At 46.9% G+C, this 143,593-nt stretch overlaps 2 protein-coding genes and 1 long non-coding RNA gene across 4 annotated transcripts; 1 reads left to right on the forward strand and 2 right to left on the reverse strand.

Annotated features, from left to right (window-relative positions):
* The first annotated feature begins 1,371 nt into the window (after positions 1 to 1,371).
* PITRM1 (pitrilysin metallopeptidase 1) lies at positions 1,372 to 35,323 on the forward strand. Its single transcript, XM_037156552.2, has 27 exons — positions 1,372 to 1,470; positions 4,624 to 4,726; positions 7,931 to 8,037; positions 8,541 to 8,692; positions 9,167 to 9,281; positions 9,361 to 9,457; positions 10,626 to 10,786; positions 13,117 to 13,243; positions 13,521 to 13,609; positions 14,156 to 14,284; positions 14,912 to 15,025; positions 17,705 to 17,801; positions 18,416 to 18,550; positions 19,708 to 19,846; positions 25,069 to 25,185; positions 26,622 to 26,754; positions 27,967 to 28,087; positions 28,202 to 28,278; positions 28,530 to 28,695; positions 29,026 to 29,126; positions 30,530 to 30,650; positions 31,356 to 31,427; positions 32,010 to 32,122; positions 33,086 to 33,211; positions 34,172 to 34,317; positions 34,671 to 34,773; positions 34,874 to 35,323. Exons 1-27 carry the CDS (start codon positions 1,418 to 1,420, stop codon positions 34,965 to 34,967), a joined length of 3,108 nt encoding a protein of 1,035 aa, XP_037012447.2. The 5' UTR covers positions 1,372 to 1,417; the 3' UTR covers positions 34,968 to 35,323.
* Positions 35,324 to 36,469: 1,146 nt separating this feature from the next.
* On the reverse strand, positions 36,470 to 90,623 carry PFKP (phosphofructokinase, platelet). Its single transcript, XM_037156563.2, has 22 exons — positions 90,414 to 90,623; positions 80,973 to 81,046; positions 70,080 to 70,157; positions 67,189 to 67,378; positions 66,069 to 66,234; positions 65,322 to 65,366; positions 65,003 to 65,111; positions 62,128 to 62,223; positions 60,031 to 60,123; positions 59,234 to 59,359; positions 57,655 to 57,719; positions 57,076 to 57,145; positions 56,730 to 56,876; positions 54,730 to 54,800; positions 53,126 to 53,213; positions 52,379 to 52,531; positions 44,353 to 44,517; positions 42,607 to 42,668; positions 42,118 to 42,229; positions 41,102 to 41,201; positions 36,987 to 37,089; positions 36,470 to 36,863 (listed from the first exon to the last, which is right to left on the reverse strand). Exons 1-22 carry the CDS (start codon positions 90,526 to 90,528, stop codon positions 36,719 to 36,721), a joined length of 2,373 nt encoding a protein of 790 aa, XP_037012458.2. The 5' UTR covers positions 90,529 to 90,623; the 3' UTR covers positions 36,470 to 36,718.
* A 29,075-nt stretch (positions 90,624 to 119,698) lies between these two features.
* On the reverse strand, positions 119,699 to 127,826 carry LOC128627523 (uncharacterized). Of its 2 annotated transcripts, none has more exons than XR_008391745.1 (3): positions 127,548 to 127,826; positions 123,215 to 123,286; positions 119,699 to 120,068 (listed from the first exon to the last, which is right to left on the reverse strand). It is a non-coding gene; the product is annotated as an uncharacterized LOC128627523 (long non-coding RNA). The 2 variants fall into 2 exon arrangements; XR_008391744.1 differs by having other exon boundaries at positions 119,699 to 120,086.
* Positions 127,827 to 143,593: the final 15,767 nt, after the last annotated feature.

Raw genomic sequence — 143,593 nt, forward strand, 5'->3', positions numbered from 1 at the left:
ATGTAAAATATCTGTACTTGGAAAAAATTATAAGATACCAAAGAAACAAACTTGAGGAAGATAAAAGTAGGCAGAAGCACATACTGTGTGTGGATAGGACAAATTAACAGTATTAAAATGCCCAGAGTACCCAAAGCAATCCATAGATTCAATGAAATTTCTAGTAAGATACTAATATGTACTTCACAGCACTAGAACAAATATTCCATAAATTTGTATGGAACCACAAAAGACCCTGAAGAGCAATAGCAATCTTGAGAAAGAAGAACAAAGTTGGAGGAATCACACTACCTAATATCAAACTATACTATAAAGCCATAATATTATGAAATCAAACCAGTATGGTACTGGCATATATTAGTGGAACAGAATAAAGAGCCCAGAAAAATAAAAACACAGACCTTTATGGTTGATTAATATCTGACAGAGGAGGCAAGCATATACAATGGACTGAAGATAGTTCATGCAATAAATGGAATTGGGAAAATTAGATATGTGCAAAAAAAATGAAACTAGACCACCTTCTTATGCCACACACCAGAATAAAGTCAAAATGGATTAAAGACTTAAATGTTAAACTCCAAACCACAAAACTCCTACAAGAAAGCATGGGCAGTAAAATCTTAAACATTGCTCTTAGCAATATTTTTTGTGATATTTCTCAGGCAAGGGAAACAAAAGAAAAAATATACGAAGCTACATCAAATTAAAAACATTTGTACACAGTGAAGGAAACCATCAACAAAATAAATAACTGCCTTTCTTTACAGCTTTGAAAAAGGTGCAGGAAGATTTGAGTCCATTTATAGTATTACGTTGGGAGAAGAAATGAGGGAGACAGGGAGAAGAGGCCAAAGCTCTAAGAGCTGAAGTCAGAAGTGGGTGCTACCTTCTGAGGAGTGCCCACGCCTCGTTCATCCCGGATGCCCCTCCCAATCCACAGCGCAGTGCCACCCCACCCAATCATTCTCTGCTTTCTTTAAACGTCCTCGCCTCCGTGGGGTTCAAGAAAGACTTATGGGTATTTTGGAAATCTTAGAAATCATGTGTGTTATCTTCTCAGAGCAATGCAGCTGTGGAGAGTAGTGGGTTAACAGCCCTCCCTAAGCAACCCCAGTTCCTTACCTACGCAACGCTAGCCCTTCCTCTGCACACGCCCCCCCCCCCCCGCCTCGCCCCCCCTCATCCGAAAAAAAAAAAACCCACCAAAAAAACAAAAAACCACCCTCATCCGCCCAGGCCCGTCCTGCAGCACGGGCACGTCCCACACTAGCAAAGGCCCGCCCCTCCACCGCCTTTTACTCGCCAGCTGGTTGGAGAGGGCGTCGCTCCCAGGCGCTAACCAATGGGATCGCGGCCGGCTCACTGCGTCCGGATAAGTATTGTCGTAGTGCCGGCCTTTCGCTGATCACACACCATGTGGCGTTGCAGCGGTCAAGTACCTGTCGCGTTACGGTGGCTGAGCTGCCGGTGAGAAGGGGAAGGGAGGAAGGCGAGGAGGTGGAGAAGAGGGGCAGCAAGGTGGTGGGAAGCAGGCGGGCGGCAGACACTAGCCTGGCGGCGGGGAAGGGGCGGGCGGCTTCAGGGTCTTGTCCGGGCAGGAGGTCTTGCACCACAGCTTTCTGCTAGGGACTCGCCGTTATACCCTCGTCTGGGACTTCTGTACCCGGAGACCCTTCATCTGGGGCTGCTATATTCTGAGATCTCTTGCTTGGGGCTCAAGGGTTCCTAGATCCTGCCTCTCGAGGCTTACGTACCCCGAGACCTTGCACCTGGGGCTTCTGTATCCCGGGACCCTTTGCGTGGGGCTCTCGTACCCTGAAGCTCCTCTTCTGGGGCTCCCGTATCTCAAGACTCCTCTGGCTCTCACGCCCCAAGACCCCTCTTTTGGAGTCCCTAATCCCGAGACCACTTTCCCGGGTCTAGTACCCCGGGACCCCTCACCGGGGAATCTGCACTGTTAGACATTTCTCCTGGGGCTCCCTCCTAGACTTCTAGACTCCTGGACTGGTTGGGACTCTTGTACCCCTAGGCATCTTGCTGTGCGGGCCATTACCCGTAGACTTCTCATCTGGGGGTCCTGGACTCTAAGACTCTGAACACCGTTTCAGGACCTGGGCGATAGATCCTCTTAGCCCCTCCTGATGGGAGTGCAGCCCCCTCCAATGTCCTCCCTTGCCCCGCCACCCCCCCCACCCCCCCCAGCCAAACAAAGGGAGTTCTTGTTCAGAAATCAGGGTTAGGGTCATGCAGCGAGATAAGTCGTGGAGTAAAGCAAGGCCAGGCCCATGGAGCTATCCTGTGACCTCCTTTCTCTCTGGGACCTCAGAATGGGATTGTCAAGGCTTTGGAAGTGGAGGTTGTCATTAATGTGGCTTTTAATACGTGTGATAAAAGTAACCGGCAGTTTAGGGGTCTCATTAATATGTTTGCCTCCTTTTTTCGTGGTGGAGAGTCCTTAAGAGACCTGCAGCTTCCACTGGAAGTACTTGAATTTAAGCTGCTATATGTTTATAAAATTGTAGCCTCCAGGATTTGAACTTTTTAAAATGACCATATTTATGGGAAAATCTTACATTTAGTTTTCATCTGTGAATGAGCGTCAGGCCCTATGAGTTTCTAAGTGTAACGTTGTACTTATTTTAAAAACCTAAGTTTAGTTGCGTGCTAATTCACAAAACCTTGTTTAATTTATGGTGCTGTTGGCCTAGAAAGGGAGTGTGTTGGGGTGCCCTCATGGTGTTGGGACATTGTTCATCTGTGTAGCCAGTTACCAGAAAGTGGTGTGGGGCGAGAGCCCATGGTGCCTCTCACCGTTCATACCCATAGCTGTTCATACACGTGGCTGTTTGGCTGCTTTTCATGGTTGGGACCTTTTTTGAAAAATATATTTTATTGATTATGCTTTCACAGTTGTCCCATTTCCCCCCCTTTATTCCCCTCTGCCCTGCACCCTCCCACCAGTATTCCCCCTCACCTTGGTTCATGTCCATGGGTCATACGTATGAGTTCTTTGGCTTCTCCACTTCCTATACTATTCTTAATCTCCCCTTATCTGTTTTCTACCTACCATTTATGCTTCTTATTTCCTGTACCTTTTCCCCTTTCTCCCCCCTCCACCTCCCTACTGATAACCCTCTCATGGTTGGGTTCTTGATGATAAGCAACTTCTTAAAATATCCTACAGTTCTAGAATTTGCTTAATCAGTAAGGAAAATGTTGGTTGATTATAGCAATCTTCATAGTATTGCCTGAGTGTTTCTTTTCTGTACATATCTTTAAAAGAAATATTTTTGTGAGGCATGTTAATGTAGAAAATTCTATAAAGTATGTAATACAGCTGGGAGAAATTTTATTTAAAAATAAGTCGTATCACCATTACCCAGTTTAAGATTACCCCAATCGGTCATAATGTTCCTTACCTCTTAGATGTAATCTCTCTCCTGGCTTACAGAACTTACCTCCTTGCTTTCCTTTATAGTTTTTCCATCTATATACATGCCTACAATACAGTGGTACCTGTTTGGAATAACACTGTTTATCATTTGTATCCTTCATTAATTTATTTGCTTATTTTTTGCTTCAGCATTACCTTACCCACATCTTTGCTACACATAGTTGTAGTCCCTTTAATCTTATGGCTGAGTTTATTGGCTGAATAGTGTCTATTAGTGGACTGAGGAATGGTACCCGCCTTGTGTATGCGTGCTGGTGTCCGGTACTGGTTTCCAGGACATCCATAGGTTTCCCCTATGGTCCTAAATTAGAACGTTCCCGTGAAACCTTTCCTAAGCCAAAATGGTACAAAGCAAAAAGCAATTTTTTAGCAGTTCCCAAACCCCCAAAATAACCTATCAAATCATACCAATTAATGCATAAAGCCCAAAGTAGCACTAACATATAGTAAAAGCCAGAAGGCACAGGATAAGTTGAGAGGTACAGTGTAGATGTTCACAGACCCAGTGCAGATGCAGGATGCTGTTTCTGATTTTAGCCTTTAAAGAAATGAAAAATCCCTTTGAGATTTCTTTTGGTTAGTGAAACAGATCCTAATGTAGGTCTCTCCTAAAGCGAAGTAGCAGAAGGCGGATTTTGAAAAGCATGGGATTACCTGTATGTCAGGGTGAGTGAACTGCCGTCCAAATAATGCCAAATGCTGTTCCACAGTCACTGTTCCAGTTTTCACTCCCGGTAGCAGTGTGAGAGTTTCTGGCAATCCTCGACTTCTTAATTTTCACCACTTATTAGGTGTATAATGGGACTTCACTGTAGTGTGAGTTTATTGAGACACTGTGATGGAAAAAACCATTTTGACATGAGTTTTTAAAATACAACTAAAGGAAATGGGTGTCATAATTGTACTATAGCTATTTATGAACCTGTACGGTTTTCAGTGTTTAATTATTAGTTGATGCTATGAATCTTAAGCTGAGCTGAGATAAAAAGCTGAGACTCAAATTGAAAAAAAACTGCTAGAAATTAGTTTTCTGGAATGTTGTTGAAAGATGAGAGGGTTTAACAGGAATTATCACTATTATGTGGCAGTATTTTTACTATGTTGCTGAACTGTGTGAGCTGAATATCCTGCAAATCCTGTAAGTTTCTGACTTTCTGTAACTGCAGCGGTGCCCACGGCAGAGCATGGAGGTGGGCAAGCACCAAAGCGTGTGAGAGGGCGCTGCAGCACAGGGTCGGAGAGAAGATCCACGGGTTCACCGTGAGCCAGGTAAGGTCTGTCCTGACTTCTTCAGTGAGAGGCTGTGCGGACCCTCTGGGTGGATCCCTGCTCTGTTTCTATCTCTGTACCCTGGGCCCTGGCTTCCTTCTGCTTCGAGGTAGCAGCTCAAGTGCATGGGGTTGGCAAATGAAAGGACTTCCTCGGTACAGGTTCCCAATCCCTCCTCTGAACTCCTTCAGATTTTAGAAAGCAAATCAAACTCAGTAGTGTTTCTGTACCCTGACACCTGACAGTCCACAATGGGTGTGATACATAAAGACTCTGGTTGCCCCACACCCATTTGAGTCAGGTTTTACCATCAAATGAGTCTGCTGCAAATTTAGCAAAAACTTTCTGCTTTTGAGCCATTTGGGCTTCTGAATTATGGAAAAGAGAGTATGGTCCTATATTTACTTAAGTTTTTGTTAAAATGGATTTTAATTTTGTTCTTGTCTTGCTTAAACTTTCACATTGTTTTTTCTTTAATGCAATAATTGAGAAATCTGTGCTTCCCATAATTGCCTGGCTGTCGGCTTCCTGCTCTGTTGACGTGCTGACACTATGGAGCCAAGCAGCTCACACTCCAGAGGACTCCTGCTGTCAGAATATGCAAATAGTGTGAGGAGCCTCATGGCGGGAGTGCAGGGGGAGTAAAAGGAAGACAGGAGGAGAGGCTAGCTGCTCCTTGGCAGGGTAGGGAAGGTTCCTGGAGAAGGAGGTGTTAGAGAGAAGGTGGCGGTTAAGTTCAGAAGGATAGTCACCATCTCTCTCCAACACAATGCAGGCAGAGCGGGGCGCTGCTTTAAGGCTGGGGTCCAGAACAGCGGGTCGTGATGGGGTGAGTACCAAAGGCCATGCAAAAGAATGAGGATCTCTGATACAGTATGGTAATGAGCGCCTTATCAGAAAGAGCAGATTCTTTTATTTTTCAAGGGTTTTTCCTCAGTTTTATTGAGAAATAATTGACATTTATTGAGAAATAGTCTAACACTGTATAAGTTTAAGGCATACAGCATGATGGTTTGATTTGCATGTGCTGTGAAATCATTGTAACAATAGGTTCAACTAATGCCTACCTTCTATTATTCAAGTTTTATAGAAACTATGATAAATCGTGATCATCCTTGTTTGAGGAATAGTTACCATGAAAGTTGTGACAAGGCAGACATCTCTATGTAGTAGTGATTTTAACACATTGATCATCTCTTATGAAGTGTAATAAGTTCAGCGATACAAGTAATCTAATAGCTGTAAATCACAGGTCAGCACTGAGGCAGATCCTGGCTTGCAGGACCCGTGTGTGTTGCGGCTGCTAGAGAACAAATACACACAGACTACAGAAGTCCTGTGGAGAAAAAGGGACAGCATGGCTGTTCTCAGAGGGTGAGAGGGCCAGAGCCCTCCGTCGCTGCCTGGACCGGCTTTTCTTGCTTCTCTGGGTACTTTACATGGAGGGTAGTCCTCATTTACTACACACAGGTTCACTGCAGGGGACTGCCTTTTACAGAAAACAAAGGAAAGAATGCTGCTAATTACTTCAAAGAGAAGGATGTTGCAGATCAAGGGGAAAAGTGGTTGAACCAATCACACTCCATACTTGGGAGGTTTAGCACATACTTTAGGAAGTTTCTGCCTCAATTCAGGGAGTTTTAGCAAAAGCAACTCTCATATCAGCCTAGATACAATGCCAGCCTGATTCCCCATGGGAAAACCTCTCTGAGGGTGTGGTCCTGTGGGCTGCTAGCTCCCCACTGGTTTTCCACATGAGTGCTGAGCTACATTTCCATGCCAGCGGTTCCCTACACAGCACTCCTCCCCTAAGTTCTAAGCTCTGCCCTCCCAGTAACTTGCTGTAGTCAGTGTGGACAAGGCACTTCCATGGCCTCTGAAAAGCGGGGATGATAGCAGTGTGGTGGTCACAGTGACACGGTGGGTGTTATGATTGAAGGGGAGAGGTCCTGGCCCAGTTGGGCAACTCCTTCAGTACTGCCCTGTGGAGATTTCACGAAGGCCGACACAGAAAGAGATGGCCGCCTTCAGGGAGGGTGTGTTCCTTTTCATTGTACCATCCTGGACCCTCTCCCCTGCCCCCTCGCCCACTAGGAACAAGTAACTGGTGATGTTCCCAGCTCAGCGCTGGGAACTTCTCATAAACTAGATCAGGCCAAGTATAGTCCCCAGGCATGCTAGCTGCCCCAAGCCAAGGCCTACGTCAACGTTTTCCTCTTAGGGATGTTCTTGTGATTGTGCTGGGGTCCTTGGCTTCCCCAAGATAGAAATTGAGAGGAAACTGACAGAGAAATTTCCAGACAGATTTTATTAAACTTATGCTTGAGCACAAGGGAGGTGGCACAGAAGAAAGGAAGGTCCTCTGAACTGGCTCCGGGGCTGGCTCTGCTTGCTGCTTTGTAAACTCGGGACAGAGTGGGCTTGGGTGAAAAGTCTGGCTTTTTGGAAAAAAGGCTGACTTCTAGAATTTTCCAATCAAAACTTCCTCCTTTTATCAGATTGCGTGGCAGCTATCTCCATGCCTGCACTGTAGGGGCAAACTGTGCATTAATGCCACCCTGGGAAGGTTGTGTAGAGGTCAAGCCTTGGTCAAATGGGCATGTGCCTCAGTAGTTTAAGCAGGCAGTTAGAAGGCAGATAAAATTGGCTACCTCTGAGATCTGAGTAGGAAGTGGAGGGATGGGGACATGTATGTGGCCAGCTTATCCCAATTTACTTCTGACCAACTGACTTTAACTCAGCTTCCTGGCCACCTGGTATATTCTCCTCCCAGACCCAAGCCCTGTGCCATCTCATTCTGACATCCTGAGGGAAAGCGCTCATTCTTCAGGGCGCTGGTGTGGCAGAAGGGGTCCGAAGGAGCTACAGAAGAGTAGCTCTTGCTCTGAGCCTTGGTGTTCCATCTTTAACAGGGGCGAGAACATCTCCCTCACAGGTGACCGTGAACTGTTTAGAAAATGTCTGGCAAATACTAGGCATTCTGAAAAGGGAAGGAGTGTATTATTGTCAGCATAGCGCTTTCCTCGTTTGTAAGACTCGGAGTTGGGCCAGGTGGTTCCTGATGTGCCTTCAGCACGCACGTGCCAGTGTTCCGAAATCGACCTACTTTAGGGCAGACCAGCCAGGTCTCTCGGTGGATTTAATGTAACCATTCTGAATGCCTTTCCAATTGAGTTTAGCTTCATGCTTCTGTTGTTTATTCAGGTAACATCTGTCCCTGAACTGTTCCTGACCGCCGTGAAGCTCAGCCATGACAGCACAGGAGCAAAATATTTGCACCTGGCCCGAGAAGACACGAATAACCTGTTCAGGTGAGCAGGCACGATGCGAGCGCTCATCCTTGCACATTTCTCCTTAGAGCAGGAGTGTCAAACTCGTTTTCACCAGGGGCCACATTAGCCTCTCAGTTGCCTTCAAAGGGATGAATATAATTTCAACTCCTTAACAGTTAAGGAGTAGTTACAATTACACAGTCCTAAAATTATTCCATCCCTTTGAAGGCAACTGGGAGGCTGATATGGCCCCTGGTGAAAGTGACTTTCACACCCTTGCCTTAGAACATCGCCATAGTTTAAAGTAATGGTACTGACACTGCCCTGAAAAGACAAGGAAAAGATTAAGCGAATATACATTCTCAGGTATGTAAAGTTTATAGTTGTGATCGGTGACTCTGTACACTGCAATTGACAAACACTTCCTTGGGAGATTACCATGTTCCAGTGACGAACTCCAGTGACCCGAGGCGGTGGCACGTTCGGAGGCTGTCGGGTGCTGTGAGCTTACACGCCCTGTCGTGGCTCTCTTCTGTCCGTAGCGTGCAGTTTCGCACCACCCCCATGGACAGCACTGGGGTCCCGCACGTTCTCGAGCACACGGTCCTGTGTGGCTCACAGAAATACCCATGCAGAGACCCCTTCTTCAAAATGTTGAACAGGTCACTGTCCACCTTTATGAACGCCTTCACAGGTAAGACCAAAACTGCAGTTGGGTCTGTTTCTAAGATGGGGGGGCGAGGGGCAGTCAGGCTCTGGAGATGAGAATAAATATCATTCTCAGTTCTAGTTGAAAGGTGTCAGAAATTTAATCCTTAGAAAAGCAGTATTGTGATTGGATTATAAACACGAGTTTTAGGGAAAGGGCATCTGAGGTTTTTCTGGAAAAGGTCAGAACAGTTTTTCTGTGCAACATAGCTGTAAACTTCAGCCTTTCTGGCATTATGTCATGTTGGTGGTTGTGGTGTTGAGTTTTAGTTTTGGGAAACAGAGTGAGTAGGCTGATGGTGTGTACAGACGTGCTGTTCCAAGTGCAGTTAAAGAGCAAATTAAACGGGCGTCCTCACAGACAAGCTGCCACTCTAGGCCTCTGAGGTAGTAATTGGTGCAGGACCATGGTTCCCATGAAAATCCTATTTTTACAATGCCCCCTTTCGTTTGCACTCAGCTAGTGACTATACTATGTACCCGTTTTCCACTCAAAACCCCAAGGACTTCCAGAATCTCCTCTCTGTGTATTTGGATGCGGCCTTTTTCCCGTGCTTGCGAGAACTTGATTTCTGGTATGTAACGACTGGTTGATGGTAGACTTGAGTATTAGAGGCACTGTCTTCATGTAATTAATTGTTCATCATTTTTTAGGCAGGAGGGCTGGCGACTGGAGCACGAGAATCCCCGTGACCCGCAGACAGCGTTGGTCTTCAAAGGGGTTGTCTTCAATGAGATGAAGGGAGCATTTGTGAGTTTTTTCCTCTTTATGTTGTGCTAAAATTATCTTACTCTGTAAAATAGTGAAATATAAGTAGGTTTAATTCATAACAGAATTAAATGACATTCTGTTATGTCATTTAATATTCTCATTGTAGGGGATTTATCAAGTCAGCTGGGAGCCAAGCCCCTGGTCATCCTAGAACCCAGTCTCGCAGAGCAGTTCTGTGTGCGGGGGGCCCCGAGTGTGGTCTGCTGGGGGTCCGTGAGAGAACGCTTTTCCAGGCAGTAATAAGACGTCTTTTCCACCCACACTCCTGCTGAGCTTGCAGCGGGCTTCCCCCAAGGCCATGTTACATAGTGTATGACGTCAGCACAGAAGCAGACAAAGAAGCCAGCTGTCTTCTGTGAAGCCAGAGATTCTTAAAATATGTAAAGAGTTTAAGAATGTATATAAAATATGTTAGAGATTCTTAAAGTATGTAAAACATTTTGAGTGTCGATTTTCTCAAATTTTTTGTTATCAAAAGTATTTTTTAAAACATACATGTAATGATGGCTTAAGTTAGTGAATGAATAAGTAGTTTTACAGGTTTTCACTTTTAATGTCTAATACAGAAAAGTTATGCGCATACTCCCCATGATCAGGAAACCCACATCACCAGAAGTTCTTTGGGGAGCTCGTGCATGTTTGGGAGCAGGAGGGGTTGGAGGCCAGACTGTTTGAGAACCCCTGTCCTGGGTCTTGTCCTCCCAGCCCCCCGACTTTGGAGCCCTTCCCCCCTGCCGGCTGCTCCTGCAGCTGGCAGCTGTTTCTCCTCTGCAGTCCTCCGTTTGGGCATCATTTCTCCCAAGCACCTTAAAACTCAAGGTAGTGGGACTGCACCTCCCATACAGCTTGTGGGCAGAGGGCGCTTAGGACATTTGTCCTGTGGCTCTCGTCTGTGCACTTGTTCGTCACCCAGTACATACGGCAACGCGGATAAGCCTCCGCTTCCGAGAGAGCCCGTCCCTGGGTCCTGTGCACAGATCATGAGTGGACTGAGTGCTTTGTTAAACAGTATCAGTGTGGGTGCCCTTGTCTACCATTGGGATAGTTTTACTCGCAAGGTGTTACAGGTATATGCTCCCAGAATGTGATTAACTTGCTGTGTTGTAATAATGTGTGTTACGTATATGTATATTTTTTTAACTTGAAGACAGACAATGAGAGGATATACGCACAGCACCTTCAGAACCGACTCCTTCCTGACCACACGTATGCAGTGATCTCTGGTGGTGATCCATTGTGCATCCCAGACCTCACGTGGGAGCAGCTGAAACAGTTCCATGCTACACATTATCACCCCAGCAATGCCAGGTGATGTTTTGTTTTTAAAGTTTGGTGGTGGTTTGGTTAGGAGTTGCCTTGTTTGTGTATTCTTATACTAATTGATAAGCTTTTCTCACATGTAGCAAAGGAGATGTTTGCTTAAAACCCACATGACTTTAGACAGGGTCCTTCACGTCATAGATTGCTTGTCTTTTATGGGGACGCTCAGTCTGAGAATAGCAATCACCCTTCCCGCCAGCACGGGGGTGACAGCACACCCTGGAGGAGGGCCTGGGCCCCACCCTCGCTGGGCAGAGTGACAGATGCCCCGGAAGCAGTCCCAGCAGTGCTCTGAGAATGGCGGCTACAGGTGTATTAAACCTTGGGTACTTGTTGGTTGATAAATTACTTGTTTCAGGAACACTGCAAATAAAGCACTAATATAAAGCCAGTTTGCAAGATTAAGTATAAAAACATTTAAATTTTAATTATGAAAATTTTCACACGTACAAAAAAATAGAGACTGGAATAATGATTTTTCATATACTATCACATGGATATCTCCTTTACCAACTTAATTTTAAGGAAATTACAGACATGAGGGTTTACCCCAATGCATGAATGCATGACCCTAAAATATAAGGATATTTTCTTACATAAGATAATACCATTTTCATATTTAAAAAATAAAAAGACTTGCTTAAACCCCCCTACCACTTACCCCAAATCAGACTTTCCAGTTGTTCCTGAAATTTGTGGCCTGTGTGAGGCCCACAAATTGCCTTTTGTTCGTGTGGCTTCTAAGTGCCCTTTCATGTAGGACCATGTCCCGCCTTGTTTTCATAGAAATGGAAGAAAGTAGGCAGCTGGCCTCTGGATTTTGTCACCTTCGGGGGTGCATGATTGCCACCCTGTGGCACTGGGGAACATATTCCTGGGTTTGCTGAGAGCTGGACTTGGCTCCAAGGGCTCGGTTCCCCTCCCAGGTGCTGCCTGTGCGCCTGCCTGCAGTGTCCGACATCCCGGGCCTGCTTACCCCAGTGGGGAGGCTACGGCTGGTTTGCAGGTTCCCACGGTGTTGGCCATCCCTCCACCGTCAAGCTGTTTACTAATAGACACGTTGCCAGGCAGTAACCTGACACCTCATGGACGTTGAGTTCCTATTCACCCGCTCATGGTTCTGACACTAGTGGATGATTGTTGCCTGGAGCACTTCCTTAAGCAGAGTTAGCAAAGTTTGCTTGAGAACTCTTCTACGTGAAGTAGCTGGGCTTCTTCTAAGGCGAGCTTTCCCCACCCGCAGGGTGTGGGCAGCCCTGAGGACAGGATTCCGTGGGAAAGGCAGGGTGCCTGCTCCCCTTGGCTGTCCAGTTTGGGGGGAACACGGTGGCTGTCTTTCCTCCAATGAAAATATGCTTTTCTTTTTAGCTTTGTTTGGTTTATTTTTTAATACCATTAAAACCTCATACACTTTTTTTTAACTTGTATATATTTATATATGTATCTGAGATGGGAGACAAAATGGATTAAAAAAAATTTTTTTTTTAAATGCTTATGTTGGGCCAACTGTGGCACAAGGGAGCTCCCTCAGGCTTATTCTGTCTTTTGGACGAATTTTAGTCTTCAGTAGCGTCTTCATTTTCTGCCCCCCCCCAATCCAGGCTCCTGCTGCTCCAGATGAGCAGGCGGTCATTTCCCGAGGTGCTCTGTGACTAATGGGGACATGCAATGACAGGCCGGTGTCTGCACCAGGCTGAGAGCTGGATGCCCACCACTCCTGGGCGTCGCATTCTAAACCTTCGAGTGGACATTTTTTAAGGATGCTGAAGAGACTCACTCTCAAACTTTTAGCCAAAGCTCAGACAGCATTATATTAGAGAAGATCAACTCTGTCATTGTCACTTTTTTCCCCTGGCTGAAAAATTGTGTTGGTTTCAAAACACGTGTAACCTAAAATTTATAACCAAAAATAGAACTTGATGAGATTCTTTGTCGTTCGGTCTTAGATGGATTATGGTGTCACTGCGGCCAGGATCACAGAGCAGCTTAACATGTAATTTATCTGTGTCTTACAGCACCTTCATAATAGATTTAAACTAAAGAGAAACTATTGCCAAGTTCACATTTAACTGATTCATTCTGTACAACTTGTGTTCGTTTGGACCACCTATCTTATAAAAAGAGCAAAAACTTCTGTTTGGTGTTTATAGTTAAACTAAGTGAAAAAAATGTGTTCCTATGAAGTTCATTTCCACTTGGAAGCTGGCTTGTTATCAGCTGATATATATGCATACCCTCTGCTTATACAAAAAAGCCATCTGTATTGATTTCTAATTTTTTAAGCTAAAATAGAATAATATATTCTGTCACATTTTTAGGTTCTTCACTTACGGCAATTTTCCACTAGAACAGCATCTGAAACAAATTCAAGAAGAAGCTCTAAGTAAATTTCAGAAAATTGAGCCAAGCACCGCAGTGCCGGCTCAGAAGCCTTGGGATAAGCCGGTGAGTGTGGGTGGGGGTTACTCAGTGTTTTACCAGCCGGTCAGTATATGGAGAGGAGGACTCCAACTGTGTGTTAATAAGAGGATTTTGAAAGTGGTCGTGAGCTCTGCTGTATGTGTAGGATTTTTCTCAAGCCTAAAGATGGTTATTTGTTTGAAAAGAAAGTTAATTTAGTGAAAAGCTTTTCTTGGACCGTTTTATTCGTGTAGATAATCTGTACTGGTTTAAACCCATTCTTTATACGCTGTGCTACTTCACACATCACATGGTTTTACAGAGGGAGTTTCAGATCACCTGCGCCCCCGACTCACTGGCCGCAAACGCCTCTAAACAAACGACCGTCAGTGTCAGCTTCCTCTTACCAGAGTAAGTGTCCGTGTGAAGGTGGGGAAGTGCAGGCGAGTGGGGCGGGAGTGGTTTCTCCAGTCAGGCGGTTAGGATTCAGGGTTACAGCAGGTGTTGGATGTCAGCAGCGTTTTTAACATCTGGGATGGCATGAGGGGAAATGACTCTGATAGCCATTCAGAAGAAAAAGTAACCTACTCCTCACTGCATTTTAAAATTCATGCCTAGAGAAGAAACTGTCTGAACAGCAGGTATTACCACTGGGGTCACAGGCACCTCTGAGTGGGAGCGCAGCACTGTGAACACTGCCTCAGAACAATGTGTGGCCCACACAGCTCCATGTAATTGTCGAGAGCTTTCCAAATTTAAAAAAAAAAAAAAACCCAAAAAACGTTTCCTGATATAACTATTAAAATAGAGGTTGAAATGCAAGTATTTCTACTGGAACTTCAGCTTCTTTGGAATAAAAGTGTCAATGGATCAGTGATTTTAATGATTTTGAGAACATTTGTAAGGGACTTTGGTTTCTTTTTCTTGCACCCCCCAACCGATCCGCTTTAAATTCAGCATCACTGACACGTTTGAAGCCTTCACATTAAACCTTCTGTCTTCACTCTTGATCGGCGGGCCCAACTCCCCCTTCTACAAAGCCCTGATTGAATCTGGACTCGGCACAGACTTTTCTCCGGACGTTGGGTAAGTGTTATTGTCGGATCAGATCAGTTGTTCTCCTTCAGGGGCAGTTCTGACGCTTCACAGTGTCTGGACACATTTTTCCTTGTCACAACTAGGAAGGGAGGGTTACTGCCTCCCTGGGTGGGCCAGGGCGGTAGCATGCCTCACATCACACAGTGACAGGGTGGCCCCTTCGTGCTCCTGCACAGAACTGTGCATTAGAGTATGGTTTCAGGACAAGTTCCTTATGTCCCCTGCAGGGGGGATTCAGAGAAAGACAGCTCTTCAGAGACCTCAGAATAGCATACTGCTATCTGTTTTAAAAGTCAGGTCATTAAATGTTTGAAATCTTAAGGTTTTGTACAACTGAGCAGTTCTCTAGTTTTTAGATTTAATTTGCTCTCACTCTGAAGTTTAAGTTATAGTGATGTTGAAAAATGTCAAAAAAATGTGATGTCTGTGTGACCAAGCGTGTCTGAGAAGCAGGCCTGTGAGGACACTGCTTTCATTGGCTTTGCCTTGGAGGACTTGGGAGTTCAGTGTTCTTAGTTCTGGTCTGCAGTGTATTTGATCTTCAAATGAAGCACATGGTAAGGGAGTGATGGAAGCCACATGGACTCCAGTGCATGATCAACTCTCCTGTTCTAGATACAATGGCTATACGAGGGAGGCCTACTTCAGTGTGGGCCTGCAGGGCATCGCAGAGAAGGACATTCAGACAGTCCGAGACATCGTCGACAGGACGATTGACGACGTCATCACGTACGTACGGCCCTCCGCACCAACTCGCGTGCCTTCTCAGTTCCTGAATACTTTATAGCGAGGGGCCAGGCCTCCTCCATTGTTCGGCCGTCTCTACATAATAAAATGTATATTTCTTCACATTTAGTTGTTTAAATATTGTCTCTGCTCCCTTGCTGCAAAAACATTTAGGACTTCAGTCCTTTTATTACTAAATAAAATTGCATGTGTGAATATACCACATTGTTTATGCACTCATCACTTGATAGATATTTGCATTGTTTCCACTATTTTTTGGAGGCAAGGGTGAATAATGCTGCTGTAAACATTTGTTTACAAGTGTTTTTTTGGAGACATGTTTTCTTTTCTCTTGGCTAGATAGCCCAGAGTAGAATTTCTGGGCCAGATGGTAATGCTTTGTGGGAGGGGACCCCTGCCTCAAAAAACCCCCAAAGCTTATTTATAAAAGATTGTGGATTTATTCTTACATATTTAAACTTCGGCCACCTTCAAAGTACTCTCCATTTGATGCAGTACACCTATCAAGATGTTTTTTCCACTGCTCAGAACACTTTTTGAGTGTGTCAATTTTGATGCCTTTTAGGGCTTCTGCCATTTTTTGTTTCACCTTTTCCACATCAGCAAAACATTTCCCTTTGAGGACTTTTTTATCTAGGGAAACAAAAAACATTGCTCAGGGTGAGATCAGGTGTATAGGGAGGGTGGGGCATGGGGTCATGTCGTTTTTGGTCAAAAACTGCTGAACACTCCATGGGCAAATGCATTGAAAGAGTCTTCAGAAAACTTCACTGAAGCCGACTGCAGCCTCTCACAACAACACCAGCTGGTGCACTGATACGGGTGGGTTTCTAGAACACTAACCTACCAAGGGAAGCCTGTACTACAAGGGGCCTGTTTTCCAGAAGATAATTCCATTTTCAGGAGGTCCCCCTTTGTATTTAATTTATTGAAGAACTTTCAAATTGTTTTGCAAAGCAACTATGCCACATTAAACCCCACCCAAAATGTATGAGAACTTCAAATTGTCTAATCTTTAGGACAGTCAAGTCCTCACAGAGTTAATTTTTTGTTTTTTATTATAGCCATCCTGGTGGATTTGAAGTAGTCTTGATTCACATTTTCCCAGTGATTAGTGCTGCTGAGCTTCATGTGCTTGTTGGCCACTGCATGTCTTCCTTGAATAATGTTTATGCAGATTCCTGATCAATTTTTTAATTGGGCTGTGTGGCTTTTTATTCTAAAATTGGGTTATAATATATCATCTGTATATCGTGTTCTCACCACTGAAAGTTTAGTCCCCTCTCATCACCATGTTTGACCCCATTTACCCTTTTCATCCTCCCTCCCACCCGCCTTCCCCTCTGGTAACCCTCACACTGTTATCTGTGCCTGTAGGTTTGTTCCTTCGTTGTTTTCTGTTTTATATCCCACATATGAGTGAGATCATGTGGTTCCTGTCCTTTTCCATCTGACTTACTCTGCTTAGCAGTATACGCTTCAAGATCCATCCATGTCACAAACAGCAATATTTCATCTTTTCTTGTGGATGAGTAGTATTTCACTGTGGTCCATCAGACACATGGACCACATCTTCATCCAGTCAACCGTAGAAAAGCACTGTGGTTGTTTCCATGCCTTGGCTATTGTGAGTAATGCTGCGGTGAACATAGAGGTGCATGTATCCTTATGAATGAATGTTTTCAGGTTTTCCAGTTAGGTACCCAGAAGAGGGATTGCACATATGGTAGCTCTATTCTTAAATTTTCGAGCAACCTCCAAGCTGTTTTCCTTGTGACTATACCAGTTCACATTTCTTTTAACAGTGCAGAAGGCTTCCCTTTCATCCACATTCTTTCTAACACTTGCTATTCCTTGTCTTGTTGCTGACGGCCATTCTGACAGGTGTAAGGTGGTATCTCATTGTGGCTTTGATTTGTCTTTCCTTTATGGCTAGTGAAGTTGGCCATCTTTTCATAGGTCTCTTGGCTTTTTGTTTTCTTGGGAAAAGTGTCTGATCAGGTCTTCTGCCCATTTCTTAGTTGGATTGTTTGGGTTTCTTGTGCATATATTTGTGGAGTTGCGTGAGTTGTATGGAGATCTTTATATATTTTGGGTATTAGCCCTATATTGAAGGTTTGCAAATATGTTCTCCTGTTTGGTTGGATACGTTTTTGATTCATTGACAGTTTCTTGATGTACGGAAGCTTTTTAGTTCAATATAGTCTCATTATTTTATTTTTGCTTTTCCTTTCCTTGCCTTGGGGTCGAGTTCATAAAATCCGCTCTGAGACCAAGGTGCATGAGTTTAGTACCTATGTTTTCTTCTATGTATTTTATTGTTTCAGGTCTTATCTTTGGGTCTTTAATCCATTTTGAGTTAATTTTTGTGTATGGTGTCATATAGCCATCACACATAGCCATTAAGAATGTCACATGGCCATTCTTCTGCATGCGGTGGTCCAGTTTCCCCACCACCCTTCATGGAAGAGGCCTTTCTTTCTCCGTTGTTAGGTGTTTGCTCCTTGCTCAAAAATCAGTTGCCCGTATACATGTACATTTATTTCGGGGCTCTCCTGTATGTCTGTTTTTCTGTTCATACCATATTGTTTTGATTATTGCAGCTTTATAGTAAAAAACATTGATTTCTTTTCCATGTCTTTCTTTTTAATATTTCTTTAGGAAAGGATTTGAAGATGATCGAATTGAAGCTTTACTTCATAAAATTGAAATACAAATGAAGCATCAGTCTGTCAGCTTTGGACTCGCCCTGACATCTGTGTGTAATTTCTCAGCCATCTTTTTTCAGTTACCTTTGGAATTAGTGGTTCTTAAAAATAGAGGGTGGGGCAAGAGTAGCTTTACAGTTATGAGTACACATACACAGAGTTTATTCTCGCATTATTATTTACTGTAGTATTTTCCATGCAAACAACTGTAAACCTACTTTTACCCCGCCCTATACCTTGAAAGTTATGTTGTTTCGCATCTGGTACAAATTTACTTTTAATTTAGTTGTATAATATTTTGTCTTTTTACTAGGTTGCTTAATTGGCTTTTTGGTAACTTACGTCTGCATGTAAATGAGATTTACACAGAACTCTTAAATGGGTAGGGACTTATAATAACTGTTGGTTTGTTGGTAATTATATGTTCTAAAAGTAATTTTCAAACCTATGCTTATTAATGTTTTTAGAAACAAAAAAGGTTTAGGATGAATTTAGCTTTTCTTTTTTTTAATCAAAGAATGACTTAGTTTTTATTACGGCTAGTCGTCTGTGGTGTTTTGAAACAGAAACAGATTTTAATAAATGCCGTGCCGTTGGTGTTGAGTGAGCTGGTGTGGGGTCCGTCATGGAATGTGCTTTGTGGGTTTTAAATTCCCCGCTGCAGTACATAGCTTCCTGCTGGAATCACGACGGGGACCCCGTGGAACTCCTGAAGCTAGGAAGTCAGGTGGCTCGGTTCAGGCAGTGCCTTAAGGAAAATCCACAGTTTTTGCAAGAAAAAGTACAACAGTATTTTAAGGTAAGAAAATTGGAGAAGTTTCATCTCTAATTTTGAAGTTGAATTTTATGAGAGGAACATTAGGGATATAATCTATGTTATGTGAATCCATTTCTGTTCATGAATAGGTGACATGATTTCTTAATTATTATTTAAAAATACAAATGCTCATGTTAACGTAGACATTTGGCTTTTCAGATTCAGATGTGAGTTGGCTTTAGTTCATGACTACGCGCGTGTTATTTTTCATGTTTGAGTATTTGTGTGTGATGCCTGCATGTGCTTTTGTTCTCTTTTGTTGGTAGAACATGTAGAATATGGGAATGAGTCACCTACATGTGTGGATATTCTGGTTATTTTTATAAGGATATTCTGATGCTCGTTCCTTGTTTCTGTAGATTTCTGGGCATTTGTACTTGGTGTCTGTTCCCTGGTAGATAGAGGTCAATATGGTAGAACTTCGATGAAGACCTTGACCATGGCGGGGGTGGGGGGTAGGACTGCTGTCTGTCGTGAAGGGTGACTGTTGTGCCCAAGGACTTCGGGCATGATTTGGTCACTTGAACTGCGATCTCTCCAAGTTATTGTAAGCTGTTTTGCATAAAGTTTTTGTTGTACTAACTGTCCTGCCTCTCTGTAGAATTGCACGTGAACATGGCAGGGAGTGTTTCTAGTTGTGAAATAAATCAGGGCAGCACATTAAGTCACCTACTAAGTTTATGTTAACCCACATCTATTTTGTCCTCATGATTTGTAATATACTGAGTGAAGATTCAGCCTTCACTCAGTATAATGAGGACTAGATAAAAATTGTTTTCTGTATTATCTTTAATTGAGACTCAAGTCAAAAAATCACATTAAAACATACAGTTGTACAACTAAGATGTAAAGAAAACGTTGAGTATTGATTCATTTATGGTTACATCATAACAACTGTGCCAATAATAGTAGTACCACCACGTGTGAATTATGCAGTTTCTGCACAGCAGTACGGCCGGGAGCACTTCCTCTGCCCCGGTGCTTTCCGCAGGACAGCCCAGGGTGCGCCCTGTTGTCGCCACTGTCCGAAGTAGACGGTGGGTCTCAGGACCGAGAGCGCATAGGCAGAGAGAGGCCGGCCAGTGTGCCGGGCTTTAGTAACATCTTACTGTAATTGGGCTTTGTTGTTGTTGTTGCAGAATAATCAGCATAAGTTGACTTTGTCAATGAAACCAGATGACAGGTACTCCGAGAAACAAGCACAAATGGAAAATGAGAAGCTGAGGCAGAAGGTCAGCGCTCTCTCCCCAGAGGACAAGCAGCAGATCTACGACAAAGGTCAGGGGCTCAGTTTTGCTCCCGGTCATTCCCTATGCTTTGCCCAACCCTGGTGAACTTCTTACTGACGAAGTAGTTGCAAGGGAGTCTTACTTCAACCAACAAGTATTTGTTGGGCCAAGTTCTGTGTTGGGTGTAATGGGTTCAGCCCCAGTACGATGGACCCTGTTCTCAGAAAATTCACCCTGTAGCTGGGCAGGAAAGGCAGGAGTAGCAGAAATAAGGCCACATTTTAAAAGTACTTCTGTTCATCAGGCACTCTACTGTGCCACTAACGTGTGTGTCGTGTTGCACTGTGTGGAAACTGCCCCCGAGCACTGGGGACAGTGTGAGCTGCGAGAAAGAGGAGGCGGGTCTCGCCTCAGTGCTGGGAGAGGCGTGAGCTGGGGGGGAGCCACACTCAGTCGGGTCTGTCTGGTGCCGGCTCAGTGGAGACAGAAAGCTGTAGAGTTTCTTACAGCACTGAACATAAACTTACTCTAAAGCCCAGTAGTCCTACTCTTGTTGACCCGGGAAAAAATGAAAGCGTATGTCCATACAGAACTGGAGACAACTCACATTCCACCAACGTGCTGTGTCCACAAAACAAAATACTCCTCAGCCATAAAGGGGAACAAAATACGGATGCATCCATTGTTGATGAATCTCAAAAGCCTTTGTTTGCTAAGGGAAATTGGCCAGTCACAAAGAATTCCTACTGAGTGAGTGACTCCATTTATGTGAAACCCTACAAATGGCAAAGGGACAGTGACAGAAAGCTGGGGGGGGAGCGGCCTTCGGAGAACCAAGAGGGGACTTCCTGGGGTGTTGGAAATACGCTGTATCATGACATGGTAGGTTCATTACTCTATACATTTGTGAAAACTCACTGAAGTGTATCTTCAAGTTGTGAATTTCAACATATGAAAATTATGCATTAATAGTCTTATTAAAATATACATGTGGTACACACACAAATATACCCCCTTCCATTTGATCACGCTCAGTTTGAGGTGATTTAATCTAGCACTGGCAAAATTAGTGCCCATATGCAACCTATTCTCTACCTCTGAATTCCTCAGACATACTGTTATTTTAGATCTGCCTGTAAACTCAACATGCTAATTGAATTATACACACGGGCTTGTGTTATGTGAGTCCTAGTGGACAAATTTCCTTTCATTTTTCTGTGTTTTTGTTTTTTAATCGAAGTATATTTGACATTCTGTTGGTGGCACACAGATTTACTATACGAGTGTGTTGTGATGATCCCCACGGTACATCCAATCAGCATCTGCAACCACACAGGCGGTTTTTTCCTTGTAATGAGAAATTTGAAGATTTACTCTCTTAGTAACTTTAAAATATGCAACATAGTAGTAGTATTTTTTTATCCTCACCCAAGGACATGTTTACTGATTTTAGAGAGAGGGGAAGGGAGGGGGAAGGAGAGGGGGAGAAACATCCCCCTCTGTGAGTGAGAAACATCTACCAGTTGCTTCTCATACATGCCCTAACCAGGGATCAAACCCGCAACCTAGGCGTTTGCGGTGACTGGCAATCGGACCCAAAACCTTTTGGTTTGCAGGTCAATGCTCCCACCAAGTGAGCCATGATGGCCAGGGCTGCCATGTAGTGTTATTACCTGGGGTCACCATGCTGTGCCTCACATCCCCACGACTGACTCACTTTGTGTGCCCGTGACCCCTTGCACTCACACTTTCCACCTCCCACGCCTACCTCTGGAACCACCAGTCTGTTCTCTGTGTCTGTGGCCTTGATTTGCTTTGTTTCTTTTGTTTCTGTATTTTGATTCCACATACAAGTGAGATCGTATGGTATTTGTTGTTCTCTAACTTACTTCACTTAGAATAATGCCCTTGGTTCACTCATGTTGTCGCTAATGACACGGGTTTTTTTTTTTATGGGTGAATGATGTTCCATTAGGCATATATACCACATTTTCATTTTAACATTTTAAAAACTTTTTTCAGTTACAGCTCACATACAATACTAGATTCGTTTCAGGTGTCCCTCACAGTGGGTAGACATTTATCTGCCTTTCAGAGTGCCCCCTGGTGAGTCAGGTACCCACTGGGCACCGTGCACAGTTCACACAGTCTGACGACTGCATTCCCTGTGCTGCACCTCACAGCTCAGTGACCATTTTTGTCACTGGCAATTGGTTCTTCCCAAGCCCTTTCGCCCTTTTCTTCCAGCCCCTCAACCCCCTTCTATCAGGTGACAGTCAAACTTTCTCTGGATCTGTAAGTTTGTTTATATTTTATTTATTTATTTGTTTTGCTTTTTTAGATGCATATATAGGGGAAATGTAGTTTAGTCTCTCTCTGACTTACTTCACTTAGCATAATATCCCCTAGATCCATTCATGTTGTCACAAATGATACATTCCATTCTTTTCACGGTCAAGTAATATTCCATTGTGTATACGCACACATCTTTATCCATCCATCCATTGGTGGACAGTTAGGTTGCTTCCGTGCCTTGGCTATTGTGAATAATGCTGCCTTGAACATAGGGGTGCATGTATACTTTCAAATTAGTGTTTTTAGTTTCTTCAAATCAATATCCAGAAGTGGAATTGCTGGATCATGTGATAGTTTTATCTTTAATTTCTGAGGAACCTCCATCCTGTTTTCCGCAGCAGCTGCACCAGTGTGCAGTCCCATCCACAGTGCACGAGGCATCCTCACCACTGGTTTCTGGGGTTTCTTTGGTAGTAGCCCCCTAATGGGTGTGAGGCGGCATCTCTGTGGTTTGATTTGCGGGTCCCCCATGATTAGTGGTCTTGTGCATCTTTGCATGTCTCCGATGGCCATCTGTACGTCCTCTGGCAAAAGGTCTATCCAGTGCTCTGGCCACTTTTTAATCGGATTTTCTGGTTTTTTTGCTCTTGAGTTACATGAATTCTTTCTGTATTTTGGATGTAAAACTCTTTAACAGAGATATGATTTGCAAATATTTTCTCCCATTCCATAGGCTGCTTTTTCATTTAGTTGATGGTTTTTCTTGCTGTGCAGGTTTTTAGTTTGATGGAGTCTCACCTATCTTGAATTGTTTTGTTTTGTTTTTGTTTTAATTTTGCTATTGCTGTAGAAGATTATTTAAAAATTAAGTTTATGGTGGTGACATTGGTTAATAACATAAATTCAGGTGTGTGCCATTATAATTCAGCATCTGTGTGCTGTCTTTGTGCTCACCACCAATGTCTGGTTTTCATTCATTACCATAAACGGGGCAGGACAAAAGTTCACGTGCAAAAAGACGTGCAGGTTGTGATTTAATAATAGTACAGGAGCAAACTGTCTCGTGCACTCACGGTTGTAAACCTGCTTTCGCCAACCCCCCTCTGCCCCCCACCTCGCCCTGCCCACGTCCCCTCTCCCTTTTCCCCGGTGCTCATTCTGTTGTCTGTCTGTGAGTGTCTTTCTGGCTTTTTTGTTAGTTGGTTGCTTTCTTGTTTTATATTCTAAATATGAGTGAGACCATTCCCTTTCTAACTTATTTTGCTTAGCATAATGCTCTCCAGATCCATCCATGTTGTCACAAATGGCAATTAAATCAGTGCAGCTGTTATAGAAAACAATATGAAGTTTCCTTAAAAGATTAAGAATAGATCTGTCACGTGATCCAGCAGTTCATCCTCTGAACATTTACCCAAAGAAAGTGAGAACACTGCTTTGTAAAGACATGTGCACCCCGTGTTGACTACAGCAGCGCTTACAACAGCCAAGATACAGAAAAACTGTCCTCCATTCTCACATGAAGCCATTTGTAGAGGAGACAGTCCCACACCGAGGCCCAGGGCAGATGGTCCCTTGGAGGCGTGTGCTGTTTTAAGGAAACAGTTACTCCAGGCCACACGCATGTGGGAATAAAGGGAGGCCCATGTCACAAAGGTGTGTTTTTATTTTGCAGGTCACTGCAGAGTCCGTTAAGTAGGACACAGTGCCAGTGCATTAGGGGCTATTTCATCTCACTGAGTCTTACATGTGTGCTCCAGTGTGAGGAGTCCAAGTCCAGTCTACAGATAAGCACCAAGGGAAAATGGGAACGGGAAATTATCTAATTAGTTAAAACCTCTAAATAACCTAACTTAGAGTTTTGGGGATGTCTATGTGTAACGTATTAAGTACAGTGAAGGGAGTTCACCTGATGAGAGGATGAGATGATGCCTGAGGTTACTCGGCATTCAGAAAGGAGTAGCAGGTGTTTTTGGAGGATGAGGGAGGTGATCCCCTGAACTGTTGCCAGGATTGGACTGGCAAAGAGGCAAGAGACCTCAGCTTTTTCAGGCCAAATGCACAGAATTAGAGAATGTCTGAGGGGCAAGGGGTTGGGAGACCTGGTTCATCGGGGTCGGTGACCCCCAGGTGAGGAGGGCCTCGAATGTCCAGGAGGATTGAGTATAAGGTGAATGGAGCTCTGTCCCCCGTGTGCCCTGGGATGAGCTGGGGATGGAGCCGCGGAGGGAGGTGTGGGCCAGCCTGTGCTCAGGTCCCAGACCCCACGTCAACAGGGCCTGAAATGAGGCCTGTGCCCCAAAACCCACCTCCGTCTGAGGGGCCAGTTCCTGGTCACTGGCTCTCAGGGAACTTCAGGGAGGCAGACACCAGGGGATAAGTTACCTTGTGGAATGATGCACACAGTTTCGTGTTTGAATTGTGTGGTCTGCTCACACACGTACTACTCAGCTCTGCCCTTGGCCACCCACGATGCCGCTTGGGTCCTTCCCCGGATGGTCGGGTGGTTCTGTGCAGAGTCCGGGAAAGAGAGCCTCTCCCCTCGGATCAGAGCAGTGCGAGAGCAGGCCCAGAACATGGGTTTTTAAGCACATTTCTAATTTGGGCAGTGTATGTGATGGTACAAACGTTTTGCTAAGGTTAGTGATATGAAATAAGAATGAAGTACAAACATTACTAGATTAGAGTCCAGCAGCAAATAGTTTGAAAGCTCTAAAAATGAGTTGTGTCAGTCTGTCTAGAATAAAACCTGGGAGGCTGGAACCCACCTTGGTAAAGTCCAGTTCTCACCAGCACAGCTGAGACTGAGGATTAGGAAAGTGTGCCGGCAGCGTACTTATTATGCTCCTGTGTCTGTTTGCTCGGGATGGTAGCGCCCTTGGCCCCAGCACTAGGTGCCACTGAGTGACGGAGGAGATGAATTATGTAACACCTTTCAGTTATCATCCAAATGTTCACCCTGCCCCTTTTTTTCCCTAGGTTTGGAATTACAGACTCAGCAAAGCAAAGCTCAGGATGCGTCTTGTCTGCCGGCGCTGAAGGTGTCAGACATTGAGCCCAGAATTCCATTCACTGAGCTGACGGTGGCTCTGGCAGGTCAGTGTGAGTTCTGGCAGGCCTACCGCCTGGGCCCCTGGGTGGAGTCACAGGAATAGAGTTGGGTGTGCTTGTTTGCCATAAACCATGGGAGCACCGCTGTAACTTTCTCGTCCTGCTCTTGATGTTTCCTTATTGGTGTCACCACTCAGTGACAACAGACTTCTCTACTCAGGAGGGGCTGTCCTTTCCTCCCAGTGGGTGTGGCAGACTCTCTCACCTCTGCTTCTGGTATCAGGAGTCAGAGTGATGCTGTGGCTGCATTAGAGGCAGCTCTTAAAGGTCACAGGTGCCCTTGGAGCCCCGGCCACACACACTGTTCAGCTCAGCCTGCAGTCTAGGAGAGGAGACAGCATGTGGGGGGACGGGAAATGCGCACAGTACCTTGTATTGAGGCGCGGGGAGCCCCAGGGAGTTGCAGGCCACTGGTGTCTCTGGTTCATCCTGGAGTCTCCCCGTAGTCTGTCCCTCTGGCTTCTGGCTACGAGCACAGGAGGCCTCTCTGCAACAGTGTCCCTTATCAGGGTGGCTGTTTAACTTCCCTGTGGCATGACTTGAATTCATTGCTCTGTCCTAGGCAGGAGTTCTGACAACTCTCGCACTTTGACTCGTCTCCTCCAGGAGTGTAGAGCAAATTCGATCATCACGTGCACTTCTGTAAAGCATCTATCACTTGCCTTCTGTTTGTAACAGGGCCTGTCCTGACGTGTCTGAGTTGTTGACGTGCCTGTGGTGCACGCACAGGGGAGGGCCTGTCCTCTGGAGAGCGGGGTTAACATTACACTGCTCTCCTAACCACCTACAGCTTGGGTTTATCCGTGAAGGTCATTGAGTGATTGTTGTAAAATTAGGGAGGGAGAGTCGGTCATCACAGAGTGCCTTAGTTCCTTTGCTGGGTTAGGGCACTGTGCTAGGGATGTAAAAATAGAACACAGTACGTCCCCTTGGGGCATTTGGGACTGTGGGAGCCGTGGGTGCCAAGAGCTCTCAGAGCCCTGTGGCAGGGGCTTCACCGTGGGCATCAGGGTCCGGGGGAGGGAGTGTTTGGGAGGCGAGTGGCGTCGGGCCGGGTGAAGAGTGCTGCAGGAAGGACAGAGTCCAGTCTGAAGAAAGCTTTGAGGTGCACAGAGGCCAGCGAGGACCGGCTTGACTGCCAGGCAGTGGTAAAACTCGAGGCACAATGTTTCTCTCTCCTAACTCTTCAGAAAGCCCAGGCACTTCAGTGTTGAGGACCGTTTAAATGTTCACCACAATGAAAGTGTAATAGGGAATGTGTCTAAATTACAGCAAGTGAATAGTATTTCTTTACCAACATAAATCTTAAACCTTCATCCTTGAAAAGCATTTACTATTTTTAAAATATTGAACAATGGTCACATGATTAAAATTGTACTGATAAGAAAATGAAAGTTGAACGCCTCTCTCTGTTGGTGCAGCTGGAGACGTCCCCGTCCAGTACAGCGCCCAGCCCACCAACGGCACCGTCTACTTCAGAGCCTTCTGCAGCCTGAACTCCCTGCCCGAGGAGCTGCGGCCCTACGTGCCGCTGTTCTGCAGCGTCCTCACCAAGTAAGACACGCGTGTGTGCCGTTGTGCACACACTTGGGTATTTTATTGGTGGATATTCTCTGTGTGTGCCTGTTTTGTTTTAACGCCTCTATAATCACTTTTCAGTGGATTGTTTATGCAAAATCCATGGCATTGTTACAGTACATAAAGGCTACTATATTTATATTTTACCAAAATATAGTACATTAAATATTTATAAACCTTGGGTATAAACAATAAGTTCCTTATGGTTGTGAAAAGAGTGATGGATTTGCATCAGAAAATTGAATTAAATCCGACACATGCGCCTGGGGCAGCCGTGAGAGGCCATGTCCCGTGCCCTTGTCTGCCGAGCTGGTTTTGGATCCTGTCGTCCCTGGTTTTGGATCCTGTCGTCCCGGGTGAGCAGATTCGAGAGTGCAGGGGGGCACGAGCACTGCGGCCTGCCTCTGTCCCGTGACCCTGTTCCTCTGCTGGGTTTCGGAGGCTGAGGGTGGCAGGCTGAGTGGGGGGTGATTGGAGCTGTCCTCTGGGTTCCCCTCCTGTCTGTGTTCCCGGAACACAGAGGGAAGGCAAACCACCGCAGTGAACCGGGCTGGGTCCCGTGTCCCCACATGCGGGAGCCAGTTGCGTGGGGAGCTGTCCCACCCTGCTGAGTGTCAGATCACACGAGAAATACCTTTGACCTTGCAGAGTTCTCTGCCTTTTAAAATATGGCTCCCACTGCTTGTCTTTTTGTGGTTGGGGTCGTTTTAGAAAACTCTCAATGTCATCTTGGATTAAATTACTTCTCCCATTAGGAACAGCAGTTAGAATGTTTCTACCAAAAGCAACATCAGTGCTGAGATGACTTCAGCTTTTCTTAAAAGTGCAAAAAGGGCTTAGTTTTTAGATTTTTACCCCCAACACTACCAAATATTTGAGCAAATAGATTGTGTCTGAGGTTTTGGAAGAACAAAGTAGGGAAGACACATGAAACGTTTGGAAACCTAGCACTGGGGCAGACGTTCAGTGTTTTACTGTCAGTGCTGGACAGCGGCTGCCTGCTTGTTTCGATGGACTAGCCCCTGGTTTCTCCTGGTGAGAGGGCCTGTGGCGACGTGGTCTGCAGTGTGCCTTTGAGGTAGAAGAGGTTTGTGCAGGCTGTGTGCTTCCTGACTGGGTTAAACTTGTGATTCGGGATGATGAGGCAGAGATTGTGTTGCTGACTGGGGAGCGCTGTGCTGTTCACAGGCTGGGCTGCGGCGCCCTCGACTACAGGGAGCAGGCTCAGCAGATAGAGCTGAAAACGGGCGGGATGAGCGTGTCTCCCCACGTGCTCCCGGACGACTCGCATCTGGACACCTACGAACAGGTAGCGCTTGTTTCTCCTTCACCTCAGGGTGCTCAAAGCTTGGTTTCTCTAGTGTCTCTTTCTTTCTTTTAAATTATGTCATAATCATTTTTTCTCTTTTCTTTCCTGATTTAGGGTGTGCTTTTTTCATCTTTCTGCCTGGACAGAAACCTACCAGACATGATGCACCTGTGGAGTGAGATATTTAACAGGTAACTTGATTGGCAGTGGTGTTAGTCCTGGGGGCGTATCACAGACCTGGTCTGAGGTGCACTCAAGGCAGGAGGCTTCACTCTGCTGGGTTGGGTTGATTTCAGAGCCTGATTTTACTTATAACTTCTATAGACTTGTAAAATTTCTACGTATGTCTGCGTGTCTGAAAACTTAATTGATACGTTCTCTGCACTATTGAAGAGGGCCTGATGAGGCTCCAGGAACTTGGTATACTTTCCTTTGTCTGTAGCCCCTGCTTTGAAGAAGAAGAACACTTCAGAGTGTTGGTTAAGATGACCGCTCAAGAGCTGTCCAACGGAGTCCCGGACTCGGGGCACCTCTACGCATCCATCAGAGCGAGCAGGACGCTGACGCCCGCGGGAGACCTGCAGGAGACCTTCAGTGGGATGGAGCAGGTGACAGGCTGAGGGGATCTTGGTTGTTCTGGGTTAGCCAGATCTTGCAGAGGTGCTGATTTCTCTGGCACTAAATTGTTTATGTCTCAGAAAAGCGAACTCTAACTGACCAGATTTCGTGGGGAACTACTCTCCTCTTTCTCCCCGCACCAGTGCCGCCCTCCCCGAGGCAGGCAGGTGCCTCTCACGCACAAGCACAGAGTCATGGGTCCCATTATCAGGGGTGTCTTGTTTCCAGACTGGGGAGCAGTCTCTGGTTCCTGCTCTGCCCCAGGGGCTCCCTGCTCTGCCTGGGGTGTCTGGCCCTATGTGCGGGTCCCTTTGCTTTAGGTGAGGCTGATGAAGAGAATCGCAGAAATGACAGACATCAGACCCATCCTGAGAAAGCTGCCACGCATCAAGAAGTATTTGTTAAACTGCGACAATATGAGGTAGGGGCTTGTGGTTTGTTTCTGAGCAAAGATCTTACAGTTTATCCCCTTTCATTAAGTGTAGTGTGGAGATGCTCTTCACATGCAGTTGTGTTCACTACACTACAGACTTAACTGCAACTCAGAAAGAATGCTTGATGTAGGTTACAGAATTGATTGTAGACTTCAGAACTTCTAATTAAGAAATCGTTTCATATAGGAAAAAAAGAATAATATTTTAAGTTTAATAAATGTTGAGGGAGGCAGAGAAAAAGGCAAGCTAATCTCATCCAACTGTGAGGTAGTGTGACTGCAAATATTGAGGTGTTGCTCCTGAAAGTAAACAGCAAATCTTCTGTAAATGAGCTATCGGTGAGACCCAGCACAGGTGAGCTTGTTCAAGACCAGAATTCTTACAAAAGTTCTTGTAAGAATAATTATATGATAGTTTGAGGAAAACACCTAGCAGCTCAGCCACTCACGTGGAGTTGGCCTGACCGCCTCAAGTCTGTGAGTGTGAACAGAGTATGGAAATGTTTGCGGGTTGTGTGTCATCAGTGACCTGGATTTAGGTAGCTTGTAGCTCTCCCTGGAGAGTTGTAGCTCTGTCTTGCCCGTCAGTTCCTAGGAGTCGCTGGCAGTTTCCCCCAGACCACCCGGGTGGCAGGAGGGGAGCCCTGTGGTTGGAGCCGGGCCTGGACCCGGGAAGGACTGACGGCCAGTTTCGGGGTGCACTGGTGCTTGGGCCCATAGTGCCTTAAGCATCTTAACCACTGGAACCGCCTTTTCCTCCTCCACAAAACACTGCTTTGCAGATGCAGGTTTATGGTGAAGAAGAAGAGAATAAATACAATGCAGTTGGTATAGAGCCTGGAATGCACTTAATATTAATTTCACTGAAGTTAGGATTTAGGGCCAAAAGAAGAAAAATGCACTGTCAATTTAAGTAACTGTTATAGTATTATCTCTGATTCTGTAGAATTTGGAAGACTTAATGTGAAAATATTTTTTTACTTTTGGGTGACAACTTATAATTTCCTACTTTAATGAGCAGTTTTCATCTTCAAGCTGTTGGTTTCTCTGCTAGACGGGAATTGCAGTTTTCAGTCTCTGAGTATAAGACTGCAGGTGTTGGCAGACGTGTTCTCTGTGCATCTAGAAGAACAAAACTTAGCAGAAATGCTGTATTTTTGTCTTGACAGCTGCTTATTAGCTGTGACCCACTGAAAGGTAGAAGAGGCTTTCTGATAACTGGAAACCACTGTGGTGAAGTGTCGGCTGTGTTATTTCCATAGTTGGCTACTGTTTCTTTCTAGTATTTTTGAGCATTATCTTATGCAAAAACAACGTATTATCCCTTTAATTTTTGTTATTCATACAAGATGCAGTCAGGGTTACCTGTGCGTATGTGGTTTTTGAATCAGGTGTGCAGTGAACGCGACCCCGCAGCAGCTGTTTCAGACAGAACGAGCCGTGGGGGACTTCCTGAGAAGCCTCGGGCGAAGTAAGAAGGAGCGGAAGCCGGTGCGCCCACACGTGGTGGAGGTGAGAACCTGTCCAGCGAGGGCGGGCCCCAGACCATCCTGTGTACAGGTACCACATCCCCGTCTCTGACAAGGAGAGACCACGTGGCAGAGGGGGTTCAGTCCAGCCCCTCACAGACCCAAGTAGAAGTGAGTCCAAACCTTGTAGTTGGGACTTTGATCTGCGCTCCTGATCAAAGTTACTGGAGCCTGCAGTGCAGGGTCTCCCTATGAGGAAGGACAACGGGGGCTGGGTTCGCTGTTGTCAGGCGGGCTCTCACCTGAGTCAGTAACACATTGTATGTTTCTAGAATAATCACATCTAGTGAGTTCTAGTCAATTTGATTAACTTACACAGTGGGTTTAATCTACCTCATCAAGATCAGCAGAGAAGCCTTACTTCCCCCACAGAAGGTCGACAGTTCGCACATTCTACAGAGGACTGACTCCTGCTCTCTCCTTCGTGATGTCCAGGTGTCCCTTATCCCTGCCTGGACCTGCCTCCCCGCCTGTGACCAGGACCACGTGGGAGGGGCGAGGTGCCTCGGCTCCCAGGCCACCTGAGAACCCATAAGGAAGTTCTGTGTAGTTAAAACACTGTTACTTAAAACACTTGAGCAACTGTGTTGTTAACACTTACTAGTTGTAAGAATTTTCTGGAATGTATCTTCTTAGCTGTTTCCACTGAATCTAGGATTTTTCTCATTTCTCTCGGAAACATTTTCAGAAACCTGTGCCTAACGGATCTGGGGGAAACCCACACGTTAGTGGCTCCCAAGTCATCAGGAAGCTGATCACGGTAGGTTGTCACAGCCCCTGTCCTTTCAGAACCAGCCGTTCCCAGCCAGACTGTGACCTACTGAGTGGCTGGTGGCCTGTCCTAGATTGCCAGTCAGCTGCCTCACTCTGTCGGGGTACAGGACCAAGGGGTCCTGTCTCTTGTCCTAGTGCCCAGAAGACCTTTGTCCTCACGTGGTCTCATCGGTGCGCCTCAGTTTTAACGTAACCGCCGAGTCAGTACTGATTCCCCTCCAGTTGGGCGGTGTTGTCGTTTCCGCCCCCTCAGCTTGGGTGCTCTGGGCATTCGCTGTGGTTCATCACAGAGAAGGCAACAGACCACGTTCCTGGAGAAAAATGGGGAAAAAAAAGAAACCTCGCACATTCAGTGAGCAAAATGGGAGTGACTCAGAAAGATTGCATTGTACTTGTGTGGAATGACATAATCATCCGTGCCTTGCTCTCAAATGGTGGTGAGACCGTGGCTGCCCACAGGAGATGCCCACAGGAAGCGGGGCATTCCGAAGCCCAGGTGGCCCCTCCACGGGCAGCCCCTGTGGACCACCTCACCATGGGGTAGCCTGACCTGACCTCCCCTCCGCAGGAGCCCACGTTCAAGCCCTGCCAGGTGAAGACGCACTTCCTGCTCCCGTTCCCCGTGAACTACGTCAGTGAGTGTGTCAGGACTGCCCCCTACACCGACCCCGACCACGCCAGGTACAAATGGGGCAAGCGTGAAAACCACGACCAAGGAGGGGCAGGCGGCCAGGGAGAGAGGGTCATGGGTCCATAGAGGCTCAGAAACCCGAGGCTGCCACTGGGTTCCAGAAAAAGTTCATGTAGAAAATGTAATCACAGTATGTTGCTCAGTGTTTTTGTCAGTTTATTTTCCTGTTTGTAGGAAAAAGACGTACTCTCTATGGTATGCTATCAGAATAGGGATTGTATTTCTATTGTTAATAGAAAAATGAGGAGTTAAACCACAAAAATATTGCAAAAGGTATCCCAGGGTAGTATGATTATTGATATCTTTGCCTCATTTTGTATTTTATAGTTTTCCAACAGTGAATGTTCATTAGGCAACATAGAAGTAATAGAAATCTCTAAAGAAAAACACATGGAGGATAGAGCCCAGTCCCCGTGGGGCAGGCAGAGCCCGCCTGCCTCGGGCCCTGGGCTGGGGCTCCCCCGGTGAGGAGCACACAGCCACCTCACTGCCGTCTCTCAGGCCACGCGCCCTGTTGCTCCTGTTAGCTTCTCATCCGTCTTGTGTCTCCCGCTCAGGAGCAAGCCCTGGGCCGAGTGCTCGCATGCAGCGGAGCAAGCCTGTGCCTCCTGCAGATGGGTGTGGCCCTGCTCACTCTGGCCTGGCAGGGCGCTTTCTAGAACCTTCCATTTCCCTTCCCGGGCATCACCTGTACCATTCATAATGGAAGTTGGTGGGAATGTAGGAAACATGTACAAATGTTAAGAGCTTTCCATGTGCAAATACACAGAAGTTAAGAGGGAGGTGGAAGCGTGTGAGGGAAGGTGTCCCCTTCCCCCCATCATCCAAGCCACTGTTCTTTACTTTTGTTTGCACTTAATTACACACTTGACATTCTTTTAATTACTACCTTTTATTATATACTTCCCCGCTGCCCATGATTTTAACTGACACTTTTCACTCATTTATTTCAGTCTTAAGATCCTGGCACGTTTGATGACTGCTAAGTTCTTGCACACAGAAATCCGAGAAAAAGGTGGTGCTTATGGTGGCGGCGCCAAGCTCAGCCGTAATGGAATATTCACTTTTTATTCATATAGGTGGGTTTCTCTGACCGTCTCACGCATGTGGACACAGCCTCACACGCTGGACAGTCGCTGGCTCTGTTAAGGCACCAGTGTCATCCTCTCATACACTGAAGTGAACTGGAGAAAAACTGTCACCACTTCTTCCCGCCTCTTTGGCACTTACCCATACCCAGCACTACTATTTTGGTTTTAGGGACAACAGCAGGAGAGATCAAGAAACATTCTGCCTTAAATGAGTCCTGACATTTGGTGACAACTGTATTTCAGTAGGAGGTGGCTGAGCCGCCCGGCTGGCATAGTTGTCGAGACTGGGCTCCTGGGCTGCGCAGGCTCTGTCACCCCTTCGATGGGCCGTGGCCCTCGGCCTGAGGACGCGCACTCTAGTGCTCTAGGGAAAGGACAACTCGTTTGTGCCTCCGAGGCTTTCTCTTCGCTCACTGGCTGCCAACTCTGCGCACTTCCCAGTGTGGGTGCTGGGAGCTGTGGGAGGGCAGAAAGCAGCCCCTGAGCCCCACCTTCCACGCCTGCCAAACCGTTCAGTGCTGGGTCTGTTGCATGAACAAAGGCCTCCCCAGCTCTTCCCACTTAGACAGCGAGGGTGCTCGGAAGTTGGCCCAGATGCGGGTGGTTATTCAGCTGTTCTGAGTGCATCCTTTGGAAGTGCAGGTTTTCATTGAACCCTTCATGGCGTTTCTCCACAAGTCTTCCATTCGGTCTGACTTCTCTCATCTGCCTACTTCCTCTCCCAGGGAGCCTGGTAGTGAGGATGGGTGAATGGCCACGTCTCCAAGGGGAAGGAGACAGTCGGGTGGCCTGTGCAGCCAGCTACACATTTCCAGAGCACTGATTTTTGGACTAAGCATTAAAGTGGAGCCGTTTACAACTATAAAGTGAAATTGCAATGTCAGCACACGACTGTTGCTTATTTCTCATTGGTAAACGTGTGAGTGGCTGACTCCTTGGCTCTCCTAGGGATCCACACTCAACAGAAACGCTCCAGTCGTTTGCGAAGGCCATCGAGTGGGCTAAGTCAGGGAGTTTCTCACAGCAGGACATTGATGAGGCCAAGCTGTCCGTGTTCTCTGCCGTGGACGCTCCCCTGGCTCCTTCGGACAAAGGTATTTGGAGTGAAAAACAAGCACCTTGATGTGTGGCGTGAGCAGGCACTTCTAGGCAGAGTTCCTGAGTTGTGTGCCCATCTCACCGCACTCCCACGGCCCCTCCTTGCTGATGTACAAGTACCTACCTTGAGAGTGAGCATCTCAGTGTTTGCCACATTCCATCATCTCACAGCTTCAGTGGGCTGTGAGTGCCCGGGCAGTGTGACCGGAGTGGGACAGGGACTGTCCTAATGTGGCCCTCACTCATCTCCATCTTCTCCGAGGGGGACTGTGGTTCAGCGTCAGCACCCAAGGAATGGGCCACCGCATGTTGCCCTTACCACCCCCCCAGTCACCTGTGTTCCCTTCAGGGCTGGACCACTTCCTGTACGGCCTCTCGGATGAGCTGAAGCAGGCGCACAGGGAGCAGCTCTTCGCTGTCCACCGTGAAGGTCTCATTGACGTGAGCAACAAGTGAGTCCAGCCATGTGGCCCAAAGTGTTCAGAGACTTCCAGTGACCCCAATGGCCCCTGCCATGGAAACAGCCCTGACTCCCCCTACCTGCATTTTCAGGTACCTCAGCGTCGGGAGGAGCACTCACGGGCTGGCTCTGCTGGGACCAGAGAACTCCAAAGTCGCCAAGGACCCGTCCTGGATCGTCAGATGACGAGCAGCTCCGCTGCACTCGGGCACTTGGCAAACGCAGGCTCGCGGGCCCCTAAGCAGTAAGCCGGAGCCAAATTTAATTTGAAAGGTTAGAGCAGTGATAGTTTTTTCCAAGTATCTTGATCATTTATCATCCTTAAAGTTTGCCAAAGGCACGTACTTGCCTGGCAAGTGAGACTCAAACTCTCCTGTCTTAAAGAAGGAAATGGGCAAATCATGAAGAAATTGCATAATTATGCATTAAGTGCCAGAGATGAACATATTATTAAGACTTTCTAATGATGGTAGAAATGCTTATTTTACCTTATTAACCCTAAAATATTTATTTAAATGTTTAAAAATAAAAGGCAACTCTGACGTACCTGTGCATTAGTCATTCTGAAATGACATTTTGTTAAGGAGTTCTTAGTACCTTTACTAAACTATGACTGAAATGAAGGAAGGTATTCCAGCACATGCTTTGTTTCATAAAGTGTGGTTACACCAAGGACCTGGGAGAGTTCTGAACAAGTGGACCCCAAGCAGGGCAGCTTGGCGGACCCCCTTCCGAGACCTGGTGCGTTTGGAGTTACTAAGCGCCAATTTGTCCCAGTATCATCTTCACTGAAGGGTTCTGGCTCGTCCGTTACTCACTTGATGTTTTTCAGACAGAAAGTACACTTCTCAGTGATAGCCCTGCCTTTATCGTTTGATCCTCAATTCCTAAACACACCCCACACGCAGGCCTGGTTCTGCTGTGCCCCGCGGGTGCTGTCCTACAGGGGGGTGGGGGGGTGGTGGTCACTCTGCATCAAGCAAGTCTGTGCCAGTTTTCAGTGGGCTCAGGTGATTTTTAGCCTTTTTAAGCAACTATTTTTTAATTGAGGAACATACTGCTATCACGCACTGAGTAGACTGCAGTATAGTGTAAACAATTTTTACATACACGGGGAAACTAAAACTTAGTCTGCCCTGCTGAGTGGTCTGGAACCAAGCCTTTCTAGCTGGAAGGTCTGCCTGTATTTCTCATCATCCACCCTCTGCACACAACTCCTTCTGCCGTGGCTGATGCACAGGCTGGTTCCTCTCATCTCGAGAACAGGGGCTGGAGAAAAGAGGCGGAAATGCTCTTCACTCCAGACCCTAAGTCACACGTCTTACCTCGAGTCTTACGTTCCTCGGGGCGCAAGTAGGACTGAGGTCAAGTGTGTACACTCACCTTGTTCTGACGTGCACGCTCATGGTGTTTTCAGTTCTACACTTTAGAAGGAGCCCGTGGCGTTGGCGGTGATGTGGTGTCCCGGTCTCGGGCCTTCTCCGCACACTTGCCGTGTCCCGGGTCTGTGTGTCACAGAGCTGCCTTTGTCCGTTATAACTGCTTCCACGTGGCCCAGCTCACTGATCTTTACAAAATATGTTGCTAGTACCCGCCCACAAAACTGCCACACAGACCTCTGGTAGCTGCCCACAGATCCTGAAGTTTAAATGCCTACTTTAAGAAATTAATGAGCCGCAGTACTGTGATGGGAGTTTTAGCCAAATGTTTAATTCCACTGGAAACGCACATTTTAAAGCAGAGGACAGAGTACTCAATACAGCAGACAAGTCACTGGAGTCTCGGGATCCATCAGGGTGTGAAGGGTACAGGACGGGCGTGCTGTGATTAGGAATTAATGTCGACAGTACTCACATAAAGTGCTGATAAATAACTTAAGTGTTACAAAATTGGACGGTAAACAGGAAGTCGGAAGTGTCACTGGCGGGCAGTGGCGTCTAGATGGCGGCAGGCTCCACGTGGCCGCGGTGCACGTGCTCCAGCTGGCCTGAGTCGGAGACATCGAGGCTGGCCTTGTACTTGGCCAGGATCTTCATGAGGGGCCGAAGCTTCAGCCACCATTGCTCCTTGGGAATTCTGTGCCTGCGGACAGGAGGCGGGAGGGGTGAGTATGGTGCCCATGACGGCAGCACCGCTCTGTCCTTGACTCCTGTCCTCCATTCCTTCTAACTGCAGTAAGGTTTAGACGTGCAACGTTTCACTTACTCAAAGTCTGTCTCCTTCTTCAGCTCTGCCACAGGTTGGAAAACAAGGTTTCTTTTGCATATTCCCAGCACACAGATAGAATCATCAGTTATAAATTTTTTTCCTATAAAAGACAGAACGATGACCTAAGAGTGGATAATGGATCATGCTGAATGATCAGGTAAAATGGCCAGGAAGGACAGGAAAGGGGAGAGAGGAGGTTTGCTGATGGAAGGGAACAGAGTCCTCACACCCTCCCTGAGCAGGGGCCAGATTCCCAGGATCCCCTGGGGCTGTGAGGAGGCAGGCAGAGAACACCCTGTGGGTCCCCTTCAGGGTGAGGAGAAGAGAGAGGCAGAGATGGCAGCGTGCAAACGGGAGTAAGGTGGTGAATGCATATCCCACCCACCAAATAGTGGAAGAGGAGAATTGGCCTAAACTGCAGAAAGATTTCAGTTACATGCTGATAAGGTGTGTGCATAACTGCACACACTGTGGGCAGCTGGGAATCATCCTTAGATGGCCTGCAGAAGGAAGGAAAAAACCCCAAAACACAGGGACCAACATAAAAGTAGAAGTTGATGTAAGGAAACAAACTCACTAGAAAAAACTCAAAGCCAATTGGTTGAAGACTAAAAGTAGGTTGAAATTTTACATCACTGTGTTCGTGTAAGTCAAACACTGAGAATAAAATTATGTACACCTATCTGGTAAGATCGATCAAGAAAGCCGAGGGCAATAAAATATAGGCATTGGCACAAATAACCTAAACTTGGAATGAATGAGGACTAGAAATGCTGCCAGCATTAAAAAGAAAAGGTACTATGAAAAATTTTTTTATGTCAAATTTTTTGAAAATTTAGATGCATTTGGAAATTTCCTAGAAAATATAACAAAAGGGATTCAAGAAATAAACTCAAGTAGTTCTATAAACAGTAAAGAAATTCAGCAATGAGTCAGCTCTCCCTACAGAGAAATTGGTGTGGGGACGGGGGACCTTTGATGGAGGTGTCAGGGAAGTTCTATCAAATATCCATAAATCAAAACATCTTACAGATTATTTCTGAGAGGGAAATCCAGACTTTCTTAGAAAGTTAGAACAAGCCCACAAGCCCTCCCCAGCCCCTGACAGGGACGTGATGAGCAGGAAATGGCCAAAGCAAAAAGCTGACCAGTGAGTATGGAGGACACGCCCAGCTGTGGGGGCGGGGAGGGGGGTGTCCACCCGGAAGGCAAAGTGGGCTCAGCACTAGAAAATGCATTACAGAAGACGTAAACAACCATCTCATTCGATGCAAAAAAGTATGTAAGACCCCTTCATTACTGAAAACCACTGAAATACAGGGTCCAGCAGAAGTAAAGCCTGCTGACTATGGTCGGCAGGGTAATAATATGGGTGTAATGATTTATAGTTTTAATTTGAACATTTCACCTAAAACGTCAAACGGTATGCTTGATTGTGATATTGTTATGTTCCAGAATTATGTGCTTACAATTTTGTAATAAAAGATTTTGTAATTAAAAAATGGGCATTATTTGTGCCAGACTCTGTATATGTAATGAACAGCAAATAACGAATAGAAGACAGACTTCAGTGTGATGTTACAAGAGTTCACAGTCACAGTGCTGAAGGCGCTCCCTATTTGTTCGAGTCTGGAGGGGACAGGAGTTCTGCCAACACTACTTCTATTCCGGGTGCCCCTGGAGAGAGAGACCCAAAAAGTCGTCACGGGAAAAAGTCAGAAGCTCACACAAACTACGATGTCTGTGTGGATGTAAAATCCAAAAGAAAAGATGGATCTACAAATAATTACTAGAATTAAGAATGTGCATAAGAAGTTGCTAATTGCAAATCAGCTTGGCAAAACTGTATTTTTTTTCTCTCAAAACTTTATTTTTAGGAGAGGGGAAGGGAGGGATAAAGAAAGGGAGAGAAACAGTGATATGAGAGAAGAACATTGATCAGTTGCCTCTTGCACTTGCCCCAAACAGGGATTGAACCCGTGACCCAGGCACATGCCCTGACAGAATCAAAGCAGCAAATTTTCACTTTGTAGGATGTCGCCCAACCAACTGAGCCATACCAGTCAGGGCAATTAATTGTATTTCCATATATGAGCAATAAGAAAAAATTTAATACCACTTACAGTAATATATTTTTTAAAGATCAAGGAGTCAGGAATAAACATACCAACAAATTTGCAAGATCTTTAAGGAAGATAGTGCTTTAATAAGACAACAAGTCTAAGTATGTGGAGAGAGAGTCAATGTTTATTACAAAGTTGGCTTTAAAAAAATGTCATTTCTCTATCCAAATGATTTCTTGATGAAATGTAATCACCTCCAAAAAATCCAGCAGAATTTGTGGTGGACTTCGACAGTCTGATTCCACTGTTTCTATTGGCAAAAAAAGGCCCCAAACTGCCAGGCTGGAATACTGGCAGCGATTGATAATTACATGCCCCCAAATGGACCAGAAAACCGAGAAGTGGTCCCGTATGTTTACAGATACCTGGTCTATGATGGAGATTACACTACAGAGTGAGGAGAAAAGAACGGCTTTCTCAATAAATTGTACCCAAACAACTGATTTACCCACATGGTCGGAAATGAAAGCAGACTTCAAACTTTGGATCAGCTCAAGTGAGTTAACGTGAAAGGAGAATAGCTTAGTAACCAAACGCTCAAACCATAAAGGAAAAAGTAAATTGGCTACACTAAAATTAAGAGCACTTCATGCCCTGGCTGGTGTAGCTCAGTGAATTGAGTGCCAGCTTGCAAACCACAGGTTACCAGTTAGATTCCCAGTCAGGGCACATGCCTGGGTTGTGGCCAGGTCCCCAGTTGGGGGCACGCAAGAGGCAACCAGTTGGTGTTTCTCTAGCATATAGATGTCTCTTTCCCTCCCTTTCTCCCTCCCTCCCCCTCTCTCTAAAAAGCAGATAAATAAAATCTTTAAAAACTAAATAAAATTAAGAGCACTTCATTAAACAACGCCTTGCAGAAAGTGACAAGCCATGCACAGATTAGGGGAACTGGTGTCTGCAATGCATCTGACAGAAAAAAACAGAAATTTCCTATTAATAAAATATATTTAAAAACCTATAAAATATTATAAACATAACCATCCCTTAGGAAAACAGTAAGAATAGCTTGAAGAGTCCACAGAAGCAACGATGTTATATAAGCTAAAGAACCAGCCCTCTCAAAACTCCAGTGAGATTGTGAGGCCCACAGTATAGCAATAGTTCCACAGTGATGGATCAGAGCAGTTCACCCAAAGGGGAAAGAGGGACTGGAGCACCCCACAGGTGTCGTGAGACTGGTCTGGGGAACTAGCCAGAGGCCAATGTCGTGCCCCAGGGTCCGCACTGCCCTGGGCACTGAAGCACTACCTGTCAGCCAGACGCCAGACAGCAGGACACTCGAGGCAAGGTCAGGACAGGCAGATGTCATAGAGGATGAGTATCAAGACAGCCACCCCTCAAAACCTGACGCCGCATCAACAGTGCCATCCCAGGAGAGGTATACTGTGTGTCCATTCACAGAAACCACAAAAACAAAACTGGACTCAGTAACATCCTGCAAGGTTCAGTCAGGCAGTAAGCTCGAAGCAATGGGATGATTTATCACAATTCCGAGGTTCTGCTGGCAGGGAGTGAAGTGTGGGAGAAGCACACACTTTATTAGTGAAGGAGGAAACAGTCTAGATATATCTGCAGTCCTTCCTTGCTTTCTCTAAAACAGAGTCACAAGTGAACTAGTGAGTAGCTCTTCAAGTATCTTAGGCAAAAACCAAACCAAAGTGTCCCATGTGGCAAAGAAAACAAGGAAAGATCACGTCTTAGGGTCTTGCAGAGGAACCCGATATGTGAACAGCAGTCTGTTATTTTTTAAGACTGTCAGTTCACTTGATACCTCCATCACTAATAAGCAAGAATAAAGCCCTTTGCATTAGTTAATAACCTTGAACATCAGAAATGGCGACTGCAGAGTTTGGTAAGAGTAAAACCATTTTGTCAGGTGCAGCTCAAAGCTGAACTTCAGCAGAGCGGAAGCCGACACCCAGCACCCGGAGCGCAGACACCTCTCCGGCCCAGGCCCAGGCCAGCCCCAACGCACGCACTACTCGGTACCTTTCCCCTGAGCCTCCTTCAGTTTCGTGGTGATCCACTGCATGGCTCGGGCAGAGATTTTGGTTCCAAAGTTTCTGTCGAATGGGGAAGGTGCTCCACCCTGGTTAGAAACGGAAATAAAATTAGTATTACTTAACAAAATTCGCATAGAATTTATAAATATGGGCTTTGAGGGGTTTTGCTTTGTTTTGTTTTTGAAAATTTTATCTCGTGTATAGTTGGGACCAGTCAAAAGTAAGCCCAGGGGCTTCTGCGGCCGGAGCTGAGCCTGTGAGGCGAGCACCACAGTGCTTCCATCACCTGGCGGTCTTTGTTATTTTAGCATCTTCGTTATCGTAGCATCTCATTTTGGGATGTGGAAGGGGTTCCAGTTTCCTTTAAAAGTCCAATCAACTCTGGGCCTTTCACAAAATACACACCTGCCCAGCAGTTCATCACAGATTCAGGAGACTCGGGGTCCCTCTGGGACGCACACTGGCCCAAGGCCAGCAGTTCTGAAGACACAGCAGTGGTCAGCGGTGATGGCACAAGGATGCACGTGTGGTCAGGAGGCGGGACGTGTGATTTGGACCCGCCTCCTGTGTATAGAGCGTATCCCGAGGTTCCTTCCACCTCGTTCTGATTTTGTGCAAATCTCAAGTGTCATTTGTTTGATATTCCAATTTGAATGGTTATTAAGGCCCAATATCAAATAAGACACCTAATTCGAACATGCTTTTCCTATTTACTGGTGCCACTATATGAAAGTTGAACATTTCCCTAAAGTGCTCCGCTACCCAGAGATCACAGTGGAATTCCAAAAGCCGGTGATATCTGGTATGACTTCTAAATGGAACTGTAACATAGTTCAGATGTTTTTAATCACCTTGGAATTTATCTATGAGTACACATTGTTTTTCTCACAATGGCTAACATAAGACATCCATCGAAAAAGAAGTCACATTAAGAACAGCCTCCCCTTCTTTTTTGCGGGACCCTGGGGGGCCACAGGTGAGGGATGGGACGTCAGCCCCTACCTGCTGCATGTGACCCAGCACGTTCTTCCTGCAGTCAAAGACCCCTTTGCCTTCTTCTGAATAGAGCTGGTAGATGAAGTCAGTGGTATAGTTTTCACTGCAGCTCTCATTTCTGAAACACAGAAGGCGTTGGGCTCAGGGCTGGGGGGACATGTCGCCCTGCGTGCGCTGACCTACTGGCCCATGTTCGCCTGTGTCCTAATCCTGTGTGTGGATCCCCACATTTTAAATGTTAGCAGCTTAATTAAAGAAATGCCTTAGAGATACATTTTTTTAATTACAAAGCAAAAATGAAATTTTAGATTATGCTTTAGTTATTTAAGTACATACAAATTTTTCGTACAAAGCACAGTTACTCCGCAGCTTTGCCCCTCAGTGTTCAGAGTAAGGGTCCTGGCGGAGAAGCAATGGCTCCTTGCACTTTAGGTCACGAAGTGGGTTCTGGCTGAGAAGCCAGGTCGTAAAGGAGAACTCAAGAGAGCCCGTTACCTGAGCACGAGCCCCCTCTGAATGGTGGTCTTCATCTTCTCCGTCAGGTGCTCCACGTTGGCCTAGGAAGGAGTGTTCCGTTAGTCACACGGGAGACTTATTAAGTACCTACTGTGTGCCAGGCACCAGGAGATCCTAAGAGCTGAACCTGGCAGCAGCTCTCGGACTTTACATGGTGGCAGCGAGGACAACAGAAAATGCAGCAGGGTGGAGAGGATGACCAGTTCGTGTCACTGGGCGTATTTAGTGAGTGGAGCGTAGCTTCCATGGGAAACACTTTCCAAAATAAATAGGTTTCCACCTGAAAACATTAATTTATATATTCTGTGTCTGTGCCTAACGCTTCTAAATTTACCTATTGCTTCTTACCTATTTTCATGACAATACATCTTATCTCAGAGGGAAGTATCTGTCGTCTCACTCTATATGGACATTCACATATACAATTGCCTAACAAGCATTTTCAGGCCAAGAAAAATTTTTATAGACTCAAATCCGTGCAAAAATTCTGTAAGAAAAGGAATAACTGAGAGAAAATATGCAAAAAAAAGAAAAAAGGAGGCGTTTACACATAAACAAATCCCAGTTGTAATTACATTCATCAAGCACCTGCTACGTGCAGGGCACTAAAGGGGGCTGGTGGGCACTAGCTCAAGGCAGGTGTTTGAAGTATAAATATTTAATTCAGTATTGTAGAGAAATTCATAGGTCAAGATAAAGAAATCACGGATAAGTAAAAACATCAAGTATCTCTCTACTTGACTTACTTGGTTCAGAAACATGACAAAATCATAACTTCTACAAAGTTATGTTTTCTTTATGTTTTGTGCATTCAGTTGTGTTTTATTGGCTAATGCCTGTCCTGAACAGGCTGACCTCCAATCCGTGCGTGGGCTGAGCGACCCAACTAACCTGGGCTTGTCCGACTAGCCCTCCACCAAAAAAGCGTGGTTTCTTCGATCCCAATCGAAAGAAACCCTCATCGATTTGGAAGAATAGGCATCGTGATGTTAAGATTTAAAAAGGCAGGGACACCCGAGTGAACCCTCGCGTCGGCCCCAATGCGGAATGGGGGTACAGAGGGCATGTCCGTGTGGACCCACGGACTCTGACATGGGCCCACTCTGGCAGCGGGGCTGAGAGCGAGGAGGCTGCGTCTGTGTGAGGGCGTGAACCTGAAACTGCTCTAAAAAACCAAAGCCACTAATTTGAAAAAAAATAAGCCCACTGCTATGTCCCCAGTGGGTGTGCCTGGCAGTGGGAGCTGGGGGGCATGCCACGCACCCCCTCATTAAATTGTGCATTCACGATGGACTGAGCTGCCTGTCCTGGGCGGCCGCGGGGCTCCAGGAAGGGTGTTCTCCAACTACCGCTGACCTTCCCACGCTTGGACCGCAGGGCACCTGAGGCCTTGGGAGCCCAAGTGCCCATCCCATGAAACACTAGATGCCCTTATTAAATGACTGATGACCCTCCTAAGGGAATGGTAACCGCTCAGTGGATGAAATAGGGTAGGAGACAAAGTCGTATAAGCCTGGGTGAAGAGAGAAAGCTGCCCTGAGCGGTGTGCTCACGCTGACACTGTGCACAAGGCCCCAGCACCTGTGTTAGCGCATCCACCCATGACCTGGATTTGAGGCGGGGGGGGGGGTCACTGGAAGTGCCTAAACCTAGAACACCTTATGACAAAACAAACAAGAGGGTTGGGCAGCAGCACTGAAGGACTCGATGAGCACACCAACGTACCTGCAGGTCTCTGATGTCAAAGGGCTCCTCAAAGATATAGGCAGCATCGGCGCCAGCCGCCAGGCCCCCCATGTTAGCCAGGTAGCCGCAGTAGCCACCCATGGTCTCGATGATGAACACGCGGCGCTTGGTCCCACTGGCCGACTGCTTGATGCGGTCACAGGTCTGGCCACAGAGAAGGACACAGGTCATTCCAATGCATGGTCCACCAGTGCTGGGACAACGGCAACCAAGAGCCCGGCAGGTCATGAGTGTGTGGCCCTGGGTGTCACACCCAGCCACATGCACAGGGGCAGAGAGGGTTGGCCTTGGCTCTGACCTTAGCCACTGGGAAATTTTATTTGGTTTTCTTCTAAAAGGTTCCCAGTGACCTTGGGTTTGGTCACCCTTAAGCTATGTCTGCATGTGCACTCACATCAGGGCCCCTCTACTGAGCTGGACAGTGGCTCCTAGACAGAGGCCCCATGAATCTTCCAGACACTCACAGCAGCCTACTAAGGAGATATCGGCCATCACCCTCATCAGGACACAAAGAAACCCACACACTGCTGTCCAGGCCACTGCCCTCTCTTCTCAAGTCCTACAAAGCCTCTACCAGCTCTATGAAGTGCTCTGATTCCACCCTTGCCTTGCTCAGCCTTGAATAACTTCTCCTCCTTCCTCAAGTATATCAAAGCCTTTCTATGGGTCCTGGGGCCTTGCCCACTCCAACAGCCCCAGTGCTGTCTGTCACCGGTACGGCATACCCCAGACCTCCTCAGGGCCCTAACATGCGCTGCCCATGGTGGGCTGGACAGTAGCCCCCAAAGGCACCCAGAGGGAGGCCTGACCCAGGGACAGATGGAGCAAGATGCTGCCTGCAGATCTCACAAACGAGGAAGGGCCAGCGGTCAAGCATGCAACAAGGCAGGTCTAGGAGCCGGGAGAGCAGAGCAGTTTCTCCCAGAGCCGACAGAGGGCGACTGACTGCCGACACTGACCTCTGCCCAGTGAAATCACCTCGGAAGTCCAGCAGCAAAGGAACTAGTGCAGGCCCCTTCCTGCCTCATCACCATGACGCAGACTTAAGTGTCATTTCCTCAGGAAAACCACCTGATGGCTGGGACAAGACAGCTCCCTCTGTGGGGGCTCCTCTGACACTTCGTGATCTTTCTTTGCAGAAACAGCCCCAACCCATTCCTGCAACTTCCTGTGTCATTATTTGATTTGGGGTGTCTCCCTCACCAGCCACAGGTGGGGCTCACATTCAGCCACGCCCGGAACACAGGTGGCATTCAATAGACACATGGCTGTGAATGAAGTAACGGCATCCTGCCCACCATCAGCCAGAAAAGGGTGCAGGGACTCCCTGCACTAAGCAGTCCTGCACCCAGGTCGGCTGTGAATCACAGGAGGCAGGGGAGTGGTGGGCTGGAGACCAGGGCTCGCGTGTCTCTAGGGGCAAGAAGAGAAGGCTCATGCACAAAAGCGTAACATCAATTCAGAGATTTTTCACTTGAGTACATGGGGTCACGTGTGAGAGCGTTATTTTCACACACAGGGCCAACTGCTGTCATTGCTCACTAGGCTGTCGATTTCTTGGATGGAGTCTCACCCTTCCCCAGTAAGTAGATTGATTTATTCTAAATTCAGCACGTGCTTTAGCTGGTGGACCCCTTTGCCATCTCTAGCAGCTGAGGCGGGAGGAGGAAACAGCCACCGCTGTGGGCGATCCCTGCCTCCCCAGTTCTGCCGTGGGTGGGGGATGGAACTAGACGGCACCTGAAGACCCCTGACTGCTGCAGGGCCAGGCACGGAACTCCGGGGGGGCTTGTGCGGGTGTTCGTGCTGGGTCTCTGATGCGGCATTCTGGTGCTTACACTGTTCTGCACAGTCTCTCTCAGAAGAATTCTGGGGGCAGCGGGGACAGGACATGGCTGCACACAGGGGCAGGATTCCCAGGTACCCCCACAGCTGTAGGGTCACAGGGCTCTCCCCAGCAGGTCACCTAAAGTGGAGATTATTGTCACCAGTGGGAACCAGTGTTGGAACCTCTGAATGACAGACGAACATGCTAACGAAGCAGCTCTCCTGCGAGGCCAATGTGAATGCACACATCTCTCAGCACCAGTCCTGCAATGAGGAGGTCAGGAGCCTCAGTGGCCCTGGCTACTGAGCCGAGGCCTCAGTCCCCTGTGAGCCACCGAGTGTCAGAGCAGGGACAGCTGGCTGGCACCCTCAGACTCTGCTGGAGGCTTAACCATGCGTTTCTAACTTCTCTTTCTTCATCACCTTGGTTGTGCCTGAGGGTCCTAATTCCTTTCTTCTATGAACAGGACTTCCTTTCAGCCTGCCTCATTCAGTTACTAAAAGCAGTGCTAGCAAGTGAGAGGCCAAAGCAGCACATGCGCCCCTGCCCCTGGCTGGTGGCACATGGTAGGGAGGGGCTCTGACTATGGGTGACAGGAAGGAATAAAGGAGACAGATGCCCCTGCTCGGCCTGGACCCCCTGCCAACCCTGCTAGTTCTGTTCACTGCGAGCATGCCCCCCCACGAACACTGGCGCCCTCCAGTGGCTGGCAGGTGATTATTTGAAAAAAATCTTTGGGTGTTGTCCCACTGAAGGAAAAACCTCAAGTGACAATTCCACTGTTGCTAATTTTTTTTTTGCCAAACTGGTGTTTTAAATATATAAGTAAAATGTGAAAAGATAAAGTGGCACTGAGAATGGTGTGGAATTAGAAAAAAGCCTGTGGACTTGTGGAGACACAGGCAGTCCTGCCCTGTTAACACGCTAGGTCAGCCTCCCATGACTCATGTTCCCAGGACGTGGACATAGCCTGAGCTAGGGCCGGACCAGGCTGGTCAGGGCCAGGAGAGGTGCCACCCACCCTGGCAGAGCTCAAAGCAATGGGGTGACATGCCAGGTGCAAGCCAAGGGCGGAAGTGGAGTGAGCAGGTAGGAGATGCTGACCGTGCATGCAGAGGCGCGAAGGGGGACACTTGGGACCTACAGCACCCAGTGGCTGGTGGCTGCTTTAAGGGCCTTTGACTATTTTACCTTCAAAGAAGCAGAACTACAAGAGTGTAAAGTGCAGGGCCCACGGGAGCCTCCAACTTGGAACAAGGCCATCACCCCACCGGGAGGCTGAGAGCAAGCCCACCTCCAGCCAGTAACTTCACTGAGAAAAGGAGTGAGGAGCTCAGATGTGGCCATCAGTTTAAGGGCAAGAAAATCAAGCAAGTGGGCCTAGCGACAGCCCTTCCTGGCCTCTCCCTGTATCCTCATTCAACACAAACAACAGACTTGGACCAACACAGCGGACTTCTGAGGGGCTGTGCACTCTGAAAGGAGACCTCTGCCACCCAGTCAGGGCTTTGCACGAGCCGTGTCTGACTAACAGAGGCTCTGAGTCTCTGCTGGGCGCGCTCCGTGACAGCCCCCTGCTGGGCCACCTTTCCCTTCCCTGCGTGGGGAGGGCCAACCCCCACAGCAGAGGCCTCAGGTCCACTCACTGACCACACAGACGTGACAACGACCAGAGCCTGCTGCTGAGTGGACACCAGGTGGGTTGGTGGCTCAGAGAGAGGTATCAGCTTCCGTGACAGAACAGGGATGCCAGCCCCGGCGCAGGGCCTGCCAGGCCTCCGACCTCCAGGAGAACACTGTTTTGACCTCTGAAGCTCTGCCTACTTCACAAGGAAAGATGCCTCCTGCTCTTCTGGAATGTTCTCACTCACCCATCGCCTAACCCTATCTCATGTCCTTCACTTGCCCTGAGATCTTTAACAGGCCTTGCTTCTGGCCGTCACCTCGGGTACCGGCACAGGCCAGAGGGGCTTTCAGGCTTCTCATCCAAGTGGGACAGAAGCTGGGAAAAACTACCATGTCATGGAAAGTGTGATATAATCGCCCACTAATGGGGAAAAAAAGGAGTAATAATAAACTTGGCTCATTCGTTCTGGATGGCCGGCCAGGTTTCCCTGTTCAGTTCCCCCCAGCAGAGGAGAGAAAGACCGTCCAAGTTCATCCTGTGAGCTGTGCTCCTGGGGCAGGAGAAACACATGGGAAGGCAGACACGAGGGGATGTCCTTACCTCTACAACCACATTTAGGGCAGTGTCACAGCCCACACACAGCTCTGTGCTGGGGACATTGTTGCTAATGTTGACAGGCAGGACGCGAATGGGGATGCAAAGCTCCTGGTGGTCGCCCCATGCCTGGGCCAACATGACTGAGCTCTGGAAAGCCTGAAGCAGCAGTGTGGGTGGTCGGCAGGTGTCTGGCTCTTCACCTGCCATCAGCAGGCAGGCCGAGCTCCTCTGAGCCTTGTCAGCAGGGACAGGAAGCTGTGAGCTAGTGCTGTGCAGGAGCAGGGTGACCTGATGGGGCCTGGGTACAGACCTCAGGACCACAGGCCTTGGCGTGGGGATTGTGGGTGCGGGCCTCAGCAGGGCGCTCACCACCCAGCACAAGGGGATGTAAGCAGGAGGCAGCAAAGCAGGGCCAGAAGCGGCATCGAGGTTAGTGATGGCCAAACAGCTGGCCTTTCTTGGCTCTCCAAGGTGAGGCAAGCCAATTAGGTGGAGAACCTAAAGGCCACCCAATCTGGTGACTTCCTGCAGTAAGTAGAGCGAGGGTCTGCCTGCTAGGACTCTATAAATGACCCCACATTAGCGATATGGCCACCATGTGGCCCCACTGGAGACCCACAGTCACATGTCTGGGAGGCTCTGCTCTGTGCTACGAGAAGCCCCTCCCTGCATGTGCCTTTGCAAAGCAGCACAGAGGAGACAGAGCCCCAGGTTGCTTTGGAACCCCATGGTGAAACTGTTCGGCTCTGATGTCGAAAAAGCCAGCTGTTCTTGGGGACATGGCAGAGATTCAGCTCGCCTGCCTCGAGTATTAAAGTAACTCATTAGTACACGGGCCCACTCTCCGCCATCCTCAAGCCCACGAAGCTCCAAGAACAGCCACAGTTTGGTGGACATTTGTGGGCAAACAGGCCCAGGTACGGTCTTTCTTTATCCCACTAATGTGACCACTGTGGACCCTGCTGCAGGAAGGTCACTCGGGAGGCAGGCTGGGACCCAGGCCTCCTGGAACGGCGGCTGCCCCCACCGTCCATCGGGTTCCAGGGCACCTGGGGCCTGAGAGTGTGTGGGTGGTGGACCTGCAGTGGGTTAGTCCAGGGAGCCAAGAAGGTGAGGAGGGGTCACTCACCTGCTGGACACCTCTGCCATCATGCCATTCACCCCAGCCCTGTCCTGCCCCAGGGTCCAAGTGGAGACATGTCACCATGTCATGAAGTGACACTGGAACTGTCCACCTGAGGAAGACTGGGTGGATTTATAGGGGACAGTTCTGGTTTCCAATCTCTTCCGTTGTAAACTGGGCTGACAGCAGGGCAGTGACCCTGGCCCCCCGAGTCTTCCTGGTACACAGAGCCCCGCACACGGCACTGTGATCTGACTAGAGGGCGTCTAGTTCTGGGGTGTGGACAGCATCCGTCTGAAGCAACTCCACATGCCTGCTCTGCCCTGGATGCCCCTCACCTCCCCGATGCCGAAAGTGCACCGGGACCTGCTTCCCGCACAGCGCCTGTGAGCTAAGTGCTGGCAAGAACGAATGATTGAAGGACGATGACTAAACAAGCAAAGACGTGAGAGCAGCTTGCCCGAGACTATGTCAGCGTTCCTCACCCTCAGCACCTTTGACATTCTGGGACAATGGCTCCTTATTTGGGGCGTGTCCTTACATTGTGGGTGCTCCACCCACCAGATGCCAGAGGCACCAACCTTGAGCAGTTTTGAGGACCAAAAATGTCCCTAGACATTGTAGATGTCCCTGGAGGCAACACTGCCACCAGCAAGAACCACCCAGCTCCCTGACCAAAAGGAGCCGTTGGTAGTGGAGACGCCCTGGGTCTGCACCCTGAGTGTTTCCAGGGCCGAGCTGTTGGCACCACTGTCGTCAGGGCACCAGGATATAGGCCTGCAGGTGACCTGTCTGGGAAAGAGCAACTGAGCAAGGGGGACCCACTGGCGCCGCACTTGCTCTGGCCCGGGATCCCCAAGGGCTTCCTGGCTCCTCCATGCAGATCAGGAGGGACGCAGGCACCGTGTCCCTTGGCTCAGGCGCCTGCCACCAGCACATTCCCTTTCCCTCTCATGGCTGCCAGCCCAGCCAAGTTCCAAACTGAATCTCAACCTCCTGAGGAGCATTCAACTTTGTTTTGGCTTTAAAAGACAGAACTCTGGAAGAAGGAGCAGTTTCTACACGCCGCACCCATACCTCACTCCCTGCAGCCTCAGGGGACGTGGAACAGGCCCACAAGGAGGCCCCCTGACTTCCCACTGTCCCAGACCACCAACCAGAGCCAGAACCACGGCACCGTCAAGACCACCTGTCTCACCTAGCAAATGTGGAGTGGACCATCACCAAGGAAAACCACCAGTGGAAAACCACCACCATCACGAGTGGTTACATTTTGCCTTTGAGAAACCCAATGAATACAGCACCGAATGTAAAAGGCCAAGTAATAAACCTCAAAGAGTCCTTCCCACAGGAACCAAGATGGGTAATTTGGAACATCTTTCCTGTATATTTTAGTTTCCATATTTTCATCAACACATGTATAATTATTAGATCTTTATAATCTTGGAAAAAATATCTGTAGCAGAGGAGCCTGGAATTTCACAGTGGGAGAGTCCTATCTCTGTGCTTGAAAGCCTGTATCAGACACCGTGAGGAATAAATGGCCATGACAGGACCTGCAGATGACACCTTTCAAAGCCCCCCTTCCCTGGCACCCCGCTGTCCCCCACCCTGCCAGAGTTTCATTTTGATAACAGTTAAGAAAAATGAACTTCCAGCTGCTTTTACTACAAGCTCAAGCATAATCGGATCCAAAATCCAACAAAAGCAAAGAAAAGAGCGATAGAAGCAAAGATGAAGTTCATTTTGCAACAGACAGGACCTTACAATTCCCACTTGAAGATCCATTGGGAGAGAAGTTAGTCCGGAGCAGGGAAAGCAGGGATGAGAGTCACAGGGCAGCAGGAGCAGTGCCAGCAAGCGGTTAGGGGTGTACACAGCACGGGCCTCCAGTGCGGGGACACGGCAACACGGGACATGGCTTTTTAGTAAAAAAAAATTTTAGCAGAAAGTTTAGGAAGCTCAGAAAACAACAAACAAGCAGTAAGCATTACTTACCATTGACTTTTATTTTAAAAGCATTTTTTTTTATTTACCAGCACTGGAAACAAAACTGACGCCATAGGCTTGAGGGAAAATCATCTTAGAGAATCATTTATGAGATCTAGGTCTCAGAAAAAAAAATAAGACTTCAGAATTGTCTGAAAAAATTTAGGAGCCAACTTTTAAAAAATGCAACCTATGTTAGGTACTGATCTCCAAGCTCCCACATGGTTTCCCAAGTGTGACTTGCAAATACAATGCGTTTCTCTGCTACTGCCATTCAGCAAAGAGAAAACACAGCCCTCACACAGCACCAACGCTGCACAGCTGTGAGTTAACGTCCCCGGTCTACAAGGGACAATGATGCTGGCGGGCTCAGCCAGAAGAATGACGAACACGAAAGATGGATTCAGGTGGATGAATAAAATTGCTAAATATTTAACTTAGGCTCCACCCTCAAACATCACAGCAGGGCCATCGGACCCAGGATTCATCCCAGCAAGGTGACAGAGGCTAGAAGTAAATTTGACTCAGCACCCCCCGCCAAAAACCCCACAAAACTAACTTTACCAATTATCAAAATCACAAAATAGTGTGACGCACGAGGACCTGAGCGCCTGATGCTCACGGTCCCTGCGGGACACATCACCCTGGCCGCAGCACAGGAAAAGGAGAGGTACGCAAGTTTGGGAGCTGGAGCAGAGACGGTCAGACTTTTTACAAATACTTTTGTGGGAACAAACAACCACCCTGGCTCGGGTGTCCAGTGTGCTGGTAGATAAAAACGGGCCGGGCACCCTCGGTTAGTACTGCTCCCTTAGCCTGCTTTGCTGCCACACAGACTTACATCGGTGATGGTATTCAGGGCAGTGTCGGCACCGATGCTGAAATCGGACCCCGGCACATTGTTCGACACGGTGGCGGGAACCATAACCATAGGGACACAGAGCTCCTCGTGTTTCCCCCGGGCGGCGGACAGTTCCAGCAGTCCCAGGTAGGCCTGTGGGACAAGCGAGCACAGTTAGGGGGAGGGGAGGCAGCAGGGGGGCACCAACGAAGCTGCTGCAAAGTCAAGGTGGAAACATGTTAATGCCACAACAGGGGGAGCAGTTTCTGAAGCACAAAGGGGCCCGTGGGATACCGTCACATAGATGCAAGGCTAAGTGTCTCATTAACAAGCTGAGTGGTCTGAGACTCTTGCGTTTTCTTGAAAGGAAATCATAAGGTTTTCATGCTACTAATCTTGGTTGAATAGAAAAAAAAATTAAGGTGTACAGCCCAATATGGGATTAAAAACATGATCTGGCCATATAACTTCTTTCATCTCTGAATAGTAAATGGACTTCAATTTCAAGAGAGGGAATCATTTCTGCAGATTTGGGAGAACCGTAACTCACTGAACTGCTGAGCCCGGTCACTTCCTTCTAGCTGAGTCTTGTCACCGGTTACGCTCTGCATCACAGCTGCCCAGCGGCAGTTGGGTTTGGGGCTCTGTGACCCCAGGTCACAAGGAGCTTGGTGGAGCCAGCACAGGCCACACCACTGAAGCCTATAGCACGGATGAGCCAACCAGAGCACAGCGACCGTGACGTACCTCAAACCCCCCGATGATCAGCAGCGCGCTGATGCTGTGCGTGCGCATCTGTGCCGCAATTTCCTCCAGGTACTTCCCGGGGAGTATCCTAAAAATAGTTTAAAAGGCAGGAGATCAGTCAGGCCTCCCACGGTGGACGAATCACCCACGTCTGTGGCGAAGCTGGGTGGCACTGAGCAGTGGGAGGTCTGCCCCCTCCTGCTGGTGGACAGCAGCCAGGGACCACCCACAGTGGGAGTGGCCAGGGACCAAGTCCCAAAGGAGTGTGGTTTCAAACAGAAACAGGCGGAAGCCTTCCAGCTCTCCAACACCTTCACCTCAAAGGGATCCTGCAGCCTCATTAGTTAAAAAAAAAAAAAAGAGCCACAATAACTTGCAAATATTCGCAACAAATATCATTTAAATGGAAACCTCCAGTTTGTGCTTCATCCAGCCTGGTCATTAAAGTCACACCCACTCCTATTTGCTGTTTTATCACCTGTTTCCAGCATGGCCAACGAGTGAAGTCAGACACATGTCAGCTCCAAGGGCCACCTGACGGCCACCTGACCGTCTGACACGCAGACTGGAGGAGACAGAGTGTTCGCACTGTTGGCAGACTCACAAGAAGCCGTAGGGCGAACATACTCAGGCCGTCAGAGCACACAGTAGGCATGACATCAACAACAAAGTCCTTCCCAGCATCTGGAGGAAAGCTCTCGAAGCGTCGTCAGGAGCTCCTGCCAGCTCACCGGGAACCATGCCGGTACGGCACTATAGAGCAAACGGCGCCGGAGGTTCACCAGCGGGCTGCAGGGGCTGCTTCTGACCAGGGCTTTGCTGCTCTGATCGCCAGCAGTGCGGGCCCTCAGGGGCACAGGGCAGCAGTCGCTGGGGAGAACCAGCCCCGCGGACCAGGCCAGCAGCTGCGGACACGAGTGCCCTGGTTTCAAAGCAGAATGGAGGGCGGGGCAGTTTCTGCGGGACAGTGAGCTGACACTCATAGGGGAGCCAGTGTTTACTAGACCTCCCTACAAATTATTTTCCTTCCATATAAAACGTGATGAATATTCACTTGCACTCCCGAGACTGAAGATGAGAAGACTCAAACTTAATATTAAATAACCGCCTGGTTAAAGCACATAGTCCACCCCCCGTTATGTTGGAAAACAGAAGCTCCCTGTGAGTCAGAAGGCTGCGTTTTGTGCGAGAGTCCCTCGGGCCACACCTAGGGCAGTGGGAACTGGCCTCCAGCACCAGTGCGACTCAGGTCTGTCCCACCGACACTGAGCCACTATCAAAACCTGCTCTAATTCTGGTTCGCACAGCACAGTCCCCAGGGTTCAGGGACATCACTCATCTGCATTCCCTCCAATGAGCTGGAAGATTTCTCCTCACCTTCTGATTCTCCAAGTCAGTGGATAGATGAGGTCTGGGGAGGAAATAGCGCATCACCTCGCAAGGGCACAGTTCGGCCTCGGGCCCTAACCCAACCCAGGTGGGGCCAGGATGTGAGCCGGGGTCACTCTCCTTTGGGACCCTTTACAGCCTGTGCACCAGCTACTCCTCTAGAATATGGCCCGTCTTTCTCCTCAAAGCAGGTCAGAGTCAAGGAAGGAAATTACCTCTTTGTCCCAAGAATGGAGCCTCCTTGTCCAGTCCAGCCTCCGACATCCGACCAGCCGATTTCTTTTATCTAAAGTGCAAACAGGGAATGAGATGGCTCACGTGAGAAAGGGAGGGAATCAGAAGTATTATAAACAGCTCGGATGCCAGCACCCCAGCAAACTGCCTGCCAGCAGGGTTCATGAGCGGCAGGAGACGGCTTCCGTCACGTGCCCAGGGCGGCAAGGCACAAACTGGGTGCTAAGGTCCAACCACCAGACAGAGAGCCCTCCTGCCTGCGTCTCTGCCTCTTAGTCCCTGGTCAGCAGAAGAGATGCATTCTTTAGCTGGCCAAACTCTACAACGGGGAATTCAAGTAAAAATGAACATTATTATTTTTTAAATTGACATAAGGTTAAAAGAAAACTTCTTTAATTAAAATTAAAACACCTAAAAGGATAGATGGTGCCAGCTAGGTGTGTGTACCCCCCCGTCAGCACGCCTCAGTCCCCTGGGCTAGGGCTCCCCTCTCGTCTCCTAACAGCAAAGCCCGTCCTTTTCACAGCTCGGAGACCTCTCTACGGCATAATTTGGAATGCCATCTGTACCCTCATGCCCCTCAACTCTGCATCTTTAGCCTGCCCATCTTGACCCAGAACACGATCTCTATCTGCTCCCTGGACACCTCCCCTAGGGTGGCCACCAGACACCCCACTTAACATCTTGGAATCTCAGCATCTCATTCCCTTGTGTCCATCAGCTGCGACTCAGGCCAGAAGCAGCCCCTTCTCGTCCTTTATCACCTTCTTTTTACCCCTGTGCACATTTGGTGACCACATTCCATTGTCTCTGCCGTCAAAACACATCCAAGACCCTAGAAGACGTCTCGCCGACTCCCCTGTTGGTACACCGGGCCAACCTGTCTGCGTTAGTACAGAAGGCCCCTGACTAGTTCCCTGCGTCCCACTTCTGCCCTTTGCAATCTGTATGTGCTAGACCCCTGCTCGTAACCTGTCTTCTCAGAATAAAAGCCAGACTCATCACAATTCCTATGAAGGACCTGCCCTGTCTCCTTCCTCCCCTCCTGCCCCACGCCCTGCTACAATTACACCAGCCCCTCCCATCTCTGAACACGCCTAGGCCTTTGCACAGCCCTTTGTCTGCCTGGAACAGCATCTCAATCTCCCTGCAGGCCACTCACTTAGCCCTTTGACCTTGAGTCTGAAATGACCTCCCAGCATCTGCTTTACCGTCTCAGTGCAGAACTCCCCCACTCAGGGCCGCCGGCACAGGGCGCTTCCTGATATACTGCACTGTTCATCAATTTTTATTTACTCTCATCCCCCTCCTTAAGATGAGAACTCCATGGAGGCAGTAGTTTTGTCTGTTTTCTTCATTAGTTTAATTCCACAACCTGAGAACTCAGTAAATACCATATTTTTTGGATTAGAACATACAACCCCCCCCCAAAATTTGGGATGAATAATGGTTGTTAATGCTGTTCTTGAGATCCGTTTACATTTACATTGGTGGAATATTATGTTATTTATGTTATTAAATATTTTACCACATCTTTGCTTCAAAAATTTTTCCCCCATTTTCCTCCTCTAAAACCTAGGTGCATCTTATGGTCCAAAACACACGGTACTTGCTGAGTAACCCAGTAAAGCAACACCGTGGACCGGGAAGAACTTGGTGAAGAGCGTAGGGCTTGCGGTCTCATCAGGCTGTTGTAATCCTGATGACATTACACGTCGTGTGGCCACGGCCAAGTTAATGTCTCTGTGTGCAGTTTTCTCGTAAGGCAAACGGGGACGATATGACAGATGGATGTGGGATGTAAACAGATGACGTGTCAATCCCGTAGGAATGGTGAGGCCTTCCCCTGGGGTGGGATCCCTAAGCAGAAGGCGTCCTTACAAAACAGCCACTGTGCTCCCGACGGAGCCCAAGGTCCCCGTTTCCCCGCCACGTCCCAGTCCAAGACATCCCTTCACCGGCCGCCTCCTGAGGGACCCACCTGGCCTTTGGCAAAGCCCTCAAAGCCGTCATAGACAGCGTACATCTTGTGTCCTTCAGAGATGCCAAACCGCACAGCCGAGCGCACGGCCGCATTCATCCCAGCGGCCGGCGCGCCCACATTGACCACAGCCACGTTGAAGCCGCTCTGCAAGACAGGAGACATGTGGCGCCTGTCACAGGTGTGTCAACGCTCCACGTACCTGCCCACCACCAGGGGCCAGCAGTGCGTGGCCTAGTGCAGGGAGGCCATGGCACTGTCCAGGGCAGGGAGGCAGCCCGAGGACAGGGCGAGTGGGGAGCATCGGGGACACCGCTGGGAGCTGACATGCAGCATCATCACCCACCTTTAGGATCTTGGAGTCCGGCATCGTGATGGAGAGCCGCTTGTAGGTGTTGAGGTTGCCCTCGAAGCTCCTAAAAGAAGATGACGCTGTTGGACCAAATCTGGAACGTGTGCGCACGGGTGGGAGCTCGCAAGAGGCGGGGCGCACAAAACAGTGGTGCTGGGAGCAGAGGGTCTGCAAATGCCGCTCTGTCCCTCAGGGGCAGGGGGCCCTGGTGTTACCCCAGGTCCTGCCTGCCCTTGCGGGGACACAGGTATTTAGGACACACGTCGTGTAATTGGGCTAAGGGACAAAGGCATCCAGGACTTCTCAAGTTTCTTTGCCAACACACTAGCCATTTGTCCTTGCTATCCTAATCTCATTATACTCTAATGACTCCCCCACCGCCCCAAATAAACAAAGGTATAAACCATTTCCCCCTAACCAATCATCTAGGCCCTCCACCTGCAAAAACGGCACCTGCATCCCACCTCTGTCCTGACTGCTCACAGTGAGACAGAACAAGCACAGCCTCGCGGGGCCTTGTGAAGGGCCAGGCTGTCGATCACACGTCAGCAGAGTCTCCTTCGAAACACTCACCTTCCTCGGAGCTGCACAGCGTCCTTGAACCTCCTCTCATCCATCGCCTTTTGGACGTCCTGGGTCTACAAAGAGAGGACAAGAGGAAGAAAGCCGGATGAGGACTCAGTGCAGCCTCGGGCCCAGCGCGGTGCCTCCACCTCGCTCCCCCTGCCCCCTGACTTTGCAGACAGGCAGCCTGGGTCAGCAGGCCACCCTGGGCTGCGGGCAGCCTGCCACTGTAGTGGCCCATTAACTCAGGCTGCCACATAGAAAAGGATGACGTGGCCCTGTCTACCAATCCAGGCAGCAAGTCCTGAATCTCAGGAATTAGGCTCCATGAGAGCAGAGCTAGAAGGAAGTGCATCTCTCAGACAAGGTTCTGACAAAGTCCCAGTTGGATTCTGGTGACAAAAAAGCAAACAGGACCACTGGCCTTGGGAGCTGGGGGGCCCAGATGGGGTCTCAGCAGGCAAAGGAGAGCAGCTTGGAGACAACACGCCCGACTGGCACTTGGCCTCCGCCCCTTCCACCTGCAGGTCTCGGGCAAGTTTAGTTTCCCCATCTGTACAATAAGGACGCCCCCAGCTCCAGTGCCGTCTTTGGTTATAAGACACACCAGACTCTTAAGGAAACAGCTGGCAAAGGGCAGGTGCCAGGGAAGGGCTCACTGTGAGCCATCTGGCTGAACTGTCATAACGTATGGTCATTTGAAGAACAAGCCAGGTCACACCTACATGTCTGTCTGAAGGAACAGACACTAGACGTCAGAAATAGGCTCAGAACAGATGACTGCACACAGGTCAATGTCCTGATTCTCTTAAGCCTGTCATCTCATCCTCTCACAAACACACACTCATGTATGCACATGCACAAACATGCATGTAAACACACACAGACATGCATGCTTACACAAAACACATGTAGACATGTACATACACAGAGGCTTCATTCCCTCCTATACGATTTTAGAAGTGATGTGTCCAAGGTAACTTCCAACCCGTCTCATGACTTAGTTAGTTAATCATCTCTCTGTATATGTTATAAAATGCACGTACTTCAGAGCCACTGAAGAAGACCAAGTAGGACGATGGTCATCAACAGACTTTGAAAAATAAAAATAGAAACAGTTTCTAGCGCAGGGAGAACCAGGGAGTGCAACTCCTTGCCGCCTCCCCTGGTGGACAGCGAGGTGGGAAATCACAGCCCGGGGCCTGGAGGAGGCGGATGTGTGCTGGAATGCCACCTGAAGTGTCCCTGCCAGGGCCACATCACAGACTCGAACGTCCTTGGGACAGGATGGAAGGAGAGGCTGAGACCTGAGAGGCCAAGGACGCCTTGCGCCGCCCACCCCAAGACCTCTGCAGCCCTTTTCCTGCACTTCCTCTTCAGCTTTTGGCAGAAACCCTCTTGATCCTCCCTGACAGTATAATGTGCCCTTGGGAACCGGGCCAAGAGACACAGAGCTTACTGCCACACCCACAGGCAGCTCCAAATGTCCTGATTAAGGTCACTTAACTCCCTGTGCAGCTTATTGGCCACAGACAAGGGGACAAAGGAGCCTGTCGGGCTGGATGCCCCCTCCCTCCGGCCAGCTCACCGTCTGCACGCACTCCACCAGTGGCAGGCGCACCACCTGGTTCCCACTCAGCGACACCACGCAGGCCGGGGTCTCCGGAGTGGCTTTCAGAAGCGCAACAACAGCCTCCACCCCCATGCGGCTGGCCTGGAAAAGATATTCACGAGCGTCAGAGTCAGGCCACCACCTGGCCAAGGCAGCGCTCCCACCAGAGACCCCCTCGGTCTCCCCAGGCACGTGCATTCATGGGCCCCGGCCCCTCTGGTTAAGATAGCCCTGTGGTGTCCTAAATACATCCAGCCTCCGCTTTCCTTCTGTGCTCTGGAACTGAGACCCAGTTAGGTACCAAAGTCCTTCCTGCTTAATGCACATCTAACAAAGGGCTTTAGTCTCCACTGAGAACTAGCCAGGAGGGGAGAGGAGGAAAGGGGAAAGGAGAAGCAGGGTGGGGAGGGTCTGCTGTATGAAGAGCAGTGAAGATTCACAATCCAGAACCTGGACTCTGGGCTCTACTGTCCCCCCGGTTCTGTTTCCAGAACCTGCAGTGAATGCCAGGCTCCCACATTCTGGGCTTGATCTGGAGTCCCCCGCATCCACAGCTGTCCACATGGGCTAGGGTCTCTCAGAGTCTGGGCCACTGGGGGCCTGGAAACCCGCGCAGTCTGAGTCTTGCAATGACAGCAAGGGCCCGAGCACCTCGGAGACGAGGCGTGTTGCACCGCTGAACTGCTATCAGTCTTTGGAGCCAGATGCTCCCTCTGAGCTCCAGAAATGCTCCTTTCCTTGTGATTTGCTGGACATTTTCCACACTCACTTACCAAAATCCTGTCAAAGGCCGACGGCGTCCCGCCCCTCTGCACGTGTCCAAGGATGGTCACTCGTGTGTCGTATCCCAGCTGTGTCACCACCAGCTGCGGGGAATAACTCCGTCAGGGGACACAGGACACATGCAGGCAGATGGGCTCCCACTGGGGGACAGGCGCTGGATCTGAGAAATAGTTTTCTACTCTTTTTTCAGATACATACGGGAAACATTCTGATTCCGAAATTTTGGTCCTTAAAGTAACACTTAGTTTAATGGCTAGCTGAGGCACCCCAGGGCCAGGGCCCCTAGGAATGGCTGGGACAGGCTGAGTATCCTGACCTCGTTCAGTCCTGTCAAACTAGCAGGGTTGCACTCTGAATTCCACGGTCCTTGCTCAAATGGTCCATGGTTCAATCTCAACTTTGATTAAGTGGGAAAGCAAACCCTTTGCTCTGACTTTGCAGATTACTTCCTGTGATATATTAAGCAGTTAGAAAGGCAAGAGCAGAGTAGGAGCAGGCCAGGTACAGAAGGGTGGAAAGCCGCAGATGCCCAGCGGCAGACAACTGTAGGGCAAGACCTCACTTCCAGGGTGACCCTTCCTCCCCTAACCTATCACTGGTCATACAGTTTGGGTGCCCTGACCTTCCATATTCCTGGTCATGCAGCAGAACCCCTTATAGGAGGAACAAAGGGGTCTGAGAAAAACCTCATCTGACTTTCATACAAGCCCTTGCTCGACCACTCCTTTAAGCATTAAGCCCTTAAGGCAATGACTCACGTCAAATCTCAGGAACGAAGCCTCGAAGTCTGTGGACCACAGAGACAGACTCTGGTCCAGAGTTAACATCTAGACCTCAGCTGCATTTCAGCTCCTGGCCCAGAAAAGCAGCATGGCCAGGCAGGGTGACACTGAGGCTGATGTCAGAACCACCTGTGATGACAATGATCCCCTGCCCTGCTGCCGACCAGTCAGTGCACCCTGAGGTGACACACCTGGAAAGCTGATGAATATTCTACACAGATCCTCCTCCAAGGCCTCTGGGTAAAAGCCCTCAAAACAAAGGACCCAGCAAGGCTCCCTCCATCTCTTGAGCACATCTGCACCTTTCCTCACCCACTACTTCCCCCAGCATTCTCTCCCTCTCCCTGTCTCTCTCTCTCCCTTCCTCCTTCTCTCTCTCTCTGGAGCACACCCTCAGCTTTCCCCCTCTCCTAGGCTCCTGCAGCCCAGCTGGCTCACTTCTTCCACACAGCTCGCTTCCACCTCTGTGACTTTCTAAATAAACTTTTGCTTGTATCTGAGTCTTGGCTCTGGATTCTCTCTTAGCCAAAACTCAAGAACCAAGGTCTAACATCTGGTACTGTTCGCCATAAACACCTGGAAATATTGGCTGATACCTTTCACAGCTATCTCTCAATATTTTAAAATTTAGATGCACAGCTGCTATGGGAATAAAGAAGGCAAAAGAGAGAAACCCACTTGCAAAGCCAAGTTGATAACACCCTTTGCCCTGATGGGTGGCTCCAACCAGAGCCTGCCTGCCTGCGTCCCTGCTCTGCCCAGCACATGCCCAGTTGCCTCTCTAACTAGGAGGCTCCGTGACAAGCTGCACCCGTGGTTGAGGCCTGTGGCAACAGGACTGGGGTGTCGGTCCCTCTGCAGGCAGGGAGGGGCAGTGACTCACGTCCAACACTCAAGTTTCATTGCAAGAGGAAGCTCAGCTGATGCTCCCGGCGGGGGGCAGGGGGGGGTTGGGGGGAGGGGGAGGGCTCAGTCTTGGGGGCTGACCCTCATGGCTCTCAGGGCAGCCCCAGCTGGATCCTCCATTCCCGACCTTCCCCATTTCCCTTCTCTCTGTGCAGAAGCTCTGGTCCTTAGGGATATCCCCCAAAATAACACGAGTGTCACTGGCTCTCCAGAAGCCAGGAGTTGTACAATTCTCATGTCATTGAAATTATGAGTCATTAGGAAAATACTTTTTACTCTCAGGGAGAACAAAAAGTGTTTTTAGAATAATAATGCCAAATCTACCCCTTGCCAGTTGTGTTACAATCTCCCCTTTCCGGGCTGGTGGCGGCGGAGAGGGGAGAATCTGGACACACTCACATCCTTGATTTGCTCCGAGGTAATGGGCTTATTTTGGGTATCGATTGCTCCTTCAGCCACAATGATGATATTCAGCCTTTTTTTCCGGGCCCGGTTCTAAGGAAACAGAAAGTGAAAATCCTCTAAGGACTGAAACATTCTTGACAAAACCAGGGCCAGTTAGTCCCCACTGAGCTGGCCTCTTGCCAGGTAGAAACTACGAGCACTATTTACAAAGGACATAAGAAGGTGAAGGTGCTCTGTGAGCAGGTGCAGGCGGGTGGGGTTGGGGGAACTCGAGGTCTGGTGATATCACCACAGTGGTTGGCACACACACAGCCCCAGGCTGGGAGGCTGTGCTGACTGACCTTGGACTGTGACCCCCACACGCAGACACACCCACAGCCTGGCCTCCCCAGCAGTCTCCACTGCAAACGACATTGCCCATCTCCTTTGGAAGCCAGACTCCTAAGCACCTCTCAGGAATCCTATCCCAGCCCAGAAATTCTGTGCCATTGGGATCAGATGACAGAGTCCCAGGCCCAAGCAGGAGGCTAGTGGGCACAGGGGAGAAAATGGAAGGACTCAAAGCCCAGCCAGGTCAGAAGCTGCCCTACATAGGAACAGGCAGGCGGGCGCTGTTGTGAGACCTGGGCTGCCTGGGCCGCTGCTGTCCTCACAGGCTCCAGACAGTCCCGCAAGGATGCCCTGAGGTCATTCTCCATGAGGTGCTCTCTATAAAAGCCCCCATTAAGGACCCTTAATCCTTACGCAGGGGGTATAAGCGTTGTGGGGCAGTGAGGCCCCGAGTGGGCAGTGCTGGATCTGCCTCGCCAGGCAACCGAGGGGCATTGCCCAGAGCGGGCTGTCCTCACGAGGCTGCCCCATCCTGCAACCGAGGCCACAAATACATATGCCCTTTGGTCATTTTTAAAATAGAGTATTAATAAGTGTACTACACTTCGGAGAATATATTAATTGGAAATTTTCTAAAAGGTGTAAAGATATGACTTTAAGAGTGATTACTACAGCATCATTTGAAAAAGCAAAATCGGAAGGAATGACATGTCCTTAAACAGGGGCTCAGCCAAACAGCCATTCTTCATCCATAAAACAATGTCCCCGAGGTGGTGAGAAATAATGGAGTTGTCTGCACACGTACGTTGGGGACATGGCCTTGTCTGTACAGGCCACTGGACGCCTGATGGACCCCCAGCTGGACGATCTCACTCACTCGTCACAAAACTGCTAAGGAGCAGCATATCCCCCACCTTACAGCCCAGGAACTTAGGCCATGGGAAGGCGAGGTGCCCGGTGTCCCCCCTCGGGCAGCAGAACCAGGATTCAACCCAGGCCTTCCGATTCCACGGAGTCTTTCCCAATTTGATACTGAGACGCCTGTGGTGGGGGTGCCCTGGGGTCTGCATCCTGGGCCGATTTATGCAGAAAGGTATTTGGAAAAGTCCACCCAGTGCCACGTTAACAACCACCGAAAATGCACTACAGATGTACCAACATCAAGTGTTTTCACGCACAGGTGAGTTTAAACCATCAGTCCTCACTCTGTCGACACTCAGGGGGCCGACATACGCTGACTCAGGTCCTGGCTGACAGCGCAGCTTATGGAGTCTGAAACCCAGGGGGCCTGCAGACCAGACCACATGGTTCCAGTGCCAGTCAGTGCTGCAGACTCGGCACTGACCTCTGACCGGCTGTGTGCGCACTTCCTGACGGGGGTGTGTTTCCGTCTCCAACAGCTGCCAGCACACCCTGGCCTGTGACGGTGTTGTCCTGGGCCAGGCCAGAGACTGTCAGGGAGGCGGAGGACAGCTCACAGAAACTGGGCCCTCGGGGGCGCGGTCTTACACAACATCCCGTGAGATGGTAACTGACGACATCCCGGGGGCACCCAGGAGCTAGGCGGGCGCCGCCTTCATCTCCTGCAACCAGCCACGGCTCTCCCAGCACCAGCCGGTTGGCGGAGAATGAATGGCGCCACGTGCCCGGGCAAGGCCAAGAAACAGTGAACTCGTCCACGGCTTCCATGCCAGCGTTCGTACTTTGGACATTCCCTGTGACCACGGGTCTATTTCCAGCTAAGAGCTCCAACTCCAAACAAGGGTCCGACTCTTCCAAATAAGGAATTCGTGTCTTCAAATCTGTTACCATGAAGGTGATGGCAAGGTCTTACTGCACCTGTGTCCCAGCTGTGGGTAGTGCTTATGTGTTTGCTGTATACAACTGTAACTAGCCTATGCCACAGGCTCACATCCTTTCCCTGTAGACCAGTGATAACAGGGTTATAAAAATAAAGGGTGGGGAACTCCCTCACACCCTAGGGTTCCTGTCCCCAAAGGCGCTGTTTTAAGTGAGACCTCACACACCTCATTAGAGGGAAATTTGCCTCACATAAATAATCCACGGTGTGAAACATGGCCACACCACAAACGACAAACCTGGCGGGAAAGCCTGCTTCAAACCCATTCATCGACCTGACATCGGGCCGAGCACCCTGGGCACACAGCGCTGAGGGAACCCTCCTAACACATATCAGTGTCCAGGGGACTTCAGATTAGACTCAGAACGCAGGTATGTTGATACTGTCATGTTAAAACCAACAGCTTTGCTTGAAAAACAGAGCTGATGTCACTGTTTCTCTATCACCTCACTCTGCAGCATTGGGAAGCAACCCCCCATGGGAACAGCCAATCAGCCAATAATACATGCAGGTCCCATGCACCCAGGTTCACTTTAGAATCCGACAGTGTTTGGCTGTCCAAATCTCTGTGCCAACTGAAAGCCCTAAGGGCACTCACAGGGCACGGCCAGCACAGGGCAGGGAGGGCAGTTGGACAGAGAGGAAGTTGGAAGCTGAGGGAAGCAGAGAATGAGTTACCTCTGACAGCTTGATGCACATGGTTTCCTGCCAACCATCTTCTGGGGGAGATTCTGGAAGGAACACCCAGTCCGCCCCACAGGCCAAGGCGCTCACCAGGGCAAGGTACCTACGTGGAAGTAGCAAAGACCTCATTAGGCTGCTGCTGGGCACCCAGAACTCGGCAATGGCCTTGGGCAGACGGAATGCTAAGCCTGTGTGGGAGCCGCTGGCCCCTCGAGAACCACCCCCCAGCAGCCTGTGCACTGGGACGCGGGGCTCTCCAGGGGCCCGTGGGAGGAGGGTCCTTTCCACCTGAATCGTGTCTGCACATACGTACCCGCAGTGTCTCCCCATGACCTCGAGAACGAAGGTCCTCTGGTGGCTGGAAGAGACGAAGGAGCACCCACTTACCACCGCTGGGAAGAGCACAGGGCACACAGAGCCAAGTGCGGCACAGCCACGCAGACAGACAGAAAGGCCGCTCTGTGATTATGGCGGGTACGCAGGCCTCCAAAAAAGGACCCATTTTCTACAGGGGCAGATGATGTCACAGGAGTATTTCAAACTTTCGTGAGTAAAGGGGTGCAGGGGGTGAGTGCACTTTCCAGGCCCACAGTTTACAGCATCCGCCAGAGTCTGCACCACCATGGATAAAGAGAGCGCCATGGCTTCATCTGCACTTCAGAGCACGGCCGGCTGCAAACGTCACCCTGCGGGGAGGGGGTTGCAGACGCTTCCCCACATCTCTGACACGGGCTGTGGTGACTCTCACACAGTTTTACTTCCCGCCATTCCTGCAGAACTCTGGGCAGGACTATAGATAATGATGATTTTTATCTTATACATTTTCTACAACAAACACATTTTTCTTCTTTAATGCGGGGAGGGGGAGAGGTAACTTTATAAAACTGAAAGTAAAAAGTCAAGCTGAGAACAATTTTCTTGCCTTGTTTCTAATACTCAAGTGACAAGAGCTGCACCAGAACACCCCCTGTGGGACCTTCCAGAGCCAGCATGAGCGTCTAGCCGCAGCGCGCTGGGCGCCCCGTGCCACCCGCTCGCCCACTGGCTCCCCCGGATCTACCTCTGGGCCGTCGTCATGATGGCGTCGACGACTTCGATGATCCGGTGCAAGGCCGAGTCCGTGCCGATGGTCATGTCCGTCCCGCAGAAGTCGTTGTCGATGGAGCCCACCATGCCCACGACGTTGAGGTACCCGTGCTTCTTCACCTCCTCCTCGCTGATCTTGTCTGCGGGGGACCCCACCACACTCTCCATCACTGGGAGCAGCCAGTGAGGGGGAGACCGGATGGCCGTGCGTATGGAAACCCAGGACTCTGAACACACTTTCCATCTACTGTTGTTTTCCTGGAACTCTCCATGACCTAATTCTCTACACTCACGGCCATAAACGCCAGATACCAGTGGAGGTGACGACGAGACGGGAGCTATCACAGATAAGAGCCTGGGACTGTAAAAATCAAAGCAAGGGGGGGTCTGCACGCTGTAATCTGTGGGTGAAATCTGACTTCTGTCTGGTAAGGGCCGGAGAGAATAGCGTAGCTCTCAGTAAGGAAACATCACAACCCCAGAATTAAGTACATAAGAATATTATATAACTAAGGGATTGATTTGTCATAGGCCTACGGGGGACTAGTCAGTTGGTGCTGTTCACTTAACACCCTCAGAAAAGACTGACGCGTGAGCAGATCTGCCCAAACCGAATCACAGCGGTCAAGGTTGGGGGCAGCTCAGGCGGGAACTCAGGGGGCTATTCCCCTTCTTTGTCGCCACCCAGCTGTGTCGGACCAGAGTGCAGTGGACAGGAGCTGCTCTGAGGTCCCTGCTGCCAGCATCCGGCGGCCTCTCTCCTTCCTGGATAGATTTACAGAACTCAGGGCAAGTTTACGCCTTTCGTGAAGGGCTGTTCGCTCCAGCAACACAACTCTGCTGATCATATTTCATATTACAGTGAAATCATGTAGCAGCACGTTTACCATAGTACACCGAAACAAATGATTATTGCTATTATTTGAGGTCCAACGTGGGTCCTGAGGTGGTAGCTGTAAAACCTGACACCACAAAATACCTCAGTGACAGTTAAACGGGCAGAGCAGATGAGGTCAAAGCTCTCTGCAGGAAGAGAAGACGACCAGGGCTGGGGAAGGAACCAGGAGGGTGGCACAGGGGACACAGACACGCACCATTCTGGGCCAGCTCCTCCAGCAGCCCGCTCCACTCCTCCCGGAAGATGTTGGCCCCGGTGAGACTGCCGTCCCCCCCAATCACACACAGGTTGGTGATGCCCCGCTGCACCAGGTTGTGAGCGGCTTTCAAGCGACCTTCCCGGGCACGGAAGGCTTTGCACCGGGCACTGCCGATAATGGTCCCGCCCTGAAAAAAAATGAAATCCTATTTATCTGTCTCCTAACAGCCTGGTGGAATGAGGGATAGATGGGCACATGTGAGTGCTGATGTAGACACGGGACTTCACAAACTAAGGGTTCCCTCATTTTAATCTCTTCAGTTGGTCTACTGTGGAAATTTGTTTTCCCATTTTTAGCTCCATCCTGGAATTCAACAGAGATAATGGCTTCATGCCCTGGGACAGCCAAGTAGGGTATGGAAACAAGGACCACTGTCGGCTGAACATGCAGAGGAGAGTTTGCAAGGTGATGACAGCCATGCTGGAGGCTGTGCAGTGTGGGGCAGCTGGACCCCTGGGCCCCGCACTCCCTGAGCCTCCGACAGGCCGAGTGCAGGCACCAGCCTCGGTCAGAGAAGCGCCGCATCCAGTGGCCCCTTCTGTTACTCACAGCTCACCACTCATGCAGGCAAAATAGGAATCTGTGACAAAGAGATTTATTTTTCAAGTACATCTCCCCAGCCCTAACCCTTCTTAAAGGCTAAATCTTAAAAAAATCTTAAGTTGGGCCATCCTAACTTACAGAAAGATAAGTCATGATCTTTCTCCCTTGGTGCTTCAGAAATAAATTTCCAGTTGTATTTAGAAAACACAGGGTTCCCTTGCATACTTCAGGGATGCACTCATAAAACCGGAACTTGCGTGCGATCCTTCAAATGTTCCCTTTAGAAAGCTCACTCATCAGTGATTCTGGGTTAATAACAGTCAGTGTGACGGGATGACGTTATGACTCACCACAGCACAGGTGAGCCTGGGTGGCAGGTGCAGGGCACAGAGCAAAGGTAAGCTGGTTCTCTGCACTTTGATTTGACCAATAGCCATTAATTACAGGGTCATGTGATTTCTAACAACTGGAAGGTAAGTCAGCAGCCCATAAACAATGAGGAGATAACACAGCCAGGGCCTCAGGGATGAAATCAGAGTTGACTAAGATGCAGACAGGTAGGCCATACACCCATGCACGCAAGTATCACTCTACTAAGTACTGATGGGTGCCAAACTTTCTTCGGTGTCTTTCTGGGAGAGAGGGAGTAAAGGTTTACTTGTAGACCTGCGGGTCTGTGACCGGCATTAAATATTCACGCTGCTACCATCTCCCCCAGAGTTTCTGAGATGTAACTGACATACAGTGCGGTGTCAGCTGGAGGGCACAGTGTGACCAGCTGATACATATATATATATCGTGAAATGATTACCACAAAAGATTAGTTCATGCATCTATCAATTTGCATCAATGTGTTTATACATCTATCAATTTTACCTTTCTTTTTTGTGGTGACAAGTTTTAAGATTTACTCTCTTAGCAACTTTTAAATATAGAATACAGCACTGTGAACATGTTTAAGGTTATGTGACATGATGACTTAATGTATGTATACACTGTGAAATAATTACCACAATCAAATAAATGAGCACATTCATCACCTCTCACGGTCACCTTTTGTGTGTGCTGCAAGAACACTTAAGATCTTGTCTTAACAAATTCCAAGCACACCACACAGTATTATTAGCTAGAGTCACCACGCTGCACACTAGATCCAGAATGTCTTCACCTTATAACTGAAAGTTTGTGCACTTTGGCGGTCATCTACCCATCTCCCTGACTCTCCAGCTCCTGGCAAACACCAATGTATTCTTTGTTTCTCTGAGTTCAGTATTTTAGGTAACAGGTATAAGTGAGATGATAACAGAATTTGTCCTTGTCAGTCTGACATATTTTATATTTAGCATAGTGTCCTCAAGATCCACCCATGTTGTCCCATATGGCAGGGGTTCCTTCTTTATATGACTAAATAATATTCCATTTTTTAAATATATTTTTCCATAAGTTTTTCATCCATTCATCCATTGCACTAGCACCTTCACAGGAAATGTACCCATTTGGTACTTTCAGTGAAAAAGTACTCAACAGGAGTCACATATTAATACCTACATTACAAAAGATAAAACCACAGGAATATTTCATGAAGTCCACTCCCTTCATGTGATCTCTTTATTTCTCAACTCTTTGGAGCCTTTGCTAAGCTATACAGGAACCGTCTGGAAATTTTTTTAGGCATAATAAAACATAAACATAAAATAAAGGGGCAGGTACCTTTTAAATTCAAATTAAGCAGCTGTTTCTTTGCTGCTTAAGTTCCTTAAGTGGCGATTACCACCCTCTTGGGCACACTGAGGAGATCCACGCAGCCTGGAGCGGGCAGAGCAAGGTACTATGCACCCTCTGCACCCACGGCCCTCGGAGCCGCTGGCTGGGGTCTCTCCCAGGCCCTGATACCCTGAAGCCAAGGAACTTGAGAAAACCCAGCAGCTGCAGATATTTGCCACTAAACGCACAGCATCAACAAACAAAACTGCCTCGACATTAATCTGGTGTAAAAAACACACAAACCGCCCCCAAAATCTGCTACAAGGACTACAAAGAATGCTAGCTAATATCCATGACTTTTTATTGCAAGGATAATTCCTTCATTTGCATGATGTAGTGTTTTTATAAAATTTAATTAAGTGACACATTAAGAATATTTTCTTTCCTCTCGAGCAGGTAAAACTAAGGCCAGGCAGCACAGTAATCTGTTTTACGTCTAACAGGAGCATGAGGACCACAGGCTTGAAAGGAGAGACATACTTGCTCCCAGAGGGAAACAGTCTGTTGACCTGGGCACCTACCACCTGCAGGATGCTGGACACGCTCTCCCAGTCTGCTTCCACAATGTTGCTGCCACCGTCCACCATGCCTTGGTAGCCCTGAGGGAGAGAATCAAAATCTGTTCAAAACTGAGTCAATGTCATGGCATTAATTAATCCCAAACTACATGAAATGCAGATACGAGTGACAATGAGGCTAAGTGCCTAGAAGCCCAGTGTTTTGCAGACACGGTTTGTACAAGTGTCGTGCACAGCAGGGATGGCGGGGAAGCCCCCTGAATCGAACCTCTAAGAGTGGGAACACCAGGCCAGCCTCCTCCATGGCACCGCTGCCTAATGGTGCCTGAGAGACTGAAAAGGGACAAACTTACCCTGAATCTGTTTGTCATTCAGCACAAACGGACTTGGTGTCAGTCACAAAGCAGACACGAAACCATTCCTGTCAGGGCCTCCCTCTGCCCGGGCAAATCCGTGCCACTTTTGATACCCATGAAGTTTCATTTACAATCACAGCTGAACGTCACCCCAACAATTCCGTGGCCTTCCTTCTGACCAGGGACATCTCACTATAGAGCCTGTGAGTGAATCAGGATACAAGTGCACACTTTTGCCTACAACTCCAAAATCATCACCTTTCAACTCTAAAAAGCATCCCTCTTTTTACCCACGGAATATACAAGATCGAGAACTACAGAAACGTTCATTTGTATCTTTATATTAGTGACTCACCCTCCAGGGCATCTACCCTGAAAAAGGAATAAGCCCTAACCATTGACCAAGGTTCATCATAATAGATTATTGTGAATTCATGTCCACTACCTAGTGAAGGCTAAGAAAAAGAAAAAAGGAATAAAGATTTTAAACAATGAAACTCCCACCGAATATAGAGCCTTGCGCATAAATTAACTAATAGTGCAGGAATCTTGATGATTGATTAATTTGTATACTTATAAATGCAAACTTTATATTAATAATATAATGAATACACTATATAGCATTATATATTAGTATCTTATTATAGTTACATGAGAAAAACTATATAACACAAAATTATATACATGTATATATGTATTCATATTTATATATCTTAATATAAATTATATGCTTATGTGCAGTTATTGAGTATGCATGTATACTATCTAGTTATAATTATACTTATTAATGTACATTATGATATAGTATTAGGCAATAATTATATTCTACATAATATATACATATATTTTAATATATAAGTACACATGTATGTGCATGTGTGTACAGTCCGGTGTTGCGTGTACAGTCCGGTGTTGCATATACACATATGTCACATCTGTGACAAACAGGAAAGGGAATGCCAGCATGAAATGACACAGAACAGAGACGGTGAGAGCAGGTTTGCCTGAGAGGGGCAGGCATCTCTGCAGGCTGTGGCCACTGAGGGCCTGGCCCCTAGCTGCTCGCTCACCCTTCTGTCCTCAGCCCCAGAACAGGCTGGTCCAGGGTGGCTCACCACCCACCCACTGTCTGTGTGGGGAAGCCGTGGAGGTTCTTCCGAACACACTCCGCCTGCCTTTAAGGATCCCTTCTATCTCTTTGTTCCCATCTCCCTTCTTGTGTGAGCTTCCAGGGTACACAGTTGTAATCTAGTTCATTTCTGGAACCCAGTGTGGCTGTCACTGTGGACAGCCAGGTGATAAGCAAGAGTGACTGGATCCAGGCTGCCTCTGGGAGGGGAGCCCTTATCAGAGCCAATATTTATGTTACCACTGGTATGTGAGAGACCTCAGGGACGAGGCTGTGCCAGGCACAAGTTATCCCACTGCTCCAGGACCAAACGCAAAACCAAGCTCCCTCCTCCACCTAAGTGATCCCCAGGGATCTTATTTCAACAGAGGAAGGAAGGAAGGAAGGAAGGAAGGAAGGAAGGAAGGAAGGAAGGAAGGAAGGAAGGAAGGAAGGAAGGGAGGGAGGGGAGGGGAGGGGAGGGGAGGGGAGGGAGGGGAGGGAGGGGAGGGGAGGGGGGAGGAGGGAGGGGAGGGAGGGGGGGGGGGAGGAAGAAAGGAAGAAAGATAATAGATGATAGGTGGATGGATAAATGATGGGCAGATCAATAGGTGACAGAGAGAAATAGATCATGGATGGATAGATAATAGGTGAGATAGATGATAGAAAATTGACAGAGAGGGAGGAGAGAGAGAGGGAAAGAGAGAATAGCCAGTCTTAGGGTTGCCATCTGACTTATTTCTGCCAGCGCGCACTCCGGTCTCTGTGAGGAATGCCATCACTGCGGCACAGCCCAGCACACCACTCACAACAGAGGAGACGTTAGGAACAGACTAGCAATCGGGGCAGTGCTTTCTGGCTTCATCGCTATGAAGCTTGGGAGGTGCCCACAAGCAGGCCTGTGGCCCAGCTCCAAGTTTCAGATGCTCAGCCCTGCGCTGAAACAGACCCTACAGAAAAAGATGGTGTTTTATCGTCCAAACCTGCATACTTCTGAGAAGGAGAGAAAACATGACCATTAATTAGGCTAGAACAGTAGGCATCAATCAAGACCATGCTGGGCAGAGGCGGAGGGAAAACCAACTGAACTAACCACAGGTTTTGAAAGAAAAGAGAGAGAAACCTCCCAGCCTACGCTGACAGCCACTCCAGTATTTTTTTTTAATCCTCACTAGAGGACTTCTTCCCCCTTGCTTTTAGAGAGAGAGGAAGGCCAGGGAGAGAGAGACAAACATCAGTGGAAAAAAGAAACATCTATCGGTTACCTCTCATAGGCATTGCAAACCTGCAACCTGGGCCTGTGCCCTGACAGGGAATCAGTCACACTCACGACCTTTCGGTCCATGGGACGATGCCCCAGCCAACTGAGCCGCACCAGCCGGGGCACCTAACTTCTGTACGTTCACTCCTTAGGTAACTAAACAGACAAGGAAAAGAAGCACTGCGGCCGCAGCGTCACCCGCAGGGATGACACGGAGGAGGCCTGTCCCTGCAGCACGTGCTCCCCGTCAGACACCACGTCTGATCTGAGGCTCGGTGCCTGCCACCCTGGGAGTGGAGAAAAGTCTCTCCCTTTATTATGCCCCGGAACTGAAATACGGATTTAATAAAAACATTCATACATCCTTCTTGTGTCCAGAGTTAGAATGTGGAAAAGTTTCACAAAACGTAACACATATTTTGAAAAGTGAAATTGTCCTCCAGACACATCTGATTATTCTGTGTGACACAGATGATATGGTGAAACCAGCGATGAAGAATAAAAAGGATGACTGTGTAATGACTGCACTCACAGCCCCGCCTCACCACACACGTGGGCCAGGTTATAGGAAATGACTCACTCTCCAATTGGCAAGTCGTTAAACTCCTGTAACATTTGAAAAATAACTACCAACTGCCGCTTTGGACTGTCTTTTATAAGGGAGGTATTACCAAATTAAGAAGCCTGATTTTACACAAATGTACCATCTCTTATACATGCAGTAATTCGAATGAAGCCTCCCTGCAGTCTGAGTACTTCCTCCAATACTGCCAGGGCCCAAAACATGTTCTAAAATTCTCCTGTGGAATTCGCCCTCAGAGCCAGTTCAGTGACTCACGTAAGAAAAACAAACTATAAAAATTTTAAAGCCACACTTAGTTTTTGAGCTGTAGCACTCCCTTTCTTGCTGGTCCCAATCCACAGGATGAACCCAAGAGTCCCTTAGGCAGATATAGTAAACCCACTGTCCCACAGAATTTTTACATGGAGTCATTGGGTCACACTGTGTTCATTTCGACTTGTGTTTTTAGACATCTGTTAACAGCAGAGCTGGTTTATCTGTGAGTGGCATTCTCTTATAAGAGATCTGTGTTTCTGTTTTTTTTAATTGGAGACCCAGAGGGAAAATGCAGCCTTGTGCTACAGCAAGGTGGGCTTTTTCTTTTCGGGCGCTTTTGTTCCAGGTGTCCACATGTCTCGTCAACTCTGCAGTGCTTTCTCCATTGGATTTCCTGCATGCTCCAGGCAATACCTTACTGTTTAAATGGCAATCGCTCCAAACACCTACTCAAGAGAACGCACTTCACAACTATTTTCTAGATAGTGTTATCACTGGCATTCAGAGACTTCTCCAGGGTTTCTGCTGCTTCTGAGGAAATGTATATTTTTGTTTCCTATACGGTTAAGGTTTTCCTGGTTTATTCCATAGTAAATTAGAGCATTTCACTTACAGAGCTTGAGAGCAATTATGTGGAGAGGTCACCTCTGAATCACTCTCCTGTGTCAGATTCAGTAAACGCCACCGTGCAAAACTAGGTGCCCGTGAAAACGAGGCGGGCCAAGGTTCTCCATGTCAATAGTCTTCAAAGTTTAGGAATTATGAGTTCCCCTTGCCCAAGGGAAAGTCATATGTAGACCCTCTGATCACACATTCCCCTCCCCGCACCCAGAGCCTGCTGACATCGCCCCTCCCCAGATTCTAAGGGCACAAACCCTCCAGTCTAGGGAACTAATCACACGTGCTCATTGATTTCATGACTTCAAGGAAAACCCCTGTATTGCCTTTGGATTTGTCCTTGGCAAGATTCATCAACTCCAAAATCCTAAAACAGGTGAGAACACGACAGGTCATTGTGCAGCCCTGATCCTTGTATTTGTGGAAACTTCATACTATACCGATATGACTTACTTAGCCCACTGGCATTCCTGGATATCTTGAAGCTACAGCTAACACTGCACAATTCCAGGGAAGTCGCACAACTGGAAACCACAGCAGGACAAAGCCAGTCCCCAACATGCCTGGCAGGGAGGTCCCTTCACCCCACAGTAAATTACTTAGTCAGCCCCACGGTGATAACGGTGGGTGGGGGCAGGCAAAGGCAGGGGAGGGACATGCTCGCTTCTGTGATTTGGACACTAAAATGTTGACAGTCACTAGATTTCATCTGAAGTCAAGAGCACTGTGCTGATGGCGTCAGGACCAAGTCACAGACCCCACAGGAAGCGCCCGGCTGGGGGCTTAGCACTGTCGTCTTTACTGTTCAGTGCACCGGCCAACACTCCTGTGGAAAGGGAGGGAATGCAGGGACCCAGATCAGCTGTTTTCCATGAGTTAATTTAAGAGACTCAACCATCCTTGTAATGTTCGTGCACGGTAGTTGAACATAAACATTTACCCACTGGCTGCAGAGAAAGACACTGAACTGTACATTGGAGCCTCACCATGACCATTTTTAGACAGACATTTAGTGATTAAGTAGCTTTGCCTTTAAGGAAGTTGAAATGCAGAAACGGTTATGTGTAAAACCTCCGAGAAAGAAGACAGTGTGATTCTGGTCTCTTTGCTTGGCCCTCAGCGGACTGTAGGGGGAGGTGGAGCTAGTGACAGGAGGGGTGAGAAAAGGATCAGCCAGAGGAGCTCCCAAACGTCACACCGACATTTTAGCCTGATCTTGTTCCCTTCCATCCGGCCACACGGTCCAAGACACAGGTGGCACCCAGACCTCCAACGCCCACAAGGGAGAAGTGACCTGCATCTGTGTCCTAGTGCTGCCTTCCTTGGAAATGGCAGGGGTCTTTCTTGTGGCCATTTTTTGTTTGGACACAACATTTCTCACTTTAAAAACTGACAGCAGGTGTTTCATCATATCTGAGAAGGAAAACAACAAACCCCAGGGCAAAGACAGGGTTTCTGTTGGGAAGGGGAAAACAATACCAAGCTATTAAATGACAATTAGAGCTTATTTATTAGTATGTTAGGTCAGGCCATGATGCTCAGGGTTCCAAGCCCAGTGCAGCTTGGATTAAGTGTGGTCATTCAAACTCGGAAGGAAAGAAGAAAGGAGGCAAGGATGATGGAGGGGAAGAAGGAGAGAAGGAAAGGGAGTGGGGGAGAGAGAGAGAGAAAAACAGACAGAGGAAGAAAGAAAACCAGCTGGGGGTGGGGGAGAGGGGCATGGATAGTGAGCAAGCTGCTTCCTGGACCTCCAGGGGGAGCAAGGCCAGGCTCCTGCAGCAGCCAGCCTGTGAAAACCTGGCAGTTAGCTCCTGAGGCTGTTCTAAAGCTCTTCTTCTTTAACAATAAATAGGAAGCCCTGACTCTCTGACATGAGAATGCCTTATTTTTAACACCAGAAAGAGCAGCTGCTGGAAGTGATGGGCATCATTCCCAGCCTTTCTTCAGCACTCTGAAGACAACAGCAGGTGAGCCCTGCTGACACTCACCAGCGCTGCCTTCAGCAGCTCCTGAAATGTCAGGAGGCATTTCACAGAGGGGAGGATTTTCCATGAGTCATAGTTAAAGAGCTGTAATAATAATGATTTGTAAGTCAAGAGAAAAACCTTTAGGTTATAGGACACTGAACCCACGTATTATGCTAACTTACATCCAGCCAACTGTACATGCAGCCAAGACAGCACCAGCTGTGACGTGGGCTCTCCCACCCTGTGTCTGTCTGGTCTACCTAAACGCAGGGCAGGCCACACCCCTGTGCAGTCTGCTACAGAAACATGCGATGTACTTGTCCTCACCATCTCCAAGAAGCTGAAGGCACTCACTAGGAAAAAGTCCTAGCCTAAAAGAAAAACTAAAAAAATCAACAACTGGCGCAGTATGTGGAAAGAAGGGGTTAATCACACCCGCCCTGCCCCTCCCTGAACGGCGCCCAAGGGCTCAGCAGGCAGGGCACGCACGGGAGTGCTGCCCCAGATCCAGTGCTAGCCCAGGAGGAGGGAGCAAACCTGGTGCCAGACCTCTGGCCGAAACACAGCGGTTTCTGACCCACACATTCCCACACATTTTCTGCTAAAGAAAAAAAAAACAAAAAACAGACTCCTTTCTTTCAATAATTAATCCTCACTGTTTCGGTATGTGTGTCACCTTGAGAAGTCTAGGTAGACTTAGAAACCAGACTACAAATGGATAAACATGTTGGATAAAATACTGAATGAGGCTCTAAAAAATAAAACCAAACATCTCCTAAATTTGAGCCCAAATCAAAGAAGAAGAGTTGGCTCACCAGGGACACCTGCCAGTGTCTGGTGGTCACTGCTGTGGGCCAGGGGTATGGTCCTGGCTTCTGGTGGGCAGACGCAGGGATGCTCTCTAAGCAACCTGCACTGCACAGGACACCTCCACACACCCTCCCGTCAACCCCTACAAATACCAATAGCACCATGGTGTGTGGTGTAGAAGGGAACCCTGTTCGTCAGGACAGGGCCCACACAGCAGAACACATGGACGTGTCTGCCGTTCTGAGAAGGTCTTTAGAGAAGGAATTCTGTTCAGAGCACCCATCCCCCCAATGCTGTGCCTGGTTCTCAACCAACAGCACCGAAGGCATACACATCCTTGCACCCGCACCCAGCAGTCCCACAGCTCCTTGCCCACTTTATGCTCAAAGCTTCCTAACCTAGGAAGGGCAGATATGATTTTCACTGGACAGATGAGGAAACGGGACCAGAAAGGTTCATTTATTTATCCCCCCTCACTGGGCTATGTACACAGGTGCACAGTCACTTCCCCAAACCCATGGGTGGGAGAGGTGACAGCATGGAGAAGGCTGGGATCCTGAGCACCATGGACACACAGTGAGCCTCTGTGAGCTGGCACTGGCAAGAGCAGGAGCCACCTCTTCCCCTTTGAGGGGCTGTCACCCAGAGTGGGCGAGAAAGGATGGCATGCGGTGTCACCAAGGTTGGCTGCCCAAATGACTTAGGAAGTAACTGGCTGATTTTAGACATTTTTGAATTTCAGAATAGCAGATACAAGGTTATTACATCAGTCAGAGAGAAATGATGACACCCCAAACGATTTCAATTCAATGAGATAAAACTGATCACCGGTACAAAGTCCCATGGGTCTAAGGGGATACTGGGCGAACCACAGGTAGGGCAGACACAAAAGAGCTCCTTCTGGCCCTGGCTGGTGTAGCTCAGTGGATTGAGCACAGGCCTGTGAACCACAGGATCGCAGCTCGATTCCCAGTCAGGGTACATGCCTGGGTTGCAGGACAGTTCCCAGCAGGGGACTCACGAGAGGCAACCATACATTGATATTTCTCTCCTTCCCTTCCCCTCTAGAGATAAATAAATAAAATCTTAAAAAAAAAAAAAAAAGAGCTCCTTCTGTTCACTGGTACAATATCTCTCTCTTTTGGGGGGTGGGGGAGGGGTGTCATAAGAAGCATTGCATCATCTCCAGACAGGAGATTTCAGTTCCAGTGCCTCTCTCAGCAAGCCGTTCCCTTTTCCCTCCATATCTAAGAACGCCAAAGGCCTGATCACTCCTAGTGCCAAATCACACACCCTGCAACCAGCTGGGCGCTCTGCGATGCCTTCATCAGAGGCGCCAATTACCAATAAAAGTTATTATGAAAATTAGAATCATCCTAACACCATTCCACACATGGATTCTCTGTGGCATCTTCCCAGTGGCTGTAGAAATTTCCTGTCTTTCCCTAACGGAGACAGATCTACTCAGACTCGGGGCCTCCCTGCCCACCTGCCAAAAGGAGCAGGAAGCAGAGCTCACTTCTCTTCAGAAAGAACTTGAAGAACATAGCCCCCTTGGGTTAATGCAGGTTTCCAGACCTCCGCATTACTGCCATGTAGGCAAGATAATTCCTTGCTGGGGGCCGCTGTGCACTGAGGGATGCTGAGCAGTATCCCTGGCCTCCATGCCACAGATGCCAGCACCTCTCCCCATAGTGGGACAATCAAAATGTCTCCAGAAATAAATTAATGTTTTTGGGGGGATTGCTGTGGGACTCAAGTTCTCTTCCCAGCCCTGCTAGGGATGAATCGCGACACGGAGAAAGTGAACTGTCCACAAGGACAAGTCAGTTCCTTTAACTATGAAATAACTGAAATGACTTCCTTCCCTTCCCCCCACACACCGCAAAGTCATTATGAAGACAAAGTGTGCCTCTGTAGTGACAGATCTTCAGCTCAGTACAGCTGCAGCATCCCCTGAGGGTCACACAAACCATCCGAGCCAGCAGCCAATGAAATCAAAGGTTTCCAAGAGAACATGCTGGAAACCACAAGTCTAAACAAATTTGTCTTCAGAGAAGTTGAAATCATTTTGTTAATTATAACAGAACCTGACCTGAGGGTGGACCAAACCCTGAAAGATTTTGAAAACCATGTGTTAGGAATTGCCATCAGGCCAGGTGTAGTGGCTTCCCTCAAGTTCAAAGGCAGAATGCAATCCTCTCTTCTCCCCAAAATAAAATTAAAAGGCAGAGGAAGCTGTGCTCATGCGGGCACACTCCTCAGCGAAAACAGAACAGTCATCTGAGTGCAAACGTAAACATCGAAGGGAGGAGAGGCGTGGAGTGGGGAGCGCGCCCTGCGTCTCCTGTGCTCATTCCGCGTCAGTGCACAGCGGGCAGTGGCTGCGGGGCCAGCCCCAGGACAGACATCCACAAGGGCAATCTGACCCTAACTACATCCAAATAGAAAATGACAGGGCAGTGGTCTGAGACCGCTTTGATCAGACCCATTATTTTAACCTTGCCCAAATCAGATGGTTACAACCCTCTAAATCCACAGAACCACAATTTAGAAAAGCAAACCAAAGCAGCAGAAAAAAACACCTTTGCAGCAAACAATTAAAAAAATGGTTATTCAGACCAATGAGCAAAGACCAGGAGTGGCCATATTGCAAAAGGAAAAAATGACTTTCATTAACAGTCCTGTAACCTGCACCAGCTCTCGTGAGTCAGACGAGGGCTGTGCACACAGAACTGGTGGATTTAGTGCCACTTTGGAGTGTGGCGTGGGGGGTGCAGGGTGGGCTGGGACAAGCCTCAGAAATCACTGGTGAGACACATGGAGACCCATTAAAGGGCCATGACTTCTACCCCAGTCGATGCCTTGGGATCACAATGATAATACGAAGCATAAAGGAGCCTCACATATTAATATGGATCTTGCTGTATGATGTAGTTGAGAAATGGGCAGTGACCCAAATAGTCCCATGGTGTGGCAATGGAATGACCCAGTAAATAATGGTGAAGTAAATGTTAAAGCATCAGTGTGATGGAATATTAAGTAAACATTTAAAGCAACAGTTGTGGGGTGTGTATAGCATACAGAAAATCACCATAACATTACGGTTGGTAGAAAACACACTATATTAAATACATTTGCTATAGTTTTAAAAATGTACATATTTTCTTTCAGTCTTCCAAATATATAATACTGGAAGGAGCCAGCATAAAATACTAACAGTGGTCTTGAAGGAATTAAGTCATTTAAAAATATATTCTCTTATTTCCTTTTAATAAGCTTTATTATGTTTTATAAATTGAAAATCTAAATATAAATCATTTTTCCCAGCAGTTTTTGAAATAAATCAAGTGGTCCAAACTACGTCGGTGCCCACAACTCACTTCTACATGGCCCAGACCTCAAATGCAGAAGATAATGGGCCAGGATTGCTGTTGGAGTTGACAGTCCTCATTCTGAAGTAAACGGATAAACAGACACTAGGGAGGCAGTCTGGGTGTTACATTAATAATGAAAAGGTCAAAGTGGCCGGTTTTGCCCATTCATCTTAATATTTGTTCAAATTCAACCCCATTTTCAGTGTATCACATTCACTTAAGTAAATCACATTATACAAAATGAGAACTACAAATAAATACAACCAGTTTGAGGTCATTAATCCTACAAAACCAGTTAATATCAAAATGGCATTCGGTGCCTGTCTCATCTCCTTCCACTCCCTCCACCCCTAACACCCATCTCAGAGGTACATCTGGACAGGGAGCACATTCTCCCAGGTAAAGCTCTGCTGGGACCTGGGCTCCCCTGCTGGCCCCCTGAGCACACTACCACCGCTGACCCTGGGCTGCTGTCAGCAGGGCTGCACCCTGGCAGGCGGGAGAGGTTCGGGCCAGGGCCAGGCAGGGACACTAGAGGATCAGGGAAGGCATGACACTGACCTCATAGATGAAGTACACCTTGGCCCCTGCGTAGATCCCCATGCGCACCACTGCACGGACGGCGGCATTCATACCTGGAAAAGACATGACAGAAGTTAAAGAAGAGACCAGGCACACAACTGGCCGTGACCACAGGGAAACTCTGACCTCTCAGAAGGTGCCCCAGGTGGAAGGTGAGTGGGATGCATGCACCCAGGGTGAGCATCAGGATTGAGGGAAATCGCAAAGCAGAGGGCCTAGCACGCGTGGGCTCATCCACAGATGAACATCCTCGGAGAAGGGCTTGGTGCACGTTTAATGTAGAATAGCTTTGCTCACAGGCTCGGGACACAAACAGCCTTGATTCCCTCCCTATACATTTTCAGGCAACTCCTCTGGTTACAAAACAACCCAAAGGACAGCTGTTTGTTTATCTTTAGCCAAATTCAAAGAAGATAGTGCTGGAAAGGACCTCCGGTCTGTGATTTGAGGAGGCGAAGAATAGATAATCACCAGTTACCAATGGCCTTAAATATAAAACAAGTCACATAATTTTATAAAAAGAAAAACTAAACCAATATACTATAAGTAATACCTGATCAAAATAAATCTAGGACATTCCCTGCATTTTCTCAGAGTGCTTCAAAGAAATTAAAAGCAGCTTTGTGTGATGCCCAAGTATGCTCACTCCCTCCTGCTCCCCACATGGAACCGCTGTCCAGAGCTCAGTGAATAGTCCAGATCTCACATCAGACAAATCCTGTACCATCACCTTAGCCGATGAGTTAAGGCCAGGCAGAAAGAAATGACAAGGGATGAGGGCCATTTCTTTCAGAGATGACACAATCCTGTGCCTCAGAAGGAGCAGCAAAGCTTATTCCAACCAAGTGGCTCCTGGACACCCAACAGTTCCAATCCGCTGCCTTCATAAATTCAAATTTTGGAAACAGAAGTCAGGAGGTTGGAGAAATGGACCATCAAGTGAGTGACACTTTTGGTGAAGAAAAAAAAAACAAAAGCAAGGCACTGTGGTGCCAAGAGTCCACTCAACAAGGACAGAGACTGAATCTATACATCATAGTTGAATGGCAAACCCACTCAGAAGACAGTTAAAAATTCCCAAGTTACAGGTGTATGTTGAGCCAATTCTAAAAATGCTGTAGTAAGACTGTTGCCTCTGAAAGGTGACGATTTTGAAAGGCTACAATATTCACGTAGCTGAAAAAGTGTGGTGGGGTATATATCTTGGAAATAAATCCATGTTTAATATCTACCTAATACCTATGTACATGTGGACATAGTTATATTTGGTAGGCTCATTCCATCCTGTTCAAACCTAGTTCATCACACAAGGAATTTGAATAACTTGCCTATTAACTGGTGGCCATCTCTCTAGAACCTCAAGTTCAGCATTTTAAGATGCAGTAAGTTATTTTACCATTATTTTCTTTATTCTCTCCTCCTTTATTCTCTCTCTCTTGCTGAACAGCACAACTTTCTCCTCTGTTGCTCAAACTGGATATTACTAATGCCCCAGCTAACTCATGCCCATAAAACAGACATTTTCTCTCAACATTTCCCCTGAATCTTGCTGCCTTTCTCTAACATTATCCTCACTATAGTCAGAATGATTAAAACAGCCTTTTCTCTTTTGTTTATTACTATACAAGTAATTTATAAGCACATTCCTTTGTTTAAAAAAATTTACAGATTCTGGAAAAGGTACAAGACCCGTGGTTTCCAGGGGGTGGGGGGTGGGAGGGATAAACAGGCAGAATATGGGGTTTGAGGCAGTGGAGCTGCTCTTGTGACACTACAATGGTGGGCATATCTCACTGGACATTTGTCCAAAACCACAGAATGGACAAGACTGACCCTAATGTCAACTATGGACTCTGGGTGATGACGACGTGGCAATGGAGGCTCACCAGCTGTAGCAAATGAGCCATCTAGCGTGATGGGGGAGGCTGTGTGTGGGGACGGACAGCGGGGATATGGCAACTCTGAATCTTCCCTTCAGTTTTGCCATGAAGGCAAAACTGCTCTAGCCCTGGCCGGTGTGCCTCAGTGGATTGAGCAGGGGCCTGCGAACCAAATGGTCACTGGTTCAATTCCCAGTCAGGGCACATGCCTAGGCTGCTGGCCAGGTCAGGCCCCCAGTAGGGGACGCACAAGAGGCAACCACACACAAATGTTTCCCTCCCTCCCTTCCCATCTGCCTAAAATAAATAAAATATTTAAAAAAATAAAATGAAATAAAACTGCTCTAAAAAATAAGGTCTTAAAACAACAATTTCAGCTCAGGTAGAAGATCTCCTTCTCCCCCACTTGCCCCCCTGCCCCTCTGGAGACAGCTCACAAGCCCTACAAAAAAACTCCGTAAGAGTTGTGTTGTCCCTGTGCCATCCGTACTCCACCCGCCCCCACTTTTTTTAGGGTGTTTTCTGCATCAGCTTTGATGCTCTGTCTCTAAAACATAAATGTGCCCATGCTCCTCCCCCAAGGTCTGGATTCAGAAAACCAGATTCCTCAGGGAGAGAAGCTCTCACCACAAGAAGTGTTCCTACCTCTCAGCCCACAGGGATACTCCTCCTTGAACCTCAAGCTTCATCAACACTGCACAGCCCACAGTGCCCCAGGGCCACCCAGTGCCCTCTTTGAAACTCCAGGACTGGGCCCCTGCATGCACAGGGAGGGTTCCTGGCACTTCCCCACCTGACTCCTCTTGTTCCAGGACGGGAAGAGATGCTCTGCCCCAGGCTCACACCTGTGGCGGTTTATGGCCTCTGACCAAGCTCACAGGGTCAGGTGTGCATGGGGCCTCCCGCACCCTCAATCTTTAACTGATAAACGAGCTCTTCACAGTCCGTCCTGTCAGACTCCATGAGTCTAGGCCTCTATTCTATGACCACTATAACTGGTAAATTAACCATCAAATGCTGAAGCATTTGACAAAACCAAAGCTTTGTCACCAGGAAATTCGGAAGGCTAAAACTCCACTTCCCCCTTCCTGAAGCCGCTGTTCCTGGGGGAAGTGAGGGAGGGGGTCTTCATAAAGGCAGACAGGATAAAAGAAGACAAATAGATTTTATAAGTGGATAAGACACACCAGTCAGAATGGCCATCATAACCAAATCAACTAAAAAAGTGCTGATGAGATTGTAGAAAAAAGGGAACCCTAGTGCACTGTTGGTGGGAATGCAGACTGGTGCAGCCACTGTGGAAAAGAGTATGGAATTCCTTAGAAAACTACAAGTGGAACTGCCTTTTGACCTGGCAATTCCACTGCTGAGATTATACTCTAAGAATCCTGAAACACCAATCCAAAAGAACCTATGCACCCCAATGTTCATAGCAACACAATTTATAATTGCCAAGTTCTGAAAGCAACCTAAGTGCCTACCCATCAGTAAATGAGTGGATCAAAAACTATGGTACATTTACACAATGGAAATCTACTCAGCAGAAAGAAAGAAGAAATTCCTACTCTTTGCAACATCATGGAGGGAACTGGAGAGCATTATGCTAAGTGAAATAAGCCAGGCAGTGAAAGAAAAATACCATCTGATCCCACCTATAAGTGGAACCAAATCAACAAAACAAACAAGCAAACAAAATATAACCAGACACACTGAAATAAAGAACAAACTGACAGTAACCAGAGGGGAGGGTGGAGGGATAATGGGGGAAAATAGGGGAAGGGCCATCCCGGAACATGCATAAAGGACACATGGATAAAGCCAAAGAGGAGTAGGATTGAGGATGGGAGGCAGGGATGGGTGGGGTGAGAGGAATGGTTGAGGGAAATGGAGACAACTATACTTAAACAATCTTTTTAAAAAGTGGATAAGAAGTTCCAGGAGTAAAACTGTGACAAAGGGGACCTGAGCCAGAGGTGATCCCAGGAGGTCCCTGTGCAGTGAAAGCCTGCCCCAGCTGTCCTCTGTCCCAAGAAGTCTGAACTCCCTTCACACCCGCCCCTTGGCCTCAGTCTCACCCTGCCTCCTGGGGTAAACCTGTACTCACTGAGAAAATGGCCTGTCAGTCCTGGCCTGCAGCAGGCCCCAGGTAGTGGGGACCAAGGTCCCCCAACCCCTGGGGTTTCCCAGGCAGGGCAGGGCCCTCTGCATGGTCTCCTCACCAATTCACCTTACTCTCCTAGGTAAATAAACCACAATCCGAGAACCAAACCCCAGCCTCACAGGCTTTCTTCACTTGCCAGTTCCTGGGATTTAGTAAAACCAGCTGGCCTTTCCCCCAGCTGGGAGCTAAGCGATCTTCTGATTGGGCCCGAGGGGCAGGCGTCCTCCACTGACAGCACAGAACAAAACTGAGGTTAGTTAGTGCGCCGGCACTTAGGCTGGTGCACAAGGCAGCCCACTAGATCCTGGGTGCTCCCAAGGCGACGGGGAAGTTGGGCTCTGAGCAGATAAATTGAAAGCCGAAAGCAAAATTAATAAATGGCAAAGTTGGTGTATAAATACTTTTATCTATTTTATTTTATTATTTTATTTTATTTTATTTAAGATGTCCTAATTCCCTCTAGGTCAATGGTTGTGCTCTAGAACCACCAAAGGGTGATTTTAAGAAAAAAAGGCCTGCAGGTCCCCATTCCTGTTTTGTTGTTTGGGGTGGGGCGTATTCCATTACCCAGGTGGGACCCAAACTGCTGCAGTGGCTGGGCCCTGCAGGTGGCTGCTTTCCTAGAAGGGACCCTGGAGGACACACACTAGAGACACAGGAAAAGCCAATTTCCACCCATGGCCTCGTACACACAAGACCAGGGTCGAGACGCGGGTCCTTTGCATTGGAGTCTGAGGCTTACATGCCTGTCTCTTCAAGCACAAGGGCTGTAATCCCCCAACTCGCGCTACGTGTATGGCAGGAAGACACATGGGGAGAACGGGCTTGCCAGCAGACACCGCAACAAATAAAAACACCACGCTCAGGGAAGCTGTCTGCAAAAAGTGACTGGAAAAGCGACTCAACTACTTTCTTAACATATGGCTGTCTGTCCTTTATCCAAAGACAGCCTTTTAGCCAATCACAATCACAGTGGATGGACAGTTTTGTGTTCTGATGTCTGCCCCATAGAATGGCGCTGCTCTACCTTCATGTTTCTAATTATAATTGCTCCTGACAGCCTACAGGATGCGTACAGCTTATTCGAATGGCCCCAATTCTCCCTGATAGGAGGTTTGAGTTCTATAGCAAAGCTTTTTATTTTCTGTAACCACGGGGGAATATAAGTTTTTTGAAATATGACAAAATGTCATGTAACAGTGTTTGTATGTGTAAACAGGTATGCAACTGTACAGACTTCCCAGTGTATATGAGGTGAACACTATCACTTTAATACACTGCTTCCTAGACCTAATCGCTTTTGCTAAGTTATTACTCTTTAAACCGAAAAGATCCCATAACAGAATGTATAGGTCCTTATGTCCAGGACCATAGGGGCTGGCACTGTGAGGCAAGATGCCCACTGTTCTCAGTTGCCCATTGCATCTTATGCCAGCAGAGCTCTGGGTGGGTGCAGAAGGAACCCCCCAAAGACCTAAAGCAATATTCAAGAAACACTCATTCAGTAAAGGACCAGCCAGGTACCTGAGCCCGGTGCACAGTACCTCACGCTCTTGATGACAAATCTCCAGGCATTCATCATGTCCAGACGTTACTCAGGAGATGAGAGTGCTTTGGATTAGAAGAGATTTAATTCGTTGACGTGACTTCATGAGAAAAGAAAACAGCTAGAATACCTGGAAGAATGAGTTGGTCCACCTCCTTAATGAGCTGCCACCCCGTACTGGGTACCAGAAATGCACAGGAAATGGCACCTGTGTCCCAGTCCCCCATTTCCACTGCTACCCTACCTTTTAGCAGATGACGTCTCAAAATTCTGAGAGGTACAAAGACATTTGTTTCATCTCAAAGCTCCCTTGCTCACTTGTCAAACAAGGATGAGTTAATGCATGAAGCATTAGCACCTGCCACATAGCAAGTCATTAAGTGTTAGTTGTTCTCACTATTAGTGGGAAGACATACAGACTCAATTTATGTGTACTCTCTGTTTACTTTGCCACAGACAACAAAAAAAGGGCAAAAAAGGACTCAGCCTTCACATTCACTCTGCCTTCAGGATCCACTCCATTGCTGAGAGATCTCAGCCCCACTAGGCTCTCCAGAAGCCTACAGCGATGCCTAAGATGATGAGTCATTTTTGGTGTGTGACACAATCCTGCCTGAGGGTGGGTACCTAGTCATGATTAAGCCTGTCCATTTGGGTTAAAAATGAAAGCCAGTTTAAATTTGCAGATTGTCTGTGACAAAAAGAAGAAACACAAAAAAAAATAAGAAAAATATTTAGCCTTAGAGATACTGTTCCCTAATGGGTGGGGCTAAGAGGTCAGAAATATAGATGGGGAATTTATGGGTTTTTAAAAATAAATATATAATATAAATTCCACTGGAGGAAAAAAAGAATTTCATTACTTTGGAATTAAGTGTTACATCACTGTAGCCACTCCTGCTGTATTTTAGGTGATTGCCATCACTGTAAAAAGGCACTTACTGTTCCACTAACAGGCTGCTTAAAAACCATCTGTATAATTTTCAGCAAGCTGGGTTTTGCTCACTTTGGAGCATTAACTAGACTTTAGAAAGGCAACCTGGCCTGAGAAAGGTCCCTTAAGAGCACAGCTGACTGGAAACTAGATCCAGATGTCATTAAACTTAGTTTAAATCCTGCTCCTGCCACTTATGAGCTGTACAACCCTAGCTAAGTCACTTATCTCACTGTGGGTCTTTGTTCCCACCTCCAGAACAAAGACACACCTGTCTTGGAGCCATGTCTAATAATCAGGACTGGAGACAAGACCTGTAAAACTCCTAGTACATAAAATGTGCTGATATACAGCAGCTACAGTCACCTCAAAATGGAATTTGACTGTAATTTCACATCTGATTAGAAAATTACCAGGAAATGAAGACATGAGTAAGTTTCTTTTTGTGTGTGTGTATGTATGTGTGGGTATACTCTTTTTCATCTATAGCTAGGAGAAAAATTATTCTGTCTTGGAGGAAACCCAACACTGATCTAATTTAGAATCAAGGTAAAGTGGTGAAAGAGTGGTGGGCAACAGAAAACATTCTAGGAAAAACCTACTCTAAGGGTCAGTAAATATGCTGCTGCCAAGACCAGCCCCTTTGAGCATGTCTCGCAGGGAGAGAAAGAATGCATCCAAATGCTCAGACAGATGCAACATGGAATCAAAATAGGAGATCTGACATTTTGCATAAAGTCAAGAAAAAACAGTCAACAGCTTCAGCTCTGCCCAGGGGGCCCCAGACAATCTGGCCATGGTGGGTTCTCAGGAATGTAGGACAGCCCAGATGTGCCAGTTGAGAGCATCGGGCCATCAAATGTGATGTTAGCCACCTGACATGACACCAACCAAGCAACCTCCTCCTAGAATTTTTGTTCTCAAGGTATCCTTTCCACACTGAGAAGAGGTGTGGACTTACTGAATGAACTCTTTTATAACTGCTCACAAGTGCAGAGCCAGGAAAAGTAACAGAGAAAATGCTGGTTCTATTGCACCATTATCCGGAGTACCTGTATGCCAACTACCAGGTAGTTGAGCAAAATTTTGAACAAGGATTCAAAAGAATGACCTAGATTTTTTTTTCAACAGACATAGCACCTTATTTGTAAAATAACCTTGATACTCTGAACTTGAAACCTGGAGGCTTAAGACCAGTTCCCCTTCCTGTGCTAACTAACGCTTTACTATCTTTTAAAGGTCAGAATGCCATTCATTTAAGATGCTTCCTCATTTGTGCTAGCTCATCTCCAGACACACGTGCTTTTGAAGGCTTTGACAGAGAAGCCACTCTCAGCCCCACAAGGACCCCACCTGGTTCACCTTCTGGTGTTTACTTAAATGATGTGGGTAATGTCATCTATTTCACTCTGCCATTTCCCCAATCCCAGCCTCTGCCGTTACTAGAATACCAAATTATACAGCCTTGCTTCCCTGTGATGCAAAGGCACGGGCCTGTGAGGAAGGGGACAGTGATTAACGCTGCGATAGACACCTTCAAAGGGCCGGGAGGGTCTTGCTGGGGACTCACTCTCAGGAAACCAAGTACCTAGGGCCATAGGCACAGGGACAGCGACAGGCCGGGCATCACGTAGGCACGCGCCTTGGGCGCCAACCTGCCGCGCCCGCGTCAGCCCCGCCTCGCTCAAGGGCAAAGGGAAGGTCGCGGAAGGGTGGGCACAGACGAGGGCGCCAGACTCAACAGCCAAGCGTCCCTCCACAGTGTGAGACTGCGAGAAACAGGTGAAAATGAGGCCTCGGGGCCTTTGAATTAATGTGGGGGGTAACGGGGGATGGGGAGAAAAGAAAAACCAAAAGCCAGCCCCGGGATGCGTCTGGAGCCTACGCGATTCTTAAGGATCCGTTTTCAGAAGGACGCGTCTGCCTGGAAAACACCAATCCACTTTCTTGTGGCTTGCACCATCCAGGGATTTGCCTGGATCGGGAAAACCCACCGCTTGGGAATCCCTGCGCCCCCACGTGCACACAGCGCGACGTCCTGGGCGTGGCTGTGTCACTCTTTTTCCCCATTAAATTGAAATATTTTCCTGATGGGTCCACGGGACCCGGTCTCGAGTCCCTGTCTCCCCAAAATCTGCCTCCACGTTGGCCGTGGGGAACCTGGAGTCTGCGCCTGGTGCAGTGACTTCCCGGAGTCCCCGCTTCCTGATCCTTCCCTTCCAGGGAGACGGGCGGGAAGGCCTAGTGGCCCAATTTAGTTTTCGGTTTGATCACGAGCCGGAACGGACAGAAGATTACAGTGGCGGAAAACCTTTTTTTTTTTTTAAATCCCCCAGCGGAAATGTAAAGCGTGCCGGACGTCTGGCAACCCCCGTCGGGTAGCCACGCGCCCCACGTCACGTCCCGCAAACAGCAGCGGGGAACCCCGCCCGCGCTGCGCACCGGGCACGAGTCCTCAGGACGCGTAGTGGGGATCGGTCGTTTCTCCACAACACGCCGGGGGGAGCCGTGGCATCGGAGGTGGCCGCGAGGGGGGCCTCCCTCCCCATCTCACGACTCGGATGAGAGATGACCTACGAAGGCGGTGCAGACGACCCTGTCCCCAGTCTCAATTTAAAAAAATAAACGTGAAGGTAGAAAATTAATTGATCTTCCTGATGAAGGATTCTGCTACCATACCCCTCCCCTTCCGCGTCCCCGCAGTGACTCCGGAGGTTGCACTGCCGCTCGGTCCCCGGAAGGTACCCCCCGGGTTCCCGGGAGCCCGGCTGCTCTCCCACGCCTAGCTTCTCCCCGAACCCCCATCGCTTGTCCTGGGTCCCCCTATTTTTCCACTGGTTCCTCCATCCCTTCTTCCCGGTGTCCCCCTCCGCCTCGGCCGGGAAAGGCGGTAGCGCACCTTGAGCATCCCCGCCGCTGGTCAGTACGCCGATGGCTTTGCCAACCCCGGAGAGTTGCTCCAGGAACTTGTGGAAGGAGGCCCTGGGGGTCGAGGGATCCTTGTTGTGGTCCATGGCCAGCTAGTCGAAGAGATCGGAGACCGCGGGCCGGGTGTTCGGCAGTCCTAGCTCTCCACCCGAGCCAACGCTTGGAAGTGCTAGCTCCGCCCTCTTCGCGTGCGCCAATCGGAAGCCGGGGGCGGGAGTGAGGGGCGGGGCCTGCGGCCTAGGCGCGGTAAGAGAAACGCCGCGGGCGGGGCGAATAGCGTGTCACAGCGCTTCGTGGTGGGGGCGGGGCGGGGCGGAGCCCCCAGTTGGTGCGAGGGCTTCTCAGGTGTGGAAACACCGCTCGGGGGAAGAGAACTAGGTGGGGAGGTCGTTACTTTAAGAAGAGCAGAGATCGCAGAGGGGCTGGGGAATCATAGGTGGGCGGGGTAATCGCATTTGTGGGAGCCTCCTGGTGGGTAGCAGCTTCCAGTTGCGGGAGCGCAGCAGGTACGCGGAGGGTCAGCAGGGGGCAGCACCGCGGGCTGAGAGGTAACACCGTGGGCGGACTGTTGTAGGCGGGAGAGCACCACGGGGAGGGGGGCAGCGAACCACTGCGGGTGGGCTTGACGGACCATCACATTTGAGGCACTACCCGCTGGTGGGTGGGAGCACTGGATGGGGGCGCCGACACAGAATGTGGGGGGCCCGGCTGCGGCGGTTGGGGAACAGAACCTCGGACGAGGTACGCGCCCTGTTTCCCGTAGGATTCCTCCCCAGGCGGCGCTCAGTGCGGCGGGAACCCCTGCAGTTACCCCGGCTGCCTCAGGTTTCCCCTCTGGTCTCAAGTCGGGAGGATGGACTCAAGGAGGATGATATTCAAGTCGATGGGCCAACTTGGGCATCGCTGTAGGCAGTGATGAAGCCCTGACCTTTGTCTCCACAGGGGCCCGAGAGCGCCTTCCCTCTCCACCGCGCATACTGGGTCGGGGTGAGAAGGAATGTGACTGTAGAGGGGACCTTAGGGCCACCCCAGCGCCCAGCCTGGGAACTTAGCATGGGATGGCGCGGGAGGAGGGCAGGAAAGGCTGGCAATGGAGATAAGACTTGGAAAGTCCAAGTTCCTACCTAAGGAAACTGAATTCCTGCACTGTTAGGCGCTCTCAGCCCTGCTGGAAGCTCTAGCCAACAGGTGGCAAACCCAAGGCCCAGCGTGAATTGGGCTGGCACCTTGATTCTACCCAGCGACAGCACCTAGTGCCTTGCCTCTAGTTAAGGAGTAGTTACATTTATACAGGCCTAAAATTACATTCGGCCCTTTGAAGGCAACCACTAGGCTGATGTGGCCCCCAGTGAAAATGACACCCCTGCTCTAGACCTAACACACCCCCAAGGGGGAGGGGGGATTGGTGAACAAGCTGCCTCTGTGGAGCTTAACCTTTGCCAGTCCCCTGCCACAGGCACCCAGACAGACGCCTTCAGGGGTGTTGTATCAGGAGGTACTGTGCTGGGGTGCAGTGACCTCAAGAATTTCACACAGGGCACCATCCATCCGAAGTTCACGGTGGGGATGACACAGTGCCTGAGCCTGCTAGATGTACGGAAATGTTTGCCAAGTGTATACAAGAGGGGAAGGAGTCTGAGAAAGGCTCCTTCTGTCCACCCAGAGAAGCTCCTGAGAGCAACACAATCAAGGTGTTTGCTATAGGACCAGCCCAGACGGGTGGTGGGATGAACAGACTTAGGTTGGATGCTTGCAGTAAGCACTGTCCTCATCTCTTATCTCTCTGAGAATCAAAATTTTATTGTAAAAGACGTGGGGAAATGACTGCTGTAGACGAGTGAGTCTGGAGGTCTGATCTGTGCCCTCAGCTAGGATTAATGAAGAAATTCCTGAGCCCCCATGATTATGAGAATCACCTGGCCAATTTTTTCTGGCTTCACCAGAACCACTGAAGTTCAGTTTCCTGGAATGCTGCCAGGGAGTATGTCTTTCTAACAAGCTCCCAGCTGTTCTGATTGTTCCAGAGTCTGAGAGCAAGTGGCTGATGGATTGATCCGACCAGGGCCAATGATGCTGAAAAGGACACTGGGTGTTTTAACAGTGGCATGCAAGTGACCTTCACTCTCCAAGGCTCTAAGCCCCTCCACTCAGAGGCTGTCAGTGCCCCCAGCCCAGGATTTGTGCTCTAGAATCATCCATCCCTTTCTTGAGCATCCTACACTTGGAAAAGTTAACACACACTGAGTTTAATCTTGAAAATTGATGTTTTTAATAATTTAGAGGACTGGTCATTTGTCATCCAATTGTTTGTAATATAGAAAATGATAGATACAAGCTAAGAGTTCAAACACAACAGTGGATTATGTAAATTATAAAAACACACACAATTTTCAAGTGCTATTCAGTTATGAAGGGAAATATCTATTGACATGTAAATACATTCAGGAAATACTAATAAGAGGCAGGGTTAGAAATAATGGAGGCCTGTGTGTGCACATGTGTATGGATGTGTAAATAAATATAAATGTTTTCTATTTCTTTTGCATATTTTGAGTATTGTTTTTTCCTCCAATGAACTAGTATTGTTTATTGTTTAAGCTCATGGGCTCTGATCCATGGCTCAGTTTCTCAGAGAATAACTTCATAGATCTCACCTAACCTGGAAAGACAGGGCCATCTCTTCTTTTTCTTTTGCAATACATGTATTTTAATAGTTCAGCTGGAAGTATTGTGCTTTAACTTGGGCCTTAGAAGAGAACTCTCTGATACCCGAGGGCAGAATGGCACGTCCTATTGACTGTACAGCTCCCCTCCAGTAGGACATCTGTGCTTTATTCTCTGTCGCTGCCTCACAAATTCCACCAAACTTTTGTAGCTTATGCCAACACACACGTATCACAGGAACAATTATTCCAAGGGTCAGAGTTCAGGTGGGCTTCACTGGACCCTCTCCTCAAGATTTCACAGGAGTGGGTCCTGTCTGAAACTCACCACAGGAAGGGAAGGTCTGAGCACACTGACGTGGTGCTGTGGTAGGATTCATCCTCTGAGGGCTGCTGGACAGAGGGCGTTATCCTTCATCAGCTGCAGGCTTAAACTCTGCCTCTGGGCATTTTCCCTAGGTTCTGAGCAGGAGCTAGCTTTCAGCGAATCTGCAACTCCAGCTACATTTCCATCTCCCTTTTTCTCACGTCTCCCCTTCCCTCTCCTCCCCCCCCCCAGATTTTGGAAAGTCCAAGAATAAATGAAACCATTTGCTAGACCAGAGATGCTGCCTTCAACCCGTGCCTCCTGCGTAGTGAACACAAGCAGGACAGCAGACAGCAGCGCCCGGCAGGCAGCACCCAGGTCCTCACACATGTTCTCTGTCAATACTGTGGACACCCACTTGCTTTTCCTTTCTTCTCCAAGCACAGCTGTTTATGTTGATTTTTGGTTTGGCAGACTGTCAATAGTAAAAAATGAAATCGTCTTTTGTTAATACTCCCCTCCCCATTAATGGCCTGTCTGGTGGGTAAGGGAAAGAACCCAGGATTTTGAGGTCAAGACCTGAGTTTGAACCCAGCTCTGCTGGTCAAGGATAGAAGCTCTGGCCACTGTGTTAGTAGAATATCTCTCACAATATCTCCCGCTTTCTCATCTGAGTGCTGTGATCCCCACTGTCTTTACTCTGTGATGGTGATACAACAATAACTTCTTACTTGTTTATTCTGCTTCCACCTTCTAGTCTTACATCTGATATTAAAAATACTTGAGTTTAGACCTGGCAAGAGGGCATGTTATAAACCAAAGCAGTATTGCTATTAGCAAGGAAGCTAAATTATTCTGGGAACAATGTCATTGGTCATTAGAAACATTAAGATAATTTGTCTAGCTATGGGAATTATCAAAGATTCAGTTAAATGGCAACATTCAATGTCGTCAACAACTTTAATGGCCACAGTCCTCGCAGACATGGAGAGACAGGTTGACTCTGTGGGTACCGAGTCTTGATTCTCTGGTGAATTCCAGCTTCACTCCCTCACCCCCAACCCATGGGCCACACAAACAGTCCCACAGGCCTGGGAGCAAGAAGCCTATTCTGTGTCATTGCCACACTTGACCTCTGCCTCTTCGGCTAAAACACACTGCTTTCCAAGGCTCTTGACAGTGGAGCTGACAGAGAAACGTTTGTCCCCCCCTGGCTGCCTGGTTCTGGCTCAGGAGGCGCCTCTCTCCTCAGGCTGCTTGGCTGCTGGTCTTCTGCCTCCACGCCAGCACTTTGACCTCAGTGGAGGGTTCAGAAACTTCCTTTTTAAATTTACTCTCAGATTTTTTTTTCAGTCAAACAACCCCCAAATTAAAGGGCATATCTAAAGTAAGGTGAATAAAGTGCAAGTTGAAAGTTTAGGTGATAAGCCGTCATCATAGGCATATATACTAACGGTCAGCATGACCTCTACACTCAGGTCAGGTTCCGCTCTGAGCTTCCTATCACCCAAACCAAAAAAAATTAAAAAAGGAAATGCTAAGATTTTCTGTAAGGTCCTACTTTTTGTTGAATGGTTTAGTGAAGTTTTTTTCCCCCTTAACTTCTAGTGGTTTGGAATCATAGAAATAACACAACAGAACCTCTTAGGAGTGCAGACCTTTCCTGGTGGGCAGAATAATAAGTAACCAATATACAGAGAAGAGGTCGGTTTAGTGTATGTGGACGGAGTACAGAGGATGTTGTTGGATTATCTTAAGGGAGTTTTCTACCCAAGAGTTAAGTGGAGAGAGAGAGGAAAAGAGAGAGAGAATCTACCAGTCTCGCCCAGAGATCCTGGCCAACTTTCCAGAGCCTCCCCTGGAACAATTTGGGGAGAGTCTGCTGCAAGTAAGGCAGCAGCTCTTTTTCTAGGACATAACCATCTCTGGTTGTTCTGGTTCTGTTCTTTACATCCATTTAAAAAAAAATGAGTTTCTTGTGATTTGAGCTTATTTTCCCTTCTTGTTATCTGTGTCCTGCTGAAACTGCTTCAATTTTATTAGCAAATGGGTCCTCATTTCTTTCTATGAAACATGCTTCTGGAATCCTCCCTAGAGATGGCTAATATTAGATAGTGTTTATAAATTCCTGAACTTCGTTCAGGTTCACTCTCTTCCCTGCCTGTTCTTGTCCTCCTCGTCAGTAGGCGTGTGGGCAGACACATGCACAGACACTGCAGGCAGGGCATGAAATGAGCTTCATTTGTGTTCCCAGCCTTCATGAGGCCAAGCAGTAGGAGCTCCAGCCTGCATTTTTGTTCAGTGAACATTCGGCTTTCCAGCCACACACCAGCTTCTGTCCAGGATCTGGGACACTCTTCAGGGACTTCCACGTCATCCTGGACCTTGCCCTCCTCCATCTCCTGTACTCCCCTGTTGCACACCTGGCACACCATCTCTCCACGGGCGGTCCCGGGCCAGCACTGGGTCTGCAACCATCTGATGTCCCTCCTCTCTGGGGCCAATGAACACAAAGTGTGTCAGAATGTTGGAGGGGTCGACCTAAGTCCCCTGGGGCTTAAAGCCCAATTCTGGTAACAGTGATGGATCTGCCACTGGAAGGACAGATAAGGTGGTTGAAATATTCTTAGCGGAGGCTTTGAGAAAGAAGGATGTGTACAGGGCAAAAGCAAGGTATGTGTGGACACCGCTGCGTAGTAGCCAGTAAAGAGGCCTGGGAGTTTGGGGAGAAGCTGCAGCGAAGTGGGGAGGGGAGGGAGGAGAGAGAGCAGGGGAGAACAGGGGGAGTAAAAGCGGAGTTAGCAGGGTGGGGAGAGCAGTGGTGGGGAGAGAGCGGGAAGAGAGAGAGAGAGAGCAGGGGGAAGAGCTGGCTGACAGCTGGCAGGTGCTGGATGAGGAGGGACCCTGAGAATTTGAAGTTTAGACTCATTTGAGTCCACGGGAACTGAAGGGCAAGTGGATATGAGAGGCTGCCCTGGCACTGTGCACTGCAGAGCCAGCGCTTTGCAGTGAACGTGGAGTTGTCTCTAAGCCCAGTTGGACAGAGCTGGAGTATTTACCCCCAGTGTCGAGGGTTATGTGCTGAAATTAGTTCACAACTCACTCCTTCTCCTGGACCTTGCGCCCCACTTTACTGGTTCCAGGGAGGTGGAAAAGCAAGTGGTCACTGAGTGAGGACTTCTCACTTCCGCCAAAGGATGTGTCAAAGCAAACGTGTGTGCTGACAGCAAGGCCATCCTTCCTCTCCCCCCTGCTGCTGTGGGCCAGGGGCTTAGTCATCCTGGCTGGAGGGGACTTCCTTGTATGGCCAAGCCCTGGAATAGGAAGGGGGAGCTCAGGGGCTGAGAGCTGGCCCTGGACTATCTGGGCTGTTGGGCAGATCCCAAGGCCAGAGTGGGCAGGGAGGGAGATGGGCCCTCACACAGGCTCAGCTGCAGTCCCGGTGGTCACAATGCAGGACACTCTGGGGCTCTTACTAACGGGGCTTGGCTAGTTTAGGGCAATTGTAAGTCCTGGGTGTCCTGGTAGTGACATAAGCTTCATAGGCAGTGACCAGCCATGTTTTCTTTAATACAGTGAAAATAGGAAATATCCAAATGCATCACATGTAGTGAGAGCAGCTGGCGCTCTCTGAACCCGATTTCAGCAGTGCACAGGTCACGGAAGATGTTTCACTGGAATAGTATGAGTGAATTATATCTCAGTGAAGCTGTTACAAAATCATTTGCTCTGCTTTTTTTCCCCCCTAGCTAGGTAATGTTGCAATGTAGAAAACACATACATATCTAAAAAGTAATTTTAAATAAAAAGTTTTATGTGTTACCATGAATGCCATACTGATGAAGCATAATCCCATCCAATCCAACTTGTGATTTTATTAATTTCTGGGCAGTTAACAAGTAGTCTTTATTCCCAGACTGAGAAATTAGGAGAACCCTTAAAATTGACACTCAGCCATGTTTAAGTGGGAAATGCAGCATCTTTAGGTAGACTTGCTGTGCTGGACATCAGATCCTCTGAACTTACTCATCTTGTACCTGAAACTCTGTGCCCTTTGACTAACATCTTGACCAATCATACCTCAGTAAAAAAAAAGTTAGAAAATGATGACTAATTTCCCTGTAGAATAGATCTGGACATCTTCCCAGGGTTGTTCTTTGCCACCCATCTGATGATTTACAGGTCCCAGGTGTGGCTTTTCTTTCTTTCAATACAATATGCTTTCTCAAGGTAGCATGGCTTCAGTACAAATAGTAACCAACGCTGAGAATTTGCTCCTTTTGTAGGACCCCGAGATGAGCTGAACATACGCCCTGGCTCTGGAGTGGGCTGCTTCCCGCCACACACGGTGTTGTCCTATCAGAGTGGGGGTGGAATAGAAACAATGATGCCACACTGAGCCCTCTGTTGAACGGTGCTCAGTCTAATTCTGGTCGGCCAGTATGTCAGCACGATCACCGAGTCTCAGAGGTTTCATGTTTGTGTTTAACCCACATGACATTGAGTTTGAAATGATGAAACAGTGATGTTCTTGCATACTGGTGTGTGTGTGTGAGAGAGAGAGAGACATAAGGGAAGACAGAAAGAGACATGGACTCAGAGAGATAGAATGTGTCACAGTGCTACTCAAATGGTAGTTTTCAATTCCTCTTCTAGGTAGGAAGTGGTTTCTTGGAAAAAAAAAGGCCTCAAAACCCCACCCTCATTGCCACAGCCGAAAGATGGAAATAGATTCCCTAAGGGGAATGGAAGAAAAACACCCAGATAAGAGATGCATCATTCCTCTAAGCCATGTCCCAAATCTTCTAGAGCATCTAGAAGAAAAGCACAGTTTAGTACAGATCAACTGGAGGTACGTACTGTACTTAGAACAGGTGCATTAAGTAAACACTAAACTTCGGGATAAAAGCCTTGAAGGGAAAAGTGGCCATCTCTGTTGGGTGAGTTCTGAGAGCAAAGCGGGACCCAGAGGAAGCACAGTCCTGACCAGCAGAGAGTGTCCCTGGAGAAAGAGTAGGTAATGGCGATCCCCGATTCCTTACTGAGAAGGAATGAGTGACTGCAGTCAGTCCATTGAATGTCTCCGGGTCTACTGAGTACTCTGAATAATGTGCTGATATTCATCTTCATGAATTGCTTTAGATTTACTGACTTGACATTTCCTTACAGTGAAGAATGTGGTGCCAAATATAAAACATCAGGTGAAGATCCTCTAATTCAAAAACACGCGTGTGCCGTGTATTCATTGCAGCATTATTTACAATAGCCAAGGTACGGAAGCAAGCTAGGTGTCTATAAACACTCCAATGGATAATGTAGTATGTATATACAACGGAATATTACACAGCCATAAGGAAGCATGAAATCTTACCATTTGCAACTACATGGATGGACCTAGGGGGTATGATGTTAAACAACATAAGTGAAACAGAGAAAGACAAATACTGTATGATTTCATTTGTATGTAGAACCTAAAAAAACAACACAAACAAGCACAACAAAACAAAATCAGACTCATAGAAACAGACCAGAAAAAATGGCTGCTGGTGGGGAGAGGGTGGGGGATGGATAAAAATACATGAAGGGCAGTAGAATCAATGATACTGTGATAGGCAATTACTAGAATTAGTGTGGGGATCCCACTGTAAGGTATAAGAATGTCCAGTCACTCTATTATATACCTGTAACTAATATAACTAATAGGTATTGTATACCAACTATATTAAATTTTAAAGAGAAAAAATAATTGAAAAAGCAATGTGGACTTTAGAAAGATGCCTTCTGATGGAGGGTGCTGTGTTACACACGTTTGCTGCATCGTTTTTACACCATCAGGACCTGGTTCTCAGTGTTTCTCTGGGTTTAATAAAGGCCATATTTGCTTTAGAGAGAGATGAATTAGTTATTACTCTGAGCCATTTGAATAGACTCTTTGAGTGATGCTGAATCATGAAGACTATTTTTTGATGCTGAGTGCTTCCTCTGGACATGAAGTTCCAAAGTTTATAGAAAAATTTTTCCTGTTAAATATTGATATGGAAGAAGAAAAAAAAGATTCCTAAGGGTTTCTAAAAGGATGACTTGATTGAAAACAATACACGCAGAAAATGTCCGAAACCTTTGGGAACAATCAGTGTGACAGTTAAAGGAGTGATTGGCCTCCGATGTCACCACTGAGGACCCTGGGGATTTTGCTGTTTACTAATTGTAGTTGCTTTATTTTTTAAGAAAGGGCGTGCTCAGCGTTAGCTATTTTAGTTGCAGTGAGAAAATGGGATTCAGTGTTGACCGAAAGACTGGACAGTCATAGCCTCACTCTTTTTCCTAATCCTCAGAGTAATGGGGTAATTCTGACTCACTCAACTCTTTCAGATTCCTCAAAATTTCTTGTTTAAACAAAGCTATTTTTACAATTATTCAGTAACCAAGAGGAACTTCCAAATGCAACTCAGCCATATCTTAGTTTCCATTTTGTTAAACAAAGATACCTCGCTTTTTGGCCTTGAGATAATCGACATTTTTTGTCTGTACATGTCATACTCACTTGATCCAAGAAACGATTTTTATTCTTAAAATATCTTTTTATTAGAAGTCATAAATTCATGAATTCACTCTTTGGCAACCTTTTATTTTCTCCCATGATGGTTGTGGGGGCGACTTTCCTCACAAGTTCCCCCGTGTGCTACGAATGAAAGTAAACACTACCAGGACATGATCTGCTTGGGGAGGAAAGGTGGCCGATCCCTCAAAGGGGAAGGGTCCAGAGCCCCCGGCTCAAGGGGCTTTTATTGGGTTTGTTTGCACAAGAATACAGGTAAGGATGAAACAATAGATAGCATTCAAGGAACTCTGAGGGCTTATTCTCAGTCAGAGTCAGATAGCTAAGGAGCCATAAAACTTTGAGGAACAAACTTCTTGCTTGGACCCTTATCATTTAAATGAGAGCATTCTAAACAAAGCAGGTTTCACAAGATTTTACATATTCTTTCTTAGGCCTGATCACCCTGGAGAACCCGCGCTTTCCAGCACAGGGCTGCACTGCCTTCCCCATCATAGATTTTTAGGCTTAAGTGGATTAGAGACAGGCAGCCTTCCCTTCCCAGGGAATGAGGACTCGGGCTATGTCACAATAGCCGAGGGGACCAGGGTCCATTGCTCCCTCTTTGTTGCAGCCCCCTGAGTCCCTCCATGATGGCCTCCCAAGTGATCGTGTCTGGCCTAGGTTGCCCCTCCTCCGAGGGGGTCTTACCTGTCAAGGACTTCCGACCATGCTTTGGGGGCAGAGAGGAAACTGAGGCAGCATTTGCTACCAGAGACAACCCTTGTCTCCTGTGGCTCGCATTCCAGAGGTCACTGACTCCTCCTTAGCCACAGGGGGTAGAGTTATAATTTCTGAAACCAGGTAGAGCAGGCCATAGCAGATGGTCATGTTTATAAATCACATCTAACAAATGCGACACAGATCCTGAAATAATGTCATCCAGAGTAACACAGGTCAGTGGTGGGGGCAGATCTCGCATTCAAGAGGCTCCCATTGGCCTGGCTGGCGTAGCTCAGTGGATTGAGTGCGGGCCTGCGAACCAGAGTATCGCGGTTCGATTCCCAGTCAGGGCACATGCCTGGGTTGCAGGCCAGTTCCCAGCAGGGGACGCATGAGAGGCAACCACACACTGATGTTTCTCTCCCTCTCTCCTTCCCTTCCCCTCTCAAAAAATAAATAAATAAAATATTTTTAAGAGGCTCCCATTGGCCAGTCCTGGGCCTCAGGAACACAATCCAGGGTTGAGTACAGTCTTCTGCATTGAAACCCATTGGTCCCACTAACTAGACGTTCAGTGACATTGTGCTATGTGCCAGGCAGTGTTCTAAGCCCTTTGAGCATTTCTGACTCATGTATTCATCCTACAACCTTATGAGGAAAGTCCTATTAGTGTTCCCAATAATCAGACAAGAAAACTGAGTTGGAGGCCCTTTGGCAACTTGCCTGCAGTCACACACTGGAGGGGAAGATTCCAGCAGCCAGGCCTGTGCTCTGGGCCACAGGCTCCACCGTGGTGCTTGGGGACCTCCTGGTAAGAAAGCAGTTTGTGCTTTAAAACAGAACCCAGAGTGACTTCTTGATAAGGATCTTAAACTTTGCACTCAGACTTTGACTCAGATCTAGCTCAGCCAGGTACTAGCTGGATAGTGAACTTCACACGTAGATTTAACTGCCTTTGCTTCTGCGTCTTCTCATCTAGGAAGTAAAAGTAAGCCAACCAATGGAGCCATGGAAATAATAACAACACTTAGATTTTCTTATGAACCTAAACCTCAATGGCATTGCTGTATTGGGTCCATGGCTCCAGCCCTGTCCCAGGCCAACATGGAAACCCCTCCTCTGGGCTTGAAAAAAAAAGGACAATAAAGAGAAGGAAGCAGTCAGTTACATTTTAAGCTAAGAAGCACTTCTTTCATATTTGTACAGAAAGTAAAATGACCACTTCTGTAAACAATCACTTAGGTTTCAACTATTTAAAATTGCTGATGTAATGGGTAATTGCTCACCAGTATTACTCGGCAGTCTATCACACAGAACAGCCTAGCAGATCTTACCCATCTGGCTTCACGGAAATGCGTGGTTGGACTGTTTAGGGTCCACTACAATTCACAACTTCTACCGTTTGAATGTAGCACAGTGGCCATCTATGGCCAGCTAAGATCTGTCAGCAAGAACAAAGTTTCTCTACACGTTCCTTGATTACAATTATCTTTGGTATTTTAAAATTGGTTTCAAAGATAGATTCCCAAACAATTTATGCTCTAGAATCAAAATACAGAATAAACACGACTTCCTAAGAGAATCAGTTTCTCTTGACTGAGTGCCACTGACCCCATTTTTGAGGGTGTGCCCCCCTCGATGTGACAACAGCAAATGTCACCCCTCCTCCCCCGGGATGGCACTGGGAGGCCCTGGGTGTCCCTGGACCTGATGGCCAGATAAACTCCCACAGGCCAGAAGGACAGCGCCACCTTCCTCTAGCCCCTGTGTGGGAGAATTTAAGAAGACATATACCTTTTACTTTTTTTTGTACCCCTTAAATCAGTCATTTAGTGGGAAGATATTTGAGATCATTTAAAAACCTATTTTAGCCTCCTTTGGTTGGAAGTTAGGGCCAGGTTCACTCAGGGGCTTCGCAGTCCTCACTCTGGCCTCATTTGTGGGACTGTGGGAAGCTGTTTAATGCCTTCATGGCCTCAGGTGAGCAAATTGGTCTCCTGAGGCTGCTCAGCAAATGGCCACAAATGAACTGGCTTAAAAGAACACACACAGCTTGCAGTTCCTGGGCTCAGAAGTCCAAAATGGGTCTCACTGGGCTTACTTAAATCAGGGTGTCAGCATGGCTGGCTGCTACCCAGGCTTCTGGGAGAATCTGTTTTCTTGGCTTTTCCAGCTTCCAGAAGCAGCCAGATTCCTTGCCTTGTGGGCCCTCTCACTGTCAAAGGCTGGAGGGCAGCGTCTCTCCTCTCTGCCCTCCCAGCCACCAAGCACCATCTGATCACACCGGGCCCATCCCGATGCCCGGATAATCTCACCATCACAAAGTCTTTAGTACAATCACATCCATAAAATCCTTTCAGGTCATGTATTCAGATTCCAGGGCTTAGAACATGGGCATTTGGAGGGCTTGGGGTGCATTATTCTATCTGTGATAAGGTTTGCCGAGAGCCGAGGTCTGCACCAAATCTGTGACCACAGATGTCCTGTCCATATGAAATTTCCTTGTTTTCTTTTGCTGTAAATTGTGGATGTCCTTCTCATTTCCTCTCCTTTTAGAGCAGCTGATGGGGAAATAAAAGAAGTGGCTTACTCGGTTATTAAAAATAAACATTTAAGTAAGAGGTAGAAGCTGAGCGGGTACGTCTTTGTGCCCGAGACTCGCGTGTGTGATGAGTGAAGTGGAGGATCACAGTCTTGGTCCTCTCTGCCCAAGGTGCGGCCTGGGCGGCTCTGTTCAGGGGGCTGAAAACTATGTTCTCTCACTTCCGCATGTTACAAAAGGCCAAGTCCAGGTTTACTTCGTGTGTTTCTTGGCTGATGTGGGCATGATGTTGTGGAGTGTGCAGCCCTCTGCTCCTGCTGTTTCCTGTCCCGTCTTCCCCTCCTTCCCCACCTACACAGGGAGAAATGCTTCCACAGAGAGGCAGACAGTGTCCTCGTGTGGCAGCGCCAGGAATTTCCTCCCATTCTTGGAACTGGGGTAACCCCGGTCCTGCAGATCTTACTGAACCTCTCACAGAAGCCGGGGCAGAACCTGAGTCCTTTACTCCCCTGCCCCAGCCTGCTGGAATAAGACCAATACCATATTATTCTTTCATTTTTAGGTCCACCTTCCTGATTCTAAGGAAAACTGCACCAGATGAGGGGAGTGGAGGTGAGGAGAGGAAAGACTAGGGGCTGGGAAACCCAACTCAGTTCGCACTTTGAAGGGTGTGGGTTTTTGGTTGTTTTCAATTCCCTGTTTTTCTCTCTTTTCAAATGCACTTCTGCTTGTCTCCCTGGGATGGTTCAGCACAGCCAAGAAAATCAGAGGTCACAGAAACAGCGAATAAATGAAAGACAACACAACGCATTCCTGTTTGTGGGTGAATTCCCCTTATAGGCCGTTTCCCTCTTTGGTTCACGATTTCCCTGATGGGACTATTCTCCTAGCCGGCTGTGATGGTTCACTTCATGCATCCACTTGGCTGGGCCATGGTGCCTAGATGTTCAGGGAAGCATTATTGTGGATCTTCCTGTGAGGGGTTTTTTACATGAGATGAACATTTAAATCAGCAGACTTTGAAGAAAGCACACGGTCCTCCCTCAGGAGGACTCATCCGATCAGTGGAAGGCCCGACTCCAGCAAGGCCGACACCCCCTGAGCATGAAGGACGCTCTGTCACAGCTCTTCCCAGGGCCCCAGGCTGGTGGCCTTCCCTGCTTCATGGGAGACTCCCCAAACGTCCACCATCACATGAGCCAATTCCTCAAAATAAATCTTTCCAAATCTTTATATATATAATACATGTACACACATCCTGTTGGTCCTGCATCTCCTGGGAACCCTGGCTGATAAACTGGCCTTTCCTCAAACATTTAACATATGTAGGAAAACAGGGTAGGGGCGGTGTTGGGGGGCTGGAAGGGGCCAGGGATGACTGATGGAAGCAGTGAAATGGGCGGAGGACCCGCAGTCAGGCTGACCAGGGTTCAGTGATGACTCTGCTGTTTCCTGGCTGGGGGCGTGGGGACCGCTCATGCCGCCTGTCTCGGAACAGACTACAGGAGATGGTATGAGCCTGGATTATGACTGTTATGCTATTACAGAAATGATGTCTCATTGTTAGGATAACTAGGAAAAACCTCTACCAGGTTTTACTTCAGAAAATGTGCCTTTTCAGGAATCCGAAGAAAGAACTATAGACAATGGCATTGGTGTGTTGATATGTTGCTGTGTTGTGACTATATTACAAAACAGAGCATTTCTGGTCACAGGAATATTGTTTGGTAAGGGTGACCCCCCCTATACAGGGAATTAAATGTTTAATGGACTCAGTGCTAAACTGCCTCATTTGCTCCTGAGTGGGGTTACACGATTCCCACTGGATAAAATTAGCATTCATAGGCCCTGGCTGGTGTAGCTCAGTGGATTGAGCACGGGCCTGGGAATCAAGCAACCATGGTTCGATTCCCAGTCATGGCACATGCCTAGGTTGCAGGCTAGTTCCCAGCAGGGGACACACAAGAGGCAACCATACATTGATATTTCTCTCCCTCTCTCCTTCCCTTCCCCTCTAAAGATAAATAAATACAATCACAAAAAAAAGAAAAAATTAGCATTTATAACTCACATCTAAACTTTCTGGGAGATTTTTCTTAAGTAAAAATCTTTCATGAGTGAATATTTGGAATGTTGTAATGGATTCTTGATCTATGTTAAGAGGTTAACATTACTAACTGAACACAAAAAACAAACCCAGGTTAAAAACGGTAGAAAGTGCACTTAATCGACATTTCTCAAAGAAGACATGCAGATGACCAGTAAGCATACAGAAGTATGTTCAGTGTCACTAATTACCAGGGAAATGCAAATAAAAACCGCAGTGACAAAAACACCTAACACACAGGAGGGTGAAAACCCCCAGAACGTAAGTGTTGGCGAGGCTGTGGAGGCACTGGAGCGCTGCTGGGAATGCGACCCGGGGCGGCCACTGTGGACAGCCAGATGGTGGCATCTCGAACACTTGAGAATAAAAATACCGCAGGATTTATTAATTCCTCTACTGGGTAGTTATCCAGAATGACTGGGAGCAGAGACTCAAACAGGTATTTGCACACCTGTGTTCACAGCAGCATTGTTGGCAACAGCTGACATGTGGAAGCAACCCAAGTGTCCATCGACGGGTGAGTGGGTAGCTAAATGTGGTCTATACTCACAGTGGGATATTATTCAGCCCAGAAAAGGAAGGGAAACCTGACACATGGATGGGCCTGGAGAACATTGCACTGACAGACACAAGAAGACAATACTGTATGATTTCACTGTACGAGGTACCTAAAGTTGTCAAATTAATAGTGACCGGAAGTAGAATGGTGGTTACCAGGGGCTGGAAAGAAGGGGGTTGAGGGGTTAGTATTTAATGGGGATAGAGTTTCAGTTTGAGGAAGGCGAGAATGTTCTGGAGATAGATAATGGTTGCAAAACAATGTGTATGTACTTAATTCCATTAAAATCTACCCTTAAAAAGTGGTTAAAATGGTCAATTTCATGTCATGTATACTTTTACCACAACAATAAAAAGAAGTTAGCCTTATTTCTTCCACTCTTGGCTTTCTTGTTCTTGTGTAAATGTTTGTTTTAGATTATGCCAACACCATTTGTACAGTTCCTGAAAGTAAGTAGCATTTCTTCATCGATTGACCTCACAAGATAATTTCCCAATTTGTGAATCATCTCTGCTAATGCTACGGGCGTTTCTCTGCAACACTTTCCAGGAAGTCTACAAATGGTAGATCAAGTTGAGTTTGTGGTCATTGAAAAACAATGGTCTTGTTTGGTTAAAAGTTCCAAAAAGGCGAAGTGTGGCTTGCTCACACTGCATGTTCTCAGGGGTGTTGGTCTTGAGCTTTAGACCACACTGCCCCTGATGTGTCCAGTGAGGAAGGTGCCCAGTGGCTCTCTCAGTATCTCTTATATGCCTGGACTTGGCCCTTGGTCATGTGAAATTAACATTCGGTGAATGAATCATTGAATGTCCTTTCAAAGCCACTTTTGGGTGAATTCATTTTGAAGACACATTAAATTTATTCTTTCAAAGATTTCCTGAGCTCATGTGAAACTCAGTCTGGGCTGCACATGGGGACACCAAGAGTGACAAAAGCCTGGACTCGAAGTTGGCTGGACACTCAGTGTAGACCCAGGATATAGGGAATGGCCCTGCAGGGACTTAGAATAATCCTATAGCTGGATCACTTGGGTCCTCTCTTGAGGGTCTCACCAACGAGAGCGTTGGGGTCTTTAGCTGAAACATGGACTCTGGGGAGCAGAAGTCCTGGCTCCTGTGTCCCCTTTGACAAGACCTCTGAGGCTGTTGTCCCCTGACGGTTGTGTGTAATTGAATTAAAAGTAACCTGGAAACTTCAGATCCATTGTTTCAACAAGGAAATAAGGATTTACAATGAAATGAAATTCAAGTCAAGGCGCTATGGGTTCAAATACAGTTGGTTGACACATAGTTACAGCTATTACTGTGATGTCTCATCAGAGGTAGAATCATGCTCCTTGAAAATGGACACAGGAGCCCTTTAAGTTCATGAGTTAATTCCAGCAGGCTCTGCAGAATTGGATAACTCTCAACTTCCTTCTAGAGTCAGAAGGAACCATACTGTCACTATGAACCCTCCACGAGGGAAAGGAAAGTGCAGCTCCTCTGTTTTGAGGAATGTTTAACAGAAATAAACCAGTCCTAGGCCGATGAGGTTCAGGAGATGTTGGAAGGGGCAGAATTGTCCCCTCTCTGTCCCCTGCTGTTAGTGATGAGATGATTACCCCTCAGCACGTTCCAGGTGTGGATAGACCTGAACGAAGGTAGTAGGTAAGCACCTCTGCCCCAGGGCTGCCTGCACAGATGCTGGTGGCTGCACCCCTGAAGCTACCTCCCCACAACTCCTTTCTTCCTGTTAGGAGCTTGGTTTTGCTCCAGTATGAGGAGAGGTGATGATGTAATTGAAGATAATGGGCCCCGCTGCCATTCCAGCAACTGTGCTATGATTAGTTTGCACCAGTCTTTTCAGCTTAGTTGCCCTTGGCCAGTTTTTGTCTTGGGGATGGGCAAGCCGCCCATTCTGGTCAATGATTCCTGCGGGAATTCTTTGGGGAAAGATTTTCCTCCACAGTGAAATAGAAGACCACTTGGGAGTGCTTGACCTTCTTTTCTGCCAAGGAGATACTGTTTAACGATGTGATGTCTGGAGCCACTCTTGCCACTTTGTGACCATGAGCCAAAAACCAAGAGCATCTCAGAGACACTGACCTAGGACACTGGCAATGTGGAGCTGCTGGGCAACCCTCTGAAACAGCCTGGCCTCCGAACATGTTGTTATAGAAACTAGTTACATGGCCTTATTGTTCAAGCCACACTCACTAGGGCATTTTGTTACTTGCAACAAAACAAAAGCAAAGGTTACCTTGGTGGCACAGTGCCTCTAAGGTTACCATCTAAGAAATAAACAAATCCTAGATTTCTAATTGACTAGAAGAAAACAACATATAAGTTTCAGAAGAAGGTATAGTGTGTTTATAAGGCCCAAACAGCTTCTTCAAAAGTGAAACACCCATCAGTGATTCAGGTATTTGTCTAGAAGGCCCAGGAGGGAAAAATTAAAACGTCTCCATGGCCCTGGCCACCAGCAGCTGAGTCCTGGTTGCATTTCCCAGGTGAGTAGGCCCATCCAGCGACCCAGGCCTGACGACCTGCGTCCTGGGACCACTTCTGGTCCCAGTGACCTTACCTGGGTTTCCTCAGAAGGACCCTGTGTTAATTCGCTTCGCTGTGCGAACGTGTGCGTAAGTGTGCACGCACGCACACACTTTGTTCTTTCCTTTTCCGTGACTCTGAAATGGCTTCTTATATGTTCACACCAAATTCCATTCTCATTATTTTTGTTGATGGATTGATTTAAGTTGTTTCTACTTCTTCACTCTCATAAGCACTGCTTCAGCGAATAATCTTATACATCTCCTTTTGGTCTCTGTACTTTTATTTTTCTGGCATGCGCTCTGATACTGGAATTGCTTATTGGGTGGACAGATAACCTTAAGTAAAGCCACAGTAATCCATGTCACTCTCAAATGCGGACAAACCCATGTGTTGTAACTTCTGTACTATAAGATGCTGCAACTCAATACAAAAATTTTGGTAGATTGCCCAGCCACCACAAAACCCTTTAATACAGATCTCTCCTCTTCTTTAACCCCCACTTAGGGGAAAATGTATGGTTTTGTTAGGGTAGCACCCCAGACACGTACTGGCAGAGAACTTTCATCTAGGTGTGGTTTTGTGCACGCGAGCACGAAAAACCTTCTGCCCATAAGAGAAGAAAATGTGGATTATAAGACAAAGCTGTTTGAGCAATATGTATAAGAAAGCTGTAAATTGTCATGAAGAAAATGGAACGTTAGCTCCTCCCACCACGTGAAGACACAGTCAGCAGATGGCTGTCTGCATCCTGGAAGAAGGCTCTACCAAGACCCAGCCAGGCCGCCATCCTGCCTCAGACCCGCCGCCTCCGGCACAGAAGGGTCAGGCCACCAGCTGTCTGCACCCAGGAAAGGATTGCCTAGGCCCTCTGCAGAGTCCATGGTGCACGATCAAGGTTTTTGGACTTTTTTGCATTATGATCTTCAATCTAAAAATACAGAGCTTACAGCAAAAGCACTTGTAAAAGGGAATTATTTCTCTAAGAATTAAAGTCCTAGGTCTTGATGAGTTTCCAGATCTTCACTATCCAATAGTTATCGCCAGTGACACTGGCCTAAAATGCATAAAATAAAATTTTAAATTCAGAAAGAAAAAAAACAGAAAATGGAACATTATGTTAAGGAGGGAAAGTAAAGTCAGGAAAAAGAAGGTATCCCATTCTCCCAGAGCCCAGACAGAGCACTGGAAACGAAATCCTGTGACCACGGGAACAGAAGAGACACCGCACCCTCCAGTTTTAACCGCCGAAGCGAGTTTGGCTGAGAGCGCTGCCCCAGAGTGGACGCAGGGGGGCGCTGACGAGGATGTTTCACTTTATTGCAGTGAGCTCTGCACTCCCAAGCGAGTGTTCCATTTGTGACGTGAAGGCCGGCATGGGCTGTGGGAAGTCACTGCAGCCTCCCTGCCTCTCAGTTTTGCCACTTGCCACATTGAGAAAATTGCTTTGGCCTTTCAGATGCCTTGTGGTCTAAGCACCTTCTACGTTTCTAAATGTGGTAGGCAGGTACTCATGCCTCTCAAGGCGATGACTGTGGTCTTTGTGCAATAAACACAGAGTCTGCAGTGCAATCAGGCTTGGCAATGAGTTAGTCTGACTTCATTGCCACCCATGATTGTGGCTGGGCCCAGTAGTTAGATATGAGTGGTACCAGGTACCTCTTGAGAACGACTTGAATGTGAGCACACACAGGGTCGGGGCTACATGCCAGTTTGTCACTTTGCAAATTTCTAGTTTTCTGCAAGCTTTCACTCATGAGACATTGAATTATTATCCAACATGGCTCAAAGTAATTTGGAACTCTTTTGCTAAAAGGGCAAATGTTCCACATCTTCTATCAACTACACTAATCTGTAATCCTCACATCTTCGTGATTGGAGGCCCCGCTGTGGGACTGAGCTTCAAGATGTGGGGACGCTGGGATTAGACTTTTATTCATTACTCTCCTTTGGGCAAACAGTGTGCACAACCATCTGAGAGTAACAGACGAGGGGTCCATGTCTGTCTTCTCATGGCACCTCCCCTGTGATGTCACAGTGCCTTGTTCACTGCTGAAACATGCATTGATCACACTGAGGTTTGGCAGAAAAAAACAAGAAACCCCAGTAGTTAGTCCAGAGCTAAGTGGTCCCACTTCCTTTTGTCTATCTGACCAACCATCTTTAGTCTCCAGTCCCATGGTTAACTCATAACCCCCAATGACTGCTGCAGATCTAGCCATCACATCTGCATTCCATCTAGCAAGAAGAACAAAAGAGATGAAGAAAATGGGGTAAAGGGTGTACAGTTCTGAGAAGCTGCCATCTCTGCTTTTATCTCACTGGCCTGAATTTACCGACTCCAACATTCCACACCAACCGGCGAGAGATGCTGAGAATGTACTACTTATTTTGGCCAGGTGCCCAGCTGCAAATCATGGGCTCTTTTTATAAGAAAAAAAAAGGAAAATGGGTAGTTAGGAATAAGTAGCAGCTACTGCCACAAAGCTTAAAAATACGGATTGAATGGAAGTGGGAATGTCAGCAGGAAGACAAGGTCAGATGCAACTCCAGGGAGTGAGGGCTGGGGAAGGAGGCTGTTATCTTTGTCACGGAGGTGATGACTGCAGCTAGGAGACAAATGGGGTCTCTAAAGGAGAGAGCCGGGAGAGAATAATGAAATAAAGGGTGAACCTAGCGTAATGCTCTATTACCGACTAGAAAGGTGAGAAATGACGGATGGAGAAGGTAGGCAGAGAAGCCCTGCAGCTCCAGGAGCAGGTAGAGAACGGCTGGAGACTGGGTTGCTACAGGGAGGGCTCCGTCGGTGTCCTCGACCTCTGCTATTAAAATGTCCCAGTGGACTTTTTCTCCACCTGAGCTCCACATCCACACTCTCAGAACCCACCCTACACTCTTGTCAGGGTCTCCCCACTTGCCCCTGGGGTCACCTCGGATCCAGCCACGATGAAGAGGCCTCGCTGGCCCTGCGCCTCCGCACTCCCATCTTCAGGGTAGCTGTCCTCCAGCTCTCACTGCACCCGCATCGCTCGGGGGCCGTGGGAACACCCACTCCAGACACGGCCATGCTGCGGGTCTGCGGCCCCAGGAACCTGGGTCTCTAACCACCTCCCTGGTCCTTGGGTGCTCCTATGAGGACCACTCTCCTCCTACAGCATTTTGGTTTTGTTCTTTAATCTTTTTAAATCCTCACACAAAGGTATGATTTCATGACTTTTAGAGAGAGAGGGTGGGTGAGAGAGAGAAACCTCAGCTGGTGGCCTCCACACGTGCTCCAGCAGAGGATGGCATATGCCCTGCAGCCCAGGCACATGCCCTGACTGGGAGTTGAACCCACAACCTCTTCGTTGTATGGGGCGATGCTCCAACTAACCTGGCCAGGGCTCGCTCTTTACTTTGTTGAACGTATAGTGACTTTGTATACAATCCTACACTCAAATCTTGGGCCCCAAGCAGAGCAGATAAGCCCCCAAGCCACCTGGATACCAAGGAACGACAGGCACAGAGACCTGCTGACACTGTTCCCGTTGGATATTGGTCCTGTATCAGCCCCCTGAGGAGTCGGCCCTGGTGAAGCGAGGGGTCGTCCACGGTCACATGCACAGAAGACAGAGGCGCACGTGAATGACCATGGAGACGATCTGTGCTTTGAGAACAAAGTAGACTGTAGGGCCTTTAGCTCACCGAATCCTGCCAACTTTTCTAGTTACCCATATTTTACCATGTATAGTGTGCACTTTTTAGCCCAAATTTTTGAGGAGAAAATAAGGATGCACATTATATATGGGTAGTATCTGAAATACCTTGTATCTGTTCTTAGGTTTTGTAATTATTTGTTATGGAAAATTTCTTGTACCATGTTATGTTAAAAAATAAATGCAAATTTTCCTTTATAATACAAAAAAAACCCAAGTATCTAAATCTAAATAAATAAATAATTGAATTACAAAAATTGAAACACAAGATTTTTTTCTGAAAGTTTGGGCCAAAAACACAGGTGCACATTACAGATGGCAAAATGTGGTGACCTGACGTTTGTGAAGCATGTTCCGTGAGCATTGACTGGTGTCTTAGTCCCCTGGGCTGACTGTACAGTTTGTGAGACTGGGGGTCTCACAAACAGCAGATACTTCCCTCTCACAGTCTGGAAGTCTGAGATCGGGGCAGCGCCAGGCTCAGCGTCTGGCGAGAGACTTCTTCCCACTTCATAGGTGGCGTTTTCTTCCTGTGCCCACACATGGAGGAGGTGGCCAGGGAGCTCCCTGGGGTGTCCTTTATAAGGGTGCTGGTCCCATCATGGGGACTCCACACTCGTGACCTCATCACCTTCTAAAGGTCCCACCTCCTAACCATAACGGGGGGGGGGTTAGGTGTCAACATAGTAATTTGGGGAACGTAAACAGTCAATCCATTACACTGGGTTCTGAATATCCCTTGTGTGTACCTAAGTATTAAACTGCTTTTATCTGGAAACTGCAAGGTGTCTCTCAATAGATCTGATAAACTAAAATGAGAGAAGTACTCCTCAAGGGACTGTGGTCTCTGAGTTGTCCTGTCGTACTTTTTCCTATGTGTCCTTGTCACACTGGAAGCCGCACGTTTTCAGGTGACTGGGGCAGAGGCCCCGCAGAGGACTGTCTGGGTGTGAACACCTGCCTGTTCTGTGGCTCCGGCCGTGTTGGTGACCGGGGAGGATGATGACGTCCACATCACGGAGAGCTCCTGTGAGGATAAAACGTGGCGCAATGTCGGGGCTTCCAACAGTGCCTGGTGCGTGGCCACACCTGGCAGCCTGTGCTGCCTCTGGATTCCCTGCTCCGAGTGTGGTCAGTGCACGGATGCAACATAAATAAACATGTGTGTAGCATCGGTGGTTATGACGGACTCATATGATCCTCCTCAACTTTTTAAGTCTTGCACTAATGCAAACACTGCCCTTTAATCCTCCATGGCAGGCAGCTTTCAGAGGAAAACAATATCTCCCCCAACCCTCCCCCACCACCCCACACTCCTTCTCCCTGCCCTCCCTTGGACCCCTGCGCCAAACCTTTTCACTTTACTCACCTCAGGAGCACAAGGAATTCTGTGCTATCATGAAATCCTTCCGTGTCAAGTGCTGTTTGATGAATAAGGCAACTGGAGTATTTTACTTGCAGTATCTCTCCACCTGTCCCTTGGAGATGCAGGTCTGCATGGAGCAGAGAGGCCACCAGAGGGAGTCAGGACACTGTACCTGCAGCAGAAGCTGCCTCTGAGGAGTCCTTCCCTGGGCCTCCTGCGCAGGATGCTGGCCCAAGTCTCAGCCTCTGGCTCCCTGCAGGCTGGGCTCAGCATGAGAGCTAACTAGAAAATGGAAATGAACAGTGAACAAGAATCCTAAGTATTTCACAGGGGTGTTGGGTGTTGGAGGGAAGGGTCCATGCCTAGCTCTGCCAAGCGCTAGCTGGGCAGCCTATGGCAGGTTGCATAGTATCTCCAAACATGTTGACTCATCTTGAAAATGGGGAGAGTTTTTATGCTCCTGATGGGCCAAAATAGGGTCCTAGCGTGGTTTGTGCATGGCCAGAAAGTGGCCGGGGCACCTTCCGAATTGCATCGTCCTGTGCTCCGGCAGCTCACATCACAGCTCTGAGATCACAGAAGAGCAAAACTGTCCCTAGTTTATAGATGAAGGCAGAGAGGCCCCAGGAAGTAACAACTCTAAAGTGATGCGGCAGAAACCCGGCCTGTTTTAGAACACACATGTCTCTGTCAACAGGGAGCCCTTTTCACCAAGCTGCACAGGGCTTGGTTTTCGAGAGGAGGATAAATCCTGCAGGGCCAAAGGGCAGACATTTCAACTGTGGGAGGAAAGTTGAACAAAGACTGAACGCCCCAGATACAGCAGCTACAGTGGGTTGAGTTCTGCTCGGTGAGCACAGGGCTGAAGGACAGGATGAACTGGAAATGAGCTTCACGGTCCTGTGCCATCGCCTGATGGACAGGCGATAGCTTTGTCATCTGCAAAGAAAGGATAAAAATAATCCTGCCTCAGAGGATTGTGAAGGAGATTAAATGAGCTCGTATTTACAAAGAGCTTAAAACAGTGCCTGGTAAATAGTATACGCAATAGAAATGCTTGTTTAAATAAAAAAGTAATAATAAAAACCAGTGATTTGTGTATAGAAAATCCCGGGAAATCCACTAAAAATTATTAGAAGTAATAAATGAGCTTAGCAAGGTCGAAGGATACAAGATCAATATTTAAAAATCAATTGGGTTTCTTGGCACCTGCAATGAACAATTTAAAAGGAAATTAAGAAAACAATTTCACTGATGATAGCATCAAAAGAATAATATACCTAATAATACATTTTTAAAAGACTTTACTTATTTAGTTTTAGAGAAAGGGGAAGGGAGGGAGAAAGAGAGGGAGAGAAACATTGAGGCGTGAGAGAAACATCACTTGGGTGCCTCTTGCACACCCCCAACCAGGGACCTGGCCTGCAACCCAGGCGTTTGTTCTGACCAGGAATCGAGTCAGCGCTCTTTTGCTTTGATGGGTGATGGTCAACCAAATGAGCCATGCCTGTCAGTGAAGGAATAAATTTTACAAAAGAAATGCAAAACTCATGATTTGAAAACTAAACTACTAATGCTAAAAAACAACAAGAAAGTGTAACTAAATGGGAAAAGCTCTCATGTTCTTGGACTGGAAGACTGGACATTGTTGAGATGGCCATAGTCTCTACAACAGCCTAGGAGACTCAGCACCATCTCTGTCAGGATTCTGCTCCCTCCTCTGTAGAAATGGACAAGCTGATCCAATAATCCATATGGATCGAAAGATATCCAGAATAGCCAAAACAATCCAGAGAAAGAACAAAATAGGAAGATTCACATTTCAAAACATACTAGAGCTTACTGAAAATCACTGGTAGTGGGGACATTGTAGTATCAGCACAAGGGTAGATTGATCAGCGGAATAGAGTTGAGTCTGTAAGTCAATCCTCACTTCTACGGTCAATTGATTTTCAGCAAAAATGACAAGACCACCGATGGGGAAAAAGTAGTCTTTTCAACAAATGGTGCTGAGACAACTGGATAGTCACATGATAAAGAATAAAATTAGACCCTTACTTCATACTTATGAGCTCTGTCCAGAAAGTACCCAGCCATGCAATACAAAAAATAGAGACATTTAATGAAAAAGAGGCAAGATACAAGAAACATTGTACGTAGGACAATGATGCCTCAGTCCCCTTCAAAGTAGGCACCTTGAGACTTCACACAGTTCTCCTGATCACCATCAGCTTCCCCGCCATATTTTTCTGAATCTCATCAGCAGTCTGAAATCTCTTCCCTTTCAAAGGTGATTTTACTTTTGGGAAAAGCCAGAAGTTACAGGGCACCAAATCTGGGCTCTAGGGGCTGCTGAGTCACCTGGGTGGATTGATGTTTCACCAAAAAACTCTGCAGGAAATGTAATGCATAAGCAGGCACATTGTTGTGATGAAGCTGCCAATCACCAGTTGCCCATAGCTGCGGCCTTCTGAATCATCCAAATAGTTTCTGAAAAGGAATGTTCAAGCTTAATGAAAAATTTGATGCAGATTTGTTGCTCTACTCGCTTAGTCATTTTGAATGCAAAGGCCACACAGCACACAGGCTCACTCAGCGGTGTGTACCACCTTCACTGACCAGTACAGTGAAGTCGTCATTGTTCACACATGCGCATTCCAGTCCATTCTCCTGGGCTGCCAGGTTACATGGACGTCCCACATACCGTTCTTGCTATATTAACAACAGTTGGACTTTTCCCAGACAGACCTGATAGAAAAAAATTAACTCAAAATGGACCAAAGACCTAACTGTAAAAGCAAAAACTATAAAACTTGTACAAGAAAATATGGAGGTTAATCTTCATGATATTGGAGTTTTTCCAAGAATTCTCAGATACACCAAAAGCATACGCAATAAAGAAAAAATAAATAATAAATTACACTTCATCAAAATAAAAAAAATCTTTGTGCTTTAAAGTTTCTCTCAAAGCCACTGCCACGTCTGAGCTGCACTGTGTGCTTGTGGCAGTGTTTTATGACATTCAGAGTCAACCCGAGTTGCTCCCCGAAAAGTGCAACAGATCTGCTCCCTGATTTACCAGCAGGGACTCAGTCCCTGACCGGTTTCCCACCCCTGCCAGAGAGTGAAATCATGGAAAGCACAGAACGTGGAACGGACAGGTGTCAACTGTGGGGAGGCGTGGAGGGAGAGGATGGAACCAAAGGCCACTTTGAAAACCGCTGTGCAAACTCACAGGGCATTTGAAATGCAAGTGCCAACGTGTAGCATCTTTGATTCCTTGGCTTCTGTTTGAGCAACAGCAATGCGTTGTGCAAACTCCTGCTCTGGGACACAAGCCCTCAGCAATTCATTGTGCAAAATCCCTCCAGGGACACAAGCCCTCAGCTTTGGAGCCTCATGTCATGAGGTTGCTCACGTCACTGCTGAGCAACTGGTGGAAGGAGTGCTGCAGCACTCCTTGTTTGCCTGAGTTTCTATTTGTCACATGCCACATCTAGGTACAGTGGATGCATCTCTTCATAGATGGAAAAGAGGGGCAGGGCTTGTCAGAGTGGGGACTGGGCCCATTCACCACATCCGTAGCCTGCCCTCTACTGGCAGACACCTGACAGTAGACTCACCCTGGTGACTTGGGACACACTGTTTATGTAGCTAAAAATGCAGTGTGTGTGCATGTGGGTCATTTTCAAAAAAGGATTTTTAAAATAGTGTCAAAAATACATATAACATAAAATTGATCATTTAAACCGTTTTTTCGAGTGAGGAAAATGTTTTAAAAATTGTAACCATTTTATGTACAGTTCAATGGTATTAATGCATTCACCATCACCAGCACCTGTCTCTAGAACTTTCCCATCTTCCGAAACTGCTACTCCATTTCTATCAAACAACAGCTTCCTATGCTCCTCCCCAGCCCCTGGCAACCACGTCCACTTTCTGTCTCTACGGTGACCTTAGGGACCTCGTGGAAGTGAAATCAGCAAGTGTTTGTCCTTTACGACCAGCTAATGTCACTCAGCATAATGTCCCCAAAGGTTACCCAAACCAGACTTTTACTTTTAATTTTATGTTTTCACTTACATAGTTTGAAAAGTTTAATTTAAATAATTTAAATTCAATCAAATACGTGCCTATTATTTCAAGCGCATACAACAAAAGCTTCTTTCAGGTACAGGAGCACTTTACCGATGGGGTTGCAGATGGTTAGAGTGAGGGGCGCTGCTGAGGGTGGGGTTGTTTAATTCCAAGGTGTGGGAACTGGGGCCTTGCCGTAAACACCGGAGGCGGGGCCACTCCGAGTCTGGACAGACGTCCTGCATTCCAGCACAGTGTTCTGGTCACACAGACGCGACGCTTTGAAACTTTCAAGACCCAACAATCTGCAGCAATTTCAATTAATTATTGAACATATAAAATTTACTACTTTTAATGTAAGCTGTCTAAAGCGCCTGTCTTTCCTTTCTTCTGCAAATAACCATTAATATTACCGCATTCTCATCTTTGACTCCGGTGATTACACTCTTCCAAAAGTACTTCCTCCTGTGAATTTCCGTAGTCATTTGGTCATCTGACCCCACAAAGTAACACTTCAAGTGAAGGCCACGTCCATTCCGGAAGGCGCTGTGAGCATATGTCAAGGGGAAACGGCCGGCCTGCCAGGTAGAAGACGGGAGGTCCCGCATAGACCTCAGTGATTTCTTAAAAGAAATTTCTAGAATGAGATTACACTCCCTGCACCGCTTCTGATTTCTTCTGGGAAATCAGCGGGCTGGTGGAAAGGGCTCTGTCACCTCGGGGACGTGAAGGAGGATTGCCGTCGGAATGGAGATTTGTTTGGGCTGGGTTGTGTGTGGACAGGCTGGCTAATAAGCAGGGGGAGCCTGCTCATTTTTGTGTTTGATATCATCGTTCACTAGAGGTGATGATTTCCTCATGATATGGCCCATATCTATCCACTGTAATAAAAGCTATTAAAACACATATTCTCTCTCTGTCTCTCCCTCTCTTACTTACATATCTGATACATGTACTATATGGCAATAGATATTTTTTCATATATATGTTGCACATCTCTAGACATATGTATAATTAGCCAATCTAGTAGCGTAATTCTAAAATAATAATACTCTAAAAAACAGGTGTTAGTGATAAGTTTAGACATCTTATTAATGACTTGAAATCACAGTGTTTTTGAAATAAAATATGACAGTCTTTTTTTTTATATGGTGTACTTAGTATTTAGAGTAGCAAGCTAGTTATGTATATAGAGATTTAAAATATTTTAGTAGGATATTAGCTGTTCTACATAATGTTACAAACCATTGAGAGAAGTGGGGGAGCTGATGACCAACACATGGAAATCTTCCTCAGATGTGTTTCCTGAACTTGGTTAAAATTTAACGTGGGGCGTGAGACAAATAGCTGATCAACTTTACAGAATACACATTTTTGGTGCTAAAGATAATATTTGCTAGCACTTGACAAGTAGGAAATCATGCAGATCACTGTTCTGTGGCAGCCTGGGTGCTCTGATGTGAGCGGCATCGGGGGTGCTGAAGGGCGGTTTGGGAGCCTATTTACAGGAGTAGAGAAAATATTACAGGATTTGGAATTATTAACAGGAGATGCTTTATGCTTTCCAGGGAGAAAATGTTGTAATAGTTAAATATGAAAAATAGCGTATCCCAGTAGTTGAAGCTGAGGCGGCATTTCTCTTGTTCTAATTTTGGGGTGTCTTTAATGTCAGTCTCCTGCTTTCGGCCAGTGTGGAGCCTCCTACAGCAGACTTTCCGTTCCATTTCCATTCCCAGGTAGTTTTGGAAAAACACGAATAAGATCTTAGAGATAAAAGACAACACCTCTCGGGTGGCTGGCTGGCATACGATTGCTTCATTTCAGGGAATTTTGTGAGATAATCACTCGTCATGTTTATCTGAAATGCTGCCCCCCAGTGGTGGAAAGAAATCCACGAGGAGAGAGTTGATCAAAACTGGCCAAAATTTGTATTTGAAACATTGAACAATTTTGTCCTTAGTTGAGGCAACAGGGGCCCTGTCCTGCGCGCATACAAGGTCCAGGGCACATACATGGACATGCCTGTCACTCAGCAGTGGTGCTCAGCTCTGGCACGTCCATTGCAACCCATAACCTTCAATGTTTATTCTTCTGACAAACGATAGTCAAATCCTAAAGGAATTATTTAGATCTCATTATTTACAGATTTTGTATGTGTAAATTCACATACTCATTAAAACTTATTTGTCACCCCCAAATGAATACTCGTGGTACTTTAGTATTCACTCATGGATTTTAAAAAATGGAGTCACCTGGTCCCAGTTCAAGTCGATCAAAACGACAGTGCCTTTTTCTTCCAGCTCTCGTACTGTAAAGAAGTGTCCTTTGCACAGTTTATTTAGTGCCACATTTTGTGGTTTTGCTGGGGATGTGCTGTTTCAAGTGGCCCCCGCGTGCTGTTCTGGAGCGCCATCTAGTGTTTCTAGCGCAAACAGGCTACGGTGTGTCCAAGGAGATTACTTGGCTAGATCAGTTTCCTTTGCTGGATCAGTTTCCTTAGAGAAGCACGAGTGAGTTGCTGTTGGCAAGGAGTTCACTGTTAATGAAGCAACAATAGGTATCAAACAAAATGTCTTTAAAAATAAACACATACAACAAGGTTTTGATTGGTTGGCTGACTAATGTGACCAGAGGCTCACAGGAACTTAAACCTGTATTTTCCTGAGAGCAACTGTGGAATATTCACTAGTTTGGTGTTTGTGACAATGTTATAGAGCAGAATAATTGTGAATTAGGGGAATCCTCCTTACCTCTACCTATACTCTTGAAACAAAGGTGAATGTGTCAGAATGCCAGGAGGGTTTTGGGTTGTGTCTCTGCCTGTACCGGAAATGAACAGTTTCAGAGCATGGAGTGTTTTGAACAGAACTTCTTTGGTTAGAGAAAAGCCCAGGTAATTAACTCGTTACATCCTCCTTCACATGTGACACGCATACAATAAATTTGTGTAATAAAATATCGTTTGCCATTAGAGCCAGGTGTTAGTTTTCTTGTTTCTCTTCATGTTTCATTCACAAGTTGTGGCCAAACAGTATCTTGCAGTTTCAAACAATGTGCATTATTGTGAAGTTTGAAGACATGTAGGTGCACAAGATATAATGATTCTCCCCTTTGGCAACTAGATAGACATTGAATTCTAGAACAGAGAATAACTTTATAAAATTAAAATTATTTACTTTTTTACTTTTTATAAATTATTCACTAAGATTTTTAAAATGTAAAACAAAAAAATCATTGCCTGATTTTGCTTTAAAAATGTTGCATTCATTGATTATAATTGTTTTCTTTTTATTTTATAGTTTTAAAAGTAAAATTTAAAAACATATTTTAAAATATAATTAAATTTTTTTGTATATTTACATGAAGTTATATTTTGATGAAAACATAATCAAGCTTATATACTTTGAATGTAATTACATTTTATTTTTACTCTTTTGTAAAGAGTAAAAATTTGTAACAGAACAAATATATAAAGCTTGGTTGTAAGAACATAATTAGTAATTTTGCTGAAATAAAGAAAAGAATAATTTTATAGAAAAATATCAAAATTTATGAATTATATGTGGATTTTGTTACACACCCAAACATTCCTGGTTCTTTAACACGTACACAGGGCACCTTTAATAGTTGGCAAACTTTCAGTTATATAAAACCACAGCTTTCTAATATATTTTAAAAATTTGTTAGGAAGTATTTGGAGCACTTCATTCTTTATTACACAGTATGTAAGTTAGATTTCATGTTTAAGCCCCTGTGACTTGCAGCTTGGGGACCAAGGTGTGTGCCCTTGCTCAGACGCTGCAAATATGAGGACAGGCCTGGCTGTGAGCCCAGGACTCGAAGTTTTCTGAGACCCCATCCAGATCTGACTTGTTCAAACGTTCTCAGTGCTGCCTGGCTTTCTCTCCTCCTTTTGGCAGCTTTCAACTTGTTCTTTAATAATACATTGAAAATGTTTAAAAGTTCCCATAAACTTAGAAGCAGATGGGTATTTCTGTAGCTGTGCTAGCAAGAAGCCACAGGACCAGTTGTAAAGTTAGTCCATGGACCAGTGGCAGCTGCCTCTGCGAACACACTTTGAAAGCCACCAGCGGCAACTCCCAGAGTCAGTCGACCAGGAGTAGATGCGTGTTTATGCACACGCTGAGAGCCAGCGACCAGCAGTCTTTGAACTCCACCAGACCTACGTTCCTGTAGCAGACCAGCACTTGACTCTGTACTGTGACCTTCTAGAAGAATAACTCCCTTTCCTGGGACAAGCTGTCTGTTTGGCTGTGACTCTGTTTCAGGTGTTGTGTGAGTCTCACCACACGTTGGTAGCTCCCCACTTACCTCTCTAATTCTCTGAGTAGCCAGAGTCAATTATTGTGGCTTTGGACCATGGGCACAAGAATTTGGGATATTGTAATTGCTCAGTGTAAAGTTCAGGGTGGTTGAATGAAGGGACTTGGCATTCGTGGGTGTGCGTCATTGTGCGTTGTGGCTGGAATAATAAACAGGGTGACCCAAGGCTCCTCTCACGGTGCTTCTGGTCTAACAGGGAAACGGAGAAGTAAGCAGAGCACTTACATAGGGAGGCAAGCTAAGCTCACCTGGTCTCCTGCCCTGGGGGGCGATGACTAGATTCTCTGCAGAGGTCAGAGTTTCATTCATCTAGCTGAATGAAATGTTCATGGAGTAGAGGACAGCCATCATCAAATGCTGAGAGAAAAGAGCTCGTTGAAGGACTGGATCTACAGGATGGCTTCTTACAGGGAACAGGAAAAGGACATTTCAGGGACATCACCTCCTGCTGACTATCCTTCTGCCAGGAGAAAGGGAGCCCAGCTCAGCTTCTCGAGGTGTGGCACAGACTAGAGCTGCCACAGCAGGAAGTGTGGCCTGGACACTGAAGGGTGAGAGGCAGGTGAATGGGAAGTTTACAGGTCACATGACAAAGAGGACACCCTGGGAGAATAGGACAGGAAACGTCCTGGTGGGTTCTGCTGGCCCTGGATCTGAGGAAATCTGTGAGCCAGAGCGTAGGAGGGCTCTTAGCATACCTCAGTGTCCCAGAGTAAAGGAAGGCTTGTCCTAAAACCACAGGGACTCACAGAACCCAGAGCTCAAACAAACAAAACATGACAAGAGGTGGAGAGGAGGGGAGGAGGATGGAAAGAAGGAAGGAAAGAAGGAGCAACGGAGAAAGGGGGAGGGGAGCAAAGAAAGTCATGCTTCCCTCACTTTGTGTGGCGCACCAATGTCTAATCACTATGTCGTACACCTGAAATGAATATAATATGGCATGTCCACTGTAAATGAAAAATTAAAAGATAAGAACATTTTGTAATAACTACAAAACAAAGCTGCCCTTTCAGTCCCTCTCTTCTGCTTGTTCATAACAACAGCTTCATCACTGGGAAAGAAGCACACTATCCATTTGCCCTCCACACAGTAATCTTCAGATGAGAATCTGGAAACAGAGGGCTGCGGGAAGCACTCAGCGTGGGAACGAATGAACACGGAATGCTGAAGTTTTGCAGACAGCCGGGGGCCTCCTTTTTCTGCATCCCAGCGAGTCGTCGGAGAAACCTAAGCGGTAAGTGCGCCCAGGATCTTTCTGCAAATAGAAAAACGGAGCTCCCATTTAACTGGACATTTGTCTTCCGACATAAACAGACTTACCCTTGAAGTGCAGGAGAGGATATAATGTCCTGCAGGACTAAAGAGGAAATAAAATCACACCAGAGGGAGAAGCTGTGGAGAGAATGGGAAAAAAAGCAATATTGTCACCATGAAGTTGTAGGAATATGAGGTTTTCTGAATGGTTTACTGTCCCCAAAAGCCAGCCAGGTAGGAAAACCAGCCTCCAGATTGAAGGGTGGAGACAAATGTGACAGCATCTGGGGTATTGTTTATTATCTTGTGAGGCCAAATGGCCTTTCTCCTCTTACATCACTCTTTTTCCTGTCTCAATTTCCTTTTAAAGAATATTAAGAGTATTTAAACACAATCGTTCATTTTGAAAACAAAGCTTCATCTTGGCCAAGATCTGTGCTTTCTGTTTTCTGACTTTAGGTACCATTAAACAAAAATGAATGGTTACAGAGTTTTTATTATCACACTAATTTTACTTTTAAGTGTTACTAACTGGCTTTTCTTTTTATCATTGTGGCATGACTCATTTTTACAGGGAGGTGAGCATGGTGCAGGTCAAATACGTGAAACCAGTCATGGGAAGAAATAGAGAAGGTGGACGTTTAGAGAGTAGTTCCATTTTCCAACACTAGGGGCTCAGTAAGTGTCGTACTCTGAGAACAAAAGCAGTGGGGTTGTGCAGGGCGCAGATAAAGGAGGAGGGCCAGGACCTCAGTCAAAGGCTTCCCGAAAAACACAACCAATTAAATAGATCAATAGATTGATTTTTAGGAACTGTCCATTGCTAGAATGGAGTCTAGGAAGTCCCCCAATCTTCTGTTTGCACGCTACAAACCCAGAAGAAGGGGTTGTAGAGTTCAAGGCTCCCAAGCCAGAACATGAGGATGGGTCACCAGGAGACAATCTCCTCAGCCTCTGAGAGCTTCAAAGCAGGGACTAGCAGAGGTCTGCACATCTATAGTTCTGCACTCCATATACTCATTCTGGCAAGAAGTCAATCAATTAATACAAACCCTTTTATTTCCGATGCAAGCAGCATACATAACACAGGCATCGGCTTGGGGCCTGCCTCCTGACATTCAGAGAAGTGGTGAAGTCACACAGCAATAAAGAATAAAGTCCTAGGATTAAAACTGCTCATCTGTATCCCCAAATTGACGTAAAAATAGCGGGGATTAGTATTTATATAATGATTAGGCAACACTTAAAGTTCATTAACTGAGTCTTTAATTTATTTTTTCAACCATATTCTCAAATATTTGAAAACAGCCTCAATTATAAAAACATGTCTACATAGGGAATGGATCTTAAGCTAAACGCATTGTGTTTATGATAAAAGATAGTCCCTTGGCTGCAATGCCATGGCAACCAAGAACTCACATTATTGTGAGCCTGTGAGTAATTGGTATGGAGAACAGGCAGAAGCCAGTTGTTTTATAGTTTATGCCAACTGGAATTCAGAAAAACTATCAGTAACATTTTTTAAAGATTTCATTTATTTATTTTTAGAGAGAGGGGAAGGGAGGGAGGGAAAGAGGGAGGGAAACATCAGTGTGTGGTTGCCTCTCACGCACCCTTCACCGGGGACTGGGGCTGCCAGCCAGGCATGTGCCCTGAGTGGGAATCTAACCAGTGACCCTTTGGTTCCCAGGTCCACGCTCAATCCACTGAGCTACAGCAGCCAGGGCTCAGTAACTTTTTTTTTTAGTGGAGGTCTTACTGTCATTTGCAAATCCCCTTGATAGTCTGACAAACTGAGAGGACATGAGACATATCAATAAAAAACAATTCTGCCTCCAACAGCTATTGGTCCTCGCAAAGAGTCTCTCGCTGAAGTTTAGTACATTAAACAGTAAGAGTGCTTGAGGTTGTTAACATTACTTATTCATTCAAATGAGTATTTCCTGAGCCTTTACTCTGTGGAAGGTCATGGGAAATTGCAGAGTAAAACAACGGTAATAAGAGGGTAATAATCAGTTCCCGTTGTTCCTTAATGGAGCCTCCGAGTGCAGGGAGCACAGGCAGGCGGGAGTAAGGGGTAGCCTTTTGTGTCCATACAATGTCACAACTTAACTAAATATTAGGTAGTTCATCATTTCATAACTTAACTGAACAGTGGGCAATTTCGTAATCTCAGTAACTATTAGATAACCACAGGAAACGGAGGATCAAAAGAACGGATGGCTGGGTCAGTTCTAGGAAGCTGCAGTGAGTGCTTAGGAAGAGACTTGTTTTAAAAATGAGTAGCCAAGAAACATTGTTCATTTGGATGTTGTGAATCTGCTACAAATGATTGAGAAATTTAAAAAGTCTGGTGGATTCTGCATCCAGACGTCTCTCATGATGTCAGGGGGAATCCTTGCCCCGTGGCTTGATTTGAAGAAGGAACAAGGTGCAGAGCTCAGAGCGGACGTTGGTGCTCCGAGGAAGGAAGGAGAAAGGACTCATGCCTGCCTAGATTTGGCCAAAGTAAAACATTGTTTGCATCTTTGTGTGTTTAATTTTGAGCTTAAAAATCATAAGTAACTTTTGAATTCAATTGATCTGACTCTTGCTGCATAAGAGCTTTGCCAGGCGGACGATGGGTCCGTCTACCAAAAAGAGACAGGGATACGCTCAGGTGTGGGGTGGGAGCACATCTCCATCTGGTGGGATGCAGCTATCCAGTCATTCCTTTTAGGTCTGCAGGCTCCTTGCTATGATCTTTTAAATGTCTGAGCATTTTAGTGTTATTTTTCTCTGTGCTGTTGTTCCCCGCATACATCTGAAAAGAGACGCTTATCCATGGCTTGTTTAATTTTACTGCAGGATTTAGGAGTGCAAAGCCACGAGACAGATGTAAACTGGGGGTCAGTGGTTCCCAAAGCAGCACCATTAATATGATGTGGTCCACGTGCTGGTGGAGGGGAAGCGCTCCTTTCCATAAGACGAGTAAGACAATACCAAAAGCAGATTGAGTTTCCCCCCACGGGACTGCTTTTGTACAAGCACATTTTTATTTCTCCTAAGAACACCTTCGGTGTCACCCGTGGGCTGTGTAAATCTGGGCAAATCAGACTGGTGTCACAGGCCTGCTAGCATCGATCACGTCCGTTGAGGTGATGCTTAAATGAAGAGAAATATTCGGTGAGGCTAAAACAGTAGCCAGCACATGGTGAGCACTCGGGCGTGCAATCCTGTTTTAGTTTTTCTCTGAAGATAGATTATGCCTGAGATGCTGCCAGTTTTCTTGGACTTTTTACAAACCCAGAGGACATGTAAAAATGATACAGTTTCCAACATCTTCCACACCAGGAGAAAAATAACTTAAAGTGTCTGGGAAGTGTGAATATTTTGTGCAGCACTATCGTCCGAACCTGCTGCTGCCTGTTTGAGCCGTCCTGTAACATTCGGGGACCACTCGTAGCTCAGAGGGTCTTCAGTGAAGAAAAAAGCCCTCACCCCTCCCGCAAGAAGGAGGGGATGCTGGTTAGCACAGAGCTGGCCCCATCCTCTCCAGGGCTGTCCTGTCACCCTGTTGATGCTCCCCAGGTTTCCTATCAACCCAACTCTACTCCCAGCAGTAAGATTTGGCAATTCTAACATGTTATCTTCTCTTTCTTGGCACACGTGATATTTATCACCAAGCTGGTCTTTGTTCAATAATGTGGATGGCTCAAAAACCTAAAAACAATGTCCGCGTTAACATATGGAAATGTCTGAAGTCACTTAGTGTCCCATTCAACATTTCAGATGAAAAACCTTTACTTTTGATTATTCCATAGACAGTAACAATTCAGGTTTATCAATGATGGTTTAAGATGAGGAATGAGAATTACAGCTGAAACTGTAACAAACAAACCCCCCAAGCCTAGCCAAGACGACCAACCGACCACATAAACAACAGAGCCAGGAATCTGGCTCCAAAGTTCTGGGAAACGCTATGGGAATAGATGCTTGTACAACACGCAGGCAGAGTTGATTAGCGTTGTGAAGATTCAGTTTCCTTGTAGTTTTTCTCAATCCCTGGGATTTAAATCACTTGGGAAAAACACAGAATAATCCATAATTTGTAATGGTGCAAGCCAGATGAGTAATTATTTTACCCCTATCTGGTTTTTTTTTTTTTTTTCTGGATTGTAATTAAAACGATCCTAAAGTGTTGTGGGTTCTGGGCTGAATTTACGACGCTTTGTTCATTATCTTTCAGAGCATGACATCTGCATTCTGTATTTAGGACACTAGAGGGCAGCGCTAGACTGGACTAAGGTTCCTGGAGAGCAGAGAAAGAAAAGCAAAAACAAAACCCTCTCTGCGGTAATGTCCTTTTTTGTTTTTTCCCCCTTTCTCTCCCTATCTTTTCTCCTCCCTCTCTCCTTACCTCTCTCCCATACGTTGTCTTCCTTTTTTCTTATAATGGCACTCTTTTTAAATGTTCAGAGAACGAAGAGATTGCGAGGTGACCTCACCAAGTTGGGCACAAATTATAGTTTAAACAGCAGTGCCTGCTTTTACTTTCTGAACACCATTCAACACATTTAGTTAGATGAACGTTATTTGGGGGTTTGTGTTACTTTTCCATTTTCTTGTATTCTCATTCTTCCCGTAAGATGTTTCCCTCTAAAACGGTTCGAAGCGCAGCCGGACCTGGACGCTCATCGATCTCAAATGCACCCTCGGACACCTCCCGGGAGCACTGGCTTCCACGTGGCCGCGAGCCCCGCTCTGGCCTCGCGGGCAGCACCTGGCTGCGCGCTGACCCTCCTCTGTCCCCGCTGAGGCCCGCCCCTCCCCCACACCCCGAGGAGGGGAAGGCAGCTGTGGACGCCGATCCGGGCTCTGCGACTTGAAGATACTTATTTCTCTGATCAGAATTGTTTTTTCCTTAAACTTTGAGTGTTAATTAACAGAGCTGATTTCGTGGTGTTAGGAGGTTGATAGGACCCTGGTTTCCGGCCTCTAGGTCGCACTCCGTGTTTGCTGTCACTCATTCCGTCCTTCTTCAATCTGCACTGCTCACAGCACTACCAGTCCTTCAACTTTCCTTCCTGCATCACGTACACCTGACGATGAGATCCCAGGGCTTGATTCATGTACAGGGCATCATCTAATCAAGACATTTAGAAATAAGAAATGCCTTTAAAAATGTTTTTGTATTAGACTTAAAATAACGCTCCCATTCCACAAAACTACCATATTTTCACCTTCTTAATTGCCAAGAAAATAATGTTGTAGCATATAATATATTTTAGGATAAAATTTGGTTTAAGAATACTCTAGTTTGGAAACTGGTAAGACTGGATATTCTAACTCTGCCTTGTCCGATAGCGCAGCCACAGGCCCTGTGTGGGCCCGGGAGGGCTGGAGATGAGGCCGGTCCAAACTGGGCTGACAGTGGGAAACGCCCCCTGGGTAGGAAGGTTTGGCATGAAAAAAATAATGTAATTATCGCATGACTATTTTTTGTGTCATGTATACATTGAAATACTATTTTAGATTAGGTTCAGTAAATAGTAAAATTACTTCCATCTATTTCTTCTAATGTATTAATGTGTTCTGGAAAACTTTAAATTCCTTATGTGGCTTGCTTTGGATTTCCAGTGGATAGCACTCCCCTCAATAGTTTTGCGCCAAGGGAAAATTCAAAGCGCCATTGGTTGTATTATTTTTAAAAGTAAAATAAACTCATGGAGGAGAAGGTATTACGAATACATTCACTGAAGAGGTATTTAAAATAGATCCGCCAGTAATTCGTCGAACCCCTTTCTCATTGGCTATTTCTGTCAGTTTCGTGACCTTTGAGTAACCGTCTTTGTTGAAATGTGACAAGTGAAGCTTTTTCCCTTTTCTTCTTTGCTTTCTTGAAAAGGCTGAGTCTCAGTGTGAGTTACCAGTAAACCCATCAGGTGTAGACAAAGGGGAGTGGGGGATTCTAGGTGCAGGAGCCCCCCTTGTTGGTTTCACTGTAGGGCCCACACCAGCGGCTCTGGGTTCTCAGAGAACAGACATTTGCTGTTGCAGCCCTTGCTCATTAGGATCCACCTCCCTGAAAAACTCAGCATGTGCTCCTTACATCAATGTATTGCGTTGGGGGCAGAAGAAGAGCCTAGCACGTATTTTTCTCCCCTCGAATGACATTTTAAAATGTGCACAGTTTATAAACATTCCTTTTCAGATCAGAAAGTTTTCTCCCTCACTGTCAGTGGGGTAGAGTCAATGGTGATAGATAGTATTATACTTACGTTTTCCTGCTACATGTAATGCATTACATTCTAATTAGGTTTATTGCCACGTTGTTTTCAGTTTGTGGAGGATCGCAGGTCACGAGGAGGCCAGGAGCCTGCCTGCTTCTCAGCGGCCGCGGGTGCCCCCACGTATCTCTCTGAAGTGAATCTTGCAATTCCCTCCTTCATCACATCCCTGCTGTGCTGTGTTTTATCAGATTCTAAAAAACATTTTCTGACACCCAGGGCAGGGAAGGAATCATTTATAATACATGCTAGTGACTTGTCTTTTATTTATAAATCATTTTGCTTGGAAGGCTTTTATTTCCAGGCATGCGGCACAGCCTCAATTCCATTTAAACAGATCCTCTGCCTCCTGTGTTCCCATTGCTTTTCACATGACTCTGATATTTCCATAATGAATAATAAAATAATACTTTTGGGGCTTTTGGCTGTGGGTGTTTGCAAAACCTGCAGAAACGTTCTCAGGCTGGGTCCCCATCTCAGTGGCTTCGACCTGTCAGGGTGCCCTGGGGCATCTGCTAGGCGCTGCTGTTCTGTCCACAACATGGCCCACACTGGCTGCGAAGATGACCCAGTGCCTGGGAGATGAGGCCAGCTCCTAGTTCATCTATGGCACAATATTTTGGATCTTAAAAAAAGGTAATTCTTGTTTTCAAATTATTAGTTACTAGAATAAAATCGAGTGGCTTTGGGGACTGGGAATGCAGTGAAAAGACCCTGGAATTTGAGCCACAAGCCTCCTGCTCTCCACCTGCCCTGACCACACCAGGTTGCTCAGCTTTTCTGAGCCTCAGTTTCCCCATACATAAAACGGGAGTACAATAATACTTTTGGGATAGGACAGTTGTGCTGATTTCTGCAATGATAGTGGAAGGAACCACGCTGTAAATGACACAGCAGGATACAATGTTACCTTACTTTGATCATTTTTGATGTTTGACAAACGAAGAAGGGCCCAAATCCTGGTCAGTCTTCCAGACTGCCTTGTTAGGAGAACTTCAATATTGTTACTCACGGAGCAATGAGAGAGAATTGGCAGAAGTGCTGGCAGAGAAATATACACAGAATATTTCTCTCCCTGGTTTCCACAAATGTGTGGTTTTGACAAATTTTAAAAACACAACCCAAGAGTTCCGGGACCAGTGAAGAAATCTGATGTGTGCGCCAGTTCCCGTCAAGTTGCCCGTGGCTACTTGGTTACTTGGTGCATCTATGCCCCGGGGGCTCTGGTGGTCAAGGGTTTGGTTGTGGTGACTCTGTGGAGGAGAGGGGAAAAGGTCGGGGTAGGATGGTGATGAGGGTCCATGTGACCCCTGGGACTTGCTTCCTGAGGTCTGAAAAGGCTGGAGGTCTGGTCCCTGATCCAGCACCAGCGAGGTGCGCCGCGAGGAGAAGACACTCAGGAGGCTTTGTCTCAGTCTCTCATCTTCTTGAATGTCCTGACCACGGGACCGTGCCCATGCTGGTCCCTGCTGACGGAAGCAAATGCAACCTGCCAGCTTGCTGCGAGCCACACTCACACTGGGAAAACCAATGTCCCCATTTGACTGTGAATGAAATTTATAACAGTGGTTAACAGTCTGCTATAGACTCTTAATAGACTTTATTTTTTAGAACAATGTTAGAGTCACAACCAAATTGAGAGGAGGTTACAATTATTTCCCACGCACCCCTGGTCCTCCTCATGTGCACTGTGTCCCCTGTGCCAACATCCCCACAAGATGACATAGTTGTTAGAAATGATAAACCCGCATGGACAGGCCATCATCACCCAGAGCCATGGTTGGCTTAGGGTTGCTCTTGATGTGGTGCATTCCATAGGTCTGGGCAAATGTCCAATGAAATGAGCCCACTGTTAGAGTACCACGCAGAGTAATTCACTGCCCTAAAGGTCCTGTGCTCTGCCCACTCATCCCTCTATAGTTTGCTTTAGAATTTTATCCTAAATTTTGTATTTCAGTTTGACATTTTTCTTGTTGAAACTCTAAAGTGATTTACTCTCAGGGACCCTGCATGAAAACTTCTACATATTTTATTTGAAAACAGCCATTTTTTAGAGAAGTTAGCAGTGCCTTGCTAACTTTATTTTTAAATTTTTATTTATTTTTGGAGAAATTGCTATGTTTATCCTTTCATGTAACTGACATAATTTAGAATTACAAATCTTAAATTAACATCTTAGTGTATTTTGAACACAAATAGAATATAAATGTAAAAGGACTTGGTGGGCCCTAAACAATAAAAAGGAAGCCTAATCATTTTTATTTTATTTAAAAATCTTTATGCTTTGACAGTTCTCCCAATTTTCCCCTCTGTGCCCCCCGCAGCCCCACAGTCAGCCCCCACGCTGGCCGTGTCTGCGAGTAATGCCTGAATGTTCTTTGACTAGTCCCTTCACCTTCTCTCAACCAGTCCCCACTTCTTCCCTCCCCGTTATAGCTGTCAACCCGTCCCAAGTTTCTATGTCTCTCATTCTGTTTTACTCATTAGTTAATTTTGATCATTAGATTCCACTTATAAGTGAGATCATATGGTATTTTATTTCACCGCCTGGCTTATTTCACTTCGCATGATAGTCTCCAGTTCCATCCATGCTGTTGCAAAAGGTAAAGATTCCTGCCTTTTTGCTGCTGTGTAGTATTCCATTGTGTAAATATACCACAGCTTTTTATTCACTCATCTGCTGATGGGCACCTAGGCTGTTTCCAAATCTTGGTTATTGTAAATAGTGCTGCTATGAACATAGGGGTGCCTATGTTTCTTCAGAACACTGAAGAAAGAAACAATTAAGTAGAAGCACATGCCCTGTTCATGGATTGGAAGAATTAACATCATTAAAATATCCATACTACCTAAAGCAATCTATAGATTCAGTGCAATACCTATTAAAATATCAACAGATATTTTATCTGTGCTCTTGCTATTTTATTTGGTATATTTTACAGATCTAGAACAATATTCCAAAAATTTATATGGAATAATAAAAAAAGCAAACCCCAAATAGCCTCAGCAATCTTGAGAAAGAAGAACCAGGTTGGAGAAATCATAATACCTGATATGAAACTACGCTACCAGACTCTGCCTGCAATCAAGACAGCCTGGTACTGGCATAAGAACAGACACAGAGATGAATGGAAGAGAACAGAGAGCCCAGAAATAAACCTGTGGTCAATTAACATTTGACAAAGGGGGCCTGAGCATACAGTGGAGGAAAGACAGTATCTTCAGTAAACAGTGTTGAGAGAACTAGACTGTACATGCAAAAAATGAAACTAGGCCACCAACTTATACCATACACTGGAATAAACTCAAAATGGATAAAAGACTTAATAGAAGTCCTGATACCATAAAAATCTTAGAAGAAAACATAGGCAGTAAAATTTCTGATATCTCACATAGCAGTATTTTTGCTGATACATCTCCTAGAGCAAGCAAAACAAAAAACAAATGGGACTACATCAAACTAAAAAGCATCTGCAGAGCAAAAGAAACTATTGGCAAAATAAGAAGGGGAACCTACTATATGGGAGAACATATGATACATCTGACAACGCTTAATCTCCAAAATATATAAAGCCCTGCTAACTTTAGGATGAAACTTTCCCTGTAACATACAGCATGTGATTTCTATCAGTTGGTGGAATTTAAGAAGTGATTTCACAGAGTACAGTACTCTGACTGTGTAACTTGATATTATGTTAAATTCTACTTTCTAGAAAAAAAGCATCAACCAAGACCCCCGTGGCCTTTGGAATTGCTGAAGAAGCGGCTGTTTAACTCAGTGTGAGGACCTCACAGCACTGAGGTGAAGGCGGGGCCTCACCTCCCAATCTCGCTGGGAACTGCTGTGCCCTCTCATTTGGTAACCCTTCCAAATCGCCATTGTTATCACTGTGGCCTCTCCCAGCCTTTAGATTAGAAGGTAAATAGTCCAGAAACAATTAGCTGACTTTTGGTCTTGTCCTCTTTTTACAATAACACCTTTCAGATAATGCCTAAGATTAGCCTGTTATCCTAGGGCCCCTCCCTTTACCCCCCCACCCTTTTCTTTTTTTAGTCTGTCTTCAGATGAATTAAAAGTTCTGATTTATTTCCAGGGCCTTAAACAAAAAAAGCTCCCCGAAAAGCAAATACTATTTGTAGCGGTGACAGGCAATTAGCAAAGCATTTAGATTTATTATAAAGCACCCGGGAAAGTGGTGTTTTATTTTGCTTTTACAGGAGTCTTAAAAACCCACTTGCAGATAACAGGCTGAGATTGCTTCTTTCCCACAGATCAGGCTTGGTCCAGTGTGTGAGATGCAAGTTCCCATCACTCTGATGCCTCAGTGTGACTTACCTGGTTCCTACATCCAGCTTTCTTTTTTCCTAATAAAATTACATGTTTAACTTCCTACTTGAACTTCATTCACTCCTATAATTTCCTCCTAGTATAAAATTGATTTCAAATAATGGTTAACATATTGGATCCCAGCACTGGGTCAGGCATAAGAACGGTTTGTATCTCCTGAAACTTGGAGGGAGGTATTTATCCTTCCTTTTAGAAGCAGAGGGGCCGAGACGCAGACTGAAGGGGCAATGAGAGAGCAGCCAGGACAGACCTGGATGCAGCCCAGAAGGCCTGGCGCAGTGCGGCCACGTTCCTTCTCAGGGGAAGCCCACTTCTTGGCTCAGCTTCTTTGTTTTCTGCCAACAAAATTAATTTCCTCGGATCCTCTTCCAGCATCTCCCCCTCCTAGTTCGTACCTTCCTCCAAAACGTCACACACCGTTGTTTATGCCCAGACCACATAGGATGAATAGTTCATCCACCCCACACCTGCATTTGTGGTCCCGAAATGGGCTTTGAGCCAATTTACAGTCAACAAGAAAACGACGCCCCTGATGACTTTTCCCACATTGGCACCTTCTCCTGAGTCAAAAAATACTCTAGTGTTCTTGTAAAATTAAATTTTTCCTAAGGAATCCGTTTTAGATGAGGTCGGGCACATTGAGGGTGGTGTGGCCATAGGCAGGAGTCTACTTTATACACATGCAAGTGTACACGTGCCATATGCAGACAGGCAAAGTGGACATGTATAGGACATACACAGAAGTCAGTTCTTTAGAATGTAAATGGCACTATGCTTCCTATAAACCACCATTGGCAAAATATATTGCTAATACGAATACCGTAAAATAGTGTATTATCAGTAGCTGTATTATTATATGAATATTATCAACACTCACATATTAATAACTATACTGTCATAATAATAATATTTTTAGCAACAGCCATACCTTCAGGAGCTATATTATTACACAAACAGCAGCATGCTGTGGTGCATCGCATCCTGGAGCGTTATTAGCACCTGTGAGAAGGGGAGCAGTAAATCAGTAGCTGTGTTACCACAACGAGGGTGGGCTATTATTAGCAACTAGAGCTCAGGCAGCAGTGGTGACCGGAGCCCGCGCGCCCGCAGAAGCCCTTCGAGGCGGCAGGGAAACCCCAACCACAGGGGGGACATGGCGTTGTCATTGCAAGAAACATTCAAACCTGTAGAGAAGTTTGCGAATTCATTTGAGCCAAACTGGGAGGCAAAACCTCAAAGAGTTGAGATGATGTCAGTTTAGCACCTTATTGTGTACATCACCACCGAAGGAGACCTAAGGGGGTTACATGGAATCCACCGGTGGAAGATTAGGGAGGCAGGAGAAAGCAAAGTGGGGAAATTCCTGGGACTGGATAAAACGGAGAGACACGCAGTTCTTTTATGTTGGTGGGTATACCGTAGTTAACAGTGCACACTTACAGCACAGAGAGGTGGTGTGCGGGAGGACAAGATCACAGTGAAGGGTCCAAAGGACTCTGCTCTGGTGGTACCTGAGGGGTGCGAATAAAAGGGCATGATCATGACCTTCCAAAGGTATTTTATCTTAGATGCAGAAAGAGGACAGGCTCAGTTAAGGTAAAGACTGACCTTTGTTAGGGAGAGATATTGGCCTACGACTTGACTGTCCGCCTTGAACTGCTTTTAGTTAATGAGTTTTAACTTCAGACTGTCCTCTGTGGTTACTTTAGGTCTCTGAGTTTGTAAGGCCACCATGCAGACCTCCCCTGAACGTGCTGGGCTGATTTGTGGCCCCTTTTCTTCTACAGAGTTACACTCATGCTCCTGGAGGACCAGCCCATGCCCTCGGGCTCCTGGCCAGTGTCCCTGCTGCCCCCACCCCACCCCAACCATTCCCCTGTCTGCACAGGAGCTTTTTGGAATCAGATCCTCATTCCAGAGCAACCTGGGGATTCTAATATACACGAGGGTTTTTCCTGCCCTTTTCACAAAGGTCTATTTCTTGGTATGTGTCACAGGTAACATTAAAATCTCCGTACCTGTGCTGGGTTAAAGGGATCCCTTCTCCCCAGACAACTAGCTGAGACTGAATTTTCTAGTGTCTGGCGCTGTCTGCCTCAGATGCCACGGACTGTTTCCATAAGTTCCAATATTTGGTCATCTAATCAACAGCTCCAAAAGTGTCTCTGCTATTAAGAAACTGTATACAAATTCTTTCATCAGTTCACATTCTGATATTTATAAAGGTGAAGTATTTTGGTGGAGGGGAAGGAAAATTTTAAATGTCATCTTTATAACGTGTTATGCATGTAGGCGGGTTGCACTGTGGACATTTAGGCGTTTTCCGTTTTTACGAAGGGTTTTGTGGAGGAGCCCTTAGCAACACTGGACGTGCGGAGTCTAGGGAGTTAAGTGAAGAGGAGCCGCCAGGTCTGAGGGCAACCCAGTCTCCATTCTACCAGATGACACACATGCCTCTTTTTTTTTAAAGGGGCTAGAAAATACCAAAATGGTAATAGCTAATAACAGCCGTTATCGCTGGGTCTTGGGATTTTAAATGATTGTTTTCTTTTGCACTTTTGTGCATTTTCAACATATCGTGAAGGAGGCCTGTTTCTTTCATAATTGAAAAAAAAGAGATGATTTTAAGCTGACAAAGACCACATGGATGATTAAGTGCCTCATATCAGGAGGAATGTTCTGGAAGATTGTGAGGCCTCCATCGAAGCCCACGCTACATTAGCATTTGTCCCAACTGCTGGGCAAAGCTGCCTCAGAAACCCCACAGCCTAGCTTGCTGCAGCCTTTTCAAAAAATCCCTCATCTTTCCTCAATTCTAGTTGAAAACGATTGTTAGGAAAGACAATCCCAAGAAATTTTTTTTCTGGAGATGGTTTTTCATGACCGTTCATTTTCGACTTGGCTCAAATTTTCCTTTGACCTTAGGAAATTTGGTTTTTATTGTCCTCCTGGGAGGCCTGAGGGCACAGGGTGTCCTACCCTCCCGCTTCCCCCTGTGGACTCTTATTCAAATTTAGATTATGACTACATGAAAAATTTGTTGAAGAAAGTAATCAGTAGGGCCATATGTTAGAGTTTCAAAAATCACCCTAATTTCCATTTAACTCACATCAAAACCACCCTCCCTTCCCATCAGACTATTATAAGGTGTTTTAGATGAGCGATGTGGGGAATGCCTGCAAGGAAAAGCTAATAGCAAGGCCTTGATCTTCCCGAGAGCTATTAATCTTTGTCTTCCAACACGCTCAGCCTCTCTGTTACGCGCACATCCCCCCCCCCCATGGAAGCAAACCATAAAAAGGAAAGCTCTTTGAGAACATAAAAGTGTAAGACTTTACATTTTATTTCTATTTACTAGAAATTTATGGAACATGAGCTGAGGCACCTCTGGGAGGGGCGGTTCACTGGCACTTTGGCCTCCAGTCCTGTCCTGGGCGGGGTCTGATCCCTGGTGCCCTTAATGGACTGGCCCTCCCCAGAGACAGACCTGGATTCGGCTGGAGCGCTGCACAGTTCTCGGTGGTGTTGCCGATGACCCCAGACCAATGCACATCTTGACGTTTTTTATTTCTGAATGTGTACTGTCATTATATTCAATGGTCTCCGTCTGACCCACCCAGGTAACTTATAGGAACACTTCATTGCTGGTGAGGTGATTATGAGATGCCATCCATTTAACGTGTTCAGTTGCTCAGTGATTCATGTTTAATTTTAACATTCCGTCAGGTTGGAGCAACCTGTGTATGGCATTGTGGTATTTTTAAAAGCTCAGCTCATGGGTGACAGACTTGTGTTTGGGAAAGCGGTGACCATGCCGTTGTCCACCTGGCTGTTAAGTCGGATGGTGCTGGCACCTCTGCATTGGTGGGGTGGACAGGTCTCCTCTCCCCAACCCCGATGCTTCGTCCAGGCAGTGACTGCGGGTTTCCATCACTGAGGTTGTAAGGACAGGAATCACGGAGTGGCCTGTTTGCATTGTTTAGTCCTTTCTCAGGCTTCAGGGAAGCAATGCATTTTGTTCATTGCCAGAGGCTACTAATTATGGTTACATACAATCATTCAACCATATTTGCGGTTGGGCATTAAATATAGTTCGCCCCTTTTTAAAATTGGCTTGATGAAAAGCAATCAATGTTTTGAAAACCCATGATGCCAGAGAAATGCATTCAAAAAAGAAAGACTTGATTCTTCCTGATTTCATTTTCTAACTCTTAGTATTAAACCTTGTTCAAATGACTCCATGGAATTACAAATCTGGTTCAGGGGTGTGCTTCACCTGTGGAAAGAACAGACTTCTGACAGTTTTAAACAGTTAGAAATATACTTGGACTTATACTTCAGTACCATTGTTTCAGGGGGTTGGCATTAATTTCTGTGAATACATAAAACTCCCCAGAGGGGAGGAAGCTCTGTCCTCTGTCTCTCCCACGTGGAGAACTGCAGGTCAAGCCCTGCAATGGTAGGGAAGCTGCCCACCTGCGTGGACCCGACAGGGAAGCGGAACCCTCAGCTCTGAGGTCAGAATGGCTGCAGCGTTAGATGTGGTTTGTATGTGTTTGTATTTACTACACTGCAAGCAAAGCAACAGAGATGCTGCCGGCTCAGAGGCGGCCACGGGTCGGAGGGTGGCCTGGCCAGTGGGACAAGGACTCCTGTCTCCCAGTTCTTTCCGCATCACTTCCACAACTCGGACATTTCTCATGCCCTTGCTTGGACAAGCTGGGACTAGAGTTTTCCCTTTTCTTCCAAATGAAGATAGAGCCTAAACATCTGGCCACAGAAATCACCACTAGATAACCACCTAACTTGTGAGATTTGGCTTTCCTGTGGGACATAGAATATATATTTTTTCCACTCTGAAGTTTTTACTGATTAGGTTGTTACTTGCAGACAGCGTGGGAAATCTTCCTTTCAGTAAAATAAAAAAGAAACAATACTGCTTATTTTTTTTCAAGAGAAACCCTGGTGGGTTCTAAAGTGAAAATTTATTTCTGAGAAAAGCCTCTTATTTTAAATAATAAAATATCTATATTTTCTCTTTTGTAAAACATTAAAAAACCTGCATAAATAAAGTAAGGGTTTGTGGGAAACTACGTGGGTCCGTAACTGAAAATCTCATTTAGAAACATTCAAATGCATTTGTCACATGTTCTTCTACTAAAATGTGCTGTACTCACCGCTTCATGTGAAATTGTGGAAATGTTGCTGTCCCTTTAAGATTGCCCAAACAGAGGTGCATTCAGTGAAAGTATAAAGAGTTCTGGGATTTACATGATACTGCCATTTTTTCTAGGAGTTCTGAATAAAATACAAATTAAGATAAAAATATCCCTGGAATATCTTTAAGCCAAACTAGCCAGTTGTGTATAAGCCTACCATTAACACACGTTTCAACCCTCCCCATGTGTTCTGTTGCCACCTGATGTTTTACTAATATTTAGAGATACTCTCACAGCGGGAATTTGCAAATGTTCTCCCGGAACTTGGGTAAACGGTATTAACATAATTCCAAATCCGATCGCTTTTATGTGCTAAGAGATACAAAGAGGTTGGTTTTGCTATTTTCAGTCGTGAATTTGAGAAGAAAAAAAGAACTCCGAGAGAATCCACGAAGATATTTATAAAGTAATGAGAGTTCAGCAAATACACATTTATGTGCAGTGTGGTATCCTCTCTCACACGGCGTCAGATCACACTTCTTCAAACTACATTATTATGCAAATTTTCAAATATACCCGAAGCAGAGCATCCCTAGATCTCAACAAAGATCCAGGGTTTGCTGCAATGACTTTATTCAACTGTTTTTCTACTTTTTTCACATGCAATTATTCTAATGCTACTCTCGTGAAAGGTCATGTCAACCTGACACACTTGACCCAACAGCTCCGAGCAGCACAGACACTGTCCCACAAGCCACCATCACACTTAACCACAGTGAAGAGAGCCTCGTGCTGTCATCTAGCACCTGGTCTGCAGTCAGGTTTCCCTCTCGTTTCAGCTTTTTCTTGCAGTTTATGTCTTTGGATTAGAATTGGAACCAGGTCCACACATCCGCAGGGTTCTTCAGATCTCCAGCTTTGCCTTCCCTGCCCCTCTGCTGTTTTCTCTCTGCCACTGACTTTAAGAATGTCCCACACGGCGGGTAATTATATTTGTCAGGTTGACTGGGTCAAAGGGCCCAGGTGTTTGGTTGAACTTTATTCTGGGGTGTTTGTGAAGGTGTTTTTGGGTCAGATTGACATTTAAATCAGTGGACTTTGAACAAAGGGGATTGTCTCTCCTAATCTGGGCAGGCCTCATCTAATCAGCTGAAGGATTTAAGAGAACAAAAAAGACTGGGTTTCTGAATGAGGAAGATTCAGTCCGAAAGTTGGAACTCCAACCGCAACGTCAGCCTGTCCCTGGGCCTCCAACCTCCTGCCTACCCTGAAGATTTTGGACTTGCCAGACTCCAAAATCACATGGGCCAATGATTATAGTATTTCTTTCTCCTCTGTGCACACATTCTATTGGATTCAGCTCTCTGAGAGCCCCCGTGTATCCGGTCTGGATGTGTCTTTCTGCTTCTTTGGGCATCTGTAGCGAGTCCTGCCTCAGAGCCTCTAGAAGGAAATAGCCCTCCTGACCCTTGCATGCAGATTTGTGGCCTCCTGGGTTGTGGTAGTTTGTTACAGCAGCCACAGGAACTAACACAGCAACTTAAACAAATGTCCCCCTTTGCAGTCCTTCCCACACCAAGGCCTTTCCAGACTGGTGAGGACCTTGTCCCTTCCTCATTAGAATAAAGAATTGGATAACTGGATTTGAGGAATGTCCCAGGAGATACTGCCTTTCACTCATGGGGCATGAAATGACACTATTAGAGATTCATTCGTTAGGATGTAAAAAGCACATTACTTATATCTGGGGATGTGGGGAGAGGTAATGCATTAAGTCTAAACGGTAGGGAGAGTTAGATTGGGAGAAGCTATATTCATCAGTGAGAGGATCTCGCATTATGTGAGAGTCCCTGGTGCCCAGGCGGAGTGCAACAGGAAGGGAGTGGCTATTGCAGTCAGGCAGTGCTCTGGGGCTTCTTCTGCCCCCAACCCCCATACCTTGCTGGGTGTGCCGAAATGACAAGGCCCTGACCACTCTTTCATTCAGGACATTTGTCGGCACTGTTTTTCAGTCAGTTACCTTGAGAGAGGAGGTAAGAACGCCTCCTCCCCCACGGGAGACAGCAGGCAGGCCTGTATAAAATGACCGGACTCCCACTCTCAGGCTTCCCAGCTCCAAGGCAGACCCACTGTATGTGCAGCATCTGCTGCGGTCAGGCTGACACATCAGCTGCTGAGACGGTGACACTAAACCTCAACTCTGACGACCGTGTGGGGCTGGGAGGTGATTAAGCCAGAGGAAAGCTTCCTGCCTACAATGTTACCTAGAACTGTGGTAAAAATGCTGACATAGGATTCACCACGTGCTCTGTGTATGTATGTGTGTAGGTTCTACAGGCGGCAGATTTTTATATTAACATGGAAGTTAGAGCAGAGCATTGCATAGCTCCCCCAGGGACAGAGTAGAGAGGTGGCAGAGCAGGGACCGACCAGCCAGGAGGCCTGGCTCCTACGTCCATGGTGTTCTCAGGGTGCAAGCAGGACAGAAAGTAAAGAAAGAGATGCACACGTCCACTGTCCTCTCCTCATTTCTCCTTCATCTCCTTGATTTGGGCACAGCAGGGGTAGAGGAGAGACTATGTGGGGTGCAAAGGGAAGGTTGAACGGACCCTGACAACTGAGTCTTGTAGGGTGGGCTGCAGAGAGGCAGGGCCTTGGTGTTGTCACCTGGGACACCAGCCATCTCCATCCCCCCTGGGAACTGAGGGCGTGTGAACATCACCTACAGGGGCTGACAGCACTGGTCCAGAACCTGAGGTGGAAGGAGAAACGCATACTCCTGTTGGCATTTCTATGGTTAATTTCCCCCCAAACATTAAAGGAAGTGAAAAAATATTGAAAATTGAAAGTGCATTAAAGCTTACAACATTATTTTAAAGTTAAATATTTTTTTATAATTCAAACCACACTTTACTATAATCTCACCTTCTTGGTTTTGATAAAAACAAAGTCATCAATAATATTTCTAAAACTGACCTCTTTCCTTGCCTTATTTTCAATAAGCATTGTGAATTAAAGCAAATGACAGAGAGTAAGTTTGAAAGTATGCTTGATGACTTTAAAACTTAAGCAAAAATTATGAATATTCTTTCTGCATTGGAAGATAAATGTAAAGGAAAAGAAAATAAATTGGAAATGTATGCTTCATCAGATGAATATTAATTATTAAGAAAAAAGTGGGTATAAAATCAAAATTTAGGAGATAATAAATGTCCTAATTTCACATTTGAAATGGAGAAACTCAAAATTAAACAGTCTTCGGATTTTGAATTTCCTAAAAATAGTTATTCTGCATGAATACGTCTTATTTCTAAATGGCAACCACTGTTTCTGCTCAGAAACAAACAAACAAATACAAAATTCTGACAAGTTTAAGTCCTGGATAAATTTCACCTGAAATAGTTAAAGTGGCCCATGTTGTCAATAATATGTAGTATAAATCATCAGTATGTCTGGATCTGCTAAGGGACATTTATGAATTTTGCTTACTAAAATGTGATTCAAATTTAGAAAAGCCTTGAGAAGTTTTAACTATATGTGTCACGATGGCATCCCATAAAAGACCCTTTAGCAAATTAAAGTTAATTTAAAGAAAATTAAGATCGTTACATGGTACAAACATAACAATTCTCTCAACTGAACACCAGAGAAGCAAAGAAGTAGATTTTGAAAATATTATGAATGAGTTGGCTCCCATTAATGTCAGGAAAGCAAAATTATAACAAATTTTGGTTTTTATGTAACTAAAACATTTAAACCTAACACTGTAAATTTTAATATATCTACTTTAAAATTTTTCAATATTTTTAACTACCTTAATGTTCTGGAAACAAGTAAACCACTGAGAAAACTCACCACAATGCAGAGAGAGGGTTGCATGTGTCTCCTTTTGCCTCAGGTTTTGGTTTGGCTCAGCCCAACGCTATTGGTCAGATCCCATCTTTATTAAAAATTTTGATGTTGTGTTCATCATGGACTTTTTTTGCATAATTTTGATTTTGAAAAATATTAGTTGTCTTGATGGCTGAAGTTTTCTGGGCTCCAGGTAAGTGCCTCACCCCAACTGGGCCCAGGCTGCAGTGTGAGGGCAGGTGGAAGGTGACTCTCTCATTGTCTATTATTGAGCCCCGTGTGTTATCAGGATCTTCATTGCAGCCCCGTCTAACACATTCTTCCAGGAGGTGCTCTCTTGTGGCCGATTAGAGATCTGGTTAATTTCATGGAAACAGCTGACACGAAGACAATTTTTGGCTTAAACAATTAAGATACTTGTTTTGAAATATTTTGAACATTTGGGAATTTTGAGGCATTTGCAGAATTAGGCAGCTGAACATCTGGAATAACATTAAATGGGTTAGATCTCTCCCTTCTCCCCTTTTCCGGTTCCTTTTCTTCAATGCTATGTGAAATAATGGGTTAGTGCGTGGTGGTAACATTGTAAAGTCTGGTGATTTCTTCTTACAAACACTCTCTCTCTCAAGCCTTTCCAGGGACTTCCAGGCCTGAGGGCTCAGAAAGACATATCAGGACACAGTTGCAAGGTGTGGACAGCCCATCAGCCAGCAGGAGAATGTGTGTAGTGAGGGGCGCTGGGCTGACGTCTTGTTCCAAGGATACAGAGACTTCCTGGGGAAGAGCAGAAAGGGGTCACATCAATGTCAGGCATTTC

Source organism: Artibeus jamaicensis, unplaced genomic scaffold, assembly GCF_021234435.1.
Source record: "Artibeus jamaicensis isolate MK-2021 breed Jamaican fruit bat unplaced genomic scaffold, CSHL_Jam_final contig_426, whole genome shotgun sequence".
Taxonomy (NCBI): domain Eukaryota; kingdom Metazoa; phylum Chordata; class Mammalia; order Chiroptera; family Phyllostomidae; genus Artibeus; species Artibeus jamaicensis.

Excerpts from the sequence above, each read along its gene's own strand:
- PITRM1 (XM_037156552.2), top strand. The coding sequence starts at position 1,418 with ATGTGGCGTTGCAGCGGTCAAGTACCTGTCGCGTTACGGTGGCTGAGC. Across the intron at positions 4,727-7,930 it reads ACGGGTTCACCGTGAGCCAG|GTAACATCTGTCCCTGAACT; the intron begins GTAAGGTCTGTC and ends TTGTTTATTCAG. Across the intron at positions 28,088-28,201 it reads ATCTGGACACCTACGAACAG|GGTGTGCTTTTTTCATCTTT; the intron begins GTAGCGCTTGTT and ends TTCCTGATTTAG.
- PFKP (XM_037156563.2), bottom strand. The coding sequence starts at position 90,528 with ATGGACCACAACAAGGATCCCTCGACCCCCAGGGCCTCCTTCCACAAG. Across the intron at positions 65,112-65,321 it reads GTCATGGGGAGACACTGCGG|GTACCTTGCCCTGGTGAGCG; the intron begins GTACGTATGTGC and ends ACTTCCACGTAG. Across the intron at positions 37,090-41,101 it reads GAAGGAGGCTCAGGGGAAAG|GAAAAAAATTTATAACTGAT; the intron begins GTACCGAGTAGT and ends TGTCTTTTATAG.